General features: G+C 33.9%; 16 protein-coding genes and 1 pseudogene across 19 annotated transcripts; 4 read left to right on the forward strand and 13 right to left on the reverse strand.

The window, feature by feature from the left end:
- Window positions 1-4,913: 4,913 nt before the first annotated feature.
- Window positions 4,914-7,583, reverse strand: LOC133681673 (probable BOI-related E3 ubiquitin-protein ligase 2). The gene is made up of 4 exons (XM_062104784.1): window positions 7,394-7,583; window positions 7,205-7,305; window positions 6,639-6,949; window positions 4,914-5,485 (listed from the first exon to the last, which is right to left on the reverse strand). The coding sequence occupies exons 1-4, from the start codon at window positions 7,465-7,467 to the stop codon at window positions 4,958-4,960; spliced, it is 1,014 nt and encodes a 337-aa protein (XP_061960768.1). The 5' UTR covers window positions 7,468-7,583; the 3' UTR covers window positions 4,914-4,957.
- Window positions 7,584-11,397: 3,814 nt separating this feature from the next.
- On the forward strand, window positions 11,398-12,194 carry LOC133683108 (protein RALF-like 34). Its single transcript, XM_062106631.1, has one exon. The coding sequence runs from the start codon at window positions 11,594-11,596 to the stop codon at window positions 11,957-11,959; it is 366 nt and encodes a 121-aa protein (XP_061962615.1). The 5' UTR covers window positions 11,398-11,593; the 3' UTR covers window positions 11,960-12,194.
- A 1,726-nt stretch (window positions 12,195-13,920) lies between these two features.
- On the reverse strand, window positions 13,921-15,732 carry LOC133682875 (uncharacterized). The gene is made up of 3 exons (XM_062106418.1): window positions 14,997-15,732; window positions 14,728-14,913; window positions 13,921-14,633 (listed from the first exon to the last, which is right to left on the reverse strand). The coding sequence occupies exons 1-3, from the start codon at window positions 15,480-15,482 to the stop codon at window positions 14,349-14,351; spliced, it is 957 nt and encodes a 318-aa protein (XP_061962402.1). The 5' UTR covers window positions 15,483-15,732; the 3' UTR covers window positions 13,921-14,348.
- A 5,152-nt stretch (window positions 15,733-20,884) lies between these two features.
- Window positions 20,885-23,369, reverse strand: LOC133682149 (subtilisin-like protease SBT3). Its single transcript, XM_062105413.1, has one exon. The coding sequence runs from the start codon at window positions 23,293-23,295 to the stop codon at window positions 20,968-20,970; it is 2,328 nt and encodes a 775-aa protein (XP_061961397.1). The 5' UTR covers window positions 23,296-23,369; the 3' UTR covers window positions 20,885-20,967.
- A 7,414-nt stretch (window positions 23,370-30,783) lies between these two features.
- Window positions 30,784-33,112, forward strand: LOC133681479 (subtilisin-like protease SBT3). The gene has a single exon (XM_062104528.1). It carries the CDS (start codon window positions 30,885-30,887, stop codon window positions 33,051-33,053), a length of 2,169 nt encoding a protein of 722 aa, XP_061960512.1. The 5' UTR covers window positions 30,784-30,884; the 3' UTR covers window positions 33,054-33,112.
- A 952-nt stretch (window positions 33,113-34,064) lies between these two features.
- LOC133683043 (subtilisin-like protease SBT1.9) lies at window positions 34,065-35,855 on the reverse strand (annotated as a pseudogene).
- A 2,744-nt stretch (window positions 35,856-38,599) lies between these two features.
- LOC133681986 (subtilisin-like protease SBT3) lies at window positions 38,600-41,184 on the reverse strand. Its single transcript, XM_062105204.1, has one exon. It carries the CDS (start codon window positions 41,070-41,072, stop codon window positions 38,727-38,729), a length of 2,346 nt encoding a protein of 781 aa, XP_061961188.1. The 5' UTR covers window positions 41,073-41,184; the 3' UTR covers window positions 38,600-38,726.
- A 3,867-nt stretch (window positions 41,185-45,051) lies between these two features.
- Window positions 45,052-47,092, forward strand: LOC133682334 (anthocyanidin 3-O-glucosyltransferase 2-like). The gene has a single exon (XM_062105627.1). It carries the CDS (start codon window positions 45,177-45,179, stop codon window positions 46,641-46,643), a length of 1,467 nt encoding a protein of 488 aa, XP_061961611.1. The 5' UTR covers window positions 45,052-45,176; the 3' UTR covers window positions 46,644-47,092.
- Window positions 47,093-54,145: 7,053 nt separating this feature from the next.
- On the reverse strand, window positions 54,146-57,482 carry LOC133682802 (probable serine/threonine-protein kinase At1g01540). The gene is made up of 7 exons (XM_062106331.1): window positions 56,581-57,482; window positions 56,306-56,410; window positions 56,017-56,139; window positions 55,742-55,912; window positions 55,499-55,628; window positions 55,185-55,394; window positions 54,146-54,560 (listed from the first exon to the last, which is right to left on the reverse strand). The coding sequence occupies exons 1-7, from the start codon at window positions 57,246-57,248 to the stop codon at window positions 54,408-54,410; spliced, it is 1,560 nt and encodes a 519-aa protein (XP_061962315.1). The 5' UTR covers window positions 57,249-57,482; the 3' UTR covers window positions 54,146-54,407.
- Window positions 57,483-60,408: 2,926 nt separating this feature from the next.
- On the reverse strand, window positions 60,409-62,986 carry LOC133681517 (transcription factor bHLH95). 2 transcript variants are annotated; one of them, XM_062104569.1, is made up of 3 exons: window positions 62,648-62,986; window positions 61,301-61,750; window positions 60,409-60,836 (listed from the first exon to the last, which is right to left on the reverse strand). In XM_062104569.1, the coding sequence occupies exons 1-3, from the start codon at window positions 62,972-62,974 to the stop codon at window positions 60,738-60,740; spliced, it is 876 nt and encodes a 291-aa protein (XP_061960553.1). In that variant the 5' UTR covers window positions 62,975-62,986; the 3' UTR covers window positions 60,409-60,737. The 2 variants fall into 2 exon arrangements, with proteins under 2 accessions (XP_061960553.1, XP_061960552.1); XM_062104568.1 differs by having other exon boundaries at window positions 61,301-61,759.
- A 3,072-nt stretch (window positions 62,987-66,058) lies between these two features.
- Window positions 66,059-68,928, reverse strand: LOC133682803 (transcription factor SPATULA-like). 3 transcript variants are annotated; one of them, XM_062106333.1, is made up of 6 exons: window positions 68,414-68,928; window positions 68,227-68,313; window positions 68,051-68,116; window positions 67,879-67,944; window positions 66,552-66,872; window positions 66,059-66,465 (listed from the first exon to the last, which is right to left on the reverse strand). In XM_062106333.1, exons 1-6 carry the CDS (start codon window positions 68,720-68,722, stop codon window positions 66,385-66,387), a joined length of 930 nt encoding a protein of 309 aa, XP_061962317.1. In that variant the 5' UTR covers window positions 68,723-68,928; the 3' UTR covers window positions 66,059-66,384. The 3 variants fall into 3 exon arrangements, with proteins under 3 accessions (XP_061962317.1, XP_061962316.1, XP_061962318.1); XM_062106332.1 differs by having other exon boundaries at window positions 68,227-68,316; window positions 68,414-68,927; XM_062106334.1 differs by lacking the exon at window positions 68,051-68,116 and having other exon boundaries at window positions 68,227-68,316.
- Window positions 68,929-79,763: 10,835 nt separating this feature from the next.
- Window positions 79,764-83,276, reverse strand: LOC133681562 (NAC transcription factor 29-like). Its single transcript, XM_062104638.1, has 4 exons — window positions 82,675-83,276; window positions 81,623-81,904; window positions 80,250-80,872; window positions 79,764-80,158 (listed from the first exon to the last, which is right to left on the reverse strand). Exons 1-3 carry the CDS (start codon window positions 83,140-83,142, stop codon window positions 80,756-80,758), a joined length of 867 nt encoding a protein of 288 aa, XP_061960622.1. The 5' UTR covers window positions 83,143-83,276; the 3' UTR covers window positions 79,764-80,158; window positions 80,250-80,755.
- Window positions 83,277-87,376: 4,100 nt separating this feature from the next.
- On the reverse strand, window positions 87,377-88,993 carry LOC133682267 (uncharacterized acetyltransferase At3g50280-like). Its single transcript, XM_062105550.1, has one exon. The coding sequence runs from the start codon at window positions 88,866-88,868 to the stop codon at window positions 87,501-87,503; it is 1,368 nt and encodes a 455-aa protein (XP_061961534.1). The 5' UTR covers window positions 88,869-88,993; the 3' UTR covers window positions 87,377-87,500.
- A 5,312-nt stretch (window positions 88,994-94,305) lies between these two features.
- On the reverse strand, window positions 94,306-96,057 carry LOC133682139 (uncharacterized acetyltransferase At3g50280-like). Its single transcript, XM_062105404.1, has one exon. The coding sequence runs from the start codon at window positions 95,824-95,826 to the stop codon at window positions 94,459-94,461; it is 1,368 nt and encodes a 455-aa protein (XP_061961388.1). The 5' UTR covers window positions 95,827-96,057; the 3' UTR covers window positions 94,306-94,458.
- A 6,710-nt stretch (window positions 96,058-102,767) lies between these two features.
- LOC133681941 (uncharacterized acetyltransferase At3g50280-like) lies at window positions 102,768-104,297 on the forward strand. Its single transcript, XM_062105150.1, has one exon. The coding sequence runs from the start codon at window positions 102,824-102,826 to the stop codon at window positions 104,204-104,206; it is 1,383 nt and encodes a 460-aa protein (XP_061961134.1). The 5' UTR covers window positions 102,768-102,823; the 3' UTR covers window positions 104,207-104,297.
- A 3,547-nt stretch (window positions 104,298-107,844) lies between these two features.
- LOC133682837 (polyadenylate-binding protein 2-like) lies at window positions 107,845-114,232 on the reverse strand. The gene is made up of 9 exons (XM_062106373.1): window positions 113,639-114,232; window positions 112,522-112,640; window positions 111,596-112,252; window positions 111,415-111,492; window positions 111,257-111,346; window positions 110,490-110,627; window positions 108,881-109,057; window positions 108,598-108,795; window positions 107,845-108,491 (listed from the first exon to the last, which is right to left on the reverse strand). The coding sequence occupies exons 1-9, from the start codon at window positions 113,889-113,891 to the stop codon at window positions 108,246-108,248; spliced, it is 1,956 nt and encodes a 651-aa protein (XP_061962357.1). The 5' UTR covers window positions 113,892-114,232; the 3' UTR covers window positions 107,845-108,245.
- A 6,113-nt stretch (window positions 114,233-120,345) lies between these two features.
- Window positions 120,346-121,513, reverse strand: LOC133682108 (WUSCHEL-related homeobox 4-like). The gene is made up of 3 exons (XM_062105371.1): window positions 121,290-121,513; window positions 120,777-121,058; window positions 120,346-120,656 (listed from the first exon to the last, which is right to left on the reverse strand). Exons 1-3 carry the CDS (start codon window positions 121,497-121,499, stop codon window positions 120,507-120,509), a joined length of 642 nt encoding a protein of 213 aa, XP_061961355.1. The 5' UTR covers window positions 121,500-121,513; the 3' UTR covers window positions 120,346-120,506.
- Window positions 121,514-143,525: the final 22,012 nt, after the last annotated feature.

Below are 143,525 nucleotides of genomic sequence, written 5' to 3' on the forward strand. Positions count from 1 at the left end.
TTTGTTTTAATTTAATTGTTTGTTAATAAAACTTCCTCTTGCATAATTAGATGTGCTTTTTTATGTAGTATTCTAAAAGGACAATATTTTCAAAATTTTATTTATATAATGCTATAAAGAGAGATGGATAGTTAGATTTTATTTATAAACCGATAAAAGTACTCGACTGAGAAATTTTTGAAACATTTGAGACCCAAAAGATAATTTTTTTTTCTTTTTACATTATCAATTAGGAATTGGGTTCTATGTTAGGGAATAATCATAGATGGTTAACCAAATAATTAGCAAGTGCAGTAGATGCTCGCCGTTAAAGATTTCTTGGGCACGGCCTAGCTAAAATGTATAGGCACTGCCATAGAACTTGCGCATGCTAATATATAGTTAGACAATTGTAAACTAAGCAGTTTCAAGAGAACGAGGTAAGAGTAAAGACAACACCTCAAGCTAGCTACGCAATGGCAATATTCCATATATATTGGGGACCCCTAGCAAGTTGCAACTGAGCTAGCCTCGTACCCGAGGCAGGAGGGTGTGGGCATAGCAAGATGCATGTTCAGTTTTAAAAGGGAATAATTTTGACTGGTAATTATAAGAATATAAATTGCAGAAAAATAAAACTCAGGGATATATGTAAAGGATCATATGAAAAAAGAAGGCAGGAGAGATACAAAGTGGAGGTAAGCGAACAGAGATATCATGCCCTAATACCCCACAAGTGAAAGAAGAAAAGGAAAGTAGGAGAAAAATCAGCTTTATAGGGAATAAGGAGAGGATTGGATGATTGAACTCTAGTAAAGTCACTCTTCCATTAAATTTTGAATGTTCATTTCATGTCTAATTGTACATTTTCATCCAAGTCTTTATAAAAGAGAGAAGGTAGGGGGAAAAGGCAAAGGAGGCAGGCATTGACAGGACAGAGATCGGCTAGGGTTTGCGGTGGAAGTGGAGGTGGAGGTGGAATAATAATAGATAGCAGATAGTTATAATCATGGGGGAAGCATATTCACTTTCCTCTTTGTCATCACTTTCTAAGGCATGATTAGAAAAAAGTTCATCAATCTTCTCTCCTCCCCTTAAAGAAAAGCATTCCTCTTCCTCTTACCCTCCACTTTTGTCCAATACGCACCCAATCAAAAGACTTGCTTCCCAAGGCTTCTACAATACTACTCCCTATATATATATATATATATATATATATATATATATATATAGGAGAAAAGTTGAAGACCAGGATGATTAAAATTATATCAGCTATTGATCCTAATTGGATTGGCTTGAAGCTTCAATTACAAGATTGTATGTGGTGGGTCAATGAACAATTAATTGCCTGTTTAACTACCATAATACTTGACAACACACGTTTCTATGAGCCGATTTTGGACCCCTTTTTATGAGCTAAAAAGGTATTAGGGTTTATAACTCACCTCCCTTCAATCATACGCTGACAAATATATATAGGTGGTAAAATTCAACAAAATATTCCCTCTCCGGACATGCATTTTATGTAATCTTATCCCAAAGAACCACCTGATTAATTCAAATTAGATCCATGCAACACCCATTAATTTATTTATAATATTGGATTATATATATATAAGTACATGGGTTTTTGTGCATAGAGACAAGCTTAGCAAGGACGCTTCGGGGGACATTCTAACATACGTCATTTGATGCGTGGATCTAGTCCTAATTCTAACATACTAGATCTAATTCAAAATCTATCACAGGATTACCGAGAAAATAAGAGGCTATCATAGTAGGAGTACTTAACTATGTTCCAGCGAGGGCCGATCCAAATAGACCATTGGATCAAAATATTAATCTCGGCCTAGTTCAATAAATTAACCTTAAAAAACTTGAAATCCAGATTCTATTTGTTTGAGTTTCTAGTTAAATAGTGTTGACTTGATAAATCTTGGTTGATTTTATTAAACTTTTAATGGTTTCATTGATATGATTAAATCCAATACAAACTTAATCAGTTAAATATATCAAAGATTTTTTTTTATTAAAAAAAGCAATGTCTTTTTATATTAAATAGTTAGAGACTCATCATAAGTACCTGATTCTTTTTCAAATCAATCCCTAGATTATTCATTTATCGAAAAAAATTTAACAACTAAAAAAATAAATAAAAAATGAAAAGAAAAGGGGAAGGATGAGCCTGGAGAATTTAAAAATACCATTGTTTCTTTGCTGATGAGCCACTGATAAGCTTATAGATTAGAACCACTGGATCAACGTAATGTGCATGGTGAAATTTAGAATGTAAACTGTGATTTTTAAAAAATATAAAAAAAATAATTTATAGAATAGTTAGGGTAATTTTCCAATAATTATTTGCGTTAGCAATCAACGAAAAACTATTTTACTAATGAATTGAAAAACACACATCCATAAGCCTATTATTAAGCGAGAATCAAACAAATGTTAAACCAGGCAGTGCAGCCCAGCATCAGTTTCGTGATCAAAATGCTCGTGGTCCAGTAAAAGGAAATTTAGTGGGACGGATGACCCTTTATGTCGTCGTCAGGCCACTAATTGATTTACAATAAACCTTGCAAACATGAAGCACCCTCTAAAGTACTGGCGGTGCCCTCTAAACTGGTGGTGATATATATATATATATATATATATATATATATATATATATATATATATATATATATCTTTTAACCTGATCTAAGCTAAATCTTCATTAACCTAATCTAAGCTAAATCTCAAGTCAATAGATTGACCCATTAAGCAAAATCTTGTAACTAGAAAATGAACACGGAAGGTTAAAATCAGAAATATTAATTCAAGGTTAATGTTAATTAAATTGACCTATACGAGAATTTTTTATGGTTTAGGCCGAAGGCCCAGAATGGTAACTGGCCTTGGTTGGATCCCTTCCATGGGCTCCGAGGGAAATATTAAAAGCGTACAATGTTCTGCTACCTTGAACCAAAAAAAGATAGCTATCGGATATCACACGCCAGGCGAGGAGTGACTTTAGTGTCCGTTTGGAAATCTGTTTTTATTAAAATTATTTTATCACACCACAGGCGAGGAGTATTAATATTGTTTCTGAATTATTTTATTATGTTAATATTAAAAAGAAATTTTTTAAAAAATAAAATAATATTAATATAATATATTTCTAAACAAAAAACATCTAAGTCTGGATCCATCCAGAAAAAATGGTGGCCACGGCTTTCACTTTTTAGGTGTGTTAGAAAACCCTGATGAAAATTATTTTTTTTATTTTTTTAAAAAAATTTACTTAAAATAAATTATTATTAAAATTAATTTTTAAAAAATAAAAAAAACTTTATTTTAAGGCATTTCTAACAAAACATGAAAAACAAAAACAAAAAAAAAAAAACAATCATTTTAAACCACCACAATCCTTTATCCACCCTCGTATGGCACCGCACCACAGGCACAACATGGAAATGCTATCAACAAATGCAATGATCGACTATCAGTACAACTATAAAAGGCCCTACTGGATACAACTCCATGAATGTAAGACCAACTCTGTTGGTTGGCTTTTCAAATTTGAACCTTGCCAATCTCTCACGTTAGTCAAATTGAAAGGCGTTCAACCATGAAAAAATTTGCTGAATCCGCCTTGCATCTCACCATACACGGGGGGGCTAACCGAGAATAGCCGCATGATTTGCCCACACCTCTTCATCATTGAAGATTTCACAATTACCTGCAATATGGTTTTCCTCCATACACCCCTTACATCTCACAACACATAGCTGCATCGCACTCCAGCGACAGCCATAATCTTAAGCCAATATATAGCAACAAATATCAACACTATTTTGATGTTACTTGGATCACATGAAAAGAATCAACCACGCAACTGTTACAGAATTAATATTCTTACTACAAAATGTAATGATATATATCGTAAAACTTGATGTAAAGTAAATGGAATTAAAAAATGTAATGAAATATTGGGCAAGACTTATGATTTATTGCAGTATAAATTTCATCCATCGGGGAAAAATGGAATTGAAAAATACAGTCGAATCATGTCGAAGCATAGCTAAAGTATGCCCAGGCTTATTCTAAACCATGTAATTCATTAAAACAGAGTGCGATGCTCTAGATATCCCTAAATTAAGAACCTCGCAATTTCCAAGACATGAATAAGCAGACAAGGAACTCGATCCATGTAAAGATTGAGAAACATACTATAGATTGAAGTTCCAAAAACAGCAGATATTATTATAAAGCAACTCAAGATTCTAATAAATACAAATGGAAAGAAAACATCAATGCTAGATCGTTATCCTGACCTAGTTTCTAACTAGAGCATGTTTTCTACAACAATTGACTGCCTTCATCTTTTGATAGTAGATCAACATCATTTGATTACAGAGTAATTAACTCTTTTTACAAATCATATCAAATAAGTTTTGCCTTCGCAGATTTAGTGAGCATAAGCCTAAATAGGGACGAAGGTAATAGCACTCCGCCATGTGTTAATGGCACTCCAATTTCAGCCAAAGAAAGATGTGGCAGGACAGACAAGTGGAGTGTCATTAGCACTTGATGCAATGCTATTAGTCACGCTCCTAAATTAGCAGAGACAAATTTGCAAGTTATTGAATGAGATAGGACAAACCTTCCAACGCAACAAATGTCATAATTCAAAATACTTCAAAAAGAAACTTCAACATGTCACCAGAAAAATATATGACACAAGAAGAATTCACTTCAACATTTTCAAATTGTTTATACCAATTTTCGGTTCCTTTCAATTCATACACAAACCATCCAAATGGATAAAGAATCCCCTTGCACCTGGAAGTCTTTTTGTATGCAGAACGTTTGAAGAAACATATACACCACAAAAGTGCAACAGCAACCAGTATGCAAGCAATAAGCAATTATGAAAATGCCTTGAACAATGCACATAACACTAGATAGCATTAGAGCTTTCATATGTATCCCATTACATATAAACTTCCATGCCAATAAATTTGGAGGAATGACACAGGGGACAAAAACTAAGCTTACTTTCACAATCCTTACAGAGGCAGAGATGCTTACAAGGTAACAAAAGCATGCAAACTTCATTGACTCTGCAAGCCTTACAAGTCATCAGCTCCTTCATGTCATTATTGTCATTGGAAAGCAGGTGAAAATCAATGGCACGGCCATTGCAGCACGAAGCTGTATCATCCACCTCACTGTCACCACAACCTTCTTTACTATCTCTACTTTGAGCATAGACTTGCTGGATGTTAAACTTGATGGCATTTATCATGTTTTCATTGTATCTGGCCCGTTCCTGCCATGCACCTGCTTCCATAGACAACTGTTCCATTTTCTCTTCAAGTTCCATGTTCTTCTTATTGATGCTCTCCACCTCTGCTTCTTTCTGACGAAGTTTTTGAAGAACCTTCTCTTCCACAAGTGAGATAGTTTGAAGTTGGTCAGCTTGGACCTTCTCTAGGATGGTTTGCCGCAGTCGATCACCCTATTAGACATACAAGCAAGTTAGAAATATTTTCCACGCACCTCACACTATGATAACGTGATAAGAAAAAAATAAAATAAGAAAAAAAAGACATTCAAGTAATGCAAGAACAGTTCCAATTAAGTCCAGCAGGTAAAACCAGTTTGGTGTACCCCATCTTCTCCTCCATAACCATCAATTCAATCAAAAGCAAAGAAAAAAACACTTCAAACAAAAGCAAAGCCTGTCATATCTTCAAAGCAGGAAGGACATGAACAGCCAAAGGAAAAAATTAAAGAACGACACCCTCCAGAATACCTCTATAAACATTTTTCACACTAACTCCCACAACAAATGGAATTCCGGAACTATACTTAGAAAGTTGAACGCAGTCATTGAGTTCCAATGATTTTGAATGTTTTACATGGTGCCGAGAATTACTGAACAACATAAAGATCCTCAGACAAAAGACAACCACACCACCATGCATCTAGGATTAGCAATTTCCATCTTTGTTGTTGAGTCTATTGATTTAATGTAGTCCAACATTAGTTTTAAACCTACAAAAACAATTCACAAAGCAAATGCTTACATCTAATTGAATAAATATATTAAACTAGATACAACTAAATAGTGAAGTGATACTGACAAGAAGCATCAGTATAAGAAACAATTCACCAGAGAGAGAGAAACAGAGGACCAACTTTTCCCAATTATCTTTATATTTCATTATTCTAGATTTTGAAAAAACTGTGCTTTTGAAGTTAAAATGATAAACAGGCAGACTTCAAATTCCTAGGAGCAGCGTGGAATTCATGCATCATGAAGTATCACTTTGAAAGCCTAAGTGTGACAAGAGGCAAACATGCAAAAAATATTGCATAACAATATAGAACCAAATCCATGACCCAATACACAAACTGCTTAATTTGAATCATGGGATGTGAAGTAATCAAGTACTTAATTAAACTAATAGGTCATAGATGAAACACATCAGTATAAGAAACATATTAAATGAAGCTGCAGCGACCAGTATTTGCAAATTAAATGAAGTGCAATGAAATAGCAAAAAAATGTAACAAAGTGAAAGAGAAGCAAATAAACCTATAAAAATAGCAACAGGTAAGGTCATTTTGCATTGAAATAAAGCTGTTATCTTTAAACAAATCCCAACCTGAATTTTGAGGAATTTATCAACCTCCACATCCTGTCGCTGCAATTCACTATCAATATCATCACCAATAAGCGATAACAAAGCCGAGTCACCAGAAGATGAAACACGGGTATTGTCAAGAGACAACCCTAACCCAGTTGAGACTGATCGTGCTTGCAAGAAATCAACAGAGGAAATCTGGGAATTATTCTCCAAAAAGTCTTGCTCCTTCAATCTCTTTCTCTTGGGTTCTAGCCCATAATTCCATTGCAATTCAAGTCCCCCATCACTGCCATCATTCCCAGGACCCGGAGCAAACCCCACCACATGAACTAGAACAACAACCACAAAATACCCAAGATTTTATGACTTGATTTAAGACCATGCTAGCTAATTACATAAAACTTGGTAGCCAAATTGTAAATAATCAAGCTTGATTTATCCTAAAATTGATAGAAAATTAGTAGCTGATATTTTTTAACTAATTAACATAAGCAAATAAATAAAAAAATCCACCGTCTAGTTCGCAATGACTTCTTAGCTAGAAAAATAAATCAAGCAGTAAAAAGAGAACTCGGGAAACTTACAAGGAGGGACATAGGGAGGATGCTGAGACTGATCTTGCAAATTAGAGGGATTAAAATACGCTACTGCCGGAGAAGTCTGGCTGTCGATTGCATATAAATTCCTGGATTGCATAAAAATTGATAAAAAAAAAAAAAACGTTAGCCTTAGAAGAAATCAATGTAAAAACTGTCCTTTTTAACCTAATTTACCTCAAATTCTTAGGTTGTTGTTGTTGCTGTTGAGGTTGGTAGTGCTGTTGAAACTGGTGTTGGGGATGAGCCATGATGAGAAGGGAAACTCTAGAGAGAGGGGGGGGGAAGAGAGATGGGCTCTCGGTCCATATAGGGAAGGGCGAGGTGGCCGATGGCGGTGATTCTTTGTATTTTCCAGAAGGGCCTGAAATTATTGTGAGTTTGTGTTTTGGCCTCGATAGTTTAGCTAATTAATAATTTGGCTGGTTCTTGCTTCACCGTTTGACTCTACTAATTGGGCTATGTCCGGTCTAGTGTATTAGCTTCCTGTCCATGTTTGATGCTAAACTACGTCGTTTATATGATTTCTACGTGATTAGTATTTGATAATAATTTAAGTGGTTGTTTTAGTGGTTAAGAAAGTTTGTTTTATTTAAGTTTTTAAATTTAAATTTCAGAGATAATATTAAAAAAAAAACAAAAAGGTTTGTTCGCCACCTTTTGTACTTAAGTCTAAGATTAATAGATTTACGAGTCTGGGAGAGAACATTAGACATAAAAAGCCTAGAAATTGTTATATATAAAAACTACATCATTGGAAACCCTTCGTCTCACCTGCCCAATAATTATATCAACGTTCCCTTATTTAAAGATATTTTAGCTGGCAAACTCAAGAAATTGAAAGAGAAGCCTGATGTAAATTAATAATTGTTTATGTAAATAAAAAAATTAAAAAATAAATGTAAATCAGGGTATCTAATCACATAAAATAAAACATTCACCTGATTGTATTTACTAAACTTATTTATTTAAATTAGTAAAAGATAAATTCACATCCTAAAAAACATATAATTTAAAATATAAATACAAATGAAACTAACTAAATAAACTTACTCTGTAAAAAATAATATGCAAGGCCGAACACATTTGCAATATTATTTAAAAATGAATATTTTTTATTTTTAAAAAATGAACTTCATTTGTATAAAATAAATAAAAAAAATTATAGATAAATTAGAATAATATCTTGAAATACCAAAACAAAAACAAAAGCATAACAACTAAAGAAACACTTATATTAAAAAAAGGCATGCAAAACTCATGACTTGAGTTATAAGACCGAGATAAACCTATAGAAAAAACTCAAAGATAAAAATAAAATTAATATTACAAAAAAATGCATAATAATAAGATTGTATAGAGTCGAACCTCTAACAAATTAAATGTTAAAAAATAAAATCAGGGAAAAAATCGATTATACAAAAAGATCTAAACAAATGAGGGTGAAAACAAGACATTAATTAGAGGGATAAAAATTTTCAATTGGAGGGTTAAATTGAATTGAAAAATAGTTTTAATAAAAGGAAAAACAAATCAAAAGAATAAAATAAAAAATTTAATTGAATGATGAAATTGAAAGATAAAAAAAACTTCAACAAAAGTTTCAGGAAAAAAAAACAATGACTGAAATAAAAAAACAAAAAATATGATAAATTACAATTGAAGAAAAAATAAACTTCTATAAAAGGAATAAGAAAAAAAAATTAGAAATTAAAAGAATAAGGACTAATTTAAAAAAAACATATGAGAAATTATAATTAAAGGACTAGATTGAAAAGAAAAATACTTCTATAAATGGAAAAGGAATGAAATAAAAGGAAATTAAGAGAATTAGAACTGAAATTGATAAGTAAAAAACAAAAGGGATAATGGTGTACATTATACGTCAGGAGAGAGAAAAGAAAGAAAGAGAAAAATCAAATGATCATCAACGACAATCCAACCACCATAAGTTGTCACACACCACTTCATATGTAAGAGGACATAGTGGCGCATTTAGGGAGACAACAGAAGGCTAATTTTGGTCACTAGATGATATCACATATGTCGCTTGATGACACAAATGCTACTTACTCGCTGGCATGTGTTGAACACATGTCAACAACATTTTCTCATTAAAAATATTATTTTAATGGTAAATTACTACTCTACACCCATGCAAACCAACAAAATCAGAGCCAAAAGACTCTAATACCCCAAAAATAATTGTATATTTGTAAACCTACTATATATAAAGAACAAAAAATACATATATATTCCTACCCGAAACAATTATACCCCAAAAATAATTGTATCTTTGTAAACCTACTATATATGAATAACAAAAAATACATATATACTTCTACTCGAAACAATTATTATTATTATTATTCGCTCTTGGGGATATTTTTGTTGTTTAACTCTTTATAAAAATATTGTATAGACAAAAATACTCTCACACAAATCAATACTGAAGAATGACTCATATAAAAGTACTAAAATGCCCTTAAATCAAATACGTCTATATTTTTTTTTGCCAAGGCCATAGATGTCAGCCCACTATTGTAATAAATAATGTACTGAGTCTATGGCTACGGTAAATCCTCAATACAATGTAGGATATTTGTTATAGTCTATTGTGTCTTGAATTCTCCATTTGTGAATTGGCTAGTGGGCTTCTGGACTCACGAGTTTGGACTTGAATTTGATTAACGGGAAATATTTGCTATTAAATTCATTGACCAGTAACTTCTCTTATTCTCTAAAATATTTTAGTATATGAATATGAATACATTAATTACATGACTAAAATAAATATTATTATGAGTAATTCATGATTTATGAATATATTTCATCAATATGAATATTCATCGTAATTAATAAAAATTTATTAATTATGATAAATTAATATTTTGGTTCTCAAGTTCTATAAATAAATGTTTTTGATGGGTGGGAAATTATATGAAATTTTTTGAGTTTTTTTTTTTTTTGCTATTAGTTTTTCTTTGACTTGTTCTTCTAATATTTTCTTTTACTTTAGAGTTTAGATTTGACTTTTGTAGAAAAATATTAATTATAATTTCTTTGATTTCATTAATTAGACCTTATTTAGAAATGCACTAAACGAGTTGTTGTTATTGAAATCCTAAGAAATTTATTTTAAAAAAATCATTTTACATCAAATAAGAAATAATAAAATTTTAAAGATAAATGATTTATAGTTATGATTTTACTTTAAATATAATTTCAATATATGCATTTAATATTCGTACTAGGAGATAATTAGTTTCAATCTTTTATTTATACTTGAATATTTTTGTTTTGCATGTACACTAGTAGTTTTATGTCATGGTTTCAATATAATCTAGTTTCTTGTGACAATTAGACAACAGTTTTATGCTAATCACTTAGTATAGAAAATTTTGTTCATGTTGAAAAAGGCAACCAGATAAGCAGCATCTTGTTAGCAAATGACAAGTGATAAGGAGATTACATTCTCACCAGGCACAGGCAGGAAGGTTTTATATAATTAATTAATCTGCTCCTCTGTCTTATTTTTCAAATATTTTCTGATTTCAAACAGTACATTTTACGTCGATGATAATGGTTCTGGGTCTATCCCGTGAACGTGAAAAAAAAAAAGAAGGGAAAAAAGATAGTGAATGTGGAGAGTACACGAAGAACATGTTACCCGTGAAGCCCACTTGCACAGAGAATACTGATTTACAGTTGTCTGTATTGGATGAATCAGACCGAAACAAAAACAAATCCAGAATCAATATGTTTAAAGAAATGGCATGTTTCAGCACCGCACAAGAAGCAGCGTTAATTAAGGCAGGCAAACTGGCAAGGGTTGTGAATCTGATGTCCCCACCCCAATTCCAGTGAACAAATAAAATCCCTTTCATGCATCAAAAAAGAATTCCCATTTCCATGTGACTCCGTGTTTCTCGATCATAAATGTCAATCCTGATATGAAATCGATCTTAATCGGATGAGGATCTGGATTGTTCGGTTATCTCAAAACGATGTTGTATTAAAAAAAAAAAACTTCTTTGAATTAACCCATTTTGATTTCACTCGAGTTTAGTCCAGATAATTAGATTACATGCAGGTTAATTTGTTGGGTTGTGCAAGTTTGATCTGATTCAAAACAAACTAAATTTAAATCAAGTTTTAAATGCACATGTAACCAACCCGATCCAAAATAATAATTTCACTTCATTCCATTTCTCAAGTTTCCACATTAATAAATCAAGTTATTAATTTATGGAGGTTATACTAGATGTCACGAACCCCAATCCACATTAATAATTTCAACGCTCTCCTATATATTTTAGGTCCCACAATCTCCACTCTCCAGTCATTCTTGCTAGTGCAATAGGAAATCCTGCAACCATGAGGGTTTCAGCTCTGAGTTTGATTGCTGCCTCCTTAACTTTTCTCATTGTTGTTAAAGCTCAGGTTGATTTAAAGGATTTCATCCAACTGACGAGTGAAGATCTTGAATGGCCATCAGCGTTGTCTGTCTACGACGAGTTAAGTGACGATGAAGACGAAGAGTATGGCGGCGGGTCTCATAGGAGGTCTCTGCATGGGGGAGCAAAGCACTATTACTTATCTTATGGTGCTCTCTCTGCAAACAGGGTGCCTTGCCCAGCTCGCTCAGGGAGGTCTTACTATACCCATTACTGTTTCCGATCAAGAGGACAGGCTAACCCCTACACCAGAGGTTGCTCTTGTATCACTCACTGCAGGAGATAAGAGCTTGCTTGATTTTGCTTTCTCTTTCGTACATTTTCCCCATATGTGTAGTGAAATTATTTGGTTTGTCCGTCCCAGAAAGGAAAGCGTTTTCTAAGTCATGGCTGCTCTCGCTGGGCTTGTGTTGAGACAGCACATATTTTATTGAATTTGTGCGTCTTACCTCAGCGAAAAAACTTATGGTTGCAGCGAATAATTAGTGAAATCTTATTATAAAATCACTAGTTTCAATGCAGTTCTTCTTGTCACAGCACAGTTATTTCACCTGCTTGCACTAAATTTCCCTCGTTCTATTTATCCATAAACAAGGTCTTGATTTATTGTTTTTGTTTCTTGAGTTGAGTCTGAAAGTATATACACGATGCAAAAGACAAGTATAAGATAAAAAAAAACATTATATTTGGTATGTGAAAACAGGGATAAAAACAATTTTTTCTCTCCATCTTAAAAAAAAAAAAGTTAATTTTTGTAAATGTCCTATCTTTTTGGCGTCGTTTTATGCAAGGAATGGAGTGATTCGACACCGTTTTTGTTTCATTTTGACCCCCTAATTTGACAATGTTAATTTCAGTATTTCTAAATAAAGAGCCAAGTGTTCAAACAAGTCCCTACATTGTTGCTTTTTGGAAAAAAAGGGAGATGGTTAAAGAAACAGAGGAGGAGAAAGAAAATCACAGGAGCACTGTTTTCAGTCTATAATGGATGCTTGTCACCCTCGCTCTTTATAGGATGGCAACCAGGAAGCCATCACCATTGAGTATTTGAGTGAGCATAGTTGTACCATACGCTGTCCATCAAGTCTTCCAAGATAACAAGATACCTTCCTTCCTTCCTTCCTGATCTATAACTATAATGGCATTGTTTTTTGTTCCTTTTTTCATCATCTTCCTTTTCAAATTCATCGGCATTAATTAGAATGTGGAAAACGAGTAGGTGCGTGGCTCACCTCCATTAAAGTCTAATGCGAGATTTTTCGAGGCTAAAGATCATGCAATGATTAAAAAATTAGGTGAAAAAATCAAAGTTGTTGTAAATGTAGTTGAAGGTGACGAGATGGATTGTTATTGATTCTCCTCGCTAGTAGTCGACGCCAAATTTATTATTATTTATCGACCATGTCCTCGCTGGTTAGCATGTGCAGAGATTCAGGGGGCTGCACCTCTTGATTTGTCCGACACTGGAGAAGACAAGGAATCGATGCGGCGCTTTAGATGCTTTGATTAATATCCAAGCTATCATTTCCATATTATTGTCTCAATAATTGGAAGATTATGATTTGGTTGTTAAAGAAATTTGTTTTTTTTTTTGTGTATTTTTGAATTCAAATTCTAGGATTAATTATATCTAAAAATATATTAGTTTTTTCTAAATATACGAGATTAATGTGAAAGATATGTCTTCTTTGGTGGCTCTAAAATCTACAATCACTTGAGGGATAAATCGATGATTTGTAAAGGGAATTCCACAGAGTAGGTAGATTCGCTTAAAAATTTGTACATTATATATTTTAGATTGTGTTTGATTATGTATTGAAATAGAAAAAATAAAGATCATAAAGATAAAAATATATTTGGTTAAAAAACAAGAATAAAAACATAAAAATAATTATATGTTTTTGAATAAATTTCTATATTTTTAAAATAATAAATAAGAAATACAGAGCGGATATATATTACCTTTGTCTTTATTAATTCTGACTCTTTTATGTTAAAATAATTATCAAATATTATCTCTATCTTTTTTTTTTTAATTAACCAAATGTTACCTTAAATGACATTTTTTTAGAGGCTGTGGGAAGAAGAAAGCTGAATTTTTGTCATATTTTGCCGTGGAATGGGGTGCCCAATCCCTCAAATTTTGCCAATGGATTTGTTGTCGAAAGAGACGAGGTCTAACACACCTTTACCAATTAGGCAATTACACTGAAATGAAAGAAATTTAAAGCAGATAAAGGCTACAGCTAACAAATTTAACAGCCCACTTGAAGAATTCTAAGAGACCAAAAGAAAATAACTTGTGAACAAGATTACATCGTGGGGCAAAGCTTTATCAAAGAACTAAATTACACGAATGGTAGCGCTAACACATGAATTAACACTCATGTTTACATCAAATTCTATATATATATAATACACGTGTAGGGAAAATAAACAAATAGAGAGCCACCACTCACAACTCACAAGGCACCGCCGAATGCAAGGCGTTATTTTCCCTCTATGGGCAGCTGGGCAAGCCAAAAGGTCCAATACCGTGTGTGACTCGCCTTGCCCTGTTTGCCTGCTGAGCTGTTTTCCATTTCCACACTGACTTTCTAGGTTCTTGTCCTCGAAACAAAATAATGAAATAAAAGAAAAAAATGTGAAATTCCTCTTCATGTGATGACAGATGATCAATCATATGTGCAAGCCTTCTGGAGCGAGATTGGGACGTTGAGCTTCTTTGGATCAAAAGTGAAATCACACTCGATTCTCTTGTTGAATTTTGGCTTAACCAATTTTCCCAAAACGTATGCTTTTGATCTAACAACGAAGTTCACTTTTAGAGGCACTGGTAATGTGGCTGTCCCTGTTGAACTGCTAAACGCAGCCCCACTCCCGTATAATGGTATTTTATCGCTGATAAGAGATATTGCTACCGATCTCTGGCTCTTCCTTGACTGGTAAAACTTCTTGATCTGCAATACCCAAATCACCAAATTAGAGAAATTTCAGAAATATCCTCATTTCTTTTGAACTAATATAGGAAAAGCAAGATTTCAGTTGGCTTACACTTCCTGATGCTAAAGTGATTTCAGAGTAGGATAGATCCAGAGGTGTTGAGGTCACATGGACTCCGAAAAATGTTCCTTTGTTGCGATAGGTCATTCTCACTGTGGAGTTCACAGAGATCATATCAGTTGCCACTCCTGTTGAATCAGAACCAGCTTGGATTCTAAATTGCTCAAATGTAACACTCTGCAAGAGAATAAACCAATTAAAGCCAACCAATTTCCTCAATTGTAATAATTTTCGTGAGAATAAATGAAAATATAATATACCTTCATTGTGATCTTGGGTTTCTGTTGCTTGCTTGCCCCCCAAAGAATCAAAGAAAAAAAAGAGAACAGGATAAAGAAACCAAGAACAAAAGCTAGGAAATAGCATTTACGAGGGAGACCCTTTCGACGCTCTTCATCATCAAGAAGTCCTTCTTCTTCAATAACATCACACTCTTTCCACTGCTTTTGTCCCTTTCGACCCCCTCTAGACGCATCATTTGGTGAGATCTTGCGCGATCCAGGTTTCAACGACCCAGAAAACCGGCTTGAAGAGGATTCACGCGAGTGGCGGCCAACAGAGGAGTGAGAATGAGGTGGGGATCCCATGGGGCTGAGCACAGGGGTGGAATGAAAAGACGTCGTAGTTTTCTCTCCATCGTGAGAGTCACGTGATGGGCTCTGTACGTAGTAAACTGGCCGGCGTGGAGATCTTGTGGGAGATGATGGTGCTAGACTAGTGACCTCTGAGTCTGTCTTGGCGTGCATTTTTGGGTGGTGTGTCCTCAAAGAATGCAAACACGCTCTTAGGTCTTAATCAGATTTTGCTTTGATTGAGCACACTGAGTCATATAAAATTGGAGATTTTGGTGTTTTTATTCTCCGTGGGCTTGCTGGAAATGATGGTGACCGTGTGGAAATTGTGAGAGGTTGGGTTTGTCAACTCGTGGGCAATTAAGGCGTGGAATGTTTATAGCACAAAGACAGAACAAGTGTTTCGTGTCAATCTGTCAGGATTAAGATGTAATATATTGTTAGGGTTGGGTAGAGGAAGAGGCGGCGAGGAGCTAATTACATGACAGTCAATTCACAGGTGGCACCGCACATCGTATTTATTATTCAGTGTGAATGTTGGGTAAAGTAGTAAATATTATTTATTTAAAAATACATTTAAATAACTTTTTTATTTTTTAAAAATTATTTTGATAACAATATATTAAAACAGTTTTAAAATACAAAAAAATTACTTGAAGTAAAAAAATAAAAATTAAAAAAAATAACAAAACTGTGGCTAAATTATTGTGCCAGACAATCTTTCTATGTTGTCGTTCCTATACGTAGTTTCCTATACCTAGTTGTAAAATACAATTATCTAGATTAATAAAAACAATGTTGTCAATTATATCAAATTAATCTATATTTTATCAAGTCAACTTGCTTGAATTCAACAGAATATTATTGTTAGACTTAATTTAAAATATTAATCTCTTATCTAATCCGATTAAAATTTAATCAAGTTTAAATTCCAAAGCATAAAAAATTTTAATCAATTCTTTAAGTCATGTCAAGTTTAATATCTATAATGTAAAGTCTACAATAGAGAGTTGAGAGTAGTCGGGGTATGGCTTAAACTATCTTTAAGGATAGAAAAGGAAAAAGAAAAAGAAAAAGAAAAAGAAAAGAAATATGGAGTCATACCATTGATGATTCGCCGTTAGGATCCGAGGATGATGAAAAATCATGGTGCCAGAACAATTTGGGCCACCGACCCATGGCGAACTCGAAGTTAAGGTCTAATTATGCTTTTACGTTGGATTTGTTTTTTAATAAATAGATAGTGTTAGTTTGTTGTCTTAATATAAGAAAATACGATAAAAATATATAATTTTATATTTTTAAAATATAAAAACTCATTTCAAAATAGATTTATAAACAACTTTATTTTATATTTTTATCATTTTCACTTCAACAAAACATATTTTTAAACACAAACTAAACGTAATCTTAGATTATTCCACCACCATCTTTCCCATACTAAGATTATTATGTATTTATCTCTTCTATATAAATTACACAATTTATTATTTTCCTTCACGAGAAAAAATGGATCAAGGCTTTCCTTACAGGGCAGTGCACTTCATGCAGTGTGATCATTTTTGGTTTGATTTGATTTTAAAAAAAAAAAATAACTAAACTGAATTTTTTTAAAAAAATTACAATCGGTTCAAACCAACCGGTTTCGGTTTGGTTTGGTTTTTTAGGAAAAAAATCAGTTCAAACCAGTTCAAACAGGTTTGTTTCAGTTTTTTCGGTTTGGCTCGGTTTTTTGACCGTTTGGCTAGTTTTTTTTGTTTGGTTTGGTTTGGTTTTAGGCTTATAAAACCAAAACTGAACCTAACCGGCCGGTTTTTTTAAAATTTTAATCAGTTTTTTTTCACGGTTTGATTTTTTTGAATTTTATTTTATTTTCTTGATTTTTCAGTTTTTTTGCTCACTTTTATCTCCATGATCTCGTAAGTTTACCTTGACTGTCTCTCTAGACTATAAATCACTGATATTTTGTATTGCCAGTTACTGAAACTGGAAAAAAAAAAAACGAGAGGGAAAAATGGCATAACAATAAAGGAAATAGTGGCTATAAGCTCGTGAATAAAGTTATAAAACTCAGCTTGGATCATTATAATTTCAAGATTTAAAAAAAATAATAATAATATTTTAGAGGAAAAAAAATCACGCCAGAATTCATTTAAGTTTTGACAGAGTGATTAATTCGCTAATTGATTTATCCGCTTAAACGTATTTAACTGGACATGACAGATCAATTTCTACCTAAACTGATATAAAATCCAGAACATGTTTAATAACATTGCTCGTGACTTTGGGCTTTGAATGGACATGTGAACCCATGTGGAAGGATGCTGCCTCACGTTATTTTAACTGGCATCCCCATGATTCTTCCGTTTTATAGCTTTACTTTTTAAAATTAAGGAAAAATATTTATTAAATACTTTTTTTAAAAAAGTATAAAATACATGCCTTCCAAACACGAATCTTATTTTTATAGCGTGGAATTTGGAAAAACAGCTATTTTAATGTCTTTGATTATTTCAAAAAAAGTGAAGTTTTGAAAAATAATTTCCATTCCCAGTTAATAAACATGTTTTTTTTTAATTTTATATTTCATAGATTTTTTTTTAAAATGAAAAATCTTTTACAAATAACCGCAACCCAATTATGCAGTATATAATTTATCCATGATCACTGCCTCAATCTCCGAGAAGTAGAGAAAATTAGAGTGTTTTTTTTTTCTTAAATAACATGGTTAATAAAAGTATTTTAGAAATTAAAAAAAAGGAAAATTATCCATTTTCAATGTCAGCAGGCGGTGCAGTCCAACGAGCCCGTTGGGCAAAACGTGGAATTCCATGGAAAGGATAAGGGCACTTTAGTCATTACAGGTCTTGTGATTGCAGATCCAGGGCGTGTGAACTCCCTCCTGTTTCCTCTGGTCGGTCCGTTCACGAATCAATCTCCACGACATGAAGAACTTACCACCAAAAATTAATTATATTATAATGTTCATTTAATTTAATTTTGATTGCAATTAGAGGTGGAGGAAACATGGCTGAGACAACACAGAATTTTACCAACCGGACTCAGATCTTCCAGCCCATGAACATGCGACACAGCAGCCCATTCAGGCTTCGATTGAAGAGCTGCCTTTATTGGTGGGCTCTCTTAGCTCCTAGGAAAGGACTGTAATAAAATAACAATGACCTATATACTGTCTGTATAATTCAAATACGGAATCGAAACCGGAAATTATTAAATATTTATTTAATCTTGAATTAATTAATTCATTAGATTAAGAAGGGATTTTCTGATTTTTTTTTAAACTGATGCAATCATTTAAATTCTAAACACAATTAATTAGAATTGAATTAATTAAGAAGACGGTTTTATTATATCTCTTGTATTATTTATTGGAATAACATCTCTTCTTACAAAGCATTATTTATTAAAATAGTACTTTGTTTTGTTTTTTTTTCTTTTATTATTTTTAATTAAAATTGAATTAAAAACTAAAGTGGATCAGGTTTATAAGATTTCAAGTTTAAGATTTATAAACAACATAAATATTTAATTATTGAATTGAGTTAATTTTTTCTTAACTTTTTAGATTTTGTTGAATCAGCCGATTTCTCTGGGCATCAAACCAGCCACATCGAATCTCCATCTTCTTGATTATGTCTGTTCCATTCAGTAATGGGCAGATGCTTGCTGCTAGCTTTCTCCATTTCTCAGCCAGAACATGTAAGAGTATGGGCTAGAATTATAAAGCAGAAAGAAAATCAAGGAAATCCAGCATCCAAAATGGGTGGACCTGAAAACGTGGAGAAATTCTGCATCTTGGACTACTGTTCTCTGTCATCCTGTCACAAATTCAACTACAGCCCATACAAATATTAGAGATTCTGTATATTGAGCACATTGTCTCTCATGCAGCATCTTGACTACGTTGGATGGTGATTTTACACTTATTTTCATAGTTATAAAACTCGTTGTGGGATAAACTGGTGATTTAATAATCTGAAATCCAAATCAAACAAGTTTTCTGTCAACTAAGATTTTTTTTTTAATCAAAATAATAGTGTTATATTTTTTTAAAAAAAACTAAAACAAAATTGTTTTTGGCATTTTTTTTTTGAATTGGCTACTCAATTTGCAAGTTGTCTGGGCTGGGTTAGATCGTGCAACTATTCTTATAAAAGTGCATTATGAAAAATAACTCAAAATGAGATAGGAGATGCTTCTGTTTGTTTAACCTTTTTAAAAATTTTAATTTTTTTTTGTTTCAAATTAATATATTTTGGTGTTTTTAGATTATTTTAATCTGATGATGTTAAAAATAATTTTTAAAAAATAAAAAAAATATTTTGATGTATTGTCAAATAAAAAACACTTTAAAAAATAACCACAATCATATTTGAATGATATTATTCAAATTGAAGGTAAATACTTGAATATAGATAGATTATTTTACCTTATTGATTTTTCTTGATAATTTTTGGGTGTTGTTATAATTTGGTGGTATTTTTTCTTTGATAGTTATGAAAAATAATATTTTCAATAATTCTGTAAACAGTATCTTAGAAACAGATGGTTAGATGAAATCAATGTTAGGAATTTCGTATGCTAATGTTTATTTGTTGGTTTTCACTACTACATGCCTTTAATTTTCTTTTCTTTTTTAATGATCTTTGAATTATTTTATAACATATAGAATGCTTTATTTATTATAGATATACATATAAGCATTTTAATTATTGTCTGGAATTGTTTTTTAAAACTATGTCTGAAATTGCCTTAAAAAATTTCAGACAGTTTTACATAGTTTTTTAAAACTATGTCTTTAGTGGTTTTTAAAACTATGTATGAAAGTGTCTTAAAAATTTTCCTCGAAGCCAGCCCCCTGATTCCGCCCCTGACTCTTCCTATCTGTGAGAAAGGGAAACTGTCATATACGTCAAATCAGTAGACTGACCCAGTACTGCTTTCGAATGCCTGGAGTCACGGGCTATGGCTATACTTGTCGGCGTGGGATTAACACGGGGATGGTGTATTTTATATTATATAGTTGTTATTGTATGGTCCTGTCGTGTATTGTTATAAGGTAAAGTTACTTACGTTTTCTCGATGTGGTCGGAGAAGACCGTCAAAATTGTATCATGATATTACAATAGCTAGATGTATGGATAACGTTCTTAAGAAAGCAAATGAAGTTTTGATAACGTTTTACCCTCGGTCACTCATATCTTCATTTTAATTATTTTTTTAATCCAAAAACAGCTTTGTTTTTGTATATCTGACCTGTCTAGATCTGATAGTTTTTATTTAAAATTATATATTTATATCAATTTTCTACGGTCTAAATCACATGCATTCATAATAATTAAGATGATAAATAAAATATATGAGCATTTAAATATTTCATTATAATGGGGCTAACCTCTGCACATGCAACAAATTAACAGCTCGAATTTATCTATAAAGAAATTGTGTTATGTTTTGTCAATTATAAGCAGCTTAATTGGCATATTGTTTGTTTCTTCCTCGTGATGGATATGTGTGAGCAACTATGACGGCAACCACACAAAAAAAAATGGCCCTTTCCACGAAAGTTCCTTCACCAATTATATATAATTTATTAAAAGCTATATAAGTTAACTTGTAGAGTATACAAGTCAGTTAATTAATTCTTCGAAGACAATTCTGGGCTCAAACTTGTTGCCGCTATGGGACTCCTGACAACATGTTTACCCCCAGCATCAGCCCAATTGAGATAACCAAAGGTCACTGTTTCGTCCAGAAGTGCTGGACCTTCAATAGTCAGTTTGTAGCTTAGCTTCTCGTACTTTGTCTTAAACTCCAACTTGTCTGGCATGACATTGATTTTTAAGCCCCTCGTGGGAGTCACACTTGCTGTGTAAATACATGTTCCCTCTCCAACATTGGTCACTGTCCTATGAAATTCTCGCACAATGGTCAGATTTGATGGGGATTTTTTCTCATTGAAGTAGGCAATAAAAGAAGGGTAGTTGAGGTCACTGGATGGGTTGGAACAATCGGTAGAAGATGATCTTGTGATAACTTGGATTTGTTTTTCAGTGAAATTTGTGGCACAAAGTAATCTCACATAATCAGTTGAATTAACATCATAAATGAGACCCGGGTCTAGAGCTTTGTTGGGGTTAACTTGTCCAGCTCCCATGTCTAGAGGGGTAGCTGGATTTATTCTATTACCAAAACCAATATCTTTAATAGGTTCCATAGTGTTATCCATTGTATCAGCAGTGGTCATCATGGCTGATCGAATTGCAGCTGGGCTCCAATCAGGGTGTGCCTTCCTTAGGAGTGCAGCCACTCCAGCTGCATGCGGACAAGCCATGGATGTCCCTGACAATATATTGAAATTGCTGAACATAGGCTGTGAATTGTTCGAATCCACAGCAATATTTTGAGGCCATGCAGCTAAGATTAGTGAACCAGGAGCCATAATGTCAGGCTTCATGACCAAAGGACAGCTCGTGGATGGCCCTCTAGAACTGTAACTAGTGAGTCTCGGAGCTGGTTCAATCCCCAGATCTGTTTTCCGAAATTCTGCGCTTGCTTGTGGACTGTTGCTGTTTTTGATGTAATCTATGATGGTTTTCCCATCCTTTAAACTCACAATCACAACTGGAAATCCATTCCCGATGAATTCCTCAGTGTCTGTGAAATTTGTTATGAAGACACCTGCAGTAACATTTGCGCTGCTGACATTTTCAATCTGGTCATTTAAGTCGTTGCTGTCAAACGCACCTTCACAGACCACAATCTTCGGTCCAATTTTAATCAATTCGCTCATTGTGTGACAGTCATCCATGAAAACGATTGGTACGTCGCTAAATGATGAACTCCCCAAATAGAAAGATGAGCCTGTGATTGAAATTCCATTGCCAAGTGTCAAAGCTGCATCAAATCCACGGTCCATAGTGCCAGCAGCAACTGTTAACACCCAAGGTATGCCATTGTGTAGTGTCTCGAGGAAAGGCCCTTCGTTTCCAGCAGAAGTAGACACGAATATATTCTTCTCTATGGCTGCAAATGTTGCCAAGGCAATAGGGTCTTCATTCAAAGGAAGTCCATCCAAGCCCAATGACATAGATAATACATCTACACCATCGCTAATTGCTTGATCAATTGCAGCAATTAAATCGGTTGTATAAGAACCTTCATCCCACAGAGCCTTGTACATGGCTACATGTGCCCGTGGAGCCACGCCACTAGCAGTTCCTTTGGCATAGCCGAAATATGATGCACCTTCCACAAAATTTCCAGCAGCTGTGGTAGATGTGTGGGTCCCATGGCCTTCCGTGTCGCGTGTTGAATTCATAGATATGGTGATGTTGGGATTCTTTGCGATCAGGCCTTTGTTGAAAAATCGAGCTCCAATGAGCTTTTTGTTGCACATTAAGGAGTTGAATTGAGTGCCACTCTCACATTCTCCTTTCCATGTCTTTGGAATTTCAGGCATTCCATGGTCATTGTAACTCTCACTTTCTGGCCAGGCACCTGTGTCCACCAACCCAATAATGATACCGTCACCATAATTCGACACCTTCCATGCTGGGGACTGAGGTGTAAGGCCAAGATATTTGGGTGAATGAGTTGTGTCATGTTTAACAGGTAAGTCTTTAATGGAAGAAATGTAGCCTGGAGACTTTTTTAAAGCCTCGAGCTCAGAAGGAGTGAGACTAGCACTAAAACCGTTGACAACATGAGTATAACTATAAAGAAGTTTAGAAGAGGCAGTCAAAGTGGCTTCACTAGCCCTGGCGGTGCTACTATCAGCGACATCAGATACAGAAGCAAGAGTGGCCAAGTACCAATGATGCTGGCCTGAAAAGGATTTGGGCATCACGGATAAATCCATATGAACAATATAATTGTCGGTTTGTGATAATGTTTCAGTGAAGTATAGGATAGTGATAAAGCAAATCCACAACTTATACAAGAGAACATGGCGATGAGAAGCCATGTGCAATGTTTAATGGGAGGAGATAGTCTTTGGAGAATTCTGTAGTGAAGTTGTCCAGGCTTGTTCTTATATAGCGAATTCAGAAGAAGGATGCCAGGTCGATATCCTCCATGTATATATAATTGTTTTTTTTTTTTTTTTGCCGAGTTGAATCCAACCTCACTAGGTTTAATTTTGCCCATGTGATATGTACAAGCGAAACCAACTCTATAATAATTGGAGCTCATTATTAATAATGTGGTTGATCATTAGTCGATTGATACTCTTCCTCAATTGCCAAGCTGTATTCAATAGTCCCACGTTAGATAAATCTTACTCTTCCAGTTATAAAACTTAATTATTATTATTATTTCTTACTCTTATTGACTGCTGTATCATCATAATGTATTTTTTAATCCAACATAGTGGGGTTTACAGTAAAAAAGTTTTTAATTTAAGAATGTTCAACAAGAATCACATAATTAAAATATAGATTGTAAAACATTAAGCAACATGTTATAATCAAATTCAAAGAATGTACTCAAAAGTAATTAATACAATCTCCATTTGATAAGGTAATAGAGAAACATTTATTAGAACCCAGCTAGCTAGACTGGTCGGATTAACTTGGAAATTGATGAACTGAACATCAGAACAGTTTAAGGTAGGGTTCGTTCTGATAAATATTGGATGGAAGTATCATACAAGACCTTCCAAGTGTGTGGACCAAGACAGCAACTGCAACTTGCTAATGGTAGTCACCGCGTGCAAGAAAAGTTTAGGCACCACCAAAAATCTACAATCATCAAGGAATCTTGAGGAACTAATGTTACCTCTTGTGTGAAGCATGCAAAATTTTCATCAATTTAATGGCGGGCTTGCTTCTTTCACTGCCTCCACCCCCTTTTCTAGATCAAGACCACTGGAACGTAGCAATCTGTTGAGTATAAATGACTAAGTGACTTGTTTTCATGGAACTTGACAAAGACTCACATATAATTGGTGGTGTTGGAGCCCACCATGTTCCCAACTAGAGAACAAAAAATGTCACACCCCAAAGAAAACTTCTTACAGGAAGGTGCTGGTTACTTTCAAAGGCCACAATCATCGTATTAATTTCAGGATAATATCATCGTAATTCGGTAGCCACAAGTTCAAGTTAAATCTGAATCTTGCACACATCCACCCTCGATCTATATAGCCGTGAATGTTTACGAACGAAAATTATTAGTTAATAATTAATGTTATATATATCATCTTTTGGTCATTGAAGTCTGCTAATTCTTGAAGCTACAAGATTAGAGAAGATAATATATTTTTCTTCTTTCTGAATTCTCACCTTCTCTGTAATTCGATTTATATTGAGAATATACTTCGATGAAAACATATATACAAGGCTAGCTAGATATACAATTTCTTTACATCTCTCTCTACATCATGATTCTGATCACCAATGCAATGGAAACAAAATCAAACACGATGAAACGTTAATATTTAAATATTTTAGAACGAGCTAGTGGGGTTTTTTTTTATCCCTATATGTGCATGGTAGTATTTTTGGCTATTTTTTTTCCAGATATTTTTGGCTAGTTTTCAGACGAATAGAACCCATAGGCTTAAAAACAAAATAATCCTCTTATCTGTATATGCCTGCAGCCATTATTAATTGGTAGCGAGTCGCTTTAGTCGAACTTTGTTTTTGGGATTCAGAGTCAACAGCTACTACCACTGGGAAAAATAACCCATTGGTATTTTCTATTGCTGAGTTTATTATGAAGATTGTCGTTGATAGCTTTTTTCTTTTTGAAATTTTATGATGACTAGTATATTTTTTTGGTGGTGCCAAGACTTTTCTTGCACACTTCTTTAAACACACTTAACTAATCTTATTTGTTTAGAATTTGTTAAACACAATGACAAAATTGTATATAAAAGGTAATTATTAATTTAAAATTAATAGCTAAGTTTTGGCGTGTGATTAGTAAATATCAGCTACCAACATCTTAGCTATTCATGAATTATTTTAAGGATAATGCTAGAGCTATAATAATCTTTTTTATTATATGATATGTGACATTTGTTATATGAAAATATTGTCAAATCATAGAAATTAAGTGAATCTTATCACATTTAGGGATGAAATAATGCTATAAAATATATCAACTAATAAACTAATAACTATGTATTTTCATATCATTTAGTAAAATAATCTTAATTAAAGAAAATTAAGTATCTATAAAATTATCTTTTTTTAAAGACTTAGAACAAGGTGTGATTAGAAATCATGACTTTGTAGCTTGGTTTTTGATCTTCCTGTTTATTTACTCCTCATTTTAGTTAGTAATGATGTTGTTTTGGTTGTTGGCTTACCTGATAATTACATATCTCTAGTATAGAAGAATTTATAGCATAATCCTGAAGCTGCATTTTTTGTATATGGAGAGTACTGGTTCTGCAGTTTTTCTTGGTTCACAATATATATCTGCCAGCCCATTTATTTTGCAGATTCGTTCTTCTTTGTTGTTCTAATGCAATTATTGCTTATCCCCCTATAATTCTGGCATGTGTGATAGAAACAAACCAGCTATAATGGAATTACTTTAGAAGGGTGTAGGGACATGGCATGATGCGTGCATTTTCTTCTGTTCTTATTTTCCAAAATGAAGGGCTAACTATTTCGTGGACGTTGACATGGAGAAAATGTGGACTCTCAAATCTGTCGTCCTTTTTTCGATTTTTTTATCGAGCAGCCTTAATTTCATTGCTGAGATAAAGAGGGGCAATCGTGAACAAGGAGGTCCTCTGTAACCAAGGATCATCCTTTGATTTTCAGAACTTGCAAAAGAGTGTGCAACTTGATTTGCTAAATCGGCTCAAATTCTAGTGATCAATCAGTGAACTGTCTCTTGGGAGGAATTTTCTCTGGGATCGACCTCTTGAGAAGATTGATGAAAAAAAAAAATCTGTCCACTTTTTATTTGTTTTTTTTCCCTAGTGATTGCCAAACACCAAATTTCTGCGACATTAATTAATTACAAAAAAATTGATGATGATTATGTAATATTTATGAATTTTATTTTTCTGATGAATACATAAATATATGAAAATGTTAATACGCCAAATATCTCCTAGAAAGGCGGGCTAGGTCCAAGATTGAGGCTGGTTTAATGATGTTCATTTAACTTAAAGTCGATAAATATTGAATCAAACTTAAAATTCTTTTTAAATAATTATTTTATCTAATAAATAATAAATAGAATATAAATAATCCAAAATAAACCTTCCCAATAAAAAATATACACCGACTCTTTAGTGAGCTCAAACGTATAAGGATTCAATGAATTGCCAAAGCTATTGTTATGAGTTTAGCTAAGTGCTGAGCTTAGATGTTTATGAGCCTGATAAGTTATTAGACCTATTTTTTTTGGGTTTAATCATGTTCTGAACCCAAGCATATGTGGATCTAATGAGATGTCAAATTATTTTTTTTGAGCTTAACCAAGCACTAAATTCAGACATGTGTGGGTCTAGCAAGATGTCATACTTATTTTTCTGCGCTTAGCCAAGCTCTGAGTCTAAACGTGTGTGGGTGTGGCGAAATGTCTGACCCAAGGTGCCAAATCCATCATCTTTCCTGGGCTCAACCAAGACATATGTGAGTCTGACAAGTTGTCAAATCTATAATCTCTGTGAGACCAGATGTTGGTGGGCTACGTCGAGTTTGTGCTCTTTCTAGACTTATATATACTTAAAACTTTATAATAAAATTATATGACCGCTAATGAAACTATATAATTGTTAATAAAATAATTATATTTTGAATTAAATTGAATAAAAAAATGTTTAATCTTACCGATAAATTAAATGTCAATTATTTTCTTTTGATATTATAAATATCTATATAATAATATTAAAAAGCTCGTTAGGAGAGCCTATCCATTATAGATTTTATATACACTTAATTTACTACATAATATATAAAAATCTATACTTGTGAAAATTTAAATAGAAGGGTTTTTTTATTGTGGGATATAATTTTTTTTTCTTCTTATTGACTTACAAACTACCAACGAAAGAATAAACAGGAGTCCAAGACTGACAAGAATAAACAGGAGAAACTCATACGCACATGGCACCACTCAGATGATGGGGACAAAGAATAAAGATAAGGGACACCAAAACATTAGGATACGCATGCTTTAGAAAATGCTTTGGAAAGAAAGAAAGAAAGAAAGAAGTAAACGCAAAATCTACTGCCAATGATCTAGCAGATGGGGCAAAAATTCTGTCTAGTTGGTGTATGCTTCCTAGTGTCTCTATACTACTATACTTTTTCTTTGATGTTTACCAGAAAGTACCAAGGTTGGGGAATCACAGCAGCAAAAGGCTTCAGCCCAAATTCGAGCAGGCCTGAAAATTTTCAATCAGGGCCTTGGGTTTCAATTGAATATCAAAATAATAGTCCTTGGGTTTATATCTCCAGGGATCCATTTTCACAATGCATGACAGGCAGATGGAGCATTCTTTGAGCCCTCCACACACGAGGACATGGAAATTTTCGGAAAAAAATATGTTTAAAATGATGAAACGGGATGAGACAAAGCGATTACATCAAACAGAGATGTTAAAAACTTTGAACTATCTAGCCCTGTTTGTGTTTTTTATAATTTTCAAAAAGTATTTTTCGTTTAAATTTTATAGAAAAACACTTTTCTGAAAACCAGGTTAAATTTTTTTTTAACTAGAAAATGTTTTCCGTTGACCAACTTTTCTAATAGTAAACAAACACATGAAAATTTAGAATATGGTTTCTCAAAAATTACTTTCCGAAAAACAAACATAACCTAAAGAGAAAATACTTTCCTGGAAACCAAGTCAAATTTTTCTTTGACCGGAAAGTGTTTTTCATTGACCACATTTTCTAATGACAAACAAATACAGGAAAGTTTAGAAAGTGATTTTTCGGAAACTACTTTCCAGAAAACAAATATAGCCCTAGATCTAGAAGTCGCAAAAAATATACTATTATGCTAGTTGTTGGCTTTGAAGGCTGACCCAAAAAAATAATGTGGGTTATTGAATTATCAAGTTAATCTAAAATAAAAAAAAAGTTAGATTCCATGTTATGGATTTCTATATTAACTCCATGTTTAGCAACCATGCTTTATTAATTACACATCAATTCTTTATATACCATATTAGTGAACGGAGATGTTTACATATGATAAGCTATGAAGTTGATAAATGCTTAAATTCCCGTTGAGGTTTCTTGCTATAGATAAGCCTTTTGATTTAGTTGGGTTTATGATAATTCATGATTTTATATAGTTAGATGTGCATATGTTATAACTAGATAAAAATATATTTTAGATAAATTTTGTAAATGATCTAATAAATATATTTATGAATTATGGGATAAGTTTAAGTTTTTAAAAAATACTGATTATTGAATATGCTTAAATTTTTATATAGGAATTTTTGTAATTTGTTTTCTTTAGATTTTACTATTAAAAGGTATGATGTCTAGAATAGAAGTAGAGAGGAATGAAGCAATTAATGCATACAGGAGCTTAATAGACCACTGAGCAAAGAGTAACCACCTCGGAATTGTCTCCAACACTTGAGTTTAATAGGCCATTTGGTGTGTAGGTCTCACAGGTTAATTGATGTTGATGGAGAAGTGTATTTTTATAAATTATTTTAAATAAAATAAATAATAATTAAAATAATAAATATTAAATCTAACAGATAAAAAAATAAAAGATAAAATAATTAAAATAATTATAAATATAATTTTATAAATTATTTCAAATAAAATAAATAACAATCAAGAGAATGAGGTTCAAATTTGATAGATAAAAAATTTTAATTAAAAAAATAATAAAAGAAAAACAGATAACAATCATAAAAATAAGGACCACAGTTAATATAAAAATCACATTAAATCAAATTCGAATGAGTGAAATTGAAAAAAAATATTCAAAATAAAATATATAGCAATCAAAAGTTTAAGGACCAAATGTGTTATAATCAGCAAATAATATGATATTATTAAATTTTTTATAATTTCTGGAAATTTAAAACTAAGTCAAATTTTTCTGACTGGAAAGTGTTTTCCGTTGACTATTTTTTCTAATAACAAACAAATATAAAAAAAATTAAAAAATCATTTTCTGCCAATTGTTAGCATAAAAAAAATGACTTCGGCTATAACCCACCTGAGCCTTCAACATGGCTTCGCTATTGGATGTGAATCTATCATAACTAGATAAGAATATATCCTAGGTAGATTTTATAAATGACCTAACAAATACATCTATGAATCAATAAGATAAGTCTAGACCTAAAAAAAAAATACTAATCACATTAATGGCGGAGCCAGGGGGAGGCTGGCAGGGGCCGGGGCCCCTACAAGGAAATTTTTCCCAGCCTTTCTCTTTATAAAATAATTAAAATTTTACTCTTTTTAAAATATTTGTTTTAATTTGGCCCCTTTACTTTTTTCTTCTTGCTCCGCCCCTTATCACATCATATTATAATAATGGTTAAAAAAACTATATTTTTTTTTATCTAATCACTGAATCATGATATTAAATTTTTATAGGAATTTCTATAATTTGTTTTCTTTAGACTTTACTATTAAAAGATAAGATTTATACAATAGAAGTAGAGAGTAATGAAGCAATTGATAGTTTGATACATACAGGAGCTTAATAGACCACCGAGCAAAGAGCAACCACCTTGGAATTGTCACCAACACCTGAGTTTAATAGGCCATTCGCTGTGTTTGTCTCACAGGTTAATTAATGTTGATGGAGAAATCATAGTCCTCGTTGTATTGTCAAAATAACGATAATATTGTAAAACAACTATATAATAAAACATTAAATAAAGCAAGAGGTTTAATTTTAATACGAAGGCCGAATCATTTTATCCGAAGAATACAATTAATAACATGTAACGGAAGCAACGAGATCACAGCTGTTAGATTCAATTATTGATAAGAAAAAAAAATCCTTAAATCGTTGGATTATTATACTAATCTATATATTATTTGGTTAATTTGAATTAATTATTTTTATTAAAATAACAATGTTTTGACTTGATAAATATTAAACTAATTGGGTTTATATTGAGTTTAATTGGTTCAGTTGATCACTAAAAATATCAGGTTAACTATTTTTTTAATTCAATGACTTAAATGATTTAATTAAATACTTGGCCGGAAATCTTAATTTTTCCAGATCAATAACAAGATTTAACAACTATGAACAAGACGGCATAAAATTTTGTATTTGCTTAGTGATCACTGCCTCTAGTAATTATCGACCAGCAAATGAATAGAGACTTGAAATCAACGTCGTGAAACTAACAATGAAATGATCTTCACATTCGTTGATTTCGTTTATGACATAATTAGCTATAAATTCTCCAAGTTACATGCAAGTATATATCATTCTTCGTTGTCAATCTACTGATCAGACATGATCAAAGCAATGAATTCCTCAGACTTTCTTTCACTCCAGGCATTGTCTTGCCTCTTGTTATTGCTAATTGGAATAAGCAATGCGGAGTTACAAAGTGAAGAATACCAAACATACATCGTCCACATGGACAGCTCTCACAAGCCTGCCACATTCTTAACCCACGAATCATGGCACCGGTTCACGCTCAGATCTTTATCAAATCCAGCCGATGGCGAAGGAACGTTTTTGTACTCCTACAGTCATGCCATGCAGGGGTTTAGTGCCAGGCTCACACCTTCTCAGTTGGCTGAAATCGAGAGATCCCCAGCTCACATTGGCACATATAGAGAGTCATTTGGGAAGCTATTCACCACCCACAGCCCCAAGTTTCTAGGATTGAGACAAAACTCTGGAATATTGCCCGCTGCATCTCGTGGTGAAGGAGTGATCATAGGGATCATTGATACAGGAATTTGGCCAGAGAGTGAAAGTTTTCATGACAAAGGCATGCCACCAGTTCCTCAGAGATGGAAGGGCAAGTGTGAGAATGGCACAGGATTTAGCCCTTCTGCCTGTAACAGGAAGCTCATTGGCGCTCGATCTTTCAGCAAAGGACTCATAGCTGCAGGAAGAAAAATTTCTACAGAGTATGACTATGACTCCGCGAGAGACTTCTTTGGTCATGGAACACACACATCATCCACCGCGGCTGGTAGCTATGTTCTTGGTGCAAATCACTTTGGATATGCAAGAGGCACAGCCAGAGGAGTAGCACCTGCCGCACATGTTGCCATGTACAAGGTACTCTTTGCAACAGATACTGAAGAAAGTGCGGCAACTGATGTACTAGCTGGAATGGACCAAGCTATTGCTGATGGGGTTGACATTATGTCATTGTCTCTGGGTTTTACGCAAACACCATACTTCAATGATGTTATTGCCATAGCTTCACTTTCAGCAATGGAGAAAAACATTTTTGTTGTATGTGCAGCTGGGAATGATGGAGCCTATAATTCCACGCACAATGGTGCTCCCTGGATCACAACAGTCGGAGCTGGCACACTTGATCGGAGTTTCACTGCTACAATGACTCTAGAAAATGGGTTGACATTTGAAGGAACATCTTACTTTCCACAGAGCATTTACATCGAAGATGTTCCATTATATTATGGCAAAAGTAACGGGTCCAAATCAATATGCAACTACGGAGCACTGAATAGAAGTGAGGTTCATCGAAAGATAGTACTCTGTGATAATAGCACCGCCATAGATGTTGAAGGGCAAAAGGAGGAGCTTGAAAGGGTAGGTGCATACGCTGGAATATTCATGACAGATTTTTCACTTTTAGATCCAGAAGACTACAGCATTCCCAGCATAGTTCTACCAACTGTTTCTGGGGCTTTGGTTAGAGAGTATGTGGCTAACGTGACTGCAGCAAAGGTGAAGAGCATGACATTTTTGTCCACTAATTTGGGTGTCAAACCGGCACCTCAAGTGGCTTATTTTTCTTCAAGAGGCCCAGATCCAATCACCCCAGGTGTCCTAAAACCAGATATTCTTGCTCCAGGAGTTGACGTGCTTGCAGCAATTGCACCAAACAAGCCATTCATGGAATTAGGGAAATATGATTTGACAACAGATTATGCTTTATACTCGGGCACATCAATGTCAGCACCACATGTTGCAGGAGTAGCAGCTCTACTAAAAAATATTCATCCTGAATGGAACCCTGCAGCCATCCGATCAGCTCTTATGACCACGGCATATACCAACGACAACACTCGCACTACCATGAAAAACCAGATGATAAATCTTCCAGCTACACCTTTGGACTTTGGTGCTGGACACATCAATCCAAACAAAGCTATGGACCCTGGACTTATCTTTGACATGAATGTGCAAGATTATGTCAACTTCTTATGTGGCCTTGGCTATACTGCAAAGCAGATGAGTGCTGTTCTCAGACGCAATCAATGGAACTGCAGTCAAGAACCAACGGACCTAAATTATCCTTCCATTACAGCCATATTTACCAACAAAACCAGCTCTCCAATAACAAAGACATTTAGCAGGGTTGTGACGAATGTGGGAGATTATGACAGTGTTTACCAAGCAACTATAGAAATTCCTAAAGAGATGAGAATCAAGGTAGAGCCAAGCACCCTGTCATTCACAAAGAAAAACCAAAAGCAAGGTTTTGTCATCAGTATCGACATTGATGAGGATGCTCCAACCGTGACGTATGGCTATCTCAAATGGATCGATCAACATAATCACACAGTATCCAGCCCGGTAGTGGCCATCAAATTCTAAGCTCTACCATTTGTCCATGCACATGAACCTCCTGGATAATAAAACTTGATTTATTCCTTCCAAAGAATAAATGACATATTACCAGAATCTTTTTTGCCTTCAGCTAGATTATATGTTTTCCAATGGACCATTTCGTGCTAAATGCAAACTTGGCTCAGCAGATCAATCATCCACATAGATAATTTAGGCCTATCATAAGTGAAAGAAAATGGTGATACATTCGTATCATCATTTTTTATGACATATCTTTACTCTAAAAAAACCTTTCAAACCCAACAATACAATCTATTCAAATCAATGCTCTCATTCAAAGATCAAACAAACGCAAATCTACCTCCACACTACAGGGGCAACCCATTTATTCCATACAAGCATATATAGCGCAACCACCCAAAAAACCGTATTAAAAAAGTCGCACCAGTTTTAAAAATTAACGTTTTCCATATCTAACCCAAATGAAAAAAATGTTGTTCACAAGTGACCCAATTGAGCATGGTTCGAAGTCGTCAAAAGACAAACCATAAGTGAAGGAAAACAGAGAGAAAACTGAAATCATTGTGTAAGACCCTATTGCTTTTGCTAGTATTGCTCCTGCTGCATGCTTCTCATGCATTATTGTTGAAGCTAAACTTGTTAAGAAAATGACTTTTAAAGAAAATATTATTTTCATTTTTCCAAGTATTAAATTAGAATTCTCTAAAGCACTAAATATACTCCATTACTAAGGGAAGTGGGGATTTTTTAAAAAACCTTGCAGCCCCCTCTTTTTCAGTAATTAATAAAAATTTAACTTTTATGATGACAATACTTATAATCCCTTCTATATCATCAAACCTATGCACTATAAGTTGTAATTTCAAAGTTTTATTTTGAAAGATAATTTTTACACCTAGTTTGTTTCTCTAAAATGTTAAAGTCTCCTTAAATAGACTAGAAATTGATCTTTACAAGGTAATAAAATCATAATCATAAAACATAAAAAACGCATAATCTAAAATTAACACAAAAACCAAAAAAATCATCAAAATATTATAAAATTAACTGAAACAACATCTTCAAACTCTAATTTGGGAGCCTTCCATAGAAGAGCTAATGCAAGCATATCGTACCATTATAGAATTGGCCTTTAGAATCACCTAGAAATAATTGAAAATGATTCAATAATTACGGTCTTTTAACACCAAGTTGTTAGTTTGGCATAAACTTGTGGACCTTTTATTGATACATCAATATATCTACTACATTATCTGCATGATTTGTTAACCTTTGATTTCTTCATCATCTGGATCATCTGGGATAAAAGTTGTAGCCACTATGGGACTCCTGACAACATGTTTACCCCCAGCATCAGCCCAAATGAGATAACCAAAAGTGACTGCTTCGTCCAGAAGTGCTGGACCTTCAATAGTCAGTTTGTAACTTAGCTTCTCATACTTGGTCTTGAACTCCAACTTGTCTGGCATGACATTGACTTTTAACCCACTCATGCGGGTCACACTTACTGTGTAAGTAGAAATTCCCTCTCCAACATTGGTCACGGTCCTATGAAATTCACGCACAGTTGTCACATTTGATGGTGAAAATCTCTCGTTGAAGTAGGCGATAAAAGAAGGGTAGTTGAGGTCATTGCCAAGTGTCAAAACTGCATCGAATTCGCGGTCTAGAGTACCAGCAGCAACTGTTAACACCCAAGGTATGCCATTATGTAGTGTCTCATAGAAAGGCCCCTCGTTTCCAGCAGAGGTGGACACGAATACGTACATTCTTCTCTGTGGCTGCAAATGTTGCCAAGGCAAGAGGATCTTCATTCAAAGGTACTCCACCAAGGCCTAATGACAAAGATAATACATCTACACCATCGCTAATTGCTTGATCAATTGCAGCAATTACATCGGTTGTATAGGCATGGTCATCCCACAGAGCCTTGTACATGGCTACATGTGCCCGTGGAGCCACTCCATTAGCAGTTCCTTTGGCATAGCCAAAGTATGATGCACCTTCCACGTAATTTCCAGCAGCCGTGCTAGATGTGTGTGTCCCATGGCCATCCGTGTCACGCGTCGAATTCACAGATATTGTGATGTTGGGATTATTTGCAATTAGGCCTTTGTTGAAAAATCGAGCTCCAATGAGCTTTTTGTTGCACGTTGAGGAGTTGAACTGAGCTCCACTTTGACACCCTCCTTTCCATCTTTTTGGAATTTCAGACATTCCATGGTCATTGTAACTCTCGCTTTCTGGCCAAACACCTGAGTCCACCAATCCAATAATTATACCGTCACCAAGATTTGACGCCTTCCATGCTGGGGACTGAGGTGCAAGGCCAAGAAATTTGGTTGAATGAGTTGTATCATGCTTAACAGGCAAGTCTTTAATGGAAGAAATGTAGCCCGGAGACTTTTTTAAAGCCTCCAGCTCAGATGGAGTGAGGCTAGCACTAAAACCATTGATAACATGAGTGTAACTATAAAGAAGTTTAGAAGAGGCAGTCAAAAAAGTGGCAGGACTGGCCCTGGCGGTGCTACTATCAGAGACATCAAATACAGAAGCAAGAGTGGACAGGTACCAATGATGCTGGCCTGAAAAGTACTTGGGCATCGCCGATAAATCCTTGTGAACAATATAATTGTCGGTTTGTGATAATGTTCCAGTGAAATGCAGGATAGTGATAGAGCAAATCCACAACTTATACAAGAGAAACTCGGGACGAGTACGTAGCCATGTGCAATGTTTAGTGGGTGGAGAATAGCTTTTAGGAGTGTTCTGTGGTGGAGTTGTCTGAGCCTGTGCTTGGATAGTCATTAGAGATTTATGCGGTTATTAATATTAGAATTTATTAATTTTAGAATTTATAAAATTAATTAAAGTATATATAATTTGATATGAAGATTTATATTAAAAAAAAAAAAAACTGGATAACGTGTGGATATTTTGGCGTGTAAAATGTATTTTTTGGGGCACTCGTTGGGCACATGGTGGGCTCTAACACCACCATTTATCAGTGCATCCTTGTCAAGATCCATAAAAACAAGTGACTTACTTTGAAGCGATTAGAGAATATATGGTGGGCTCTGACACTATCAATTATTATCACAAATGACAATAAACATAAATTATCATATTAAAACGATTGAATACAATTAAAGAAAAATAATTATATAAGATTGCACAAAAAAACTTCTACTAATATTAAAAAACAAATATTATAATTTTTTTTCATAAACCAAGTAAAATTAAATGATATTTTAATATAAAAAATATCTCAAAAATTTGTTTAATTTATTTATTTTAATTAATCTCAGCTAAAATTAAATACTTACTAGGCCGAGCAACCCACATGTACATTCAATTAGTCTATTCTAATATATATATATATATATATATATATATATATATATATATATATATATATATATCAAAGCTAAAAACGCAAAATGCTCTAATATAGGTGGTCAATGCCCCTCCCTCATTAAAAGAAAAGGTCACATGGACAAGCCTGACTTTTTCTTTTTCTTTTTCTTTTAATTGGAAAAGAGGTACACAAGACTTTGTCTGCCTGCCTCACTTTTGACCACCAAATAATGGTTGAAAAATCATGAATTTTTATCAAAAAAAATATATTTTTAAATTTATTTTCATCTAAAAACACCTAATAAGCTTATTGATATCAACTCAAAACATCTAAAAAATTATCTAAAAACAGAACATCAAGTCAAAAGAAAAAATTATCTTTCGACCTTGATCTACTTTTTTTATGTAACATGAAGGGCATAAGAATTTTAATGAAATTTCTATTGTCAAATGAAACCAATTGAGACTAAGAAAGATTATTTTTATAGTCTGAATATGGCCAGCTAACAACTTTCTCTCTCATTTGCTGTTTTTTTACAATTTTCTCTCTCCTCTTTAAAACCAAGTTATAAAAATAGGTTGACTAAAAAGAATTTTTACGTATGAATTTGAGACTGAACATATAATTTGTCATGTTTTACATTTTGATTCTTGATCTTTTAATTATTTCTTTCTATTAAAAATTATAAAAAATTAACCATTTATTTAGTTACAAATTATAATTTTGAAAAGGTTTTTATGTCTATCATTTGTTTACCATCCTCTTGTGTCTAATACCCTTTTTTCAAGAATGAGGATTGGGTTTTGTCACTAAGCTCATGTCTCAAATAATTTAGTTACAAATCATAGTTTTTACCTTTAATAATATAATATACATATATCAGTTTAGGTAAACCCTTGACATGTAATCACATTAGCCCTATTAATTATTAAAAATAAATAACAACATATTTTATCTTAGATATGATATATAGATTAATGATTATTTTTTATATTATATAATTAGTCCTTTAACTAGAACCTCTAAAAGATTAGTTAGGATTTCTAGTGACAATTTATTTTTCTATTTCTACTTTTTTTTACATGTATGTATAGTTCACCATGAAATCCCTTACAGCATAATTAAATATTACAACTTAGTTATTTGGAGTTAGAAAAGAAAAAATAAAATATTGATTTCGTTGGGTTTAAATAGAGTTAATGCTCTTTTTCTTATAAAAAAAAAACTAGAAGGTTTCATGTTTATACTTGTCCTTAAAAAAAAAACATCTATATTGTTGATTGTTGAGTTTTTTATAAAGATTTTCATTGCTAATTTTTTTTTTGAAAATTTGTTAATGACTAATGCATAAAACATTTTTTTTCCTCTTTCGAGGGTCTCAATAATCATGTATATGAAGAGGGGGAAAAGTAATAAAGCATTTCTAATGTTAATATTGTACATAAAAGGTAACTATTAATTCGAAATAGCTAAGTTTTAGTGTGTGGTTAGTAAATATTAGCTACTAAGATCTTAGCTATTCAATACATGTTTTAAAGAATAATGCTAGGGATATTTAATTTTTTTTCAAAATCTTTTTTATTATATGACATGGCATTAATTTGTTATATGAAAATATTATCAAATCATAAAAAGTGAATTTTATCATAAAACCCTTCTTTGTATTCGTGCTTCTTGCCGTCTTGTCTTGTCTTCTACACCAGAAGAAATTGTTCATGATTGTAAATATACTCCATTACCAAGGGAAGTGGGGATTTTTTTTTTAAAACCTTGCAGCCCCCTCTTTTTCAGTAATTAATAAAAATTTAACTTCTATGATGACAATACTTACAATCCCTTCCTTATCATCAAACTTGTGCACTATAAGTTGTAATTTCAAAGTTTTAATTTGAAAGATAATTTTTACATCTAGTTTGTTTCTCTAAAAAGTTTACTGTCTCCTTAAATAGACTAGAAATTTACCTTTACAAGATAATAAAATCATAATTGTAAAACATAAAGGAAAAGGCACAGAAAATCTAAAATTAACACAAAAACCAAAAAAATCATGAAAATATTATAAAATTAATCAAAACAATATCTTCATAATCTAATTTGGAAGCCTTCCATAGAGGAGCTAATGCAAGCACACTGTCCCATTATAGAATTAAGCTTTTAAAAGCAGCTATAACTAATAGAAAATGATTCAACAATGTCATCAAAATAGTTAAGAGTCTTTTAACACCAAGTTGTTACTTTGGCGTGAACACGTCTCTTTTTTGACCTTTTATTGATACATCAATATATCTACTACATTATTGCATGATTTGTTAATCTCACGGTTAAAAACCTTTGATTTCTTCATCATCTGGATCATCTGGGATCAAACTTGTAGCCACTATGGGACTCCTGACAACATGTTTACCCCCAGCATCAGCCCAATTGAGATAACCAAAAGTGACTGCTTCGTCCAGAAGTGCTGGACCTTCAATAGTCAGTTTGTAACTTAGCTTCTCATACTTGGTCTTGAACTCCAACTTGTCTGGCATGACATTGACTTTTAACCCACTCATGGGAGTCACACTTACTGTGTAAGTAGAAATTCCCTCTCCAACATTGGTCACGGTCCTATGAAATTCACGCACAGTTGTCAAATTTGATGGTGAAAATCTCTCGTTGAAGTAGGCGATAAAAGAAGGGTAGTTGAGGTCACTGGATGGGTTGGAACAATCGGTAGAAGATGATCTTGTGATAACTTGGATTTGTTTTTCGGTGAAGTTTGTGGCACAAAGTAATCTCACATAATCAGTTGAATTAGCGTCATAAATGAGACCCGGGTCTAGAGCTTTGTTGGGGTTAACTTGTCCAGCTCCCATGGCTAGAGGACTAGCTGGATTTATTCTATTACCAGAACCAATGTCTTTAATAGGTTCCATAGTGTTATCCGTTATATCAGCAGTGGTCATCATGGCTGATCGAATGGCAGCTGGACTCCAATCAGGGTGTACCTCCCTCAAGAGTGCAGCCACTCCAGCAGCATGAGGACAAGCCATGGATGTCCCTGACAATATGTTGAAATTGCTGAAAATAGGCTGCGAATCGTTCAAATCCACTGAAACATTTTGAGGCCATGCTGCTAAGATTAGTGCACCAGGAGCCATAATGTCAGGCTTCAAGACCAATGGACAGCTCGAGGATGGTCCTCTAGAACTTTTACTAGCAACTCTCGGAGCTGATTTAATCCCCAGATTTGTTTTCCGAAATTCCACGTTTGCTTGTGGACTGTTGCTGCTTTTGATGTAATCTATGATGGTTTTTCCATCCTTTAAATTAACAATCACAACTGGAAACCTATCACCGATGAATTCTTCAGTGTCTGTGAAATTTGTTATAAAGACGCCTGCAGTAACACCTGCACTTCTCACATTTTCAACTTGATCACTTAAGTCGTTACTCTCATACGCACCTTGACAGACCACCATCTTCGGTCCAGTTTTAATCAATTCGCTGTCACATCTATCCATGAAAACGAGCGGTACTTCGCTAAACGATGAACTCCCCAAATAGAAAGATGAGCCTGTGATCGAAATTCCATTGCCGAGTGTCAAAACTGCATCGAATTCGCGGTCTAGAGTACCAGCAGCAACTGTTAACACCCAAGGTATGCCGTTATGTAGTGTCTCATAGAAAGGCCCATCGTTTCCGGCAGAAGTGGACACGAATACATTCTTCTCTGTGGCTGCAAATGTTGCCAAGGCAAGAGGATCTTCATTCAATGGTACTCCACCAAAGCCTAATGACAAAGATAATACATCTACACCATCGCTAATTGCTTGATCAATTGCAGCAATTACATCGGTTGTATAGGCATGGTCATCCCACAGAGCCTTGTACATGGCTACATGTGCCCGTGGAGCCACTCCATTAGCAGTTCCTTTGGCATAGCCAAAGTATGATGCACCTTCCACGTAATTTCCAGCAGCCGTGCTAGATGTGTGTGTCCCATGGCCATCCGTGTCACGCGTCGAATTCACAGATATTGTGATGTTGGGATTATTTGCAATTAGGCCTTTGTTGAAAAATCGAGCTCCAATGAGCTTTTTGTTGCACGTTGAGGAGTTGAACTGAGCTCCACTTTGACACCCTCCTTTCCATCTTTTTGGAATTTCAGACATTCCATGGTCATTGTAACTCTCGCTTTCTGGCCAAACACCTGAGTCCACCAATCCAATAATTATACCGTCACCAAGATTTGACGCCTTCCATGCTGGGGACTGAGGTGCAAGGCCAAGAAATTTGGTTGAATGAGTTGTATCATGCTTAACAGGCAAGTCTTTAATGGAAGAAATGAAGCCCGGAGATTTTTTTAAAGCCTCCAGCTCAGATGGAGTGAGGCTAGCACTAAAACCATTGATAACATGAGTGTAACTATAAAGAAGTTTAGAAGAGGCAGTCAAATAAGTGGCAGGACTGGCCCTGGCGGTGCTACTATCAGAGACATCAAATACAGAAGCAAGAGTGGACAGGTACCAATGATGCTGGCCTGAAAAGGGCTTGGGCATCGCCGATAAATCCATGTGAACAATATAATTGTCGGTTTGTGATAATGTTCCAGTGAAATGCAGGATAGTGATAAAGCAAATCCACAACTTATACAAGAGAAACTCGCCACGAGTAGCCATGTGCATTGTTTAGTGGAAGGAGAATAGTCTTTTAGGAGTGTTCTGTGGTGAAGTTGTCTGAGCCTGTGCTTGGATAGTGAATTCAGAAGGATGATGGAGTCTCAATATCCTCCGCGTATATATAATCGTTTCTTTTGTTCTTTTCTTTTCTTTACATCCTTGTTATCTCATAGTTATTAAACTTCAGATCATAGATTTATTACATAAACTTGTTTATAAATATATTTAAAGTTAAACCATATATATCTCACTTTAGGATGTTCAATTAAAAAAACCTTAAAATAAACTTAAAAACCCCAAAAACACACTTAGAAAATATGAACATATATAGTAACCCGAGCCCAACTCTCAAAAAACCCCGAGCCCAACTGCTAAGGCCATGAGATCCGGAAAGGGACTCCCGAGCCGACGCTTCTCATGCACGGGACATACTCCCATGCTTAGGCCATGGGATCTGAGATATTTATTAACGTTTCATCGTGTTTGATTTTGTCTCCCATTGAAACCTAGGCAATCCCTCTTTCAATTGCTTTGGTGCTCGTTGAAATTGACGAGCACCTTCTTGCAGAAATTAAAAAGAAAAATGCTGGAAAATGTGCGTGGATATTTTGGCGAGTGAAATGTTTTTTTATGCTCTAGATGGGCACATGGTGGGCTCAGACACCACCATTTATCAGTGCATCCTTGTCAGGATCCATAAAAACAAGTGACTTGTTTTAAAGTGATTACAGAATATATGGTGTGGGCTCTAACACTCTCAATTATTATCATATATTACAATAAAAATAAATTATCATATTAACTCGATTAAATAAAATTAAAAAAAAATTATATAAGGTTCCACAAAAAAACATCTACTAATATTAAAAAACAAATATTATAATTTTTTTCATAAACCAAGTAAAATTAAATGATATTTTAATAAAAAAATTATCACAAAAATTTGTTTTATTTATTTATTTTATTTAATCTCAACTAAAATTAAATACCCGCTAGACTGAGCATCCCACGTATACATTCAATTAGTCTGTTCTAATATATATATATATATATATATAAAGCAAAGCTTAAAAATACAAGATGTTCCGGCGTAGGGGACCAAGGCCCCTCCCTTATTAAAAGAAAATGTGAGATGCATGGCCTGACTTTATATATATATATATATTGGAAATAGGGGTAAACGACATGTTGTTTACTTGCCTAACTTCCAACCACCAAATAATTGATTGAAAATTCAAATTCATGAACTTTTATTCAAAAATAATTTTTTTAATTTATTTTCATTTAAAAATACCTCATAAATCAACTCAAAACACCTAAAAATTTTTTAAAAAACCCAAAATCAAGTTGAAAGAAATTTTTTTTCTCTCAACCTTGATTTATTTTTTTTTTATGTAACATGAGGGGCATAAGAACTTTAATGAAATTTTTATTGTCAAATGAAACTCATTGAAATTAAGAAAGATTATTTTCATGGTTGGAACATGGCCAACTAATGACTTTCTCTCTCATTTGTTATTTTCTAAAAACTTTCTCTCTTCTCTTTAAAACCCAAATAAAAAATAGGTCGACTAAAAAAAACTTTTACATGTGAATTTAAGACTGAACATATAATTTGTCATATTTTATACTTTGATCTTTAATCTTTTAATTGTTTTTTTATTAAAATTATAAGAAATTGACTATTTATTTAGTTATAAATTATAATTTTAAAAAGATTTATGTCTATCATTTGTTTATCGTCCTCTCACGTCTAATATATTTTTTTCAATAATGAGAATTGGGCTTTGTTACAAAGCTCGTGCCTCAGATAATTTAGTTACATATCATATCATAGATTTTACCTTTAATAATATAATATATCAGTTTAAATAAACCCTTAACATGTAATCACAATAGACATATTAATTTAAATTGACAAGAGCATAAGGCTTGAGCACAAATCCGAGCAGGCTTGAAAATTTTCAATCGGGGCCCTTAAATTGAAAATCAAAAGAGTACTCCTTGGATTTTTATCTCCAGGGATGCATTTTCACAATGCATGGCAGCCATATGGAGCATTCGATTTTGTCTGATCTGCTTTAGAGACCGGACAGAAAAAAATTTAAATATTTTTATTAAAAAAATATATAGTTTTAGTTTGATTTAAACTGGATTAGATCAGGTCAAATAAATAATATATTAATTGAATTTCACCTCTTAATATCTTTTCAGATTCAGTATGGATTAGGTCATGGATTTCTAAATCAAACCATCAAATTGACTGTATTTAACAATTTCTAGCATTGTCCTACTTGATATCACAATAAAATTATAAAAAATTACAAAAAATCGTTATTTAATTTATGATAACTAAAAACCTTAACTTAGAAATTCTTAGATAAAAAGCTAATTATACTTTAAAAAAAAACACATATTTTAGATTTATAATAATGCACCTACTAAACATTTCTAATTGTTTGCGTAACGTTGTATATTTTTTTTTTAAAGTAATTTAAGATTAAGATTGGTTCTGAAAGCTCAATCCTCACTTATTGAAAGGCACACGTTGAAAAGGAAGGTGAATATTGAGTTTGGGCTTTTAAGGTTTTTTTTATTATTATATCCTGGATTAAACTCAAGGGTCATTACTCGCTCTCACTATATTTTTTTTGGAGTAGAAAATTTTCCGATAAAAACCACAAATAAACAATTTTAACATTACATAAAAATATTGAAGGAGATCGAGCTGGTTGCTGGAGAGGGGGTGGTGGTCATCGGTTTTGTTGGGAAAAGAAGCTGGTTGCCGGACAGGGGCTATAGTCTTCTTGTTCTCCACCGGTCTGAACATTACAGCATACATCTGATCCGACGATAAAAACATCACCACAAAAGTAGAAGTCTAGAAACAAGATTCCTGAGTTGAAATTTAAGGACAGAATAGAAGAGAGGAATAGAGCTAGAAAATTAAATTTAAAAGCAAACGAAACAAAATAATTTAAACTAAAAGCCCGCAAAAACTAAGGAATCGAAGCTTGCAATGGCGTTTTTAAATTGCCCTTCTTTGTATTTGTGCTTCTTGCCGTCTTGTCTTGTCTTCTACACCAGAGAAATTGTTCATATACTATTATTTCTCACTCGCTTATAGCTTCTGTTAATTGGTCCAAAATTGATGCAGATACTGAAACACACTAATTAAATTACCCAAGGACTTGAACTTGTCAGCCTTTGGTTCTCAAGTCTTGGTCTGGGCTTGTTTTCAGTTTACTAGAGCTCTAAGTTTTGAGCTTGGCTAAACGCTAAATGTCGTTTATTGTCAGGCCCTTTTGTTCAGCTAACTGCCTGTCTATGTAAGGCTTAGAACAGTTTGTGGTGTGGAAGCTTGTTTTGCATTGTTAAATAGTTGTTTTGTCATTTTTTAAAAAAAGGCTTCAAATTAATGATATAAAAATAAATTTTAAAAAATAATATGTGTGTGTGTATACACATTTACCTCTTTGAAACATGCATTAAGAATAAAATAATTTGATATTAATTAAACTAAAAGACTTGATGGGTTAATTCGCAACTTGTATAATCTAGTCAAACTTAATGGGATTAAAATTAAAAAATTTATTTATTTAAAAATAAAACAACACCTTTCTCATAGAAAAATATTAATTTGGTGACCCGCTGGTTAATCTAGCGGGTCCAATAACATATATTCGTTATCAAATAAGATTCTAATCCAATAACATATAAGGTTCCATCATAGGAGGGAAGTGCGATTCCTTGGTGGCTGATTTAGAGCCCAGCCCAGGAGTATGCGGTGAGTTGGGTTCTATCTCTTCGAGGTTGAGCTGACATTTTTGAGGTTTGCAGTTTGCTCATCACGGAAGACACCTGTTACCCGTCTTTGTGTATTCAGGCTTATCTTAACAAAAAAAATTAATAATTAAAAAAAAATATTGATGCGTACTACCGACTAGTTAAACATACTCGCCTTGTCACGTTCGCATTCAGATTTCAGGCACCAACATCAACCTATAAAATATTTTAAGAGAAGAAGGATATCATATGTTAGCATTGCTTCCTCATTGTTCTACTTTTTGATTCATTGGTTGTTAGGAAAAGATTCAGTAGAAGAGCTCCATGTCAGTTTGCAAGCCCAAAAACACCGGAGCCACCGCCAACACCTCCACAATGAAAAGGGCACAGCTAGTATTTGTTCCTTGCCCTGGAATTGGCCACCTTGTATCCACTGTTGGCTTTGCAAAGCTCATTCTTGGAAGAACTGAAAATTTCTTGATAACCATGCTTGTCATCAACCACCCATACGATCCTAGCGTAAACAGCTATGTTGAATCCCTTTTTGCCACCCATACTCAAATCAAGTCCATTACTATTCCTGCGATTGCAGCACCACCTGTAGAAGCTTTAACTGAAAAAGTTTTTACTCAATTCATTCGTGACCACAGCCCCCTTGTAAGAGATGCTATCGTCAACCAAGTGATAGCCAACAGCCCAGATCCTGTAGCTAGTGTTATTGTTGACTTGTTCTGCGCTTGCTTTATTGATGTTGCCAAAGAACTCGGGGTTCCTTCCTATGTTTTCTTCTGTTCTGATGCTGCTTTTTATGGACTCACTGTTTACCTTTCAGAGAGAGAAGACGGGGGTCAGCCTAAGTTTAGAGAATCTGACCTTGATTATACCATTCCTTCTTACGCCAATCCAGTGCCTTATCGTGTTTTGCCACTCGTGCACAGGGATCAGGCATATGAGACGTTTGGAGCTCTTGGAAGGAAATACAAAGAGAGCAACGGTGTGATCATTAATACGTTTTCGGAGCTTGAGTCTCATGCTGTTAACACTCTTGTTGCTAGAGATGATTTACCATCAATTTTCACTGTGGGGCCATTAATTGATCACAAGGGAAAGGGCTTGTCAGGGTCTGAGGCTGCTAAACGCGATGAGATCATGAAATGGCTTGATGATCAGCATGAAAATTCAGTGGTGTTCTTGTGCTTTGGAAGTCAAGGAGCTTTTAGAGAAGAGCAGTTGAAAGAGATTGCGATTGGGCTGGAGAGCAGTGGTCAACTGTTCTTGTGGGCCGTTCGCAAGCCACCCTCACCAGGCGAGATTATGCCAGGTTATTACACTAGATATGACGAGATTTTCCCGGCGGAGTTCTTGGAAAAGACAAAAAATATTGGCAGGCTCTGTGGGTGGGCACCACAAGTAGAAGTCCTGGCTCACAGAGCAGTTGGTGCTTTCGTGTCTCACTGCGGATGGAACTCAACCTTGGAGTCCTTGTGGTATGGTGTCCCTATTATAACCTGGCCCTATTATGGTGAGCAGCAGATTAATGCATTTCAGTTGGTGAAGGACTTGGGATTAGCAGTGGAGTTGACTCTGGATTTCAGGAGGGATTGTTCTACTGATTTTGTGAAGGCAGAGGATATAACAAAAGCAGTGAAATACATGATGGAACAAGGTAGTGAGTACAGAGCCAAGGCCAAAGCAACAGGTGAAATAGCCAAGCAAGTTCTGTTAGAGGGTGGATCTTCGTATGTTGCTTTTGGACGCTTGATTGAACAATGGTTAGGAAACAAGCTTTGAAGGATTTAGAAGTTGAAATAAATCTGTGGTGTTTACGGTTTGCCATATTATTTCTGTAATTTGTTTGTTGATGATCTACAAGGATTCGTTCAACCTGCATCGTTTCTTTTCTTTTTCTGCTCTGCTTAATTTGTGGAAATGTTGTGGTCTATGATGCTCTGTGGAGACCATGAGGCTGAAACTTTCAGATTATGCAGCAATCTGTTGAAATGGGAGCACATTTTCTTTCCAAATTGTATCACAGTTTGTTCTATAATTGGTGGCGGTGCAAGTGGCCAAGTGTAGTCACACTCTTAGAATTGGGTTCTGGTCGAGATGCTGTTGATTAATTAGTAGCTTGTATGATCCACCATTGCTCTGCCAAATGATTGCTGTTCTCTTCGTTTTATACGGAGATCTTTGTATGTATGTATTTGCTTTTGCCAATTAATGACTTTTTATAACTAAGAGCTTGTTTGGTTCTGCGGTTAAACCTGTATTTGATCAAATTTTAATTTTTTTTTGCTAAAATTGAGTGTGGTTTGTACTTTTTAGATCGTTTTAATGTGCTGATGTCAAAAATAATTTTTTAAAAATAAAAAAAATCATTGACATGTATTTCGGCACGAAAAACTATTTGAAAAGCAACCACTACCACACTGTCAAACACGCTATAAATATTTCCTATAAATGATTAACACGCTTAGCTTTTTAGTATAATTTAGTTGATTAACTTAGTCTATCCTAACGAGTTGAGTCTGGTATGAATTTAAAAATTAATTTTATTTAAGTTCTAAATCACGAATTGAGTTGGTTAATTCATATTAATAAAAAAATCAAAATAAAATTGTTTTTAATTTTTTTAAAAAGTAAAATCAACAAATTTTTAAAAAATGAATCTAACAAGATCATAATGCAAGATAAAAAAACGACCCGAGCAGTGAATTCTAAATAATCCAATTGTTTTTATGCATTAGATTCCTGGTAAGCAATCAGCCGAATTAGTCTCTCTGAAGATATGTTAAACCCTGACCTCTCATGTTATGGCTATAAACTCCCGTGCTTTAATAATCAAGATATAATTTACATTCATCTGGATAGTTTGCTTCGTAATGAGCTGCACTACCAGAGAAGAATCCGATTCCGAAATAAGCCGGCAAATCCCCAGTGACCAAGCTAGCTACAAACCTGTAATAACAGCTCACAATTCCGCCTTGACTGGCGAATGAAACGTTTCTTTGGTGAATAACAAGTGAAATGTTTTGTTTGCATGATCTCAACACCGTCTGGGTCCGCATTTTTGTTTCTTCTTGCTCCAACCGAGAGAACTGAGAAGTCTACATTTCTTCGGTGGCTGATTTGGAGCTCAGCCCAGGGCATTGTGCGCGGTGAGTTGGGTTTTCCCTCTCTCTCTCTCTCTCTCTCACTCGGGCTGAGCTGATATTTCTTTGGGTTTGCTACTGCTCGTCTCGGAATACAACTATGACCCATCCATCTGTATTCAGGCCTATGGGCCGATACTTGTATGTTGTCCTTTTTAAGACTGTTTGTTCAAATATGTTAATTATTCATTTTTTTTAATTTGATCAATTAATTTTTGAGTTTTTAAAATCATTTTATTAAATTTTTTAATTTATAGATTTTTTAAATTAATACAATAAATGAATTATGTAAATCTCAATTTTACTATCCATGCAAATATAATATTATTAAATATTGTTTGTTTATGATATGATTTTTTATCTTCGTAATACCAGATATATTGTCTTACAAAAATAAATAATTTAGTCTTTGAAATATTTTATTTATTTTTCGAAGATAACTTTTGTAGTGATATACTCCTCCATATGAATATGAAAATAATCTCATAATAAAAAATATTTAACTCCCACACAACTAGCATGCATAGTTAACATTGAGATTTAATTATTTATATTCGTTTTTGTCTATATTACCAGATAAATTATCTTAGCAAAATAAATTGATATATTGATATTAAGATTAAGATTTAATAGATAAGATTCAATAAAATTTGGATATTGGGTAATTAAATATATCCAAATAACACAGGGACTAATTGAAGGAATTAAAAAAAGTAAAAAATAATTTTAAAAAAATAAAAATACAAGAATAAAACTAAATAACTGACACAAATAAAGAGTAGATTTAAAGGGTTAATTGTCAAATTTTGTAGGGGCAATTGGCTGCTCGGCTAAAAAACTACGCGCGCTTTTGAAAAGCATCACAAATTGCTAGAATCACTCCTCAATTTATCTTTCCAGTCTCTCTGCTTCCACATTTTCGTGTACTTTTCCCTTACTAATTGCTTCCTCCACTCCTTCTGCCTTGTTCTTCACCATCATGTCCTGTAAATATTTAATTTCTTTCTGAACCCCACATGTTCTCAAAGATTTTGACAAAAGTTTTAATCAATTTCTATATAGTATTCGTCTCTGCTTGTTCTTTTGGACTCTTTTATAGACATCTCTTGTAACCAATCATTTACTCTCTTTATTTTTTTAAATCAAAGTGTTTTTGGATACGAAATGATATTTTAAATCAAGAGTTTGGTGACTGCAACGTAATTAGGTCATTTATTACTATGTGAACACCTTAATTTGACAAAATATTTTATTAAGATTTTCAAGTTTTTTTTATAATATCTCTCTCTGATTAAAAAATATTTTTTAAAAAATTTTAATAACAATTAAACTGGGTTTTAACATAGCCGATTGAGTCACGAGTTAATCTAATGAATCACTTAGATTTAAACAGATTAATTTTTATCTAATTTTTTTAATATAATCTAAATCAGTTTTCAAATCAATTTATTAAATTATGTCAAGTTTAATAATGATACTAGAAAAGTCTGGATGCACAAATAGACTATGTTAAATTAAAGGAGGTCGGTCCAGGAATACAAGTTAATGACCTTAATTTTATTTTATTTTGAAGGAAAATTTGAAAGTATGGTAAAGATTATTTTTCAAAGTATTTTTTATTTGAAAATATATTAAAAAATATTTTAAAAAAATTTATTTTTGATATCAGCAATCAAAAAACTTAAAACAATTCAAAAATATTAAAAATATATAATTTTTTAATATATATTAAAATACAATTATATCTCACTACCAAATAGTGAAACCGTGTAAAAGAATAATATAAATCATATCCTGGGACCTCACCTAACAGCTTAAGCTATTGGGTTGAGATGGTTCTTTGACATGGTATCAGAGCCTTGATGACCAAGTGGTCACGAGTTCGAATCTCACCATCCTCATTTATTTGATAAAAAATTAAGCACAAGGTAAAGTGGGCCTGTGCAAGTTTCAAGTCCAAAGGGCTTTCACTTGAGGGGGTGTGTAAGAGAATAATATAAATCATATCCTGGGACCTCACCTAACAGCTTAAGCTTTTGGGTTGAGATGGTTCTTTGACAAACCGAAGCAGTAGTGATCTTGGTCGATACAAATCCCATATGCTGGTGAGCCACTGATAATTTAAAAATAATGGAAGGCAACGTGAAATTATGAATTAAATAAAAAATGATTAATTAATTGATATTATCCCACATGAAGTAATTAAATATGCTACTACAATTAAACTAGCATTGTGTCATCCAACTACAAAATAAAATAGAAATAGAAATAGAAATCGCCAACGTTGCTAGTAAGATTGTTTTGATCACTGCAAAGTGTATATGAGCATTAATTAAAAATGGAAGCAATGCACTCGGACACTCATCAAAATGATACTTCACGCAATAGTACAAGTACATTTTGGTACTAAAACTTTGATAATTATGTAAGAAACTCCTTAAATAAACAAGAAATTCACTATCTTTTTATTAATTTTGCCTACCTTACAACATCTGAGGAATTATATGGGTAATAGGTACAGTTTGATCCATAGTTACCGCTCACAATTATCGCCCTTTGTTTGGGTGCACTTGGGATTGATGGCATTCTCTCTAGTTTGAGGTTAGGCAACAGTGTGTGTGAGGACAATGAGAGAATGTGAGGAAACTTGAACGGGGAAGAAGAGAGAGGAATAATCCATTGTTAATGAAAGTAAAATTAACATTGGATGAACCGGAAAGAAAAACATATATAGGATCGAACAGTTGAGATTTTTGCAATATTATAAGTAGAGTGAGATTTCATAGGATTTAAGAATATAACTTATATTGTAAGATTATGTTTTGAGTTCTATTTTTTAAAATATATAGAAGTCTTGAATGTTTTAGGTCAAATAATTCTGCAAAACCTACAGAAACAAGGCCAAAGCAACCATTGAAATAGCCAAGCAAGTTCTGTTAGAGGGTGGATCTTCGTGTGTTGCTTTTGGCCGCTTGATTGAACAATGGTTAGGAAACAAGCTTTGAAGGGTTTATCTGCAAGTGCTGACTTTTATCGACTATCTCTTCTTATTTGGCTATGGTCATTGTTGTCAGTGTCCTGTCTCGATCCTGCCAGATTTAGTCCTTTCCAATTTGTGTTCGATTCATGTCTTAGAGATGCTGCTGTTTTGCTTTTCAATTGGCAGATTTCCATACCTTAAAAACTGTTTTGGGTCAGGAAGCTCTAAGAAGAAATAATCTGTGGTGATTACGGTTTGCTGATTATTTCTGTAATTTGATTGTTGGTCATCTACTTAGGGCTCGTTCAACCTGCATCATCCTTCTGTTTCTGCTCTGCTTAAGTTGTGGAAATTGTTTAGTCAACGATGCTCAGGCAAGACCTCGAGGCGGAGACTTTCAGATTGTTCAGCTATTTATCGAAATGGTAGCATCCAGTTTATATCACAGAGCTAATTCCATTGTTCTATATTTAATCGATGGAGTTGCAAGTGGCCAAGTGTTGCAACACTCTTTAGAATCGGATTCCAGACAAGAATTGGGTCAGAAAGCTTGACTCGGATCGACCGACCAAGTTAGATTTTTAATAACTCATATATCACACGATTCAAATTCAATGAAGTCAATAAAAAAAAATGAATGAAATAATGTTATTTTAATGAAAGAACTTTGACCCGATTGTTTGAATAATCGAAATCGTTTTTCGAGTCGAACCATGAGTACTAATTTAGTTTATGCAAGTGCTACATGTAGCATGAAGTCATAGACATCCAGCTCCAGTTTGCTCCGTCCTTGTTAAAGCCATACGGCATAAACGAGATCTGGGGATGGAGAAACCATGGAATCCGATTCTTTGGTGTTAGCAGTGGCGTCTGGCGGGGGACAAGAGCCAGAGATGCCGGGGAAATAACTAAAATTCTGGATCGTGCAGATGAAGTTAAATTACTCCATTTTCATGCGATTTTAACGATTAGTAATTCATAAAGATATTTGCATGCTCTGTACCAATTGAAAAGGCGAAGGCTTCATTAAATTACTTAGGTGTAGCAGAGGAGTTTGTTATTTTTATTTATTTTATTATCATAGGGAATTTAGTCTCTTAAAATCAAAGCAAATTAGTTAAAAATTAATTAAGAAAAAAACCTTATTGATCATGATAAATTTATTCTTAATGATTCATATGTATTATTTAAGGATTTTTTTCTTAATTGTTAGCATCACTAGAATGGGATACATTGTTGAATGCGGCTTTAAAATTATATAGCATAATTCAAAGTTTGAAAAACATTTATTAACATTTTTTAAAAAGTTAAAAATAAATTCATCGAATATATCGCTTTCTACTAATATTATTAAACTCAATTCAGTATGTAGACTTAGCTTGAGTTAAATTTAAAAAATTAGATAAAAATTAACTTAGTGAAATTCAAGCCAATTATTAAATCAATTAATGATACTAAAAATTCAAAACTAAGTTATTTTAACTTTTTAAATAAAAATATTAAAAATATATTATTTTAATTTGCACAAATTTTAACTCGGTTTAATAACTTTATTTACTATCTTACTACTTTATTTACTATGTTACTACTTCGTTCTTTGTTCCTCCGCATATCCTTTTTTCAATGGTCCTATTGCCCATCCATCCGTGGTCGGGCGTCGGTTGATTTATGCCCCCACCCAAAGAGAAAAATAAAATAAAAGAAGCGACAATTGCCGTTAGGTAGGAGACGAGGCTACCTGCTTCATTTTTTGCCAGGCTGGAAACCTGGGCCCAGGAGGAGGTGACGCTTGATTTGTGCAGATTCCATAAGCTAGGGACTCGGAGTCATGATGTTAAATTGTTCGACATTAATGTGAAATTATGAGATTTAAGTAAATGAGACCCTTTGCTCTTTAAATTCTATCATACATTTAAATTTTCTTTGCTAAACACGTATGAAATTTATATTTTTTTTTATTGGTTCAATAATTTTTGTAATAATAATTATCCGACTCTTTAGTTTAACTTATAGATTAACATGTCAATTAGAATCTATCCAAAAATAACTTTGTTTTGATTTTTTTATAAATAAAATTAAATTTTTTTTTGAAAAAAAATCCTAATAATTAAATTGACTTGACTAAGATTAAGTCTCATTCAGATTTCATCAGGCCATTCAAATTTAATCCAATCAATATTCATTTAGATTTGAAAAGGTACCTAACTCAAACTTCCAAGTTAACTTTTTCAGGAAAGGTTTAATATCTATAATTAGCAGCACCGAATAACACCCATCGTCCCCATCTCACTTGAGCGAAGATATATTTCATATAACTACTAAAAGTGGAAATAGACAAAGCTATAATGGGTCTTTAACTATTTTAAGACAGCAAAATATCAAATCCTGAGACAAAAACAAAAGGGCTCCTCGCAACTTTACTTGTCAAGAACCAATTCCGGCAAAGGACAATTTGGAGGGGTCCTCTGATTTGGTATCTATTAAACAATTGTTGTTGTCCCTATCAGGCCCCCACAAGGTTTAAAGCTAAAGGAGGAAGCAAACAGTCACGCTTGAGTACTGTAGGACCCAAATTTCCGTATGCATTCCCACCAGATTCAAAGTTTTGTCTTAATCAACCTTGATCATTGGAATTAATGTTCAAACATTTAATGTTCAGATTGAATCGCATGCTGTCGTTATGGATTATGATAGTATGATTAGGAGTGATTGTACCTGTTTATCTGCCTTCTTTTGACTGCCAAACCTCTGAACTAGTTCTTTGTCGGCAAGACAATGTGAGCAGATATTGCAGGTAAAAAACACTTGTACTGATGAACTTTTTAAACGTGCATCTAAAATTGAGAATCCTAAGCTTTGCATGTAGACCTCTACACTATAGAGGATCTCAAAATTAGATATGGTCGCAGAATTCTTCCTACTAGATCATTGTCTCCTGAGAAAAAAAGTGCATGGGTAGAAAATTTCTAAATTGAGAGCTCCAGTTTTCAAACTTCTCGACAAAAATATTGATGGCCTCATCAGTGCACTATAAGCAACATATCTGTAACAAAATTTCTTCCTCCTATCTGATCCCATGATTGCTTGAATGATTCCCTGAAACTTTATATAGCAAAGATATACAGAAGAAAAAATCAAGAAACATATCACTGACTCCATGCTATTAAAATGATCTATTAGAGAAAGAAAAGTACTTCATGAATCAGTTGTGTCAAACAGTAGTATATTCAGTTGGATTTACAAGAAGTTTTCAGATCGGCTGAACAGAGTGGCAGAAAATGCTGCAGAATCTACCGATAGTGCAAACTCAAAATAATACGGGTAGCATATACAGGTGACGTGACTGACTGTGCCAGCTCTGAATGGAGAGAAACGGACAAAACAAGTGAATTGGTTCGCCTTAGACAAGTGTGGCAAGCCTGCTCACTGCTCTTCTGGTTCTTTCTTTCTCCATAATGACTTGTTGGTTTGAACACCACTTTCATACCCACTACTATCACCTGATTCACTTACACGCTTATCCATCCTCATGACATCATGATGGGAGCGCCCAGGTTCCCTGCCAACTCTACGGTCCTGTAAATAAGAGCAGAAGGCATTCCTGATGGAGGCACCAACAGATAACTAACTATACACAATTTTTCATTTGCTTTACATGTTCAACAGACAAAATTAACCACAAAAATATCATCACAACTTGCACAAAATATAGTCAAGCCTGTCAAAAAGCCTAAACCCCCACATAATCATATGCTTCGATGGTACGAGAATTCTATAACTAGAAACTGAATTTTGAAATTATGCTTTTTTTCTGAGTTTTATTGTAAAACTAAACAAGGCTTTAAGAAGAAATACAATTGTAACAAGCATACAATTTTGGCAAGATTACTTTTAGCTTAATCAAGGTAATCAATTAATGTGTTGGGTGAGTTGAACAAAACTTTCTAAGAAATGCACCTATCAGAAACAAAGTGCAATTAACACCCCATTAGAAACTGAAGTTAGCATAAAGTATTGCCAAACTTTCATTGTTTAGCCATAGCTTGCAGTTCTTGCCCTAACTATATTGATATGGGCATGCCAATCTCATAAAAACAAAGAAACATGGAAAAGGAATATCAAGGTGTAGCTTCAGAGACAACACTGAGATAGAAGAACTATAAATGAAATAGTTAGTTGCCGAGATAAATGAGCTCTTACATCTCGGAAGGGGAACTCATCTGCTTCTAGCATATGTACGACATGCCCCATTTTCGGTCTCTTTTGAGCATTTGGGTCGACACAGCGTAATGCCACCAATAGGGCACGCTTTAATGCCCTTGGAGAAGGCTTCTTCGGCAGCCTAGGATCCAAAACCCCCTCTGCATTCCGATTTGTGACCATTGTTTTAAGCCATTCAACAAGGTTCACCTGAAAGTCAGACTTGCCAATGCATATCAAGGGCATAGATGTATAAACTATATTGAAGTAGTTGAAAGACAATTCGCCAAGTGAATTTGTTGGCAAATACAAACCTCTCCTGCAGGGCGGCTGTAATCAACAGGATTCCTTCCAGAAATTATTTCCATAAGAAGAATGCCAAAGCTGTACACGTCACTTCTTTCATTCAACATTCCAGTACTGGCATATTCTGGAGCCACATATCTGTCAAAGAGTAGAGCATACTTGTAATTTCAATTTGTCGACTAAGATCATGCAGATAATTATTGATTAAAAGGATGGAGATATAGATCTCATGTAAAAGAAGTTTAACTAACCCAAAAGTTCCCATTACACGAGTTGTCACATAACTACTTTCTGACCCCAAGAGTTTTGCGAGGCCAAAGTCAGATACTTTAGAATTCCATTGCTTATCAAGCAAAATGTTGCTCGATTTGATGTCACGATGAACGACCTTGGGCTCAAGTCCCTCATGCAGGTATGTCAGCCTATATTTTCAATTAAGCTCTGGTCATAACAAGCAATGGAAAAAGGAAAAAAAATAAAAGCATTGAAGCTCTTATGATTAACCATGTTTCAATAAAATCATTACCCTTTTGCTGTTCCAATTATTATATTGATACGAATCTCCCATGTCAGAGGGCTGCATGGCCCAACATCTCCATGAAGCCACTGTTCTAAGTTTCCATTCTCAACATACTCGTAAACAAGCATCCTGTATAACAACCATGAACCCATTACTACAAAAATGCAACTCAATCAAAAAAGGATAGTTGCATCCAGAATTCTAAAATTCAAAGGCATGAAACAAAACTCAAGCTTGCAACACTAAAAACCAAAGATCAAAAGAAAAATCACAAACGGGATATTCAAGTACAAACCTATGAGCTCCTTCAGCACAATAACCAAGCAACCTCACCAAATTCTTATGCCGTACTCGTCCAATTGCTTCCACCTCGACCTTAAACTCCTTCTCAGCTTGTCCCCTACATCAAAAACACAAACCATTAAACTCACAAACTTTAACAACCAAACAAAAAAACCAACCACATACTTCAAAAGTAAACGCAAAGCACTGACAATTAACAAATTTGGCAAAAAAAGGCAAACCCAATATAAAATATGTACTAATAATGACTTAAAACACATTCATTACCTGTTATTGAGCAAATTCTTGACAGCAACATTAGTATTATCTTCCAAAAGACCACGGTAAACAATTCCATACCCGCCTTCACCAATCACATTTTCATCAGCAAAATAATTAGTAGACTCCTCAAGCTCTCTAAGAGTATACCAATGACCCCACCCCAAATGTGAAACTTCTGGCACCGCAATCACCGCACCCGCTTGATCACCCGACCGAGGCCCAGACCGGGTCTCCCCACTCCCACTCCCCAAACCGCCAACCCGCTCGGGGTACGAAATTCTATGATCCTTCCCAATCTCGATATGAATTCTATTCCCCCCACCGACAGGACTAGTCGTCTCCTCCCCATTCTGGAGCTCCGACTCCGGAACTGGATCCGGGTGGTTAAGTTTTCTCGGGTCGACCCGGATTTCCTGGATTTCTTTAGAAATGTTGGGGATTGTGGGGTTGTTGTTGAGAGATGAAACGAATTTGGTGGTGGCGGTACTAGTGGTGGCCATAGGTTTACTGGCTTTATTACTAGTCTTATTACGTTTAGAAGTGAGCCAAAGAGAGATAAGGAAAAGAAGAAGAACTATAGCAGCTCCTACACAAATACCAAGCACAACCCATAAACGTAAACCAAAGATTGATGTCTTCTTCGATAGCTCATCGTTCAAGAAATAGTTAGACATTGTTACTGCTGCAAGTACCTTGTTTTCTCTCTTCTTTCGTCTACTTCTTGTTAAATTTCTTTGTTTTTTTGTAAGAAGAGTGAAGATAAAAGGTTAATTTAGGCTAAGTAAACAGAAAACAGAGGAGCAAGTGTTGTAGCAGCGACAAAAATGGTGAAAGAAGGGAAGCAATTGAGAGCAAAGAGCCAGGGAAAGCAATAGTGCGAGAGAGGAGAGCAGCTGGCGTGAGTGGGACTAGTAGAAAGCAGTCAATGTCATGATAGTTCCATTTACCTAGAGAACGTTTTGCGCGGTAGTTTTTCTTTTTTTCTTTAAAATATATTAAAATAATATTTTTTATATTAATATATTAAAAAACAATTAAAAACAAATTACAAAAATACATTTCAGCCTAGAAAACAAGCAGACTTTAATTAATGGCTAATCTTGTTTTAGTGGTATAATCCAAGAGTCTACTGATCTTTAATGGTGGAGTAATTAAGTCTAAAGTTAGATTTATGGTTCGTGGAATATTATGTAGTATTGTGGATTAGGTAAAATACTACTTGAAATATAGTGGCGATGGAATCATAGTGCAGTATTTATTTATTATACTTGTCAAACTTGCTTTAATTGTGGTGATGGAATCATAGCGTCGTATTTATTTATTATAGTGGGCAAACTTGCTTTAATATGACATGTTTATACTGAAAATTCATAATTTAAAATTTAATTTAAGTTAGATTTTATATTGAAGTAAAAAATTATTAATCAAGTAAATTTTAATTAACTCAGCTAATTGATCTAGCCAGACTAAATATAAACTCAGTCAAGTTAATATTAAAATTTTAAAATAAATAAATTTATTACATTTCAAAATTGATTTTAATTAACTTTGAAGTTGAATAAAAAGATATTAAACCCGGTTATATTATTAGTAATTTTGTTTGACTAGATGAAATTTAATTTAAACTTAATTATGTAAATGCTATTTTTTTAAATCAACAAAATTATTTTAATAAAATTAATTAATTTAGATTAGCCCGTGATCTCAGATATTTTTTGCTCTGTAAGTATCAGACACTACAGGACAACCATAATATTTATTAAGAATATTATCTTTTATCTCTTTACCTATATCTCGTTCGACAAGAAATCGTTGACTTCTCACCCTTTTATGTCTATAACCCAATTCATTTTATAGTATTTAATTATAATATTTATCCCACTTCCACCCCGCATTTAATTAAATTTTCATGGTAGAGACATGAACAATCAAGGAGATAAGAAAAACTATGCTATTATTTATTATTCTAATACCCTGGTGGGTTAGTACTAAACGCATCTCAAATGAGATCATATATATATATATATATCCATTGGTTAGTGGACTGTTATAATATAGAAAAACTGAATATTCTATTTGCTTCCGTGTTTATATATGTATAAAAAATAACTATCTTATCATCTGCAAGTAGAGTAATATTTGTAGATACGTTTTAGTGAGATTCAATTACAAGTAAATATGAATTAAAAGATTTATGATAATTTTATTTCCTGTAAATAATCAAATAATCCCTTGAGCAGCTTTGACCATCACCTATTTATTTATTTCAAAACTTTTATTCTTTCTTGATAAAAAATTTCCAATTTTTTTACCTGTCTCTACTTTTCAAAAAAGATTTTTTAAAAAATATATATTGAAAAGGAAAAGGCCTACTCCCACCAGCGACCCTTCATCACTCCTCATAATTAAGGGAGCAAAACACAAAACAAAAAGACGAGTCGAGGAAGAACAGGCTGCTTGGACCCCAGTAATATGTGCCCCCTGTGGAGTAAATATAACTCGTTCTTGGTGTCACTTTCAAATGTCACTGCCAATATTTCCCATGATTTCCACCCTTTCAGTGGTTAGGTTTGCCAGTAAAGAAGAAGCTGACGCCGAGTCTGATTCTTATTTTCAACATAATGTTGCTTGATATAATTAAATTCAATTGATAATTAAATTAAATTAAATTTACATGTTTTTTAAAAATAAAATTTAATTCATTTCATTTCTTTAAAATTCTTTATAAAAAAGGCAAGATGAATATTTTAGAAAAATTAGTTTCAATATTAAAAAGGCTAGATTTATAGCATTTTTAAGAATTAAATTCCAATTGTAATTCAACTCTTGTTTCTTTAAAAATTCCAAATATAAAATTTTATTAAAACCTTTAATTTAATTTAATCCATAGATTCCAAACATGCGTCATCAATCTTGTTTGCTTCGAAGACAACCTGTTATGGGGCTTCTTGGTATCACATGTTATAAACTTTGTAGTTTCTACCGACATATCTAGCCCTGTAGTAGAAGCCCAGCAGCTAAAGGACCTCGTATTGGTAAATTGAAGCAAGAGTTCACCTCCTCGATCCTCGTCATCTAATTATTTATTCCGTATGTTATATCTGAATACAATTCTTTGAGGTTCGAGGGTTAAATAGAAAAAAGAGGAAATGAATTCTTTAAAAGTGTATTGTTTTTAATTGGTGATCTAATGGTAAGAATTTGAGATTAAAAAGTTTATTTTTTTTGTGGTTTCAAGTTCGAGTTCTATAGTTACTCATATGATGACCACTAGAGGTTTACATGATCGTTAACTTCAGAACCCGTGGGATTAGTTGAGATACACGCAAACTGGTCCGAACACCTACGTTAAACTAAAAAAAAAAACCCAAAATATCAACGGACATCCATGGAATGAAGGACTTAATCAAGGATTGTTCGATGCTTTGAAACCCAATTAACAAAATTAATTGAAGGACCCAAATGAGAATTAGTGTATAGGTCGGGGACTAATATGAGGTTTCCACCTTTTATAGATGATTCTTCTTCGCTTTCTAATCAAAGAGATGTTTCGTAATCTTTGCTACCTTGCACCTTCAACACATCAAACAAACAGAGGACAATCTGCAATCGAGCTTTGCTGACAAGCCTGTCGATTCGTAGTGTTTGACAAGCAAATTAATTAAATTGATTGCGTATTTGATGAGTTAACATGAAACAATTAAAACAGTGGATTTTGACAGGGTTGCGTGTTAATTGAACTTTCGACTAACAATAAAAACCGAAAATATATCTAAATCAATCGCAAAATAAATCTGCAGGGAATCTAACATATCAAATGGAGGTACCAGATGATAAATATAAAATTGAACCTTTATATCTCTGGTCTTTTGCTGGTATGTTTACCAAAATTAATCTCCCTTCCTGATGTTCAGCCGTGCAGACATGTGACAGTTTTCTGCGCTAGCTAGCATCGTTCACATTATTGATTATATGCAGAAAATTAATTAATTGGAACATTATGCATGGATCCGAAGAAGCTATATATCCATGTTGCCTGGTAGATAGAGCAAGCTGATAGTTTATTACGCATCCCCCGTTTCATGCATGTGAACCACCCTTTAATTTTCAACAAAAAAGGCAAAGTCTTAGGAGTGAACATCCATTCTGTTGATGGTTCCAAATCAACATGACATGACCCATAAGTTCATCTCGCCTGCTGCTAGCTTGAATGTATCTTCGACTGACATTGCCTCAGGATATTGATCAGAAGCTCCGTCGGCCTGATATGAAAGCTCCATAACATTAGAAGCATGCATGATTACATTGAAAACAGTAAGGGGAAAGGGATGTTAGCACATTATTCTCTAAATTACTGTAAGAGCACAAATACATCTTTAATAACTGTTTCTTGCACCAAATGTTAGTTTAAGATGCTTCTTCCATATGCTGTATGTAACCTTGTGCTTAATTTTTTGAGTTAATTAGATTAACAAGGAACTTAAACATTTGACGGACTCTACAGGTTATATGCTTGTAATAACACGGCCTCAATTGTAAGGTATGAATGTTCAGATAAGCAAACATTCAAGTAGGCATTTGCCTCCATGGCCAAACCCAAAAGATGATGCCATAGTGCAGCAAATATCTACGACACACTTGGCCTGTTATTTGTTTTCCAGCCCCTCATCTCATCCCCAAAATTAACATCAAAAGGAAAGTTACGAGCCAAGTTTGGTATACTCACATGAGCATGTATCGTGTAAATGCTACGATACTGATCAGAGGAAATATGAGCAGATACAACATCCAAATTATGCTTCTCTAGTATGTAGAGGATGGTGGCAAGTAACCCAGGCTTCCTTGTTGAACACAAGCTGAATTGTGCATCATTACCACACATGTTCATGACAACATTTGGTGAAAACCATGTCTGGAAGCAAGCCGGAGAAAGAGAGACAGAAAATGAATTCTGAGACATTTTTGAGGTCAAAGGGAAGTTCTTTGATGGCCCCAGAGCAGCAAAAGAGGCTTCCCTCGATCCAACTGTATCTGTCAGTGATGTGATCACTGATGGTTCATAGTCAATGATAGCTCCCTGGAATTTTTCAACCTTCTGTTTTTGCAAGGTTTGGAGGGTTTGTTGGAGGGTCTTGATGTATTTTACTGCTTCATCTACAATACTGGACTTGTCTGCCTGTACAAGCTTCAGAGTGAAATCAATTTGAACTTTGAAGAGAGGCAAAAAAAAAAAAAAAACAAAAACAAAACACATAATTTTCATGCGAAATCAAAACTAAATTCATACAACTTTTGCACTTTACGTTTTTTCCCTTTAGTTGGAGGGAGAAGCAATAACAATCCAATAATTCAGTGCTACAAAAACATTAGCTTTCTATCTTTCGCTATACGCTGTGTCAAACAACCAATTAATTTTTTTTTGATAACTGAGATAATTTAAATTGAAAAACCCTAGTTAACCGATGAAGACAACTTCCTGTTTGGCTACGCGGTGCATCTATGGTGCAACCTGCGTTTCGGATGAAAAAAGCACCAAAAATGATGCTTTTAGATGCAAAACGCAGGCCTGGTGGACCACGTAACCAAATAGAAACGCAAAAAAATCCGTGAACATGAGTAAATACAAGAACTTGACAGAGAACCAACATACAAGATGCGAAGATAAGTTAGGTTCTCTCTTAATTAGACCCCAGTGCAACTTCCTACTGAAACTGATCTAATGATCATGTAACCTTAAAGATTTCAAATAATTTCTTCCCTGCACAAATGGATTCAAATTTGTTCATCAAAGCTTTACAAAAAATTAGCAAGGTGATTTCAAGAATCAAAACAAAGATCGCAGTAAAATGAAATTAAACAATGAATAAAACTACCAAAAAAAAAATGAAGTTCCTTGACTTTCATAGATGTAAGGAGCCCCATGAAATACAATCCTATGTATGTTCATCAAGGCATCCAAAACTAGATCGCATGTTGTAGTAATATTAATTAAGAAATGTTTATATTTTCGTCCCTTGTAGAGCGAGAACTCTTTTATTTTTTTGCCATTCTTTTAGACTGAATTTAAAAATACCTTAGCAGGAAGTTGAGGAAGCAACGCATGAAGACTAGAAAACATGTTCCTCATCTTCTTTCTCCTTTCTCTCTCAGTCCATATGTGAATCTCATGCTCTGATTCTCCACTACCACCACCATTAACAACCTTCTTATTTCTTGCATCCCCTCCTTTTCTACTTCTCTTTTGACCCGGTACTACTGCCACAGCCGGTATTTCCGTATCCATTAGGCTACTGGTGGCTGAATAATTATTGTATGATTTCGAGACCAACTTCTTATAATTATCTGAATTAACAGTGAAGGCAGCTAAAAGGGTTTCTCTACAGGTTTTTATGGTGGACATGGCTGATTTTTAAGAGAGTTACAAGGGATAGAGAAGAAGGCAAGCGTTTTTTAACAGAAGGAAGGAAAAAGGTGGCGAAAAGGTGTGGGGCTATGAGATGATTTGGGCTACCAGAAAACACATGAAACCAAAATACAATCATGAGATAATGCCGTTATTTGGCTACCAAACAAGAACGGAAGCTCTCATTACCAGAGACTGATCCATCCAAGAAAAAGAAAAGGATTTCTCAAGGCAGGCAGTCCCTTTATTCAAGTTCCTAGTATATTTTGGATTGAAATTCGATCAATATAGTTATTAATTATTAAAAAAATCAAGTATTATATCAAAGAATAAAATCAAGGATTTTAAATAATTAAATATTATAAATCATTTTTATAATTACTTGGCTCTATATATATATATATATATAGTTTGATTTGTTGATTGCAGTATAATATCTTATTAATAAAGTTTTTATTTTTACTTTTTGTCTTATCGGTTGGCAGCACTATTGACCATTGTTGCATGCCAGCCATTAGTTAATTTCTTTTAATCTCTGTTTACTTTTTATTTTTGCCATTTTTTTTATATCATCACCATACTTCTCTTAGAAGAAAATCATATTACTACCAATTTATATTTGATTAAGTGATTTAAACTCTAATATTATAATTTTCTAGCCTTGTTTTTTGTTTCCCTTGGAATCACAATTTGAAGACAATTTTTTTTTATTATGCTTTTATAGCATTTCTCTTATTTATAAAATATTAACTCCACGTTATGTTTTATAAATTACATACTTTGACTTAATTTTTTTTATGATCTAAGGAGAGTTACGAATTGTTCCATAGAATATGTTTTTTCTTGGTTGTTATTGAATTGAATAGCCTTTATCTATTGATCTATTGAGGTTATCTTTTATTAAAAAAAAATGAGGATAATTAAGATTTTAATATTATTTTTAAATATAAATATCCAACCCATAAGATTTTTGTTTAAAATCTCTATAAACTTGAGGGGCAGGTTAAGAAAACAAATCAAGACAGTATATTTTGGATTAAAATCCAATTTATAAAATCATCAATTATGGAGAAAACCAAGTACCACATCAAATGATTAAATGATGAAACCAAGGATTTTAAATAATTAAAGCTTTTAATTTATTTCCATAATTATTTAATTGTTTTCTTTTTAAAATAAAGCAAGGTAATTCCTTGTGAGATTTATTTTTTTAATTAAAATGAAAAATTATTGTTATTATTTTAAATAAATTACACATTATATTTTAAAATATTTTTTTCTCATATCATTTATTTTATTGAAATGACATATTTGTATATATTATCACTTTATTCAACTTTGTTTTGAATAACAATTATTTTCATAAAAATTATACCAGTTTTAAAAGTTATAAATCAATCAATGTAAATAAAAAATATATATTTAAATATTTTTAGTACAATTCTTATTGGTTATTTTATATCTCAAAAGTATAGTAATAAAATTTAATCAAGCACTATCTAGCTGCTTTAAACATCTATAAATACAACACAGAAACTAATTATCAAATACACTTTTATCCTAGAACATAGTATATCAATACCAAGCAGCCCTTTAGGAATGTATTTGAAAGTGTTTTTCTAAATAAATTAAAGTTTTTTCAGTATTTTTAAATAATGATATCGAAATCATAAAAAGAAAAAACTAGAAAAACCAATTCAAATACATTTTTAAAAAAAAATATATGTTTATATCACATAATACTTTCCCAGCCACCCTTCGTAAATCTCAATCTTTACTCCTTTTGAAATTGTGAACTTGAAACTTGTTGACAAAAAATCTGCTAATTATAATTAATGAAATATCCTTTTCAAAACCCCTTAATTCACCATCTTGAACATTATAATGTAGCTTCTTTTCTTTTTTTTCTTTTTTTTCCTTTTTTCATCATGATAGAAAAATTATTATTTCAAATCTTTTATTTATTAATAAATTAAATTTTTTGGCTTATGAATTCTAATACTATTTAAAAAAAAAAGTTATTTCAAGTCATTTTTACCAAAACATAATTTAAATTTAAAATCATTTCAACTTTATTTTATCATAAATTATTTATAAAAAATAACCTTTAAATTAAAGCTAAAAATAAAAAATAAAAACCATTTAAAACGATTTGAATTAAGTCTATATTTAACATAAACCATGTAAAACGGATTTAAGAAATCTTACAATTTCTCCTTACCATTATAAGTGGCAATTCTGTAAAATAATAACGAATCTCAGGGCAAGGACGACCATCCAAACTTTTTGGCCTCCAAGAAAACGAAGACGTGTCATGCCAAATGACAGCACAGACCACGATATGGCTGTCACTTTCCTAAGAAAATCTGGCTCTGAAACTGCGGCCCAACAACTCTTACGTCCCTTTCTAAGCTGTTTCAAAAGTGTGCGCTTTTAAAAAAGTTGATTTTTTTTAATTGTTTTTTTTGTTTTTTTTAATATAATAAAAATAAGTTTAATAAAATAGAAAAATTATTTTAATATATTTTTAAATTAAAATACTTTAAAAAATAATCAACAACCTAACATATTAAATCTAACTCGGGGGGTTATGGCTATGCTAATTGTAACTAACCATCAGTTTTCAATTTTGAAACCAACTCTGGTTCAAACCAGTGCTTGTATAAGCTGAGACTGTACCTTCTCCCCTCATTTATGATTACCTGTCTTTTGCGACTGAATTGGATGTAACTGGACCACCTTTTTCAGCTCGATTATGATTGTGAATTATGGTTATAATTCATTCTTCGAAGGTGGAGTATCAGGACAAGAGATGCACTTTTGGCATTAAAAAAACCGAAAATCATAAATGAAATCGAGCAAATGCCATCAGCATCGATAGAAACGCCTGCAAATACAAGTCCCGAAGATTCTCTTGGTTTTGCTCAAACTCTAGCCAAGTCCCTGATACATGCACTGTTTCCGTGTCTTTCTTTACTCGGGTTGTGGTTTGCTTTCACCTAAAGCCATGCGTTTCAAAAATTCATGGCAAGAAATGCCTTCCCTGCTTTTAAGCTGTACAGGACAGCAAAATGGCGAGCGTTACAAAACATCCTACAACTTCATTTCCTTCTTTCAAATACAGATTTCAAACGGAGTAGCAATAGAAACATTCATCCAGTCTGACAGAGACATCTTGGTTTCCTAAATAAGATTTCAGACAAGCATTTCCAGTGAAGTTAAAGGACGCTAAGAGCCCGGTTCTTACAGTTGTATTAAGCTGTTATAAATCACAAAATAAATGACCCGGTGAAGAGTGAAATGTCAGTTGTTTTGAGGACCATTGCAGCTCATATGGTATTTGAACAAATGGAAACTGTTATTGGTGGCAATTTCATTGTTCATGTATCTGAAGAGTAAGATCATAACTAGGCCACACCAGATGGGGAGGTCTTCGTAGTTTGATTCATCTCTAGCTTTGCCTGTGGTGTGCCTTCCCTGCAGATTTCCTTCACATCACCAAAAAAAAAAAAGAGTGAAATGTTACACCAGCAAATTCTCATAAATACTCCTATGGTTGTTGCATAGAGTTTACCTTTGAAGACGTGGACAGATTGAAGGGTGCATGGTTAACATGGATCTGTGGTTCAAAACCGAAGTTGGTTTCTGATGAGGTAATATTTGTCCCTGAAGGAATAGTGATTGGTTGATTTGAGATAGTGCACTGGGTTGGAAGACTAAGAGAATTTTGCTCTGAGCTTTCTTCATTTGCAGAAAATATGCCTGTTAATGTGTTGGTAGTTAACAATCCAATCCCTTCATCAAAGCTCATTCCTGACAAGGGCAGCTGCATTGGCTGTAGTGCTCCTGGTAAGCACATCGGGTGCAAACTCAATCCATTTCTCATTGTTAGCATCTGTAAATAAATCATGATATGAATCATATAATATGCTACAGAGACAAATAACTGCATTGTCCATACTGACCAACCTATTTTTGCTATTATTCCCATTGAAGCCATCTAGTAATTTCACATGCTAACATTGAACATGGCAGAGAATCAGAACTTTTACAATGTTACTCCATGGAAACAGTATCCAATATAGATATGTAACTTTAAAACCAGTTAGTATCTACTCTGCACAGCCTCTGACGTGAGGGTTTTGCCCCAGCCCACAACCTCATGGAAATTTAAGCAAACAAATGTTCACCCAGGTACAGAAAACCTAGTCATCCAACTCATATTCCAAGTGTAGGAAGTCATGCTCAGTCATGACTGCAAGAAGACTCAGTCCTGTAGTGCAGAGCAGTAGCATTCAAGACCGTTGTAAAACCAAATTCAAGTCAGAGCCATCTTTGTAGTATACAAGGTGAAAAATTAGATTCATTTTTGCCAATCAAAGACAAAGTTGAAAATGGTCAATTTGCTGCTCTTTCTACCAACCAAGATAGGAATTCCTTGAGCCTTAAAATCAAAGTCAACAAACACAAAAACATACTATATAAAATGATAACACTTGATAGGCCTGCCTGTATTTGATTATGGATTAGAATGCCTAAAACTTCTATGATGCTTAGACTTTGGAAAGACCCATTGGAGAATACATGAAATTAAATAGATCAGAAATGGGTGTATCATTGTTCTAAATATTTTAACCAGATGCTCTAACTATATATAAGAATTGCATAGCCTAGAAAGTAAGAGACCGTTCAGCTGGCTTCTACATCCAGCAAATTCTTTAATGAACCGAAGCAACATTCTTGTACTTAAAACTTAAAAGCTCCAAAACAAGCTTTAGTCAGGGATCACTCATAGAGCAACAAGGTCCAAAATGAAATGAATCAAGCAAAAGAGTCAAAACCAATCAATCATAATGGCTTAAAACAAACAATCAAATAAAAGAGCCCTAGAAACCACTCACCTGCACTTGAAGCTGAAGCTGCTTCAAGTATTCAATGGCCTCATCCAGCATCGAAGCCTTATCCGTCTATCAAAACCAAAACAATATAACTCCAAATCATACAGTAATGCCATTGAAACTCTCTGCATTCAACTTACTAATTAAAACTTGTTTGCTATAAAACATGGTGTACCTTATTAGAATTAGGAATTAAATTCTGTAATGCTTTCATTTTCTCATTGATCCTACTCCTCCTCCTCTATTCAAAAATCCATCCATTTCAAATCAAACCCACACAAATTAAATTCCATACAATCAAGATAATAATAATAATAATAATAATAATATGGGGGTCTTGCAAAAACGAACCTTTTCAGATAAATTATGAACCTCCGCAGCTCTACTCCTCTTCGACGAACTTCGCGGCCGCGCTGTATTAGCTTGCACCTCCACCCCCTTCTATATTCAAAATATTTTAAAGCAATACATATATTATCCGTACAATTAAAAAAAAAAAAGTAACTCAAGAAATTGCTTGAATAAGGTGCTAAATTACCTCACTATCGCAGCTAAAATCACCTAGATCATCCTCCACAGAGACTCCTCCCCTCTTTGAAGCAACCGCATTTCTCACGCCTTCTTCAGCATAATAACCATCAGGATCAGAGAAATTAACACCAGCACCACACTCCGTCTCAGAAAACCGGTGGCGATCTAACAATTCCACGCCATTCTCCACTGGGGTAGAGAGGGCATGATGCATGAATTTAGAAGGGGAAGAAGAGTTGTTGTGGAGGAGTTGATGAAGGAAAGTCGAGATTTCTTCCGGCTCAGTAGCCGCTGCCGCTCCGTACAGATCCTCCATGGATATATGTGTGGGGGGCTTATCTTCGGGTGGCTTGGTTAGCTGGTTCTTCTTGACTACTACTGCTGCTGTTCTCTTTGCTCTTTGGGTGTTGGATATGCTTTTCTTTTTGCTGTTTAAGGGAAGGGAGGATTAGAGGAGGCTTTTGAGAGCTTAGTGGAGGTTTTGGCATAACAAGGAAAGGAAGAGAGATGCTTGTTATCAATTTGGGCTAATCTCCCGCCTTAATTAAGACTTCTACTTTTCTTCTTTTTGCATCCCTACCCCTTTGGTTTTTGTTATTCTTTAATTTTGTAGCCTTTGCATGACATCATCTTGTACTTCAAATAAAAATAATATATATATATATATAATGTTTTATTTAAAATATAATTGAAGGGAGATTTAGTAATAAAAAATAATATTTTTTACCTCAAACACAGACAAGGGCGTAGACAAACGGACACTCAATACAAAAACAAATCTAAAACTGGGAAGAAAGTATAAATTACATTTCTTGAGGGGGTATTCAGTAAGCTCATTTGAATTCGTAGCTGAAGGTGAAAGTCAAAGACACATCTTTCAAACCTTCAGTGTCTTATCCAAAAAACAACGTCACCTTAGCCTGAAGCATTTATTTAAGAGACCAAAAGTGCAGTTCCCGATGTCACTTTTAGTGGCGTGTTAGCAACATTCTCGATGGTTTTATTTACACCCCGCACGATCTAGTCCCTATTCTACATACCTATTTTAAATTAAGTCTCAGATCTATAAATTTTATCAATTAGGTCCTATTAGAGCGTGTTTGGTATAAAAGCCAAAACATTGTTTGTAAAAAAAATTTATTAAGTTATTTCTTGTTATTTTATATTATTTTAATATATTAATATAAAAAATAAATTTAAAAATTAATGTACTTTTAAATAAAAAATACTTTGAAAAATAACCACTATTAAAATATCAAATACGTTGCTAGACTTTCCCCACATTCTCAATAGGGTTTTTTGTATATTTTCTGTTTAATTTGCGTATCATATGATATTAAATAATTCATTCTTGAAAAATAAATTCATTTAAAAGTCAATGAACATTAGTGAAAGAATATAGTCTACGATTGTCTCAAAAGTTTGGGACTAAATTGATAATATTTACAAGTTTGGGAACCAATTGAAAATGAATATTATATTAGAGATAAAATTGATTTTTCCTTTTTTACTCCCTCTTTTCTTGTCATGGCAAGGAAATCTCTAAAAGAAAAGGAAAAAAGAAGAGGAAGCATATCCCATGACAAATAGTAGAGAAAATAAATGGATTTTCAATTCAAATAGGCAGATCATATCTGTATATATAAAAAATGATTTCAATAGTATTATTGGTTTATATATATATATATATCTTGTTTTGTTCACATGGATTAGATCGACATGATAGTTTTACTAAATACTGAGAAAATATCTCAAGAAGATCTCAACATAGAATTTGATGACAGTCCTGTGGATCCTGTGTTTCTTGTATTCTTGAATTTTTTTTAATTGTTATAATTTCTTGAATTTCTAGATCTAGTATCTATAGCCCATGGAGCCCATGATTTACATTCTATAATTGATTACAAACATGACAGTTAATTCTGTTTTTAATATTGTATTATAAAGTAGTTTTTAAAGTATTTTTTATTTAAAAATATATTAAAATATTTTTTTATTTTTAATACTGGTATAATAAAATTATTTTAAAACATTAAAAAAATATCAAATATCAAATTAATATTTTTTTTAAAATATACATTTAAAACTCGTCTACAAATAAAAATTATAATACTCTCAAACAATACCTAGCCCAACTCAAACTAGAGATTATAATAGCACGGGATCATTTCTTTGCAGCGCATAATTGTTAGACCGGCTTGTAAATTAATGTAAAAAAATTGAATTACTAAATTATGGAGTCAATTATTCTAGTTGAAACGGTAATAATTTGTTTTTTTTATTAAAAAAACTATAGAATTGACTCATTAAAAAACTCAATTTATCAATTAAATTTCATTGAATTATTTTTTAATTTAATTTTAAACTCAATTTAAGCTCATAATCATAATTTTGTAATAGAGAATTGTGTAATTAGTAATGTGGTTTATGATGCTATTCAAAAATAATTTTCATTTAAAAATATATCATAATTTTTTTAATATTAACAGTTAAAAATATAAATTTAATATTTTTTTGAAATGTAAAACACTTTAAAAAGCAAAACCTATCGTGATTGTTTGAGAATATGGTAGAGGTTATTTTTTAAAATATTTTTTATTTGAAAATTTATTAAAATATTTTTTTATTTTTTAAATTAACATATTAAAATTATCTGAAAAAATAATTTAAAACAAAAAAAAAATTAAAAAAAAATCGGAAATTACAAATGAACCGCAACACAAACACCATCTGCTAGACGAGTAATAGCTATCATGATTTTGTCATCATTTCTTTTTAACTCTCATGGATTGTTCCTTTGAAGTAGCTATGCTTGTGCCAGTTGCCAGTTGCCAGTTGCCAGAAAAGCAGGATTCGAGTGATCATTGCTCAAACAAAATAAATAAAATAGTAAAAATTGACTGGTAGAAAATCGAGTGTGCGGTTAAATAAATGAAAATGAGAATATAAAAATAAATCGAAAATAGTGTTGGAACGAATTTTATCCTAGCTATCCCGGTCTCTTCTATGCCGAAACACAAGTCAACGCTGACCAAGAAACAATTATACAGGTTCTACCTCACATGGCATGCTATCGACATCAAGCTGCATATCCCTGCCTATGCCAATCAGACATATCAGCTGCTCCAAACAATTCTGATTGGTCAAGAATCATGGCATCCTGCTGTTACCATGAGGGAGCCTATTGTCACGGGGTTAAATTTTTCGCAACGAAATTCAACCCAATGTGGCAGTCTAGTCCCGACTAGACTCAGCCTTGCCTCACTCTTTTCGCTCGTGTTTCCCTACGACTATGTGTTTCGCTCACCCAGAGAGGTTCTCACAATAGCTTCGTCGCAAACAAGGAAACCAACACAAGCAAGCACAACAAGATTACAAGAATCCCTCTCAACCTTTATTTATCTCATCAACAAAGGAATACACAAAAAGAGTGTGTGTGCTATGCACAAAATCGCATGCTACCACAACAGAGGCTTGGCAAGCCTATTTATAGACATACATGAGCTGCAGGCTCCCCCCCATTATCCCCCATTTTCGGGACCTAGTGGAGCACTTCCTCCATCCCATGATCCCATGTTTTCAGGACATAGTGGAGCACTACCTCTTACCCATGATCCCATGTTTCCAGGACTTAGTGGCATGGAGAACACCCCAGTTATGCTCCCACGTTTTGCCTCCCATGAAGCTGCCACTTCCCCCATTTCCTGGCTGTCTACTTGGCAGTCCCAACTGCCTGTTCTGCTGCGTCAGCTGCTGACTTAGAAGGTCCAGTATCTAAGCCCCCACATCCATGCCAAGTCGTAGCTCAAAGACTCGCATAGATCATTGCACGCTGCTTGCCGAATTCATTTCTGCCTATGCAAGGCTGCCGCTGTCCATCGCTGCCGAATTCTAGGCAGTGTGCCTTCGTTGGCGCGTCCCCGCGCCTAGAGCCCTAACAAACCACCCCCACTAGAAGAGTCCGACGCCCTCGTCGGAATAGATGTGAGGTAGTCTTGTATTTGGTCCTCAAATTGCCATAAGTCTGTGTCCTTTTCCCACGAAACCTCCTCATTTTTCTTCCATTTTATCAAGAATTCTGTCCGCCGATTCTTTCGATGTTGGCCGAGTCTACGATGATCCATAATCTTGACAATACCATCGTCAAATTGTTTATGAATCGTAGGAGGAGCTCGTTGCGACTTACTTCTTTTTGGATCCTCATGATCTTCATAAAAGGGCCGCAAGTAACTTACGTGAAAAGTAGGATGAAGCTTCAGCCGTTCGGGCAGCTTCAATCTGTATGCCACAGCCCCTACCTTTTCAATGACCTCAAAAGGCCCGTCATACCTTGGCACCAACCCTCGGTGCTTCGTCGTCCCCACAATTTTCTTCCAAATTTGCGGAGTTAACTTGAGCAACACCTTGTCACCCACACTAAATTCCAGCAATCTTCGCTTTTGATTGGCATATTTGAGCATTCTTTTCCTTGCCTTACGCAAGCTATCTTGGGCTTGCTCAAACAGTTCCTGCCGTTCCATCGCAAACCTGTACGCCGCTGGACTCTTCCCACCCGATATCTGCACTGCAATCTCCACAGGAGTTTGGGGTTGGGCTCCCAAAACTAGCTCAAACGGACTTGCTTCCGTTGCCGAGGATTTTTGAAGATTATAGCAAAACTGCGCACTATCCAGCAACTCCAGCCAGTTTCGCTGCGTCGCTGTCACGTAGTGTCTCAAATATTCCTCCAGCAAAGCATTTATCCTTTCCGTTTGTCCATCAGTTTGCGGGTGATTGGCAGTCGAAAACTTTAGCCTTGTTCCCATCATGTTGAACAATGCTGTCCAGAATCTGCCTGTGAATCTCACATCACGATCACTTACAATGTCTGAAGGTACTCCAAAGTATTTCACCACGTTGCGGTAGAATAATTCAGCGGCCACTTCGGCTGTACACACCGTCGGGGCAGCGACAAACACCGCATACTTAGTGAATCTGTCCACAACAACCATGATTGTGTTCATGCCATCCACCTTTGGAAAACCAACAACGAAATCCATTGAGACCGATACCCAAGGCCTTTCTGGAATCGGCAGCGGCTGTAACAAGCCTGCCTCACGCTGCCGTAACGTCTTGTCTTGTTGGCACACTAGACAAGTCCTGACATAAAGTTCTACATCTTCCTCCATCTTCGGCCAATAATAAGTCTGCGACAGGAGAGCAACCATCCTTTCTCTACCTGGATGTCCAGCCCACTGCGGATCATGAGTCTCCATCAATAAGTGTTTCCGCAGCTCTCCCTTTGGCACGAAGATTCGACCCCCCTTTGCATAGAGTAAGTCTTGTTCCAACCAATACCTCCGTATTGTCCCTTCTTGTACAAGCTCAACCAATTTCTTGTACGCTGCATCCTCCCCCGCAGCTTGACGAAGTCGACACAGCATGTCCGACTCCACCTGAACAATAGCAAGAACAGTAGCGATTACTTCGCGTCTGCTAAGTGCATCCGCAACCTGATTGTGGCTTCCTAGTTTGTGCTTCCATACAAAATCATATTCGGCCAAGAATTCCTGCCACCGAGCTTGTCGCTGCGACAATTTCTTCTGCGTCCAGAAGAATGTGTTGGCAACATTGTCAGTCTTGACAACAAATTTCGGCCCCAACAGATATACTCTCCATATGCCAAGGCAGTGCACTACTGCCGTCATTTCTTTCTCATGCGTCGAGTAATTCTGTTCCGCATCATTTAGCTTCCGACTTTCGAAAGCAACCGGATGTCCATCTTGCACCAGCACTCCACCAATAGCCCTATCCGAAGCATCCGTATGCACTTCAAATGGCTTCTCAAAATCAGGCAGCCCCAAGACTGGAGCTGACGCTACCGCTGTCTTCAGCTTCTCAAAAGCTTGCTGACAGTCAACCGTCCATTCCCATCTCCGACTCTTCTTGAGAAGATCCGAGAGAGGAGTTGTCTTCTTGCTATAACCCTCAATGAATCGTCTGTAGTAGTTTGCAAGCCCCAAAAATGATCTCAATTCCGGAACAGATTTTGGTGCTGTCCATTCAACAATGGCTTGAATCTTCCTTGGATCCATCTTCACTTGTCCTTCCCCAATCAAATGGCCTAGGAACATAATTTCAGCTTTTGCAAACTCACACTTTTCTCTCTTTACATACAATTCATATTCTCTCAACCTACTTAGGACTTTAGAGAGATGAGTTACATGATCTTCAATGCCTCTACTATAGATTACAATGTCATCTAAGTAGACTACAACAAAATTGTCTAAGAAATCATATAACACGTCATTCATTAGATTACAAAATGTTGCTGGAGCATTTGTTAGGCCAAATGGCATAACTAGAAACTCATAGGAGTCATACCTTGTCACACAAGTAGTTTTATGCTCATCACCATCAGCAACCCGCACTTGCCAATACCCCGATCGCAAGTCCGATTTTGTAAAGATTGAGGCACCACACAATCTGTCCATCAAATCCTGAATTAAAGGAACAGGATATTTGTTTTTGATTGTTACCTTGTTGAGTGCTCGGTAGTCCACACACATGCGAAGGCTTCCATCCGCCTTCTTTTGAAACAAAACCGGAGCACCATACGGAGCCTTGGAAGGCCGGACAAACCCTGAGTCAATCAGCTCTTCCAATTGTTTCCTCAATTCTGCCAATTCCCTTGGCGACATTCGGTAAGGGGCTTGAGATGGTGGCTTCGCCCCTGGCACCAGCTCAATTCGATGGTCAATGGCCCTCCTAGGCGGGAGTTTCTTGGGTAGCTGAGGCGGCATCACATCTTCGAATTGCTGCAGCACGCTAGCAATTTCTTTTGGCACCTCACCACAATGGTCTGCCTTCTCGTCAACTATTGTTGCTAGAAACACTTCCCCTCCTTTCCGCAATGCTTTATCAATAGCAATTGCCGAGACCAAGCTCTTCCCCTTTTTCACCACATTCGCAGCTGCGACATTACAACATGGGACGAAACAAGGGCATCCCTCACTTGCAATCATCATTCCATTGAGATAAGGCATCAAGACAACCTTGGCTTTTCGTAAGAAATCTAGGCCAAGAATAATATCGTAATCGTCAAGGTTTACGACCAGCACATCATGCTTACCTCTCCACTGATCCAGCGTTATCGGCACATCGTAAGACATCCCAGCAATCCTCTGTGCCTTTGAGTTTACTGCCTTCATGGATGTGTGGCTGTCACTCAGCCGCAGGCCAAGTTCTTTCACCAGCCGATCTGCCACAAACGTGTGCGTTGCACCTGAATCCAGCATAGCATTCACGTCTTTGCCATTTACCACAATCTTCACATACATTAGATTGTCCGTAGCCCCTGACTTCCCTTTCCGCAGTGCATCAATCCTTGCCAAGTCTTTATCGACAGGGCGGGTTTCGGCAGCCCCATCCCCTGATTTAGCTACCAGGCAGTTTATCACACGCATAGGATTGACATGCGTAACTACCCCTTCCCCCTCATCGCTATCCCCAGCCCGAATAGCATTCAACTTCTCCCTCTTTGGACATTCCCTCGCAAAGTGAGGACCATCACAAATGAAGCAAGTAAAGTTCGGTTTAGTACTCTTACCTTGTGCACCCATAAACTTGGCCTTGCCCTTCTCCGCGGCAGTAGCCCTCGATGCACCCCCACCGAACTTCTTCCTCGTTCTTTCCTCCTTGTTTCTTCCTTTAGACTTAAAGGAGGTTGATGTATAGCCCTCTCTAGTAGTTGATTTAAAATCAATCAAGCTGTCCGCAGCAGCAATAGCGGAGGACAGATCCTTTACATTCTGTCGCCTTAGTTCCACTTGCGCCCAAGTTTGCAATCCGGACATGAAGTTGAATAGCCTGTCCTCCTCGGACATATTCTCGATGTCGAGAATCAAAGAACTGAAAGACTTAACATAATCACGAACTGACCTGTCATGTTTGAGTCTTTTAAGTTCCTCCCGCGCAATCCACGACGTGTTGTTCGGAAGGAACTGCTCTTTCAGCTCCTGCTTGAGACAATCCCACGTCTCAATCTTTGGACGTCCAGCACTTAAGTCCTCTTTGGTTCTCGTTCGCCACCAAAGCTTCGCATCACCCGTGAGATACATCACGGTAAGATCCACTTGTTCAGCCGCGCCAATCTTCGCAACACTAAAGTATTGCTCCATATCCCACAAGAAATTCTCCAGCTCTTTGGAACTTCTTGCTCCACCAAAACACTTTGGTTCAGGCACTTTAGGTTTCGAATTACTTACCCCAATAGGAGCGTTTGTCACTGCCCTCTTTAGAATGGCAATCGTCTCTTCGGCAGCAGCCAATCGTTCACTCGATTCTGCCGCAAGAGAAATATACAGGCTCTCAGCCCTTTCAGCGCTTTCCATAGCTTCCTTCAAGCGATCCATAATAGAACGTTCTTCGTCTTCTTCCTCCGACCCTATCAAAGTCTCAAGACGCGTCAACCGTTCCCGAATAGCTTCCATGGCTTCTGCTGCACGTTGTTAGAATCAACCGTGCTCTGATACCAATTGTCACGGGGTTAAATTTTTCGCAACGAAATTCAACCCAATGTGGCAGTCTAGTCCCGACTAGACTCAGCCTTGCCTCACTCTTTTCGCTCGTGTTTCCCTACGACTATGTGTTTCGCTCACCCAGAGAGGTTCTCACAATAGCTTCGTCGCAAACAAGGAAACCAACACAAGCAAGCACAACAAGATTACAAGAATCCCTCTCAACCTTTATTTATCTCATCAACAAAGGAATACACAAAAAGAGTGTGTGTGCTATGCACAAAATCGCATGCTACCACAACAGAGGCTTGGCAAGCCTATTTATAGACATACATGAGCTGCAGGCTCCCCCCCATTATCCCCCATTTTCGGGACCTAGTGGAGCACTTCCTCCATCCCATGATCCCATGTTTTCAGGACATAGTGGAGCACTACCTCTTACCCATGATCCCATGTTTCCAGGACTTAGTGGCATGGAGAACACCCCAGTTATGCTCCCACGTTTTGCCTCCCATGAAGCTGCCACTTCCCCCATTTCCTGGCTGTCTACTTGGCAGTCCCAACTGCCTGTTCTGCTGCGTCAGCTGCTGACTTAGAAGGTCCAGTATCTAAGCCCCCACATCCATGCCAAGTCGTAGCTCAAAGACTCGCATAGATCATTGCACGCTGCTTGCCGAATTCATTTCTGCCTATGCAAGGCTGCCGCTGTCCATCGCTGCCGAATTCTAGGCAGTGTGCCTTCGTTGGCGCGTCCCCGCGCCTAGAGCCCTAACACCTATACACTAACCCTCTTCTTTTACCATTACTGCATTTTTTTTAAGGTGACTTGCAATGGACAGCTGTTTTTGAGTTGTTGCAAATAAAAAATAAATTTTGAACACGTGGCAGGTATACTTACTTGAGACCCGCGGGTAAATGACAAATGGATGTTGATTTTTAAAATAGTTTTTTTTAATTGAAAATATATTAATATATTTTTTAATTTTTTATATTAATATATTAAAATCATTATAAATCACTAAAATAACATCAGTATAATATTTTTTTTCAAGGTACAATCACTTTTAAAATATATTTAAAAACAAAAGAAAAGTAGAAGGCAACGGAAAACATCCCGCAAACCGAATAGCTTGTTACTGTTTTTTTTTTACTAACTATTTATGTACTTATTTCCTTGCATGGTTAAAAGAAAAGGACACGAGTGATGGCAAAAAGGACTTAAAAGCATGTCATAATGGTTAAATGTTTTGAGAGGCGCATTGTCGGCTTCTGTGAAGGTTGAATTTATCAAGATCGAGATGCTTATTTTGTTGGGTATCAATCTTTAGGACAAGAATCCAAGTAGCTTCCATAAGTAGTATCTATTTACTTTGCTTGAAAACGGTGTAGATCTTAGCAAAGTTATTAATTTGAAAGAAAGTGTAAATGATTGTGTTAATTTGTGAATAGGAGTTTGATTTGAGTTAATTTTTAAATTGAATTAAAAATATATATTTATTTGATAAAATCAAATTGGCGAGGGCCTATGATTCTCACTGGCTTTGGTCCCTAATTGTGATTTTTTACCTTTTTATTTGTTTTCTCTCCTCTCTTTCAGAGAGGGTTGCTTTTTCATCGGTGTAGTCTTTTCTTTGTATCAAGTTAATTCGACTTTTTGAACAAGGAATTAAAAAAAATACACCAGCAGCTATTGGATTTGGGGCGGCAAAGTAAGTTTATGGGCTGGATGCTGATGAAGAATGAGTCCTCTAGCAAGGGGGTATAGTTGTTGTGTGTGTGGTTATGGAGGCAATTAATTTCAGGGAGCAGAACTCATGAGCCTCAACCTGGTAGAACACAGAAGAAAGATTGAGATGACCCACCTCCATCACAGCTTGTGTGACAGTGTGGGCATGCATACGAGGAGGGGTGGAGGTTGGATCCTGGATATTGACCGAGTACATGGCAACTCTCTTCCTCCAAAAACCTAACTAAACTGTTACTACTAACATCATGATTTATAAGAACTCGCGGGATATAACTTAACTGATCAGATTCTAAGTTTGTTTTATAAAAATCACCAGTTTTCTCTAAAAGTTACCAATTCAAATCCCACAAATCTCAGGACCACTGAAGGCTTATATAATCATTAACCTCAGGATCCATAAGATTAGTCGAGGTACACACAAGCTGCCTCGGACATTCATATTAATAAAAAACAAAAAACTATTGAAATATAACCTAAGATAAATAGAGACTGCAAACAACTCGTCAAGTGTCACATTCGCATCAAGAAAGGGGGGAAAACAAACAGAATAAAATCCTGATCAATGAAAAGTATGCTAGTTGCCCAAGCCAAGGATTAGACTTCAAAGGGGGAAGAAAAAGAAAAGATGAGTGAAGGAAAAAAGAAAACCATCGTACAAGGTCCTCTTGCTAGATGTTATTCAACGGCAGCTATGTATCATGTATATTGTCCAGGGTAGAGAGGTTGGTGGTGGAGCAGACACAGGATATTTAACCCACCAAACAACCCATTAATAACCCGAAATTTCCTACAGGTTGAGCTGGGCAATCATCAACCACAAGTCTGCAACTAAAAAAACGCAAATAATAACAATAATTAAAAAAAAAAACCTGAATCTTGAAAGTATATTAAAAATCTGTTCAAATAAAAACCAACTGTACAGTTTGATCGTACAAATCTACCTGCAGTCCATGTTAAGAACACTAAAGGGAATATGAACTCAATAACATGTACAGTGCAAGGGATGACATGTTAAAATGCTAATAAACAATTCCAGTTCATGTCTCACCAGCATCTCACTCTGCATCAGCTGACAGGGTAAGAAGATACATGAATCAAGAGACAACGGCATGGGATTATAAAAAGATTTATTTAGAATTCACATTCATAAGAAAGCCATCCAAATATGCTACAATAGAGTTCAGAAATGGAATACATGACAGGGTAAGCTTAGAGGTCCTAGAGAGAGGAGAGGAGACTAATTTACAATATGTTTTAAGATGCTAGAAAACAGAACATAAGCTGAAACAAGTCTAATTGCCAGGGTAAGGCTGGCAAAATAGGGAAATTAACATTTTCTCATAGATGCAAAGAAACACCCTGCCATCAATAGAAAAACGGCGAGATCACAAAGTCAGGTGAAGCAATCAATTCTCAAAGATTTTATATTCGAGCTTGCCATCATCTGACACATTGATCTCATTGCTATTCTACTGGAGCAAAATGTCTTATATCTGGCATAGGAAATCTGCACATAAATTACACGAAGAATCGCTGAGCAGTTCCTTTAATAGGAGAGGAAAGCAGAAAACTACAACAAAGATGTAGCATGTATTTACCTGTAATGATGAAGCAATTCCTTCAATGGATTCTAAACCCTTCTTGAATATACTACCCTAAGTGATAGGGTTAGTATCCACATCTCATCCAAAACTACCCTTCCAATCAATTCTATTTATAGTTTCTCAACCACTTCTCAAATATACTGTTTCAGGTAGCAAGTGAACCCTGAGCATCCAGGTACCACAATTTTTCTAAATATCACTCTTTCAATAAACTTTCAAATCCCTCCTTCAATTAATTGTATCTGAAAATAACTGAACCTTGACAATTCCTTCTATGGTTTCTTAACCGCTTCTCAAATATACTGTTTCAGGTAGCAAGTGAAACCTGAGTATATCCAGGTATCCACAATTTTTTTAAACATAACTCTTTCAATAAATTCCTTCTATGGTTTCAAACCCTTCCTTCAATTAACTGTATCTGAAAATAACTGAACCTTGACAATTGAAGTTAATATCCACGTAGCTTCAAAACTAACTCTATCAGCTTCTGTCTTGGATGATCAATCCACAAGATCATCCAGCTCTATAAAATCTCCCTCTAAAATGGATTGTAACTGCTGGGATGTTTCAGCATCTACATACATGTTACCACCAGTAGGGCCAGATGTCCTCCTAACCTGCATTCCAGGCAAGTAAAAGGATGTGTATTAGTACCTTGGAAACAAAGATAGGACTTATTATGAGAAAACAGACCGAATGAACATGGAAGCTGGATAAATTTGATGTATAGTATGCCACTACAATATGCCAAAAGGCTTCAGAAAGAAGTCACAGATATATATGTAGCAGATGTGCATCACCCACATAACATAGTAACAGATGTGGTAGACTGGGGCATTACAGAAAAAAGCAGTTTCATGATATTGAGAACATTACGAAGGTTGAAATCTCAACGAGGGCTCAAACGAAATAAGGAGACAACTGAGATATTGCAACTATTTGTCAAAATATGGAATATTTGTCGTCAAAATGCTGCATGTATTTTTTGGGAACTCTGTAAACTTTGAGGTCTTGACTGCAAATCATACTTTTCACATTCATTTGAAACAAGCATATAAAAAAAAATAGTGCAATCGAACAAAAAATAGCCATATTGTTAAGATGTAAATCCATGTAAATTACACCAATGCAAGTTATGCTACTTAAAAACCCTGATAACAGTCTTCCCTGTGTGGTCATGAGGCTGAGATAGAAAAGGCAATAATCCTTAGCACATAAGCATACTGTACATGCTATGTGTGAACAAAAAATAGCACTGCAAGAAAGGGAACATGTGACAAAAATAAAATAAGATGCAGGGATGCAACACAATAATGGTGGATATAATATAGCTAAATCAACAGGCCCAAATACTATAAGCATCTTACCGCCTCGTTGCATTGACTGTCTGATGGAAACTGGAAACTGGAAATAGAAAGAGGTCTAGTTGTGACTTGATCATCAAGCTCTCTATCCAATCTTGCAGAATATCTAGATAAGTCATTAGGCCCCTTAGCCTTAGCAATGCCTGGTGTGAGGAATTCATCATGCTGAGCACCAATGCTGGGTAAAGCAGAAACACTTTCTTCGGCACAGGAACTTACAACATTCTCTGAAATGCTATTTCCTCCACGAGACTTGACAAATACCCGACATAGAACAAATGAAGCCTGCAGGTGGATCACATAATGAGGTTTCCTAATAGTGACAAGAGGCAATTGAATTAAATAATCCTGTGTCCAGATTGCCAAATTTTTTGAAACTTAATCTAAATTGAAAAATCTCAATAGAGAAGATAAATAATAAATTAACTCAATACAATAAAACATATTAAATAGATCATAACACACCACTTCAATTTTTCAAAATGCAAAAAACAGATGAGTGGTATAACACACAACAATTTGACATGTTAATTCCTTAATCTCACTTCAGTTTTTCAGAATTGTTTGTCAGCTGTGGAAACTAGGTAACCAACAAATGTGAAGCAAGGTCCATCTATCAGTTGCATAATTGATCAAAGAAAACAACTTTGCAGAGGTAATTCCATAATTGATAGTTGAATTCACACAAGTACATCGGCAATATCCAGATTAACATATGGACTATAAGCAAAATTACATTACTTGACCCTAAGAAAGCATCATACAGGACCATGTTACTTCATTAAAGATTACTAATTACAACGATAAGCTCTAATATGCGACAGCTTGCAATGCCAACACTTCCAAGTATTCCCAAAGCATAAAAACAAGATTCATTTCACGATGCAGACATAGAATTACAGGTATTCACAAGATCCTAGACTTATAATTAAAGCCCTGAAATTTCAACCTCCATAAACTCTCCAATAAAATCATAAAATCCATACTCTTAATCAAAATAAGACAACTAATTACTCAACAAAAATTAACAAGCAGGCCCAGAAATTAAAATTTACCTTAGCATGATCGACAAGAGCATACTCGTACAAAACCCAACCAGTCCTGACTGCACTCTTAACAGAATTCCCCATGTAAAAAACAAACCTAGTCCTTGTACCCATGACCGCCTCCCCGCCTGGACCCACCACAACATCCCTAACCCTACCACTTATCCTCCAAAACCCTCCCTTTGCCTTCCTCCTCGGAACCCTAACTTGCTCCTTCGTATAACAATACCAGTGTCTCTTCCTCGCTTTATAACCATACGCATAGCACGCATTCTCAGGTAAATCAAACGGCTCGTAATCGTACAAATCCAGCTCCTTAATCAAATCATAGCCGTTGACATCATCGGTGTCGTTAGGAATGGTGCGGTTCTTGTTTTTGAGGTAGTAACAGAAGAGTTGTTCGTCGGAAGGGTAAAATCGGCAACCAGGTGGGAGTGAAGACGACAGCGTTTTGGGGTTTGTGTTGTTCTCTTCCATTGAAGTATTCGTGAGCGCAGCAAAGGAAAAAGCCTTGCGGGGTCGAAGGGGTTTGTATATAGAGAAAAAGATGCGTGCCCTTGAAGTTTTTCGCTCACTCTAGTGCTACTCTGGTGTATGTTCGCTTCATCTGCCAACCACACCTTAATTTCTCTGTTCTTTTTTTTTTTCCCTGGTTTAATTTTTCACGGGTCAAATGTGGACTTTTACAGTAACCTGCGTGGAGTGTGAAAAACTGTCATGCTTCTAGCGGAGCTTATCCTATCTAAGACGACGTTTGGTAATATGGTAATGGTAGGGTTTTTTTTTTTTTTTTTTGTCAAATAAAAAAAAATATTAGTTGGGCAAATAATTTCTGTATTTTGCACTCAGTCGTATTAACTTTTATTTATGAAAAATTATTTTTTATTTATTTTATATTTAAAAATTCATCAAACATTAATTTTAACCAAATATATTTTTAAAAATTTAATTTTTTAAAACCACAGCTAAAAAAATGCCTAACATTCCCTGAGTTTTTTTTCTTAACCCACGAGTATGTTTAGAATTATGTGAATTTCATTTAATTTGAAGGGTAAATAAATTTTATAGTTTGAATTGATTTAAATTTTAAATGGAATTTAATTAATAAACAATGTGCAAAAGTTGCTACGATAACCTCTCTCACAATAAATGTTCAAAACAATATTCTAAAAATAATATTAATACAAACTTTTCTACTCGGCATCAATCCTTGTCATTATATTCGTGTTCCTCGTAAGGTATATTATCAATCTTCCCTTTCCTTTTTTTCCCGAGTATTTCTTTTTATTTTTTCTATATTAAGGGCAAACTAGGTGAGATTGTTAATTCAATTAATTTTCATATGTGTTTCAAATAGTATAATTAAATTTAATTGTATAGTTTAGTATTTTATTATAGATATAAAAATTATAACAAGTTATCATTTAAATTCAATTTTGCTTATAAATTAAATTCAATTTAGAATCCTATTTGTTTTCAAATAGGGTATAAGAAATTTTGAAGATGATTTTCAGACCCTAGATTTAATATAGAAAAGAGTTTGAACTATTGGATTCTCAAGTCATCTAAAATCAATTATTTTTAATTAATTAGTATTGTTCCACCTTTTATTTTTAACAAAAAAAAACACTAATTGATAAAACTAAATTTAAATTGGGTTTAGCTAGATTAATCAAATCACTAATAATTTAGGCAAGTTTATGTATTTTTATCGAGTCATTGTTATTTTATTCAAGCTTAGATTTACTTTAAGCCGGGTTTTAAATTATAAAATTTTCAAATAACTTGCACCGAAGAAGGCTCGGATTTAAAAGTCATGAAAACAATATTTCAATGCATATTATACCCTCTAAGCCTATTCATCTGTATATATATGTCAAATATATATATTTTTAATAATATTTGTTTTTTTTTTAATTTTGCTTTGAAAGACTTTGCATTTTTAACCAATTTTAATGTCAAGAATGAAAGTAACTTCCAGTGGAGTTTTAATCTAGCTATTTACGCTATGAATAATGCAATACACATGAAATGTATCCTCTACCATCCATGCTTGCTGGTTTGGTAGCATGTGAAGTCCATCCATCGAGCCCTCGATGTGAGTGGTTGATATTACTATAAAATTAAGGCCCCATTTACGTTGTTGAAAAATGATTTCTTTATATTGATGAATTTTATAGAAAATAATTTTTAAAAAATTATGTTACTGTTTGATATTTGATTTTATTATAAAAATAAACCAAAAAATATTTTTTATTATCAAATAGTGTTGTAGAGAATAAGTTAAAAATAATTTAATATTTTTTTAAACAATGTTATAAATCTTGTAGTATTTTTTATTAATGTATTTGCAGGCAAACAAACGGAGCCTGGTGGGCGGTAAATATTGCAGGCTGATTAGGAAGGAGCAACGACCTTACCTTTTTCGTTGTCAAATTGTCAGAGGACCCACACCGTGGAAAAATTTGTCCTGTCCCGAGCTGAGTTGGCTGTCTGATGGGGTAAGGGTTGACGGCGACTGGGTTTTGATTGGTCAACGTGGAATGAAGAAGAACTAACATGACCTTCGAGGTATGGTTGAGCTCCCCGTCCTGCTGTGTTGTTGCTTTTTATGGCTTCTATTTCTTGAGGTGGTATAGAGTGATGGTATAGCTCTGAGGGATGCTAGTATGAAAGGAAACACGTTGGTAATTTGGGGAGAGTATGAGACGGTGGTTAACTTGGTACTCGCTCCACAAGTTGATGGATGGAGTTTAGTGAGCACGTGTTTAGCGCAACACGCGAGTTTGTAATTTATCTAGGTATACATGCGGTGTGTGCGAGTAGTACAAGGAATCGTTGAAAGGGACAAAAGGAGATACCACTGGCACTGGAGGGGAAAGAGGTACTCTTTTTTCCAATGATTTAGGCTGTGCTGCCTCTTTTGTTTTCCGGCTGCGTACTGGCCCAAGGCCCAAACTAGCAATAAGTAATAATACTCCTAAAAGTGACCGTATTTTCAACTGTAAAAATGTATTTGCTTTATAATTAATGTTTTTTTAATACATTTCAACAATAAAATTTTGATCGTTCGATAAAAAAAATTATTTTAATATATTTTTAAGTAAAAAATATTTTTAAAATATATTATCATATATTATAATACCGAATATACACTAAAATTATTTATATTGCCATGCAAAACATATTTCAAGATAAAAAAAATATCAAATTAATATTATTTTCTTTAAAGCATGGGGTTACACCACTTAAACTCATCACTAGTTTTTTTTGCCCTTGTAGAAGGGGTTTGAATTTGTGAAAAGGTAATATAAACTTGTGATAGAGGCCATGCTTGATTATAATAATTCAATCTTGTGATAGATTTACTTTTTAGATATTAATAATATAAACTTCTTTTTCTTGCATTTACCATCCTTGTCTCTTTCCCATATAATTATAGGTTTGAGTGGATGAGTTGATTAAAAGAAATTAGAACTAGAGCTCAATATCTAATAAAAAAAAAATAAAAAGCTAAAATCTTAATAAAAATAATTCGGCCGGTGACCCGCAAACGCACCAAGAAAAAAAGTGCATTTCAGTCAAGTGGGTTCCATTAATCTCATTGCGTGGTGGCTCATTTGATAAGAGCTAGGTAATATTTATACTGGTCTATTATCGTACTGGTCCAATCACCGATGGCATTACAAAACCTCGTCTAGTTTCGCGTGTCCTTCAGACATTCTGTTAATTTTGCATTCAATCTGGTATCTTATCGTTGAATACTATGATAAAGGTTGTGTTTTTCTGGCTACACACCAACGATGCTTTAGAAATATTTCATGAAATGGATGCGGTTTACAAAAGCTGGTCCAACTCATTTCGTGACTGCATAAGTGTATTGTAGGGTAGTGGTTATGATTTAAAATATTTTTTTATTAAAAATATATTGAAATAATATTTTTTTTATTTTTTTAAAAATTATTTTTAATATTAGTACATGAAAATAATCTAAAAATATAAGAAAAAAATCAGTAAAAACAACTCAAAATTTAAAGGAACATAGTTTACTCTACATTTTCAAACAAATTTTAAAAGTGCCGAGTTTATATGCAAGTGGAAAATTTCACATCCATTAAAAATAAGAAATTTGAGATACATGAGTCTAGGTTTCTAGATTAAAGTGGTGTTTATTGTTTAGAGTCTGTTTATTTTTGTGTTTTAAAAATAGTTTTGAAAAAAATTGAATTTTTTTTCTTTGTTTTAAATTAATATTTTTTGATATTTTTAGATTATTTTAAAGTTATGGTATCAAAATAATATTTTAAAAATAAAAAAATATTATTTTAATATATTTTTATGCAAAAAACACTCTAAAAAACAACTGTGATTACAATTACAAAAACCTCATGAATTCTCAAGCATGCTTATCCAGACACGAATCCAAGTAACTTCTACTAAAAGCAGCTAAGCTAAGTTCAACGGAGACAAGTGTGGCATGGTTGGTTGAGTTCCCATTGTTGTCAGCCAAAAATTGAGTGAATGTGCACTTTCATGGTTTTCTTCGTCGTACATGATTGAGGAAGAAAGTAGTGGCATTATACTCGAATTGTGAAGATGCTTTATTGGAGGGGGAGTCGTGTTCGATGTTCAATGTGGAGGAGAGACTAAATTCTGAGAGAGAGGTCTGTTGAATTCCTTATATGAGTAGAGTTCGATTTTGGCTCCTGAGTAAGGTGTAAATTATTTATGTGTTCTGAGATTAAAAAAACAACCAAAAAACAGAGAGAGACATGATGATAATCAACTGGGCACGGATTTTTTGCAAACTATGTACTCTGCTGCTAGCAGGACTTTTAACAAGGAGATGGAGAGACAACATCCATGAACTCCTTGTCAGATTCAATAGCAGTCATTTCATCAGGGGAGAGGCAAATCTCCAACTCTATACTTCCTCCACCTTCATGTCCAGGATAAGCTGATGCTTTCCCACTGAACTTAAGTGCATATCCACTACGAAGTGCCAAAGCCTTGCCCAACCCAAATTCATTCCCGTATTTGTTGAATCTCGGCGAGCTCCCCATCATCACACTATGCGGATCAAACAGCTTGCCTATATGGTTAATAAACGGAGACTTTAACCACAAGTTGAGAAATTCCCTTGCCTTTTCATCACCGTGACTCACCACAGCTTGATGCAATTGCCATGCTGTCCATCCTAGATTCTGCTCCAGCAGCTCACCTGCTGTGGAAACCCCAGCTCTCAGTGCCTGAATTGAGCATCCAAAGTAGTCAGGAGATAATGGTGGATTCAATCTTGACCGATTATTGGTAGCCAATCTGCAACAGGTTACTTGATCACGAGGTAGATTGCGTGCGCGTGTTATGCATCTCCAAACAAGAGCAGACAGGGACTGGAAAGATGAAATCTTGTTGGTGTTGAACTCTGCGTTGGCTTTTGCTTTGAGTCTTGCAATTGATTCTGATGAGAAGTGAAACATCCTTTCCTTGAGTAAAGGTGCTTCAAACGGGCTTAAGAATTGCTCATGGTGGGTGAAAGGAAGACTCAGTGCTGGACCATGACCATCAGGAAACCAGCGGTTGAGAACAGGTGGGCGCGAGATGGAGACATCATTTCCTTTCCCTTGAAAGATTTCAGACCACATATTAAAGAAATGCCAGAAAGAGGATCCATCAACGATACTGTGATTAACGGAACATCCGATGAAGATGCCATCAATTAGCTCTGTCACTTGAATTGTCAGCAAAGATTTGGTGTGACCATCATGGTTGAGGGCTCTATCATGGTCGAAGAATGACTGAACAACCAATGGCACATAAGTAGGTGAAAGAACATCTGATGCAGTGAGGTCAACGGTTGCATAGGTAAATCTAGCTCCTGGGCTGTTATTGCAGTTCACGAAGACCACGTAGGAAGGTGGGTTCTCACTCTTTGATGTTGCAAGGCGTCCGGCTAGCGGGTAGAAATGAACAAGAGTGAGAGAGAGTGACTGCTTGAGATCTTCCAAGAAATCCATGATCTTGAAGCCCAGTTGATTTTCTGTTTGTGGTGGTTTGGCAAAGAGAAGTCCCTTTTGAATATAGTGAGAAGAAAGCATAGCAAGTTCCCATGGTGCCAAATAATAAGGCTGTTTTGCTTCGTCTACGATGTGTTTGGGCGTGATAAAGCACTCTGAGATGTGTGTGACAGTAGTGGGATTCATTGCAAGAAGGGCACTACTTGTTTTACTCTTCTTCCTATCTTGCCCACTTCAGATTTGCAGCTCCAGCTTTTATTCCCTCAGCTAAGCCTGAAGTCTTCTATTCAATATCTTGGTAGTAAATAAATATTTTAGTTCCTGTCAATTCCTTCTTTTAAGGCCTCTGTATTGTAGTTTCGCCAGCTTCCCATTTGATAATTCCAATTAGCAACTGTTGATGGTTTATTGTTTTAATTATGTCCTTTCCTTAATCCGACAGTGGCTGAAATAGATATTGAAGGGCAAGAACAGTAATTTTTGGAATTGTTGATGGTTTGCTATTTTAATTCAGGATCTACGTTAGATATTATTTGGTGATTGAGATTGCATCGTGTGATTTTTTTAAATAGATTTTTTATTTGAAAATATATTAAAATAAATTTTTGTTTAGATTTTTTTTATTAACATTATCATATCAAAATTATTAAAAAAATATTTAAAAAAATTAATTTAATATTTTTACAAGTTAAAAATATTTTTTAAAAATACAAGATATTCTGACAAATACTCGATATCCATGTGGGCAAGAAAGTTTGCTCCTGTCCAGTACCCTGTTAATCACATGAGATTACAACTAATCTTCTTTCTTATTATCAAGCAACTTGCTGCTAATTCCTTTTCGTTTTTCATGATATGAAATCCCAGCCTCAGCATTTCAAATGCCAAATGGTTGGATCTTGAATAAATAAATTGACCTTTCAAGTAAGGTTAAACTCCTCCCTTCTGTTCTGCTGTTCCCTTTCATGGCTTCTATCTCTTTTTTTGTGGTGGTACAGGGTGATGCTATAATTAACTCTGAGGGAGGTTAGTATGAAAGGAGGCACGTTGATGATTTGGGGAGAATATGAACTGCTGGTTAATTTGGTCTAAGACCCCATAAAAACATAATCATTGTTGTAAAAGTATGAAGTTTTATTAAGCAAGAATCCTATAAAACATGAAAATATAGATTTAATTATCTTAAATATCCGCAGTAAATATTACCGGACATAAATATTCCTATCAATGGAGGTGCGACGACTAGTCATCCAGCTCTCCCATCACAAGCACAAGATGATAGATAACACATGCTTTATTGTATTCTCCTTTTCTGTTACTAGCATTTTTGGCTTTTAGCATGAGCTGGATAACACTCCTTTTTTTCTTTTCTTTTCATAGTCAGTTATATGATACTAACAAAATAGAATATACAGTATATATATCACTCCCTTCTGTAAAAGGAACGCAAGTAGTGTGGGAGAAACAAATTCAATACAGGTAGAAAACTTCTTCATCTCTTCCATGAGTCGGTTGTTCTTCTTTTCCAGTTTTTGATAATTCTTACATGGTATCAGAGCATGATTAATTATTTTCTTTCTCCAATCAAACCATGGAAGAACAATCCCCAATTTCACAATCTGCAAACACCCAAAGTCCCAAACCAATTTCTCCCTATTTCAACTTCACAGATCTAAATAATCCATATCGTATGGAAAATGGGGACCGCACAACTTTGATTCTTGTCACTGAGTTGCTCACCACTGAAAATTATGTCACTTGGTCACGAGCAATGTGTCGAGCACTTAGGGCGAAGAACAAGCTTGGCTTCATTTCTGGAATCATTGCTAGGCTGGCGAGTAAGGAGGATCCTCTGTTTGAAATGTGGGAAAGGTGCAATGACATGGTGGTTTCTTGGATACAAAATGCAGTCAGTATTGATATCAAACATACTTTGGCTTTCGTGGATGATGCTTAAATGGTGTGGACAGAGCTTAAGGATCGTTTCACCCAACAAAATGGTCCTCGCATCTTCCAACTTAAAAGAGATTTGGCTGTTCTTCGACAGGACAGGGACTATGTGAGTACTTATTTTGGTAATCTTAAAACTCTTTGGGATGAAATGATTATTTATAATCCAATGCCATTATGCACATGCAGCCAGTTGAAAATGTTGAATGAGAGGTATCAAAGAGATTATGTTCTACAGTTTCTTATGGGTTTGAACGATCAATATACTAACGCTAGAGATCAAATCATGCTAATAGAGCCTCTTCCCAGCATTAACAAGGTGTTCTTAATGATCCAACAACAAGAGCAGCACCACCAACTCGCCAACAACACTCCTTTTTCTAAGTCTATGGCATTGGTCAGTAAGTTTTTCCATACCTCTTTTAACACAACTAAGATAAATTTCACAAACTAGAGGAAAGAAAGGCATTACTGTTCATATTGTCACACACAAGGTCATACACTCGAAAATTGCTATAAAGCTGGAAATGCTGAGCCTCCAGTATGTTCTCACTGTAATATGAGTGGTCACATGGTTGAGAAATGTTACAAGCTTCATGGGTATCCCCTAGGTCACAAGCTTTACAGAGGAAGAGTTACAGGTTCCTTTACTAATCAAGCTGCTTTGTTGATAAATCCTTATCAGGAGGAGGAAAGTGAGTAGAAAATGGTTTTCACCAAAGAGCAATATCTTCATCTCATGAGCCTTATTCAGCCCAAAAGTCCTTTAACTGCAGCTCCCCCGACAAGTCAAACTCCACCTAATTCAAAAACCAGTATCACATCTTCAATTCGAAAATCCACTAGAAATAGGACTGCCCCTAAATACTTGCAGGATTTTCACTGTCAACAAGCTGCACTCACTTCATATTTTCAATCCACGGCACATGTATCATTCCCTCCTACAAATTGTTCTTTTCCCTTGTCCAATTACCTTTCATATGATTGTTTTTCACCCAAGTTTCAAGTTTTTTCTTCTCAACTTTCTATCATGGTCGAGCCAACCTCCTATTCTGCAACAGTTAAGGATCTAGGTTGGTGTAAGGCAATGGATACAAAATTGCAAGCTTTGGAAGAGAATCAGACTTGGATTCTCATTGATCAGCCTCCTGGGAAAGACACCGTGGATTGTAAATATGTCTACAAAATCAAGAGGAATTCAGATGGCAGTATAGAGAGATTGAAGGTCAGATTGGTTGCTAAGGGGTATACTCAACAAGAAGGCATCGATTATCATGAGACTTTCTCTCCCGTAGCCAAGATGGTGACTATGCGATGTCTTTTATCAGTTGCTGCTGTTCGTGGTTGGCATTTGCATCAATTCGATGTAAATAATGCTTTCCTACATGGCGACTTAGAAGAAGATATTTACATGAGAAAACCACCAGGGTACAACAAGGGAACAACAGGATAGGTGTGCAAGCTCCTCAAAAGCTTATATGGTTTGAAGCAGGCTAGTAGACAATGGTATGCAAAGCTCACCTCGTGCTTGTTGGATTTTGGTTTCTCTCAGTCAAAGGCTGATTACAGCCTGTTCACCATGTCCACTAGCACTTCTTTCACTACCCTTCTTGTTTATGTCGATGACATAATCTTTGCCAGTAGCTCCATCGACAATATCACTGCAGTTAAGGATTGCTTGTATGATAGGTTTAAGATCAAGGACTTAGGTGCCTTGAGATTTTTTCTTGGAATCAAAGTGGCAAGATCACCTATAGGAATACACATATGCCAACGAAAGTATGCTCTTGATATTTTAGCTGATTCGGGGATCCTGGGTTGTAAGCCAGTCAAGATTCCTATAGAACAAAATTCCAAGCTATGCAAGGATGAAGGTGACTATTTGGATGATCCCTCTATATATAGAAGACTCATTGGCAGATTGCTTTATCTCACCATCACCAAGCCTGACATTAGTTACCCAGTCCAAGTTCTGAGTCAGTTTATGGATAAACCTTCTAAAACTCACTTGACAACTGCTCATAAAGTTCTGAAGTACATCAAATCTGCACCTGGACAAGGCTTATTGTTGTCTGCTTCTTCGAACTTAGAGTTAATTGCTTATTGTGATTCTGATTAGGCTTCATGCCCTGATACTCGTCGGTCAGTTACATGATATTGTGTTCTACTTGGCCAGTCTCTCATTTCATGGAAATCAAAGAAACAGAGCATAGTATCTCGGTCTTCTGCAGAGGTAGAATACCATGCCATGGCTGCCACAGTCTCTGAGCTCACTTGACTTCGTTTTCTACTTAGTGATCTGCATATTGAACACTCTCAGGCAGCCACTCTTTACTGTGATAATCAAGCTGCAATCCATATTGCCTCAAACCCAGTTTTCCATGAACGTACGAAGCACATTGAGCTGGATTGTCATCTTATCAGAAATAAAATTTTGGAAAGATCCATTGTCACAATGCATGTCCCTACTCACCTTCAACGAGCTGACCTTCTTACAAAGGCACTTCCCTCTTCCCTTGTGAGCTCTCATTTACTCAAGCTAGGAATTGTCAACCTACATTCCTACCAATGGAGGCACGACGACTAGTCATCCAGCTCTCCCATCACAAGCACAAGATGATAGATAACACATGCTTTATTGTATTCTTTTTTTTTTGTTACTAGCATTTTTGGCTTTTAACATGAGTTGGATAACACTTTCTTTTTCCTTTTCTTTTCATAGTCAGTACACTACACAGAATAGAATAAACAGTATATATATCACTCCTATAAAAGGAACGCAAGTAGTGTGGGAGAAACAAATTCAATACAGGTAGAAAACTTCTTCATCTCTTTCATGAGTCGATTGTTCTTCTTTTTCAGGTTTTGATAATTCTTACAGTAAATAACTAGTAAACAACTAATTAGAAAAAATAAATTTGAAATTATCAAGGAAAGTCTAAAATAACTCATTAGTAATTCATTGTTAATTGGAATATTAAAATAAGAACTCTAGGATATTGATACAATGATTAAAAAGACTTCTTTCTCTGTTCTTGAGTTCAAATTTCAGAATAACATGTAACTGAATTTATTATTTTTTTCATAATTAATATGTAAAAAATTTGACTAACAAGGTCAAAACCCAATTTTTAATCCATTAATTTATATTTTTTAAAAAATTTAATCAAAATAATATTATTTTGATTCTTTAAATTATTTTTTGGTTAAGTGACCCTCCAACCTGTTACTCTCGTTTGCAGCTCCATCTTTTATTCCCTTAGCTAAGCCTAAGTAAATCTCAACCCTATATCTCCTCTTCATAGCAAAACACCATTTTGAATTTGAAAATTGAAACCGAAATTTTAAAATATAGGTAAAGTGACTCATAGGCTTACGAAAAAAATATAAAGAATGAAATTATTTTATGATTCATTGTCATAATTTTATACACGTAATTTGCTATTATGTTTAGGCTTTCAACCCAAGTGAAACATATTGACCATTACGTTATAAAATTTTATTAATTATATATTTTTTTTAAAAAAAAAGATTTGCTAACCAATCATTTTAATTGGTGAGTTAATACGTTTTAAAGGGGTGAAAAAAAACCAAAATATTATTCAGTGGGAGATGATTTTTGCTGTGAATGCTTTGGCTCCTGAGGAAGGTGTAAATTATTTGTGGGAAATGATTGAAAAACACAAATCTTTTCATTGCATTTTCAGTACAGATGCAGAGTAAATTATTGATTTGTGTTCTTAGCAAAAAAAGAAAAAGAGACATGGTGATCATCTGCTTGGCACAGCTTTTTTGCCAATTAAGTACTCTGCGGCTAGCTGGACTGTTAACAAGGAGATGGAGAGACAACATCCATGAATTCCTTATCAGATTCAATAGCAGTCATTTCATCAGGGGAGAGGCAAATCTCCAACTCTATACTTCTTCCACCTTCATGTCCAGGATAAGCTGATGCTTTCCCGCTGAACTTATGTGCATATCCACTGCGAAGTGCCAAAGCCTTCCCCAGTCCAAATTCATTCCCATACTTGTTGAATCTTGGTGAGCTCCCCATTATCACAGTATGCGGATCAAACAACTTGCCTATCTGGTAAATAAAAGGAGACTTTAGCCAGAAGTTGAGAAATTCCCTCGCCTTTTCATCACTGTGGTTTACCACAGCTTGATGCAATTGCCATGCTGCCCATCCTAGATTCTGCTCCAGCACCTCACCTGCTGTGGCAACCCCAGCTCTCAGTGCCTGAATTGAGTTTCCAAAATAGTCAGGAGATAACGGTGGATTCAATCTTGACCGATTATTGGTAGCCAATCTGCAACAGGTTACTCGATCATGAGGTAGATTGCGTGCGCGTGTTATGCATCTCCAAACAAGAGCAGACAGGGACTGGAAAGATGAAATCTTGTTGGTGTTGAACTCTGCGTTGGCTTTTGCTTTGAGTCTTGCAATTGATTCTGATGAGAAGTGAAACATCCTTTCCTTGAGTAAAGGTGCTTCAAACGGGCTTAAGAATTGGTCATGGTGAGTGAAAGGAAGACTCAGTACTGGACCATGACCATCAGGAAACCAGCGGTTGAGAACAGGTGGGCGCGAGATGGAGACATCATCTCCTTTCCCTTGAAAGATTTCAGACCACATATTAAAGAAATGCCAGAAAGATGATCCATCAACGATACTGTGATTAACGGAACATCCGATGAAGATGCCATCAATTAGCTCTGTCACCTGAATTGTCAGCAAAGATTTGGTGTGACCATCATGGTTGAGGGCTCTATCATGGTCGAAGAATGACTGAACAACCAATGGCACATAAGTAGGTGAAAGAACATCTGATGCAGTGAGGTCAACGGTTGCATAGGTAAATCTAGCTCCTGGACTGTTATTGCAGTCCACGAAGACCACGTAGGAAGGTGGGTTCTCACTCTTTGATGTTGCAAGGCGTCCGGCTAGCGGGTAGAAATGAACAAGAGTGAGAGAGAGGGACTGCTTGAGATCTTCCAGGAAATCCATGATCTTGAAGCCCAGTTGATTTTCTGTTTGTGGTGGTTTGGCAAAGAGAAGTCCCTTTTGAATATAGTGAGAAGAAAGCATAGCAAGATCCCATGGTGACAAATAATAAGGCTGTTTTGCTTCGTCTACGATGTGTTTGGGCTTGAGAAAGCACTCTGTGATGTGTTTGACAGTAGTGGGATTCATTGCAAGAAGGGCACTAGTTGGTTACTCTTCTCCTTATCTTGCCCACTTCAGATTTGTAGCTTCAGCGCTTATAGCCGCAGCTTCTATTCAATTTCTTGCTGCCCAAATTTGGAAGGGAAACATGTGATGCTCAAAAAGTTGCTTCTAAGCATATAGATGAGTAGAAATAACTCATCGAAACCATGCATTTGCAGACGCTGCTGAGATTTTCGGAAGAAATTTTAGAGTATCAAGGGAATAGTTACTTTTATTTATTTTTTTAGCACAATAATTTTTTTTATTTATCAGATAATTATTTCACTTGCTCTTTTATTCCGTTTCAATAAAATAAAAACTTACATGAAAAAAGGTGAAATTTACCTTAATCAAAAGTTATGCCATTATTTTTGTCATGAAAAAAAATAAAAAAATACCTTGACATTTTTCTAATTTATGAAAACACTATATTTTAATTACACAAACTTTATTTTTCATGTTGCATTTTTTGTTTTTCCTGGAAAAATATAGTAATATTCTATTACTCAACACACTCTTAATGTTTATTTAAGTTCGTTTCATGCGTAAATTGGTGATATAACATGTTTTTCTGTTCTATGACTGAGTCTGTTTTTGAGCAGAAGTAATGGCTTCCAAAACGACAATACAAGGAGGCAACTGCTCAACCGGAGTGGAGGTACCTCATCTGCTAGGGGATCATTATTTTTTTCCAATTTGGTGATTAAGAGGTGCTAAGCATTTTATATACCTAATTAAACATTATTTCATTGATTTTCCTTTTCATTTGCTATTGCTTTCAAATAGCACTTAGCCCAGGCTTCACCGCGGATCCACTTTTTGTGTGTGTAAAAAATGATATCCAGGTTCACTCACACGCATCAAAAGAATAAGAAAATGAAACCACTCGGATTGTAGCTCCGGTAGGGTTGAATAAGTTAGTTTTAATTTAATGAAATGATAAAAAAAAAAAATTGGTAATGATAAGCGGATAATTTTTTAAAAACAAATTACCATAATAACTTGAAAAAAAAAACTTTGAAAGAGCATGATTAGATTTAAAAAAAAAAACAAAACAACTTGGTTGGTTCGAGTAAACTCGAGGTTGTGTGATAAACATGTAACTTGAATAATAAAAAACCGGCAAAACCTATAACTCAAATAATGAGATCGGGATAACCTGATAAATTACTATTTTAAAACCCAACTTGGCAATTTAACACATAACCCGAGGCCTAGGCCAGGTTTCAACAAAAATAGAGAGAAAAAATGACATGGTATGATCCAATAAAAAAATTGAGTAGCCTACAACCCAATTAACCTTGGAAAAATATAGTCAAAACATGTTAACCTTCTTTTAAAATAATGTTATTTTTATAAAATTAAAAAATTAGATTGTCTCAAGTTAACCCATGTCAACCCACCTAATAAGGTTAACCCCGGTCAACACACCTGACCAGTGACTTGCAATGGGTTGATCTCGGGGTCGAGTTTGAAACTATGCGATAAATAACTTTTAAAACCCATAACAAGGGTCATTGGATCGGAAGCACTGTATATGAAAAAACCGAGAAGTACAATCCTCAACTAATCAAATGTCGAATGATAAAATTAGAAAAAAATTAATTACACGAAAGAATCTAAAATTAAAAATAGAAATTAAAAAAAAGTGAAAATAAAAATCAAAATAAATTAGACGGAAGAATAATTCTTTGATTGGAGGGTTAAATTGAAAATAAAACAAAAACAAAAGAAGAAATAAAAAAATAAGGATCAAATTATAAAAAAAACATAATAAACTTAGAATGAAAAATGAAATTAAAAACCATCAAGACTTTGATAAAAGAGTCGAGAAAAAATTAAAAATTAAAGAAGAAGAATCAAATTGAAAAATATTATATATGACAAATTAAAATTAAAAATTAAATTATAAATAAATTAAATTTTAACAAAAGGACCAATGATAAAAACTAAAAATTAAAAGAATAAGAATTAAAAATTAGCTTACCAAGAGAAAAGGGACCAAACCGTATTTTTCAGGTAAGAGAGAAAAAAAAGAAAACAAAACAAAGGCCAACCATAAAATACTTACCCAACAGTCATCGACACGCGCTGCTTTGAGAGGAAAAGAACGCGGCAAAACTTCTAGCGACATGGCAGAAGGCTAATTTATGCCACTAAAATGCTTTACATGTGCTTTCTAAAGTATTTGGGTATCTTTCACATGCTAGCACGTGCTATGCAGATACTAATGACTTCTTGAGATTAAAAAAATATTTAATTAATAAAAAAGAATATGAATGCAAGAACATGTATGCCTTTGACACAATTAGAAAAAAAAACCGGTGAAAAAAAATACCTGAAGACCCTTGACCCTATGGTTTAGTTTTTTTACTCCAAGAGCACACTTGTCAATCCATAACTCATTAATAAAATTAAAAGACTTTTTAACCCCTCCCCTCTAGGTTTATAATTTATTATTTTAAGAATTATTATGTCATTTTATTGTGCTAAAAAATACAATAAAGACAACTATACTCCAAATTAATTCTTAATGACTAATGATAGGATTTCATTTTTCCTGAAAGGACTAAGATATCAATACACTGTTCATGTGAACAGTATAAATGGATTTGGGTCAACGTGTTTTTCGAAGGGTATCTAGCTTTTGTTAATGTACGTCTTTCGTTTCTTAAATGTTCCTTTTTTTTATTTTTTTTTATTTTTTTTTATTTACGTGGGTATCCGGACCAGCTTGCACGCACCACGACTAATCCCACGGCCCACTGAACACCCTGCAAACCCAGTGGGCATGTAAGGTACCGCGAGGATGACAAACATGCAAGGACTCGAACCCAGGAGCAGCAGGAGGAGACAAGCCCCTCCTACCGCCAGGCCAAGACCCTTATAAATGTTCCTTTTATTCATTGAACATGTGATTTCTGCGACTGAAGTGCTTCTTTGCAATCTTCTACAAATTTCCTTTTCTTTTTTTGCTACACAAGTAATTCAAACAGACATGCAAATGGAATTTTGTCAGAGATTTTGGTTTGTGTTTTTGTGGAAAGATTTTTGAATCAGAGTGTTGTTTGAAGCAAGAACCTTCATACTCTTCCAATGTTTCGCTATTGGGACTCGCAACTGTGTGGAATGCATCAGAAACCGCCCACCCTTGGTCGTATGGAAGAACGTAGCAGGCAGCTTGAAGCGGTCACTTTGCTAAACAACGACAAGATTTAGACAAAGCACCATCGCCACTCAAACAGTGCGTGTTTCTGTGGAACCGCCTGCCATTAATGCTCACAATGAATGCTGTCCCTCGGTGGATGTCGTGGTAGGGACAAAAACACAAGTATTGTTTGAAATTTAGATTCATTGCCCAGTAATTTGAGAAAATTAAGGATTCTAAATATAAACACTAGCTTTAGATGTTTAGATAATAGGTTTAGAAAGAAAACGATGTGACTTTTACGATATTTTTTTTAATGAAAGATTACTTTTATTATCTACTTTGTTTTCTAAATTTATTATTTTTAGTTGTTATTAATTGCACTAGCCTTTTATTTTTATTTTTATTTTTATTTCTTGATTTTTAATTTTCTTGAAAAACTTGGTGTCATTCCCTAAAAATAAAAAACTCGTCCACTTTGTTGACGTTAAATTCTAAAAAATATTTATGTCAAAATTGTTAAAAGTAAATGTAACCCATATTTAATTTTTAAATTTAGATGTCAGTTCTTAAAAAAAAAAACATGTAAAAAATGATGTTTATTCCTTAAGAAAACAAAATACATTAAATTTAAACAAACTAATAAACAAAGTATTTATCTGGGATTCAGACCAGGTGGGAAAAACACAAGAAATCGCTGGGAAAGACAACTGTGCCATGTGGCACGTGCGCAAGCCACGCGATAATCAGTTGACTATCTCGGAAATCGCATGCGCGTGATTCCACCTGCGTCAATTAAAAAATTAAAATACACCTGTAAAAGAATGAGTTAAATTGGCAAAACAAGACACCAGCTCCTCCCCCCGAGCAAGAAACTCATTAAGATGAAGTTTGTTATGATATGGAGTCGAGAAATCAAGAATTTAGGATAGCCAACATCAACTATATAATAAGAACTATATAATAAGGATCTAAAATTAATTAACACCATTATTAGTCATAATAATTATAAAAAATGATTATTGGAATGATGGACATCTCCTTTTCTTTGAATCAAGGATTGAGTTATTGAGTTAGATAATGTAGAAAGAAAAAAAATTATCATTTGAGTAATTTTTAAAAATTAAATCCATGTGAAAATGACCTAGTATTTTTTAAAAATAAAAAACTCTGGTATGATTATATTTTCTTTTCAAAAAAATATTAGTATCAACAATAATTTTTTATTTTTAATATGATAAGCCTCATACCAAAATACCTAACTTTAAATTCTAAATTTTACCTAAACTCACTTAAATCTAAAATCTAAAGTTTAATTCTAACTAAACCCTAATAAGCAATATTCCACCTCCATTGTTATAACTCAGTTTTTAAATGTCTTTTAAAAAATTAAAAAATCTAAATTTTGTTATTTTTTTAATCTTTTTGTGTTAAAAGAATCTGAAAAATCATAAAAAAAACAAAAAATAGTTGAAATTTCAAATTTGAACAAGTAATTAAGTATTCGCAGGCAAAAATAAAGTTTAAGAATATTTTTGCACATTGAATAGGAAATTGAGAAAAAAGTTTAAAGCAGGTTTGTTTTTATGTTTTAAAAATTATTTTGAAAAAATTTAAAATTTTTTTGTTTTAAATTAATATTTTTTTTTAATGTTTTTAAATTATTTTAATATATTAATATCAAAAATAATTTTTTAAATATAAAAAAATATATAAATTTAATATATTTCTAAATAAAAAATATTTTAAAAAACAACCTCATTATAACATCAAATATGCTATAAACTGTATCAGCCACCTCAGCCTCCCTTCTCCCACACCCCCACCCATGGTCTCTTCCACCGGTGCCTGCCCCTTCCCACTTTCCAGAAACCGAGCGTAATACCATAACCACAAAGCCCGACCTCTTCTCTTTCAACCACCACTAGGACCAAACTGCCGTTTCCTTTCAACCCAAAACTATAGTCACCACTGCCCCTCTATTTTATAATTATACCTAAACCGCCACCAACAAACCAACCTTCTCCCTCACAAACCGAAGCCATTTCTCCACCGAGACCACCAGCCACCCACAGACACCAACAGCCACCCACCCCACATTTATGTCAACCACAAATCAACCCGTGGTGACACGACCTCTCTTACCATCCAGCCGCCAGCCATAACCAAATCACTGGAAATCAACATTTATATGAGAATAACGAGCTATAAAGAACAAACGATATAACTGTAAGTCTGTAACTTAACTGTGTGAAGCTTTGTATTTTTTACTTCCACGGACAAAACAGTGGAAAAAATAGTTATTTAATTATACTAAAAGGTATCCAACTACCCCAAATCATAAACAAAACTTTTTTATATAAGAATAAAACAGTAAAAACACTACTACAACGCATAGTCATTAAACCCGGTCCGGGGTTGATCCGGTCAAGAGGCTGGATTCCTGGTTTTATGGGTCAATTTGGATTAACCTGAATTAACCCAAAAAAATTAAAATTTTAATATTTCATATGAAAAAATCCATGTAAATATAGATTATATATATTATGAAGTTTAAAAGAATATTTTTTAAAAAATTTTATCCCACATTGAAAACATAACTTTTTCCTTGGAAACATAGAGTATATATACTAATAGGTTTCAATTCTCACATTGAAAAACATAATTTTTTTCATGAAAACATAGAGTATATATATGAAAGGACTTCAAATCCCACATTAAAAAAGATACTACGTTATCCTTTTAAGTTGAAGTATTTAAACCAAATGATTTTTTTATCCCACATCGAAAAAACATGATTTTTTCTTGGAAACATAGAGTATATATACTAATAGATTTCAAATCCCACATCGAAAAAACATAACTTTTTTCATGGGAACATAGAGTATATATATGAAAGGGCTTCAAATCCCACATTGAAAAGATACTATGTTATCCTTTTAAGTTGAAATATTTAAGTCAAAAGATTTTTTATCCCACATTGAAAAAACATGATTTTTTTCTTGGAAACATAGAGTATATATACTAATGGGTTTCAAATCTCATATCGAAAGAACATAACTTTTTTCATAGGAACATAGAGTATATATATAAAAAGGTTTCAAATTGCACATTGAAAAGATACCATATTATCCTTTTAAATTTAAATATTTAAACCAAAAAGTTTTTTACCTCACATTGAAAAAACATGACTTTTTTCTTGGGAACATAAAGTATATATACCAATGGGTTTCAAATCCAATATTTGAATAAAAAAAAAACGGGTCTCGTCCGGATTCGCCCGGGTCGCGGGGGTTTAGCCGGGCTGTTGCCACAACCGTTCTTTTACTAAACCCGGACCGGTTTAGCCACCGGATCTCGAGTTGACCAGGCAGGCCGGGCCGGTTTCCTAATAGTGCTACAACGAATATAGCTATATAAATCACTATGTCTTTAATTTAAAATATTTTTTGTGGTTATGATCAACAACCAACCACAGCGGAATTGTCAATGGGTGGTAGGTGAAACTATCGCACAGAGCATACGCTAACTTGTTCAATGTTGACCGGGTTGTATTCGTTAAACAAAAAGGTTTAGAAAAAGGAATTTCCAGGAACATCAATGTTTCTTTACTACCAATATTTGCGGGTGGAATTACTTTAATATATTTTTTTATTTTAAATTATTTTTGTATTAGTGTTTTTAATTTTTTTTTGATGTAATATATATTTAAAAAAAAAACTTTGAAAAATAGGAAGTAGGACGGTGTCAAACAGGCTCGCCTGGCGACGGCTATAAAAGCTGAAGCTGTAAATATAAAGAGAGCAAGATAGGCAGACGAGGATCCTTGTCGCAATGAATCCTCTTACTGTCACGCCCATCTCAGAGTGCTTTGTCAAGCCCAAACACATCGTAGAAGAAGCAAGACAACCTTATTATTTGGCACCATGGGATCTTGTTATGCTTTCTGTTCAATATATTCAAAAGGGGCTTCTCTTTGCCAAACCACCAAAAACAGAAAATCAACAGGGTTTCAAGATCATGGATTTCTTGGAAGATCTAAAGCAGTCACTCTCTCTCACTCTTGTTCATTTCTACCCGCTAGCCGGACGCCTTGCAACATCGAAGAGTGAGAACCCGCCTTCCTATGTGGTCTTCGTGGACTGCAATAACAGTCCAGGAGCTAGATTTACCTATGCAACCGTTGACCTCACTACATCAGATGTTCTTTCACCTACTTATGTGCCATTGGTTGTTCAGTCATTCTTCGACCATGATAGAGCCCTCAACCATGATGGCCACACCAAATCTTTGCTGACAATTCAAGTGACAGAGCTAACTGATGGCATCTTCATTGGATGTTCCGTTAATCACAGTATCGTTGATGGATCCTCTTTCTGGCATTTCTTTAATATGTGGTCTGAAATCTTTCAAGGGAAAGGAGACGATGTCTCGATATCGCGCCCGCCTGTTCTCAACCGCTGGTTTCCTGATGGTCATGGTCCAGTACTGAGTCTTCCTTTCACCCACCATGACCAATTCTTAAGCCCGTTTGAAGCACCTTTACTCAAGGAAAGGATGTTTCACTTCTCATCAGAATCAATTGCAAGACTCAAAGCTAAAGCCAACGCAGAGTTCAACACCAACAAGATTTCATCTTTCCAGTCCCTGTATGCTCTTGTTTGGAGATGCATAACACGCGCTCGCAATCTACCACATGATCAAGTAACCTGTTGCAGAATGGCTATCAATAATCGTTCAAGATTGAATCCACCATTATCTCCTGACTACTTTGGAAACTCAATTCAGGCACTGAAAGCTGGGGTTTCAACCGCAGGTGAGTTGCTGGAGCAGAATCTTGGATGGGCAGCATGGCATTTACATCAAGCTGTGGTGAGCCACAGTGATGAAAATGTAAGGGAGTTTCTCAACTTGTGGTTAAAGTCTCGGTTTATTTACCAGATAGGCAAGTTGTTTGATCCACATAGTGTGATGATGGGGAGCTCACCAAGATTCAACAAGTATGGGAATGAATTTGGACTGGGGAAGGCTTTGGCACTTCGCAGTGGATATTCACATAAGTTCAGCGGGAAAGCGTCAGCTTATCCTGGACATGAAGGTGGAGGAAGTATAGAGTTAGAGATTTGCCTCTCCCCTGATGAAATGTCTGCTTTAGAATCTGATAAGGAGTTCATGGATGTTGTCTCCCCATCTGACAAGGAGTTAATCAGTGGCTAGGTTTTTACTGGGCGATCTAAGATTTACTATAAATATATATTATGTGATCTTATTTTGACTTGGTAAAAAATAAAACTTAAGTCGTGTTAAATTTTGTGTTTTTTTTTTAATTTTTTTTTCATTACAGTATTCGTTAATAATTATAGCAGTGTTTTTACAATAATTTCCCACTGAATATTTTATGTTTTTTTTTTCTCACCCCTTTAAAACGCATTAGTTCACTAATTAAAATTATTGGTTAGCAAATTTGTTTTTAGAAAAACACTAAAAATTAATAAGATTAGTAAAATATCGATATTAACAACCTGGGTTTTTTTGGATGGTTGGGCCTTTGGCCCAATCATCTATCCAGTTAGGCCATGTGGCCGAACTTAGCCAGACCCTATTCTTTTTCTTGCGGTAAGGTTTGGTCCTTCGGCCCAACTTGCCTTCTCTCACTATTGCTGGTCGGTTGGGCAACTTGTCTAGTCAGCCCATCCGCCTGTCATGCTTTTTTTCCTTCACAGCCAGACCCTATTCATATTGTATTGTTTGATATTCGAAGAAAAATAATAAAATGATAATCGTATTCAAACAAAATATATTTTCTATGTTATTATTTATTTTTTAAAGGAGACAAATATTTTTTCTCATCTTAAAGGTATTGTCTATTTTTTATTTATTACCATTATTTTTATTGAAAAAATTCACCTAATGAAAATGAATAGAATGCAAAAAGAAACACAATAATAATATAAATCTTTCACTGTTAGAGTATTTAATAATAATAATAATAATAATAATAATAAACTTTGACACCCATAAACAATATTAACTAAGACAGAATAAAATCTTAAGTGAATATTAGGATGATTGTTATAATCATTCCATGGTTGATCCACGATGACTTCTCTCCTTCCTCCTTTATTTATTGTTGTTGAGAAATGTCTACTTGAATACCTTCTTCTTATACCGTGTTTAACGAGCATTTATTCTGTTGATCTGCATGAAGACAACAAACGTACGGGGGGTTCACTTGGTAATGATAGGAGAGATATTGCATATATTTTATGACATTTATATCAAGACAATAGAGAAAAGAATGGAACCTAACATGCACTTCCACAGAGCTGGATGGAAATTCATCATATTATCGATCTACCTTCAAGGAAGGAGCATACTAGACATGCATTCACAAAAGATATGTTGCAAAATTGAAAGGATCAAATGCTTTTGATCAAATATCTTGTCATTCTAATGTTTGCAAAAGATTTGTTGTTTAAATTGAAAGGATTAAAGCCAAGTATGCATTTTTTTTTTGCTTTTTCGGTTTGACCGTCTCACCTACTTTAACTTCGACTAGTATATTGGTTTGCACTTTGCATTGGTTCAATATTTTTTTTAAAATATAAAAAAATATTAAAAATATAGAAAATGTTTTAAATTTCATGGTTTGACACCAAATATGGTTACAGCTCGCGTCCAAATTTGACACTAAATATAGTTGCCAAATCCAAGGATGTTGGATCTCACATGATACCCGGACCCAAGTAGCTTAGGTCTTGCTATTCTTTCCAAACTCAAGCAAACAACAAACAAATAGAAAATAATAGTGCACTTTAGCTGTCAGGAGAGTGAAAAAGAAAGAAAAAACACAAACAATCAATTATCGTCGTCAATTCAACCATGATATGTCTACACGCGCCATACCATGTGGAAGATAGCATATTTGCACATCTATCTAGACATCGAATGGCTAGATTTGGCCATCGAGAGGCATCTCGCTTGCCTCTTTAATTGCGCGGGCGCCGTCCACTAGCTGAGCTGTGTAGAACGCGCACCAACAACTTTTTGAATAAAAAATAAAAAAGATAACGTGAAAACACTAAAATGCTCCTCCCTTTGGTCCTCTTAATTACATATTATACCTAAGTAAATTTCACTATCGTGAAAATTTTGATTTTTTGATTTAATTTTTTTATCATTTTAATGTGCTGATGTCAAAAATAATTTTTAAAAATAAAAAAAAAATATTATTTTAAAATTAATATTATTATTTCACCGGGGTAGCAAGTAACCAAGTTCACTTGTAAGGGTTTGTTTCTTATGATCTTTTTAGTAGTGTGGTAGATGTTTTTTAAATGATTTTTATTTATAAATACATTAAAATAATATATTTTTTTATTTTTTAAAATTTATTTTTGATATCAACACATCAAAACAATAAAAACCATAATAAAATTAGTTTATAATTTATAATTATAACTTTGATTAAAAAAATGATAATTTATAATTTTTCTTGAACTTAGTTTTTTAAATAGTTATAATTACTATAATACTTAACTCACTAAAAAATCATTTCTAAAACATAGTCCTACCCTTTATTAAAACATTTTTATTAAAACATTTGGCTTTTGGTTTTCTTCGTCCTTGGTTAGTTGGTTGCAAGATTGGCCTACTCTATCCAGCTCGGGGGGAGGGAGGGAGAACACATGATGCTCTTTCTTTTCAACACAGCAGGTAGAGAAAGCCACTGGAATTTGACCCAAAAAGTGTCTAAAAACCACGGGTTTGGCCTTTCATGTGCGGATGCACGCGTTCATGTCCCAACTCCCATTGGTTTCGTGGTTTTGAAATTGAGCTGTCAGGTGAGCGTTTTATGCCTAAGCGCACCTGAAACGTGCAAAGTAACAAAACTAACGACACAGGAGGTCGTCGTTCTGCTTTCAATACAGTTCAAAAACGAAGAACACTACTGAAAGACCAAGCATGCTACTTTCTTACCGTGCTTGTCTTTGATGGGTTTCTCTTTTAGTTCATGGTTTTTTCTTGAGTGGTTGGTGGTGGTGGTGGTGGTGGTGGTGGTGGTGGTGGACATTCATTGTTGCCTTTTCATCGGTTTGTTTAGGGTTAGACAAACCAACAAAGAATACTAGAGTACTATTTATTTACTAATTTTATCGATCGGGTGTTTATGAAATGTGATGTTTATTTATTGTTTTTAAAACGCTATAAATATCCTGTTGCACTTGAAAATTAAACATCATGTTTCTAAAATACAAGAAGATAAAAATGTATTATTTTATCAACAAAATTTCAAATAATAATATTCTGCTAACATTTTTAGATTATTGTGTTAATTTATTTTTTTTAAAAAAAAAAACCCGAACACTAGTCTTTTCATGTCTTCATAATTTGCCTTGTCGGTGGTAGGATCGATTTTTTTTGTTTTTAATGCTAGAATCAAGAATTTCCTTTACATGTCTTGGATTAAATTATTTGTTTTTAAGAGTATTTTTTACTTAAAAAATATTAAATTTAACATTTTTAATTATTTTTTTTATAATTTTGATATATAATATTAGAAATAAAAAAAATCTTAAAAAATCTTATTTTAATTCAAAACACTGAAAAATGATAGGCGGTGAGAAATTTATGGAATAAATTTCATAAGTCAATAAGTCAACTAAGTCAAAGATCATCCTGTCAAACAAGTTTCAATAGTTCAACTTGAACTTTATTCAAATCAAGGTCTGGAATCTGGATCACAAATTTCTCAAATTAATTCACTGGGCCAAGCTTAACAACTAGCAGCCTACAGAACAGGTTGTCAAATGCTCAATCCACCCCTTATTACCAGTTTCATTCCAAAGTAATAGTTTAAGAACAACAGAAAAACTAAGACCATTTAATCCAAGTAAAATGTTTCACAGGCCCACAATCACGATTCCCTCCAAGTGAAACGGTATAAAAAAAAATGCAAAGCCAAGATAACATCAACACACAGCCAGCATTGAGCAAAACTAAAGCAGAAATGGAAGATAGAATTCTCAAACGAGTTACACAGAACACACACACAAGGAAAATCTATCAAGTTCTACCAAATATCTGGAGACCTTGCACCACGCAAATGAATAGCATACCAAGAATTCGAAATTCCAACCCCGCATAATAAAACTAGAACCACACACTGAAAGAAATGTAATGATTTTTCTGCCAGTAAAACTAGGTCTAGATTTTGCAAACCATTCAGCACTCTTTCCTAATCCACCAAACACACTTAAGAGACAAGATTGTCATTCAGAGACAGCGACCCAAGCTGATCTGCTTGATTGTTGATCTGCTGCTGAGCAGCTACAGTCCTAAGGACCTCCATAGCTTCTGCCACTTTTGCCTTCAAAGCCTCTGGTGACTCAAGAAGGTGCAACACCTCAGTTTGATCCATCTCCAGAAGCATGCCTGTAACCTTGGCTGCTGAATCATGCTCAAGCTGATCCACTATGGGGTATAGACTTTCACCCAGCATCTGCCAACCAAAAAAAAAAACCAAGAAAATAAGATAAAATTATATGCCCAGTGAATTAATGGACCATGTGAAGTTAGTATTGGCAAACAAAATGATGTAGACCCACCGTCCTCTGCTGTTCAGGTGTTGCATTTGCCAGGGCAGTAGCTAAAGCAGTAATGGGCATGGGTTGTGCGGCATCACGTATTGGCATGCCGCCCATGTCATAAGGAACAGAAAGCATGCCTCCAGCAACACCTGGCATTGGTACATCTGGCATGTTGCGACCTGGTGGGTAACGATACACGCGTCCCCTCGGAAGCATCTGGGACAAACCAAAAGAATAGTACTCTTAATATAAAGAATATGGAATATATGAACATGATAAATTCAAAATATCTTCTACTGACCTGTTGCTGCATGAGAGGGACTGGCTGCTGGGTCTGTTGAACAGGACCACCCCCACGTCGCCCTCCAGGTCGCTGGCCTTGCTGACCCTGCTGAACCAGAGGAACAAAGAAATTTGGCATTGGGGCACCACCAGGCCTCATTCCCGGGACAAGTTGCTGTTGGTAGCCAAATCCAGCCTACAAAAAATAAGAGATTCAATTTTAGCATCACTAATTGCTGAGCCTGTGGTGGACGTGTTTCAAATGCCAAGTAAACATGCAATCACATTCTACCACCCTAGATTTATGTCAATGCTCACATAGACTTCAGAATAGAGAAAAAGAACCAAAGAAATGTATGAACTTAGCAAAAAAGTATATTACATCTCAATGCTCAAGCTGCAAAGAGACATGTTGAGCTTAGCTTCAAGTCTCAATAATGTATGAACTCCAAGCCAACTATCATGCAGGATTTCTGACAAAGTTCATCCCAATTTATGCTAAAACTAATTAGACCATCACAGGCAGGTTCAGAAGTTATTAGAACCTCATGAAATGTATAAATATCCATTTGATTAAAAAAATCAAATACGGGATATCACACAATGTTGAATGAGTCTATATTAAAAACTTGAAACATCTAGCATAAGAGTCCACATTTTGTAGATGCATTATACACCTCGACTGATAGCATATTTTTCTGATTATGTGGACACAAAAACCCAAAATTTGACCATGTGTTCGTCTCAATTATTCAATTATACACTTATGTTTTTAATTTGGTCAGTTAACCCTTGTTTTCTCATAGTATATTCATTGACCCTTGGACTATTCTGTCTACTCTCCCTGTTAGCTAACTATAATGACATGAACAAAAGTGGGGCTGGAGTGCTGCGTGGACAGAAATTATCAAAACTGGGCAAATTTTTTAAAATAAAACACCTTTCAAATTAAATCACAGAAACAGCCAAGGAATGCCATTTATATATTATTTTTTGTTTACCAATATATATTCTTCGATTGAGGCAGTTATAAAACGTGAAAAGGTACCCTATCTGCAAATTCTCTCTTTTCCAAATTAATTTAATTTCTCTTGCCTAGCTTTGTTAAGAAAAAAAAACTTCTGACATATTGTGTCTATCTCTATTATGTTTTTGTTGGGACTGACTTTGTTTATTATGTAATTATTTTTGTTGTTGCTAAGGGCCTTTGGAATATGGGACTTGCAATAATGGTTGATTTGGAGGCCGTGGAAGCTTTTGCATGATGTCAATGCCTCTTTCTAATGGCTGTCTCAGCTCTAGCTTTCTCTCTTTCAAAAGACCCTCTCCTTGAATTCATGATTCTTCATTGGATTCCTAAAAAGCTTCATCCTAGAGAGCCCAATTTCTGGGTTTGAGTTGATTATTATATTCCTTTTTTTGTGGTATTATTTATTTATGAATTGCTATATTATAATTAGCTTAAGATTTAAGAATTTTTAGCTACATCAACACTCCAACAACCCCGCTTATTGCCACATCATTGCTTTAAAAAATGAACAATCATTCTAAAGCCATAGAGGACTAGAAGAAACATAATAATTGTGAACAATCTAGCAAGCATGTCAAAAAAAAGTTCGGATAGTTACCTGGGGAGGCATCATGGCTGGAGGTCCTTGCCCATACAGAAATTGTTGTCCCATACCTGGAGCACCAGGAGGATACATTGGCATACGAGAAGCAACTGAAGGTGCCATGGTAACTGGCCTCATTTGAGAAAATTGTGCCTGCGTGAAACCAGACACGTGAAAAATAAAGGCACAAATTACATCAGCAAACGTGAACATCAGTAAGTAGCGTTTAACAGCACAGAAGAGATGCCATGTTGCAATACGCAACAAACAGCAATAATTACCTCACTTTTTCCTACCAACAACTGTATCTACTTTCATACATAAATAGATATCTCCTAATAGCTAAAAGAACCAATCACGCTAGTATCAGATAACGATAGGGATCATGATCCCATGTCCATCAATAGCATTGCTTTTCAGGTAGAGTGGCATCTCTATGGCCTTGAAGCCTTGTCAGAAGAAATGATAATATCCAAGAGAAACAATCCATTCTGAAGTTCATATTCTTCCCTATGAAAACCATGAAACTGTTTGAAGAGACTGGATAAATAAATATCTTTCAAGAAGAAAGGTCTAGAATTAAAAAGAAAAGCTGTCAAAAAAGACGATGACAATAATAATAGAGGGCATAATGATTAAAGTATCTATCAAAAATGCCTTCCAAACAACCAGAACATCTAAGTTATCAACAAAAGACAAATAAGTAACTTGGAGGATCCAGCTGGATTAGTAACATATTTTAATTAAAAACACCACTTATACAATTGCAACCAAAATAGTACCTGAAGTCTTGCTCTTCTCTCTTCCTTCCGTTGAGCAAGGGCAACATACAGGGGTTTGCTGATCAACATTTTTCCATTCATCTCTGCAAGCTGTGAAAGAAACAAGGATCAACATTAACTTTGATCACAGTCTGGCAGCCATAAAGATCATAACTTACAGCTCGAGATGCTTCTTCAGGAGTTGAGAAGGCAACAAATCCAGAACCTCTGCTAATACCACTAGGGTCACGCATGACCTGTAAGTTTCAAGAGTGGAGAATGCTTGAAATGTCAGCATCCATGGGAAAAAAGAGATCAGAACAGGCCAATTTCCAACATACATGGACAATATTTCAATACCTTGCACGAAGTAATAGCACCAAAGTCAGAGAACAATTCCTTGAGTTTTTCATCATTGATGCTATCATCTAGATTCTTGATATACAAATTCAAGCCTTGAAATTTGTCAACAGTCTCCTTCATACTCTGCTCAAATCGCCCTTTCAGTTCAAGCTCTCTTTCAGACTTTTTCTGGGCTTTCCCAACATACCACTCCTCACCATCGATTTTCTTGCCATTAAGAGCCTCGACAGCTTTGGCAGCATCATCTGCACTTTCAAAGTTAACAAATCCAAAACATTTTGATTTACCATCAGCATCCCTCATCACCACAGCACTAGTAATTGCTCCATGTTCAGCAAAAATATTCTTCAAGTCTTCATCTGTTGTGGATTCAGCCAGATTTTTCACAAAAACATTGTTGAATTTTATGCTATATAGAGCACCATCTCTGTCCTGTTTGCGAAGAAAGTGTCCAACATAAACTTGTTTATCATTGACCAACATGCCATTTAATTTATCTATTGCATTTTGTGCAGCCTCCTCGCTGTCAAATTGTACAAAACCATAGCCTTTGGACTGGCCAGAAGCATCAGTAGCAACTTTGCAAGAAAGAATATTGCCAAATGAAGAAAATGTGTCATGTAAAGCTTTGTGATCAATACCCTTGTCCAGGTTCTGCAGTCCCAAAAACACAACACAGAAAAAAAAGGTCAGCATTAGTCAAAGGCATCACAAAAGAAAGGCAACGACATAAACCCATTTTGCTTTCAGAATATAGTACTACAGAAGACTTAAAAGGAACTATATAAAGCTTTTCAAATTGGAGAATGAATATCCTATTTCCTGGCATAATGAAAAAATTAATTCCAGACAGCCAAAAATAACAATCAGCTGCCTTAAAAGAGAGAAAAATCAAACGGAACAGTTAACATGAATGTTAATACCTTGATAAATATATTTGCCATGCCACTCTTACGAATACTTGGGTCCCGATGGGAATACATGATCCTGATAGGCTTGTTATTGAGTGGAGTAAAGTTCAAGACATCCAATGCCCTTGCAGCTGTAGATGAGTAAATAAATAAATGTTGTAAGAAACGAAGGTAAGATAATAATGAGATTCCAGTAAAGTGTTGAAGACATGGAAGTACATGTGGAAGTGTGTTGTCAACATAGGCACTGACCAGTGACACCTCGAAATGTGTTTCTTTAATCAAGGGTTAAAAATCAATAAACTTCTATGATATGATTCTCCAATGACCACATACATGAAAAGCAAATCAAAACTAAATCACTTCAATAGTTATGGGCCTACATTACATGACCAAATCATCTTACACGAACTTCAAATCAATTGCTATCGCCTCCACCTTCCGAGGGATTATGGCTGTGCCTTCCCTTACTATCTTTATTCTACTCTCTTAATTCACATGCACACATGTAAACCGTTGCATCCCTGGTAATGGGCAAGATTGAGGAAGCCCGTCTGTTGTGTATTACTACAGCCACACCCTAACTTTCATAGGGGATTACAGTTTATGCTTTATGGACAAATTACTCTACTGTCTTAAATTCTTATCACAATCCCATTAAATCGCAAGCATCTAATCCAACCAGTAGTAGCTAATTATGATATTAAAATCTTACTCGACCTCTCCTCCTTTGTATCAACAAGGGGCTAGAAAGCATAAATAATGAAGGCCAGGCGGCTAATCTTCCCCCACGGCAATTCAAAACAGTTATGCAACGGTTTACTTTAATAGAATTAAATTAATCACTCCTGATACCAAAAGTTCTCCGAGGACTATGTAGTCTCACTCAAGCCAATCCATACAAGTTTAAAAGCTTCAACTGAATCCTACTTAACCTAAAGCTACCGAGATTTAAAACATACCTTCATAATTCGTATATTCTCAATATGGTCCCTCAACTTAATTTTCTTACAAAAGTAATCCATCCATTCACATTTTTCAATACCGAAAAAGATTTCAACTTCAGTTCCCGTCACATATTACGATAAAAAATACAATTAAAAAAAAATAGGGCAGGAAAAATGCATACCATCCTGAGGGTTGGTATAGTTAACATAACCATAGCCAAGAGATCGCCTGGTACTCAAATCCCTACAAACTCTAACCGAAACCACCTGGCCGACCTGATTAAACACGTCGTAAAGCTGAGAATCAGTCACGTTGAAGTCAAGATCACCAACATAAAGCGAAGTCGGCACAAACTGGATCGCTCCAGGTCCCGCCGCCACTCCGTTGGGTCCCGGTACCGAAGCCCCCGATTGATGCAACTGAATCTGCGCCATCTCAAATCAAAACAAACAGGCCTTCTAGATCCTTCAAAAAAAATTATTTTTTCTTTTTTTGTGATTTTTTTGTTTCCCTCTCCTCCTGTTACAATTAAATTAAAACCTAGAGAGATCAACAAAACACACAGAGGATTCTAAACTGGTAATCTAAGACCTAAAAGTATATATTTGGGGATTTTTTAGGGTAATATTGGGATAAAAAGAGGAGAGGGAGGGGTAAAACGGGGATAGACGTCGGAGGGAACCGTACGGGATACGACGGAGAAAAGGAGAGATTTTTTTGGGTTTTTTGGGTGGGAGGGCAGACCAAACTGCACCGCACCAGCCAAGTGGTAACTGTGGAGCTTATATAGTGACGTTATTGGGAGAAAGAACCCTAGTTTCGATTTTAGATCGACTTTAATTTCTGGCCGTTTGATCCTCTCGCTGCCCCTGGCCAGGGGTTTGTTTGAACGGCTTTTATTAAACGGTGTGATGATCATCAAGTAAAGTTGGGCTGGCTACATTTAGCACATGGGATGACGTGGTATTTGACAAATTCTTGATTTTTTAAAAAAACATTTAATTTAAAAAAATATTAAATTAATTTTTTTAGTACTCTAATATTAAAAATAAAAAAATTATTTTACTATATTTTTAAATAACAATTATTTTAAAAATTATTATTCATCATAATTTCAAATATGACATTAGTGTTTGACATAATTTCTACTTTTGCTTGTAGTTATTTTTTTTAAAATGATTTTGACTTTAAAAGATATTAAATTATTGATTTTTTAGTATTTTAATGATTTTAATATATTAATATAAAAAATTTTAAAAATATATTTTTAAATAAAAAATTATTTTAAAAAATACCTTCTATTATAATCTCAAACTGTACCACTTGTACTTTCTCCCTTAGCTTTTATTCATACGAGAGTGTATGCTTTATCAACTCTTATTTTAATTATTTTATTTTAAAGTAATTTAGCTAAAGATTGGGATAAAATCACATTTATTAAATCCAGTTGCGTCGACGGCAAGCAAGTTGATGGGGATTTAGTCCGACTAGGTCCTTAGCTGGGGTTTTAAAAAAAATTAACTTAATTTCATATTGTCAACTCCTTAAATTAACATACCACTAGACTAACTTTGTCCAAACTTAATTGATTTTTCAATGTATTAATTTGAATATAAATAAATTGTTTAAGATTTTATTAAAATGGGATTTAATCTTTAAGTGTGGTAATTGATTTTAAAAAAATGACCATTAACCAAACAAACATTCTGTAAAATAAAATTTCCCTTCTAGACATTTTTTTTAAAAAAAAAAACAGAAGAAGAAGAAGTATTTGCCTAGAGTCAGATCAAACTCCGACGGACAAGCATACATCGGCCTTAATGCCGAAGCAAAAGCCCAGACCGACTTCCTTAGCGGCCCAGAACGAGTTTCAATTTGCAAAGCCTCGACGACAGAAATAATTCCACCTGATCCATCTGAATCGCAATCTCACCTCTAAAACCCAAGCTGAATTTCCCTGTTCTTTTTTGGGCTCACCATACCTTTACAGAATGCGAATAGCAAGGGTTTTGAATATATATGTCTATAAAAAAAAGTGAAGAAATCTAACTACCTGGGTCCTGGCTTCCCAGCGGATTGGACTTTTTATTTTCAACAAAAAAATAAATATGCAAATTTCTTCAACGACTTTCTTTATAATATAAATAAAAAATCTACTTGTTTATGTCAATGAATACAAAAAAAAAATTAACCTATCAGATCCATTCAACTCGGGTTGAGTAATTTTTTTCTAACACAAACAGAATTTACATGCAAATACTGTTAACATATTTTTTTGACATAAAAAAAAACTATAAATAAAAAAAAAAGTTACTTACATATAAGAAAATACAACAAGAATCATATGTTCTCCCTCAACCAATATCTAGATCATGAGATTGTAATAATTTTATAAGAAGTAAATTGAAACAAATTAATCATATAGAAAATGAACATGAAACATATCACGAAGATCAATTTCAAATAAACTAGATGCTTTTAAAAAATAAAACATTACATCTTTTTTAAAAAAACAATATGGAAACAATAACATATTAGAACAACATGGGTTTTGTGGCTTTACCTATCAAACCCGAGATTCAAGTCATAAACTTCATTAAGTTTAATAAGATTTTTATTTTATTTTTATTCTAAATATACAAGTATTTTTAAAAAGAAGTGAAAAAAAAACAAAGAAAAATAAAAGAAGAAATAAAAATAAAAAGAGGTCTAGCACATATGGGCCTTAAACAAGCCCAGACACATAGGCCTCTTAGCTTATGCCCGTATGTCTTGGCCTTTTAATTTTTTTAAAAAAAAAACTATAAGGAGTGAACGACTTTAAAAAATAATAATGCAAATGATGTATTGTCTACCAACTCAGAAAGCGTCACGTGCTAAATCACAATCCAACCACCATTGTAGTGCCAAAAATCATGCCATAATTTTTTTCCCCATAAAATTTACTTTCATCTCATTTTAACTTTAAAACACCCATATAACATCAAAAAACATGTATACCAACCCAAAAATAATAAAAAACACCAAATTAATCAGGGTAGGAATTTTCTCTCTTAAACCAGATTTGTTTTTTCATGCAACATTAAAATTCAATACAATCATCATCAAAATCCTCTCATCGAATGGAACTCGTTTACACCTAGTTAGGTCTTTTTCACAGACAAAATTAATGCAATTATGATTTTCTTTCTCTATGGTCAAGATCTAGTGATTTTCTCTTTCTTCTCTCTAGCACATGGATTGAAAAATATGAAAAATAAAGTTTCATATCAAAAGAAAATTTCAAAGATCTACGGGGATTGAAAATATGTCTTTGGAAAAATAAAAGGATCAAAGCTAACTTCTAAAAAAAAAAAACTTTGAATCCACCATTTATTTTCTGTGTTTTTTCGCTTTGGTCCTTTATTGTCTGATTTTGTCCTCCCTTGACTATCATAATTAAATTGGCAATTAATTTAGTCCAAAAAGTTTGATATTCTTTTTTTAAAAAAAGATATCAAGAAAAAAAAATTTTATGAATGGTGAGTTTATAGTATTTTGTGAGAGGATTTATAGTGGATTTTTGCACAAAGAGTCTCTTGTGCCTTTTACAATATCATTAATGTACTTGAATAATAGGTATCACATTGGTTTTGAGAAATTTTTGAAAAATAATATCAAAAGAAACATAGGTTATTGGATCACAAGGTTAATCATCAGAGTATTTAGTCAATGTTTGAGTCCTTAAGTCAATCTCCTGAGCCGACTTGAATTAAACAATGCATAATAATGCAAAATTAAAACCGTTTAATTGTATATTTTTTTTAATTTAATTATACGAGTGATGCATCATCCTTGACGAAATACCATAGAGGTGAAGTTCCTTGTGCAATTAATTAAGCGCATCATTCATGGTCAGATGGAATGTGCATTGCATGATAGTTTTTTGTAACCATGAGCATATATATATATAAAGATGTATACACTTGGGTCTTATGCCAACTAGATCATCATGGTAATTATCAACATTTTCATCGGATTTGGAACTAATGTATTCTTTTCTTTATATCTAGTCTTATTCCTTGAATCTAAAATGCAAGTGAATGAATACAATTTTGACACATTAAAAAATAGTCAAGGATTTAATTATGTGTTTTTCAATCTAACCTAATTTGATTTGCTTGACTTGCAATAAAATCAATAATGAAATTAACACCAAAACTATGCTCAGTCCCTAAAATTAAAGGCTTTAAATATTTTTTATATATTTCATATTCTAAAATTAGATTTGATGATACATGAAAAAACTATACATATGTTTTATATAATATACACATATCCATAACTATCTCTATAAATATTCTAAATAACTATAAGATATTTGTATTAAATATCTTACAATAACTTGGATATTTATGAGATATTTATATTAAATATCTTAGATATTTCTTAAAATATTTATCTTAGAAAAGTCTATATAAAACATATTCTCTCTATATTAAAGATTTGCTAGATTTTATCTCTCTACACAACATAAGTCTAACAAAAAACACGTCTTATACATGACTTAAACAACACTTAAAAAAAAATTAAACTTAGAGAATATTTATTATCACCATCACTTGAACAAACATTATACTGATTTAAGCTTTAGAGTATTTTCTTAAAGGTATCATCGGGCTCACCAAATCTTCCATGTCTAGTTTTATCAATCCACGAAAAGCGCCCCCAATCTTTTTACTGAGAATTTTTTCAGCCTCGTCACTTTGCACCGTCTGCGGGAAACTTAGCAAAAAAACCACTTCATTCCTATTTTTCACAGGCTTTTTTTTTATAGATGACAAAACCTCGATGTAGCGGCAACTATGCCAACGACCATGTCTACGGCTACGTCAATGACATGCTAGCGGCTAAGCTAGTGGTTATGCCCCATGTAGCTACCCTAGAGGTTGCGCCTACGAATACACCCCGTGGCTGCCAACAGTTATACACGACTACACCTACGATAACGCCCACGACTACATCTACAACCGCTCCTACGATACAACCACAATTACGCACCACGACTATGCCCATAAACTACTTTCATGGTGGATTCAGGAATGTACACATAAAAGATTTCATTGGGACTTGGGGGGTCTGATAATACACAAAAGGTAACGTTACCCACTATAAGTATTTTATTTCCCACTCTTGCTAGGTCAAGTCGTTCAAGCACATATGTTTGCAAGACTTGAAGGGCTCTGATAATACATGAAAAAACTACACAAATATTTTGTACAATGCACACCTCCATAAATATCTTTATAAATATCCTAAATATTTATCTTAAAAAAATCTATATAAATAGAGCTTCATCTCTATAAAGTAAAGATATGTCTGAGCTCATTTTTCTAGACAACATAAGTCTAGTACAAGATTTAATGAACATTTAAGTCTAGAGAATATTTATTATTATCGTCACTTGAACAAAAACTATACTGACTTAAGTTTCGGATTATTTTCCTTGTAAATGTCATCAAGCGCACTAAGTTTTTTGAACCTAACTTTACCGACGATTTTTCCAATCTCATCAAGATTAATACTTGGAATGAACTAATATCAACTTGCATTTTAAACTTTGATGGTGACCTTCATCCGATTGATTTTATTTGAAATTTGGATCTTAGCATTTAATTTTATGGATTTTTCTTCCAATTACACACATTCCTTCCAATGCAGGGATGCCCTTGATGTAATTTTCAGAGATGTCATTAACATTTTGTGGAAGATATATAATTATCCAACCTGTTTTTTTGTCTTTCATGTTCTAATTTCGAAGAATTTAAAATCTGGTCCGTAGTTTGTTTCTTATAATATATATTCCACAGTGGTTTTCCATTCATTAATCAACACTTAGTTTGATTTCATGCTGCTATTTGAGTTTTGCTCTGACCATATATTTAAAAAATAAATGGTCACCTAATACAGGACACAGTTTTCCATGAGTTTCACATACAATTTTATCTTTAAATCTTGAATAAAAAAATACAATTTGTAACTTTTATTTAATATTTTTTTAAAAGTGTAACCATAAAAAACTATAATAATACCAAATACACACTAACATCACTTTTTTGTTTTCGTTTTTCAAGGATTTGGCGACACAAGTCTTCTTAAAGATTTCCAAACCCCATCTCATTTATTTCCGAATTCATAACTAATTAAGACTTGATAGGTATGGTATTTCTTGCTTTTAGATACTTTTTAAAAATATATTTATTTAAAAAATATTAAATTGATATTTTTTTATAATATCAACGTTCTAATAAAAAAATAAAAAAATTATTTTAATATATATTTTTTAAAAAAATACTATTAAAATTTATTTTGCTACACAATGCAACGCACTAAGTTTTAACTGCTGGAACTCACATTGGGATCACTTTTATCAAAGAGAAATTAATTATTCTTACTTGTTCGCATTTCAAATACACTTGTGATCATCTTTCCCTCCAAATATCCTTGGAAAGTTTTTTTTTTCTTTTTTTGAATCAATAATATCCCGGCATGGTTGATCAGGAGCCCCACATAACACCAACTGGTATTTCTTTTTCTTGGGAAAATGCATGTCAATCACTCTCAGCAAAATAAAGATAAAACTTTCATGTCTGCTTGGAGTTGATACGCTACTTTATGAAAGTCTTCCAAGCAGTGCAATATATCAATTTTTCTTGGAACGGTGGAAGAAGACACATCTCTTTTCCCATTTGAAACTTAAAATATGAGAGAGTAGGCTCAAGATTGGAACTAGGTGCGTGGACTTCAGTGTCCATAGGTTGCTCCTTTTAACCTAAAAGGTTTGTCTGAACTCTCAACAAGTTTTTTTTGTAGTCAAAACGATCACACACACCCACAAGAGAGATCGAATAAAGAGTGACAAAGAGCTTTGGTTCCAAGTCAGAAAATAGGGTACAAAGAGACAACTACTTGCCTTTCTTCTTTCTCGAAACAAAGAAAGAAAGTAAAAGCAGATCATCACAATGAAATTAACAAAATTGAATGAGATTTATTTTGTTTTTCAAACCCCTTCATCTTCCTTCCGGGTGCAATGGGAAAAGCTCCAGAGTTCTATCTCCCTCCTCTTTACATGACCTGCTTTCTTCTAATTCAAAGCATTCAAATGACCAGCTCCTACACTTTCTTTTGTATGGACTATCCTCATCTTTCTCCACTTCTCCCTGTGCAACAACAAGAGTAAATATATACATAAACTTATAACCAAAACATCGTTTCGTTTACCAAGTGAAAAAATCACGAATCAATTTAGTCTTTATGGCTGCTGAGACACAGTGACATACCCTAGTATCCAAAGATATAATGGTAATGGGAGATGGGGTTCTAGGACTATGGCTTAAACCAAGGCTGTTTCTCTTCTGTTTTTGCCTCTCGCGGGCTTTGTGGTTTTGGAACCAGTAAAAAACGTTCTTCCCTTCAATCTTGCCGTATCTGCTTAGTTGTGCTGTGATATCTTCTATTTGTTGCCCATTAGGAGTTCTCATTCCTCCCCTATACAACATCTCTAGTATCCCTATCTGCTCTTGTGTCGGGTTCCACCGTGTCCCTCCCGGGTGCGTTTCCCCCTACATGAATCAAATTTTCTAAATTTTTAGGTAAAGAAACCACCATACTTTAAGATGCCTTGCTATTTTTTCTTTTGTTTTACGTTTTTCTTTGACCAACTGTGTTACGATATGTCGTGTAATTTAATTCGATGTTTGGAGTAATTAAGCTAGCACAGAACCCAAGCAGATGTAATAAAAAATTAGTGATAGTATTGAACTAGCTAGGTAAGAATGATCAGGGGGACGTACCTGAGGGGAATCTTTCTTCTCGTCAGAGGAGGCAAGCTTTCTAGGACCGCTATCGGGTCTGATGAAGCTCTTGAGATCGAAAGAGGTTACACTATGATCTGTGTTGGCCAGCTTGGGAGCAAGAGGGCGTAAACGCTTGCAACCAAGCGTAAGAGAGGGTTCGTGCTCCCAAAATCCACGTGCCAACTGATGCACCTTCATGCTTCCCATGGTGAAGGACTGAATGAAAGGGAGTGGTAATTATATAGAGGGTGCTAAAGAAAGTGGGATATGAGGTGGTGCTTAGAAGAAACCAAGACCAAATCATGAGGGGAGGTTGACTTATGATTTCCATATTTTTAACAAAAGGAAAGACACCCAAAAATTAACACACAGTGAGTGACACAAATGTGTGATCGATCGAGCGTGTGGGTGTGTTAGTGAGTGAGTAACTGTGTGTTTATGCGTGTGGGTTGGCCCGTCAAATCGGTTCGTTTTTTTCTTGCTTTCATGATAAGGTGTCCATGCTTTTCGGTGGCCTCTCTGGTTCTCTCTCAAGCTTTTTCATTACAGTATAAAGTAAAGAGAGGGAGAGAGGGAGAGAGGGAGAGAGGGAGGATGAAAAAGATTCCTCCAATCCCTAAACTTGAAAATGGAACTTCTTTGCTTTTCAAGATACGGATAAATATTGGTGAATGCCGTCGTCTTTTAACTGGTAGAGAACGTTGAAAAATTAAAACATAAATAACCCTAATATATATTTATTTCAGTAGTGCATGCCATATCCAAATCCAATTCCTCTTCTCTGGGATCTGTAGCTCCAATTTCCCACATAGTATAAACTATAAAAACCACCAAACCCCACCCATTTATTCCCCCTTTCTCATGTCCTGTTCCGTGTTTGTTTGTTTACATGGTACTGCGGCATTTTAAACTCCGTATGAATTGAAAAAGATAATTTTTTTCTAATAATTTTTCAAGCGAAGCGAGAGTATAAATAACACCCGGAGACATGAACTGCGTAAACAAGCCATAGCCTAAATATTTATGTATTATCTCACAGACCACTGATTAGTTGATGATAAGCACGTATAATAACATTTGGAGAGAATAATAGTTCTGGTCATGTGCATTATGATTAGTTTCTCAGTGAAACTGGAGGATTGCAGAAGGATTTCGACTGACTGCAATCACGGGCATCATGCACTTTGAACTGTCAATAAGCGATTCCATATAGCACGTGTGATTGGGTGGGCAAAGAAATTGTGATCAGACATAAACAGCAGATGTGCTTGATTAATCAGAATTATCATTGTCATGAATCATTATCGCAAACATTTGCCAAATGGTAAATTTTTCTTGTATGATTGCCCTTCGTAGCTGTGATTTTCTTAGGGGGCCAGTGTGGACAGACCAGAGTTTATTGAGTACTGTTGAAAGGAAACCTCGACTGAGCTGAGCATGTTTTTCCTCTAATGGACAAGAATCTGGTAGTAATTGCTAAAAAATTGACTTCAAATATGTCGTTTATGCACTAAATTTGTTTTCAATAATTGTGTGGTGAAACCTTCAATTTTATTATAAGAAATTAGCAGAGCTTTTTTAAAAAATTTGACTAGCTAGTACGTATAAAAACGTTTTTTTGAAAAGTAGCACAGCTAGAAAATCTGTGATTCTCACATGCGATTTTTAAAAAAATCACAGAAACTAGTGGTTTTTTTTTCTTTTTTAAATAGCATTTAGTATAAAGGTATCTTCATTTAAATATCACAATTCTCAACCACGTCTTGTTTAAATACCTCATTTTTATTGTAGTTTTTTTGTTTATTGTGCTATTTTCCAAAATCCTTTTATCCTCGATGCTATTTCTTCAAAACATTCAAACACATTTGTATTGGTTTGGAAAAACATCCCCACACCTTCTTATCTTGACCTAGTCGTGTGGTGATAAGTCATGATCTATTGTGAATTTGCACTGATTTTGTGAGGATATTAAGGTGGAATATGCAGCTCGGAGGACGTATTTTTTCCTCAAAAAACCACCTCTTTTCTGGAAGCAGTTGGACAAGAGACATTCATAGGCATAGACCATAGAGTGAGGGACTGAAAGTCATTTCCCACATGATAGCAGTGGAAAACATTCTCAGTGCATGTGATCGATGTAACAAAAATTCTTTAGGGCATGACTCTAGGGTAACTTTCATGCATCTAAAAGGCTATAATTCCCATAAAAAAAAAATTTCATTGTGGATAAAATTCATTACATACAATATTTCCGGTGAACAAAGATTCAAGTATAAAGATTTGGCTGCCTTGCTGACATGACCCTTTCTCCCTCTCTTCCGACCGCAGATTTGCAATGCAGTACAACAAGATCAAAATACTTTGACAAATTTTTTGGCGTGATATTTGGACAATCCTTGCTGAACAGCTCATTCTAAACTTGATGGGTTTCCACACGGACAGCATGCGCAAACCTTAGACTACATCTTGTCATTTTAGCCATAGTTTTCAAATCCAATATCACGATTACTTAAAAAAAAAGTCTGTATTATTAGATCAATAATTAAAAGGCTTGTTTATATCAATATTTTTTTTATTAAAATGATAATGTTTTATTTTTTTACAAGACAATAACCTTGTTCAATTGAAATCGAGTTAAATTAAATGAATTATTAAAACTCTAGCTAAGTTAATAAAATTTGTTTAATAAATGTTTTATCAGTTCAATCAAAAACTTGTAAGATTAAGTTTTGAATTTTAAATTTTCCAAATCAACTTACATAACTAAATTTAATGACTATGATTTTAATTCATCGCCTCTTGCTTTTGTGTCTAAGTTAATGAACCAACAACTTGCATAATTGTATATATATCAACCAATTCCTAGGAAATAAAATAAATAAATAAATAAGTGAACACAAGAATTCTTTTTTTCTTTTAATTGAAAGGGGCCGATGACAAAACGAAAGCGTTTCTAGTGGGGTCGAGCACCTCAATTTAATCATATTGAAACAAGGAATAAACACCCTTTTTTTATTGTTGAAGGAGGAGTACAACCCCTTGATTGAAAGAAAGTTTGATCGCTCCATTAAATTGTATAAATTAATGTAATTCAGCTGTGAGTGAGGATTTATCTATAGATTTCTCAGAGGGATAACATAAAGTAATTTCATCAACTCACCACTAAAATTTAGATTTTTTAATTGTAAATCTTAAGTTCAAATACAAAGAAAAAATAAGGTTTAAGCAATAGTTGTAAACCTGATCCCGTATAAATTTGAGGTAAGATTAGTATTACAAATTAAAAGGGTTGATCTTAAAATAAAAAGATTTTTTATAAAGTTTTTTTTCTTAATTTAAACCGGTCCAAATCCTGAAGTAAACGAATATCAAGTTAACCTGTAAGCTTGATGCAAGATTTACAACCATGGTTAAGAAAATATTTGGAAACGCGGTGCAAATCACGTTTCTAAAAAATTCAAATTTTTTTTACTAAAATTTAATATGATTTGTATGTTTTGGATCGTTTTGATATGCTGATGTCAAAAATAATTTTTAAAAAATAAAAAAACATCATTGACATACATTTTAGCATGAAAAGTTATTTGAAAAGCAACCACTACCACACTACCAAACATACTCTAATAAAACCACTCCATATTTCTTCTCTCTTTTAAGCAAAAAAGGACATCAAATTATTTTTAAAACTCAATTAAACGGGAAATAATGCTCCAATTATCCCACTTTCATATGTATGAATAGGATTAGATTTTAATTAAAAATCTATCTGTTTTTTGCTCAAATCATTAGCACGTACGGTATACTTTGCTAGTTAAACTATTAGCTCCCACAAAATTAACCTCTATTTTGAGTATCCACAGCCTCTACATGTGTGATGTTAATTAAAAGTGAACATAATGGAAAGGTTAAAAGTTAAAACCATGAATGCCTGATGGGTGCTTCTTTTGGTTATTACTTCTTCGAACTTGCACTGTCAAGCAAAAAGTTGCAAGGTGAAAAATCCATCATAGCATAGCTAGTACTCTAAAAAGAGGAGAGATCACTTCCAAAAGTAATCCCTTTGAGGCTAAATTCTATTGGCCAGGTGTCATTCTAGCTTGACGACAGTACGTGGGGTAATGATATCAAATGTTGACAAATAAATCAACCTATGAGCTTGAGTCCATGTTTTTGGCTAATGTCCTAGAACCCGTAAGCGATTACACCGGCACCTCCACCCTTCAATCACGACAACCTAATAAATTCACCTCATAAAATCCTAGTCTAGTTAGATGAGCAAGCTAGGGAGTTGTTGAGAAAAAAAAAGATTTTGCTAGAAGCAGCCATGACGTGGACAACGGAGCGTAAGGCTATGTTTGATAACAAGGTTATTAAAATTTTTTCAAACCGTTTTATCTAAAAAACTTATAACATTGATGTTTTTTTTTAGAATTTTTTAATAATTTTGATTTGTTAATATTTAAAATAAATAAAAATGTAAAAGAGATACTTTTATGTATTTCTATTAAAATAACATTTTGCCTCGAATTACTGAATAAACATTAAGGCACCGTTTGGGAACACGGCTGTGGCCGCGTTCCCAAAAAATTTGAAATTTTTTTTTTTTGCTAAAATTTAATATAGTTTGTACGTTTTGGATCGTTTTGATGTGCTGATGTCAAAAATAATTTTTAAAAAATAAAAAAACATCGTTGGCATGCATTTTGGCACGAAAAGTTATTTAAAAAGCACCCGCAACCACAGTGCCAAACAAGCTCTAAGTTGTTTTGCAATTACATGTGTTAAGCAGTTAATAACATTGTTATTCAATCTGAATTAGTCTAAAAGGTTGATTTTAAAAAATTGACACTTGAAACTTGATTGAAGTTCTGAAGAAAATATGATCTTAAAAAAAAAAAAGAACCTAAAACAAGAAGGAAAAGAATACAGAGTTTTTTCTGTTCTCATTCTATTACAAACAAAATAATTTATATAGGTATAGAGGCCTACAATTTAGGAGAAAAATAAAAATAAATAGCTAGCTAATTTACACAGAATATTTTTAGCCTAAATTTTGAAGATTGAAAGCTAATGATATATAAGGTAATAAATATTCAAACAATATCTTCAAGATCCCCCACCAAGTTGGAGCATGAAAATCTTGAATGCCCTAGTTGCGAAGAAAAAAATGAAAGTGATCACGTCCCAATGCTTTAGCTAAGATATCTACTAATTGGAATTGAATTAAAACATATTTTGTAGTAATGGTGCTAGCTTGCAAGTGCTCATGAATGAAATGGAAGCCAATCTCAATATATTTAGTGCGCGCATGAAAGACAGGATTAACAGCAATGTGCAAAGCCGACTGATTCTCGTAGTGTAGAAGCATTAGGTGAGAATAAGGCAAAGAAAGATCAGCAAGTAAACCATGTAACCATATTAGCTCACTGGTTGTAGCAGTCATAGAGTGATATTCTGATTCTATAGAGAAACGTGTCACTGTGAGTTGCTTCTTGGATTTCAAATAAATAGGAGCAACACTAAGAAAAATGTAATAACCGGTAATAAATCATCGAATTATGAGACAACTTATCCAATCAACATCACAATAAGCTCTGATATGAAAATCACTATTTGAACGGGGAAAAAACATCATAATTAGGAGAACTCTTTAAATAACAAAGAACATAATAGGCAACATCAAGATATGGATGACAAGGTTTTTATATTAATTGATTGAGAATTTGTACTACATAAGTGATATAAAGCCGAGAAATAGTTAGATAAATGAGACACCTAATTAAGCAACGGTATTGGCTCAAGTCTTTTAATGGTTCACCACAATCTGAAGACAATCAATGTTGTTGAGGAATGGGAAAAGTAGTTGGTTTGCTACCAGCCATCCTAGTTTCTTTCAAGAGGTCAAGAGTATATTTGTGTTGGCAAAGAGATATCATTCGAGAAGAACAAGCACGTTTTAAGCCAAGAAAGTACTTAAAAGTACCAGGATCCTCCACGGAGAAACATGTACAAAGATAATTCTCGAGCTTTTGAATCTTGAAAATATTGTTTGATATATATTACCTTATATATCATTAGCTGTAAATCTATAAAATTTAGGCTAAAATTATGTTATGCAAATTAGCTATTATCCTCTGTAAACTAGCTACTTATTTTTCTGATTTTTTTTTCTCCTAACTTGTAGGCCTATATACTTGTATATATTCTTCTGTTTGTAATAGAATGAGAATAAGGAGAATTTAATATTTTTTTCCTTCTTATTTTAGGTTCTATTTTCTTCAAGATCATATGTTCTCCTTGGTATTAGAGCCAATAATGATCCTTGAATTCTAAAATCCCCAACCATCACGAGTGGAGAAATATTTTCAAGTACATCCAAAAGTTCATCATCAAAGTTGATATTTGAACATAATTCATCTTCCCCGTATTATTTGAATTCTTCTAATAATAAAGGTACAATTCTTGTTTCTTATCTTCTCAAAGGTGAGAATTATCCAATATGGAGGCATGCTATGATGAACACTCTTCCCGCCAAAAATAAGTTGTGTTTTATTGATGGCTCTTCACCCAAACCAATTGAGAATAACCAAGAAACCTATGCTTGGGAAAAACATAACTCAACGGTAATTTATTGGATTTCCAATGCCTTGGCTCTAGAACTACATGATAGTGTTACATATGTAGATACAACATATAAGATGTGGGGAGATTTGTAGGAACGCTTCTCTCAAGAAAATGTTCCGTGTATTCATGAATTGAAACGTAAAATTTATCTGGCATAAAAAAAAGATCTTATTATAGCAACCTACTACATCAAATTAGAAGGTCTTTGGGATGAATCAACAACTTTTTCTACCATTCTTTTATGTACATGTGGTGTTGGAAAAGAAATCTTGGTAGAACAGGAGAAGAAAGGGTTCATCAATTTCTCATGGGACTGAATGATCAATATGGAATCATTCGATCTTAAATATTAAATATGGAACCTTTTTCCTTCAATCAACAAGACATATGATTTTGTAACTAAATAATAGAAGCAATTATCCATTGCTTCAATTGATCACGATCATTCAACAAAGACAACAACCTTTGTTATCAGACCCTTCAACAATCAGACAAGGGAATTCATAGGAAAATAACCAAAAGAAAATCAATAAGGATGGATAAACAAATTAAAATGCATATAGTGTGATAAATCAAAAAATTCCAAAAAAAAATGTTTTAAACTGGTTGGATATCCTTCAGGTTGGGAAAACAAAGCAAAAACTTCAAATTTGGAAAAGCAAAGCAAAAACCTCAAAAATAAAAATAAAAACATGTTTTATTTAATGACACTATTGCAGATTCAAGTTAATTTACGGGTAATGGTTTTAGTCTCACTCAAGAACAATATGAATAACTCATGTCCTTGTTTCCCTCTACTAGTTAGAATATATCAAACTTTGTTGGCAAGGTCACCCAATTTTATGATACTTCAAATTGGATCCTAGAAAATAGTGCCTATGCACATGTTACATGTGATGCACCCTCTCCCTCTCCCCCCCCTCTCTCTCTCATTATAATTGAAATGGAACATGTTTCATTTAATGACCTATTAAATTACCAAATGGGACATTTGTTTTTATGCACTCTATTAGTCAAATTAAATTGTCAAATATGATTTTAAATCATGTTCTTTATATACCATCTTTCAAATGTAGTCTTTTTTCAATAAGTAGATTGACAAAAGCGCTTCAATGTTCAATCATATTTTTTCCATCATTTTGTGTCTTACATGACCTTAAGTCAAAGAAACTGATTGGAATGGGTGAATTATGCGATGACTTATACTACTTCCATGGGCTTTAATTACCATTTGTTGCAGTTACATCTCTTTCTTCCACTTTCACCTTATAACATGAATGGTTAAGTTATATTTCATTTCATCGTTTGTCATTAAATCCTGAATTATCTTGTGTCTCTTTTAAAAATCTAAACAAATGTTATGATGTGTGTCATCGAGCTAAACAAATTCATCGAGCTAAACAAACTCAAAATGTTTTTCCTTAAAGTAAAAATAAGTCTAATTTCCCTTTTAATATGGTTCATTGTGACATTTGGGGACCTAATAAAACCCCATATACTTCTAGTGCTCATTATTTTCTTATAATTGTTGATGATTGTATAAGATGCACTTGGGTTTAGCTCCCAAAACACAAGTTAGAAGCACAAAAATACTTCATTTAATTTCATGTTATAGTTAATACTCAATTTAATCGTAGTATCAAACTAGTTAGAAGTGATAATAGTCTAAAATTTATTGCTAGTCATATGTCCAATTTCTTCTTTCTTAATGGTATTTCACATTAAACATCTTGTGTTAATACCCCACAATAAAACAAAATAGTAGAGTTGAAGCATCATCACTTATTAGAGGTTGCTTGTGCTATTTGATTTCAAGCAATATTATCAATCAAATTTTAGGGTGAATGTATTTTGATTGCCGCTTACTTGATAAATTATACTCCTAAACCTAAATTATTTGGTAAGATTCCGTATGAGATGTTATTTACAAAGCCTCCATCATACTCTCATTTATGTATTTTCGGTTGTCTATGTTATTTGTATGATAAAAATCAATTCAATGATAAGTTTGCTCCTTATTCTAAGCCATGTATTTTCATTAGTTGTCCTGTGAGGAAAAAGGATGTAGAGTTTGTGACATGGAATCATATAAAATTTTTACATCATGAGATGTCATTTTTTTATAAAAATCAATTTCCTTTTCAATCTCACAACCCTAAAAAAAAACTAAATGTTGTTGTTCCCTAAAGAGCTCCTTAACACATCAAGATCCTGATGAGTTTGTCGTGTTCCTTCTCGTATTGATGATTATATGTGTCAGCTTTCTAGAGTAGATAAGTCATCATAACCTATATCCAATGTAGTTTCTTCATGTACTTTTTATCCTATATCATGACACTTGTTTTATTCTCGATTTGTTCCATCTCATCAAGTTTTTCTTGCTAATATTTCCATTATTAGTGAGCCTAAATCCTTTTACCAAGCTGTCACAGAGTCAAAATGGTGTGAGGCTATAAAACAAGGAATTTATGCTCTAGAGCAAAATCTTACTTAGAGTTTAGTGTCATTGCCTTCAAAGAAGAAACAAGTTGGTTCTTGTTAGATATATAAAATAAAATATAAGTTACATGGTTCTATTGAGCGTTACAAAGCGTGTTTGGTAGTTCAAGGATATATACAGATTGAAGGTTTGAATTATACCAAAACCTTTACACCTATTGTAAAATTAACTATTATTACGTGTTTATTGGTTGTTGTTGTTGTCACTGCTGCTCAAAATTTGGAGTTGCATCAATTAGATGTGAATAATGCATTTCTTCATGGTGAGTTATATGAAAAAAATCTATATGTCTCCTCCCTCAAGCTATCTCTTACCAGGTGACACTCGTGTATGTCAACTCCATAAATCTTTGTATTGGCTAAAGTAAGCTCCTCGCTAATGGTTAGAAAATTTCTCCTTGTCATTAAGGAAATTTGGTTGTGTACGATCTCACTATGATCATTCACTTCTTACTTTGACTTACCTCTTTTCTTGCTCTCTTGTTTATGTATGTAACATGATATCATAACCTTGTTGATCAAGTGGTCATGGGTTCAAATCTCATCACCCCCATTCTATTTGATAAAAATTAAGCACAATATAGTGTGTGTGTGTGCGTGTCTATGCAAGTTTCAAGCCCAAATAGCTTTCACTTGAGGATGCATGTTAAAGAATTATATATGTCATATCTTGGAGCCTCACCTAATAGCTTAAGTTTTTAGATTGAGATAGTTCTTTGATAAATTAAATTTTAATTTGAGCCAAACTTGGTATTTTAATATGGTTTTTTATATTGAATTATATATAAAAAGATATTGATTTTAATTTTAATTTTAATATATAACTTGGCTGATTCTTTCCAGACTTAGTTGAATCAACTTCACTTTTAAAAAATAAAACGATATTGTTTTAATAAAAAAAAATAATCTAAGTTAACCTAACAACTTGATAACCCAAGATAACCCATGATTTTTTTTTATTGTATCTCAACCAGATATTACAACAATGGTGATTATAGGCCATGCATAGAAGCTTTGGGTAATTAACCATAACCATAGCATAACAGTTGCTTATAGAATAATAACACTTGAGTGGAGAAGGAGGAGGGAGTTTTGAGACAAACCAAACCTTTCACATTCTGTTGAATTGAGAAAAATAATTAATTATCAAACAAAGATTAAGCAATTTCTACTGTAAAATTAGCGCTTGTTTGTTGTCATTAGACAACATGTACCTCTATGAATGTAGACTAGTTTAATAAAAGACGTAAACCTTCTTAATTATGTGAGCTCATTAAAAATCAAAAGAAATGATTAGATGGCTACCAAAGTATTAATTTTTTTCCAAACATCAATTTTAGATAAATATGCATATTAATATCTAAGCTTAATTATTTTTCAAGATAAAATAGATAGAGATAGATAGCAAGCGACGGTAAAGACATGTCTCTTTATACTTTTTTATTTTTAAAATATATAAATTTATTATAAAAATTAACTTATTTTATGTTTTTATTTTTATTTTTATCTCCTTGACTAAACAAATCCATATTCCTACTGTTTTTATATTTTTACAATAATCATACGCTATGTTTATTATTAACAGAGAAATGACTGCTGAACCTATAAAACGACAACGTCGAGAGAATTGCTCGCTGGTTATTTGTCTCTCAAAGTTTCTGCCATGATTCACCAAATGCAAACTCAATCTAGGCCTAATCATTTTCCCCGATGAATTAAATCACAACCTCTAAACAAAGTAATTATGGGTAATTTTTAACCAGGGTAGGTTAACTGGTCAGGTTTTAGATTTGTTCCCCAATAGTCATGAGTTTGAGTCCCTTTAAAAGTACTGAAGACTTATATAGTCATTAATTTTAGAAGCCCTGAGATTAGTTGAAATATGTCTTAACATCTACGTTTATAAAAAAAACATATGGGTAATTTTTAATTAATTTAATTACTTTTTGAGGTGGAGCACCGTGTCTAAGAGTCATGTACGGGAGGTGAGAATAATGGGAGGCTGACATCACCGGAAAAACACATGGTGAAAGAGCATTTCCATGGAGAAGCAAAGATATGGAGTATCTGATTTGGTTGTGATATGTGATTTAATTTGGTGGTCAAAGAGGATGTGAAGGCGGGTTGCATGATAGAAGTGGGTCCCACACAGTGGAAGAAGCGGTGGGAATCCATCATTAGGGAAGACAAATGTCATCATTTGCACGTGTTTATGGGCCACACCAAACTCCATCGTAAGTGTATTATATGCCTTTGCATCCACCACCCAACACAACACTACAAACTGTAGCTTTAGACCCGCTAACATCTCCATGCAAACAATCATGGATGTACATTAAGTTCCGTCTAGCTTAATTTACCTGTTGATTTCAAAAACTCGACTTATAAAATTTGATTTGAGATGGGCTTTAGCTAAATCCAGAAGATATTAACTGAATTAGGGTTTTAATTAATAATCCGATTTACCTAATCAAAATCAACAAGGGTGAAGCCAGGAAATTTATATTTGATTTGCATGCTGGTATAATTTACAATATGCTCGAAGAATTGTAGCATGCAGTAAACGAAATCTCGTTCTATGATATTCAATTCCGTCCCTGAGTGCTTTTCTTTTTTGCAAACAGGTCCTCTAGCTCGAATATATACTCCTTGATTTGACCCTAGATTTCTTAATGAGATTCAACTGGTTCTAATGAACTTCCCAGCACAGATAATGTTCAGTTGGTTCGAATATATACTCCTTGATTGATCCCTGGTTTTCCTTTTCTCATTGTTGTATTTTCACCGTTTTAATTATAATGGGTTTTTGTTTCCATGCATTTCTTCCTTGATCCTAGCTCTTTCAGCCCGGGAAATCCTACGGTTGTGCTTCGAAACGTAAATAGAAGAACTACGATATCCAACAGCAATGAGAGAGATTTTCTGTGCTTGGAAGTTCATCAAGGGGGTCGGATCGGGGCCAAACATGTCGGTAGGAGAAAAGTCATGACATGTGGCACCAAAAACCATCACAGGTTAATCATAAATTAGATAGAGAAAGGAAGGGTGTCGTCTTCACCTTCTTTATATTGCTAATCACTTTATATTTCTATACTCTAGTTTTCGTTTTGCTTGGAAACCTTTTTAGCTTGGAAATTGATAGAAAGGGATCGTTGATGCTCCATTGTTACTGCCCTTTTAGTGTTAGTGTGCATGGTGCCAAATAAAGTGATGGAAGGCATCATTGTTTGGATTGAAATATATTCTCCAACTAGATTTAGATGGGCATCTTTACATATACTTAGCTCATGACTTTATGGCTCTACAGAGTAATTCTCTTTGCTTTTCCATCCTCCTTTTTCTTTTTTCTCGAGAAAGAGAGCAAAGTGAGGGGGATAAAAGAGGGGAAGGATGAGGAGCATGATCGCATGGTGAGAAAATTGTCATGTCGTGTAAGGGAAAGTGGGTGCAGATGTTGAGGGAAAGGGATTTTGTTTCGAGAGTAAATGGATGACAGTCCAAACACAATTAATTGAATTGATGGCACTCATAGATCCTCACTGTTTGAACTTTTCTTTCTCTTTTCCTCTAGGAGGACTGTAGCAATCCTCCATATATGTACGCGCGCGCACCCCCTGCTTTCTATAGCCTTTATTTATCCTCTGTTTTCTTTTTTAACCTCTTTGTGGTGCACAAACTCAAAAGAGTTCATCTTTGACTCTCCTCTTACAAAGTCCAAACGTCCCTTTCCTTTCCCATCTTGCTTTTCTTACGGGAATACCCTTCCTGAAATGTCTGAAAATCAAAATCCAATAACACAAAGCCCAAGTGCCACGCGTCCCACTCCAATATGTTGTTGCCATCTCAAATGAATCAAGCTTCAGATTTTTTTGGGCTGCGTTTTCAGCTTCCCGCCAAAGGAAACCACATATATTATTAAACCCTGCGGGCTAGTAGGTCACCCCGAGCCTCGACCAATCAGACTTGTAATAAAATAAGATTAACACGAATGATCTAACTAGTATGGTTTGAGTTTTAAAAAACTCTACTCGAAATGGACTAGGGTTAATATGAATGATCTAACTGGTCAATTAATAATTCAATCATAACTTAATTTTATTTTTTCTTTTCAAAACAACATTGTTTTAACTAATTTAGACCAACCTAGGTTGATATGTCCTATCTATTATATGCATTTAACAACTTTGCACGGAACAAAGGAGTGAACCTAACTTTTGGTCACCACTAGGTTTTTTTTTTTTTTTTGAGAAGTAGTTTTTTTAAAAAAGTGATTTTCAAGAAAAGTTAATTCCTGAAAAATGTATTATTTTTTTTATGTTTGGCATTGTCATAAAAAATGAGTTGGAAAATACTTTTTAGTATTTGAATATGCCATGAAAAATAAATTGAAAACTAACTTATTTTTTAAAGTTTATTAAAATAATAGGAATCGAAAGTGAGAGATAAAAAAGTTGAAGGATAATGAAATTAAAAAACAATTTTAATTTTATAAATTATTTCAAATAAAATAAATAAAAATTAGAATAATAGGGATTGAATCTAACCGGTGAAAAAGTTGAAAAATGATGAAATTGAAAAAAAAATTCATAAACAATTTCAAATAAAATAAATATTGATAAAAAGAATAGGGATCGAATATGATAGATAAAGGATGATAAAATTGAAAAAAAATCAAATTTTATGAATTATTTCAAATAAAATAAATAGCAATTAAAAAAATCTTTAAGATTTGTAATGGAGTTGCTTATGGCTTCAACTTTGGAGCAAGTCGAAGAAAATAAATAATAACTCTTATGAAGTGTTTAGATTTGATAAAAAAAATTGTATTTTTTAGACTTTAAATATAGATGAAGGATGGTTGAGAACTTTTAAGATAAAGTTTCCTTACTCTAAGAACTTGTCTTGAAAAAAAATTATATCTCACGGTATTTTTTTGTTTTTAGATTGAGATTTTCTATTTATAGAGATTTGTAGGGACCTTTAGATTCTTTTTTAATACCACATGATATGATTTTATTGGTTGATTTTTATTGATGAGATTTTATATTTTTTACACTACCATGAAAACTAAGTGAAAGTTTTCTTTAATTGAAAAATATATCTCACCAAACAACTTTCTAAACAGTAAATAAAAATAAATGAGTTTGAAAAGTGTCATGCGCCTAGCCACTTTTCAAGAAATAAACATAAATTAATATGCATACCAGTATCACACCGTCCAGATGGTGGTTCCTCTTTCCAATATTGAAAAAAACAAGTGAACTATGGATAGCAAGAGGCCATGAACATGAGAAAAGGAGCAATTTTCCATATATGTCCAAAATGTTTTCAACAACTAATAATGGGAAATAAAGCAGTAGCACCCACGAGCAAAGAAGGTGAAGAATGAATGAGATGTGATATGGTGTTTGGATTATCTTCAAGACTTGTGAAATTAAAGTGAAAAGATGAGTTAATTAACTGGCATATGATCATGATCTCGTTGAACAATAACTACGATAGATTCATCAAATCTTTGGCTAAATGTTGTATTGATAGATTCAGAATCTTTAAACTGATGCAAGTTGGCAAGAAATGTGCTGTGGCGAAAAAGTAAGAGGGAGTCGCTTTCTTTGAAGCAATGTGCCAAAACAATTTACTCTCCTCAGAGATTTTTGGACTCGTTGCAGCAGTTAAACTCCAGCTTTCTGGATCTGTCAAGAATCGTAGCTGTTTAGCTCCATGATGAATCTGCTGGAGTGTGTTTCAATTTCATGGCAAATTGGAGAGGACGGTGGACGGAGGAGGGAGGAGGGATGAGCAGTGCCTGCATTAAAAAAATATTAGGTAGGATTATTCCAGCTCTGTATTTACAGATAAATATTTTATTGGTGAATAGTATTTAAAAACAAGAAAAAATAATTCCTTAACAAGAAAAAACATGTAGAATGACCGAAATATTTTTTAATGGAAATTAGATTCGGTGACGTGTGACGATAAAAAGAGAGTAAAATCTTGAATATCCTAGTTACATAACATAAAACTTTCTACTTTTAATTATATTCTCCAGATATAAATACAATACCAACATTTTATTTTCTTTCATCGTTTGTGTAGATTATGACTGAGGTATTTAGTTGATTAGATAGTGTTTGTGGTTTAACTATTTTTTAAGAAATTTTAATTTTTTGGCTTCAAATTAATTTTTGTTAATTGGTGTTTTGTATTAGAGAATAATATAAATCATATATTAAGACATCACTTGAAAGCTTAAGTTTTGACATGGTATCAGAGCCTTGATGACTAAGCGGTCACGAGTTCAAATCTCACCATTCTCATTTATTTGATAAAAATTAAGCACAAGGTAATGTGAGGCTGTGTAAATTTCAAGCTCAAAAGACTTTCACTTAAGGAGGTGTGTTAAAAAATAATAGAAATCATATATTAGTACCTCACCTAATAACTTAAGCTATTGGGTTGAGATAGTTTTTTGATATTTTGATATCCTAAAATAAAAAAATAAAATTTTAAAAATAAAAAAATATTATTTTAATATATTTTTAAATAAAAATTATTTTAAAAAACAATCTCTACTGTACCATGAACACGCACAAAAACCGTCCCAGACATTATTAATTAGCCGGAGTCTTTGTTTATATTTTAGTCTCCAAGTTTAATAACTTTCATGTTTTAAGTAAAACGTTTCAAATGGTTTGCATTTTGTCCTCTAGTAGTTCGTATACTTGAGCGCGTCTACAACAACACGCGAGTCATCAAACTAACACTGTCTGAAATTAATTAATTATAAGTAGACTAAAGTACTCTTCAAATAATCCAAATCACTCGAATGAGATGAGGTCAGAAAAATTTGAAAACTTTTTGGTTATCACCAATTTTTGTTTCGGGTAAATTTGACAAAAGACCCATAAAAGTTATGGTACCCGAATTTATATTTTATATCTTTAAATCATTAAAACTGACGAGTATTTGAAAAAAAAACGTAAGCTCCTTGACTTATGTAGCCAATGGCCCAAGTTTCCGAATATTTTTTTTAAGTATTTTAGCCCTAAAAAAAAATGAATGTTTAATGCTTTTGAAGAATTCGGATAACCCAAATTGCTAAATGGGTATGATAAAATTAGGTAATGCATGACAATTTTTCATGATGTTCACCCGCTACTTGCAACCATAATTATAAAACTTATCTGGAAATCAATTAAGAGCAAGACTTTGTTATGGGACGGAAGGATTATCCCAAGTAAAAATATTTTTTTAAAAAATAAAATAATAAAAAATTAAAAACTGAGTTTCAACCGGATCAGCACAAAAGTTGATCTGGTCAACCTAAATTTTTACTGAACAATCAAAATTTATCCCTTTTTTTATTTTTTATTTTTCTAAAAATTAACTGGGTTTGAAGTTAGTCAGAGTTTTACAACTATGCATGTAATAACATCCGGGAAGTCCACGTGCCATGGGTTTGAAGTTTGAACAGCAAGCTTGGTTTGTGTATATGGGCTATTTGGAAAGCCCGAGTAAAGGTGCTGCTTTCGGTCAAACCTGGTATGTATGGGATGGGTACAATCAACTTGATCAGAAAACAGAAGTATGGACAGCCCGTGGGCCCTGTGCTCTGCTGGACTTTAGTTATCGATCCTTGTGTTTTCCACGAAGAATGGAAGACTTCACTCGGGCGGGAGAAACTAATAATTTTCCAATATGGTTGTGTTTAATATACAAGGCTAAAAACGAAATTTACTTTTTATAAGAGTAATTACTGCAACTCGTTTAACTCCGTCGAACTTATTAACAAAACCCTGCCAGAGGAGCACTGTAATTTTTTTTATAAAATATTATGAATTGTTATAGTATTTTTTATATTTTTTTGTTTTATAATTTTTTTTAAAATATTTTTCTTGATTTTATTTTTTTAATATTAAGTTAATTGAGAATTTATTTTTGTAGTTTTTTTCTTTAAAATACTGTAAATTGCTATAGTATTTTCTAATATGATTTTTTTAAAAGATTTTTTTCAAAATTATCTTTGTTAATTTTTTTTTTATATTAAACTGATAGAGAATTACAACTGTAGCTTTCCTCACAAAGCACTGTAAATTGCAACAGTGTTTCCCCACGTGTTTTTTTATGATATTTTTTTTTTGTTTTTTTATAATTTTTTTCAAAAATATCTTTGTGGATTTTTTTTTAATATTGAGCTGATTAAAAATCTAGTTTTGTAGTTTTTTTCTTTAAAACACCGTGGATTGCTACAATGTTTCTCCATATGATTTTTTTTAGTTTTTTTTTCAAAATTATCCTTGTCAATTTTATTTTTTTTGACATTAAACTGGTTGAGAATTACAACTATAGCTTTCCTCATGAAACACTGTGTTGCTACAGTGTTTCCCAAAATATTTTTTTCAAAAAATATCTTTGTCGATTTTATTTTTTTAATATTGAGCTGGTTGAAAGTTTAGCTTTATAGTTTTTTTTTAAATATTGTGGATTGCTACAGTATTTCCCCACATAGTTTCTTTTTGTTATGATTTTATTTTAAAATTATATTTGTCGATTTATTTTATTAATATTGAACTGGTTGAGAGTTACAACTATAGCTTTCTTCACAAAACACCATAGATTGCTACAGTGTTTCCCTACATAGTTTTTTTTGTTTTGGTTTTTTTATGATTTTTTTTTCAAAATTATCTTTATTGATTTTATTTTTTTAATGTTGAGTTGGTCGAAAATTTAGTTTTGTAGTTTTTTCTTTAAAACATTATAAATTGCTACAGTGTTTTCTTATATAGTTTTTTTTTCTTTTGTTTTTTTTTATGATTTTTTTCAAAATTATCTTTGTCGATTTTGTTTTTAATATTGAATTGATTGAGAATTTAGCTTTGTAATTTTTTTTTATTAATAGAAAAGCTAAACCATATAGCAAAATGTTAAATTATTTAAGAAAAACACTGTAGCTTTTTTCATAAAACACTGTGAATTGCTACAACTCATTTTATTCAATTGATTACACTTTTGATTTTTATTACTTATATATCACTGCTTTAAAGCTATAACACCTTCAATCATATTTGTCCCATAAACCTACCACTCTGAGCATGCCATCTAGCTCTTAAACTAAGGCATGTGAATCTGATCCTTTAAACAAACTGCTAAATATTCTACATCAGCTCACCTCTAAATTTTTTTGCATCCAGTAATCTGAACAATTAATGTGTAATTCCTTATAAAAATTAATCTTATCAGCCCGCTATCAAACATACCCTTAAATATAAAAATATATTAAGTTGTTGGCATGAACATTGATAATGAATCATGTTATAGAATCACACTTGATAGTTCATGCTTTTTTTAAAATTAAGATAGTTTTTTAATATAATATTAAAGTTTTATTGACTAAGCAGTCACAAGTTTAAATCTCGTCACTTTTATTTTATTAGATAAAATTAAGTACAACACAGTGATAATTTTATATAAATTTCAAACCCAAAATCTTTTACCTGAAAAGATATATTTAAAAACAATATAAATTATATTTTGAAGTTTTAATTTTTGAATTGAGATAACTTTTTTAAAAATCACACTCAATGGATTATTTTGGCATTTCATTTAACAAAAAGGGTGTTTGTTTCCATGACCCAACCATTTTTTTTTAAATATGATTTGTTTTTGGTGTATTTTTGATCATTTTAACAGATTAATATTAAAAAAAATTATAAAAATAAAAAAAATATTTAAAAAAACAAATCACAATAAAAAAATATAAAAATAAGAAAGTGAGCACCGGAATGCCATCTAAGATGACAGTATAAAAAAAAGATTTTATTTCTAAGTGTGAAACGACATGCTATCATTGTGAGAAGACTGCTTTTTGCAAGTTGATGCACGACATGGACGATTGTCACTTTATCTTTTTCATTAATATTAGTTTCTGTAATTCACACAATTTTGTTTTTATTAAACTGAAAGGCGTGGCGAGTCGGTATTGCTAGTAGCAACAAGCCTGCATGGGGCCACGAGTCTCGGGAGTGTCCTCAAGGAGGTGTCGCTCCGGAGGTACTTTTGTATTAGGTACCTGTTCCTCCAACTAATACATTCACAAGACAACTAAAACATATGTGTCGGTTTGACTGTTTTTATAAACAGTAAACAATATTAATATATATTTTTAGTCATTTGAATAATAGTTTTATATTATAACTCGAGTGATTAGTATATTAAAGGGGTGTTAAGGACACTTTATCTTTTTTAGATAATTATGTTTTATTCTTTTCAAAAATGGAGAAGACAGTCAATATTTATCTCTTGTAAAAAAATATCAGGGCTAGGAGGGCAGGTGATCTCCCTTAAATCTACACACCTGACTATTTTATATAGGCTCATCTCAGTGTGACTAGATTCTTTTTTATTTTTCCCTTTAATTTCATCATTTAGTAGAATTCTCGGGTAATGCTGCTTGTAGCAATAAGGAGAAATTAGGATTTGTCAAGTCCTAGAAATATTATATATAGTCAGAAAGTACTGTAAAAGAAATCGATTTAATAAGTTATAAATATTAATAAACTATAACTCTTTATTTATATTAATTATAGATCTTTCTTTATAGAAAAAGGAATCAACAGCAGTATTAGGAATCCTAAACCAAATAATAAAAAATATAAAAATCCAAGAAAAATAAAGAAAATCTTGAAATACAATTTGCAGACCTTATCTGAGCATGACTTGTCCTGATATTGATAGACAATAATCTGCTAATTAACTCCATGAAGAACCGAGTTTGTAGAGTATATATATATATGTTTATAAAATTGTATGCAGTCCAATCTAACAATTTTACTAAAAGTCTTGCCCAATAAATTCGTTTGACTCAATCGAAATTCTACCTGAACTTATACTTATCGATCTAGTTAATGAAAAATCCACCAAATATTTAACATCAATTACGTGTCTCGCGTCAATCGACTCCTAAAATCACAAGGCAGACATACTACCATCTAGTGGCTAGCGAAAGTGATAACTCAAGATAACTGTAAAGGCGATCGTGACTTGACTTGGCTCATATGGTGTGTGATTTATACGAAGCAACAAGAGGAGAAAATAACTGTAGTGGTGCAGCTGCATGCCGAGGACTGATGATGTTTTGGCAGTGGAAAACACCTTTGAGAAGCGTGTGGTTTGGACACTTCACCATGAATATGAGATCTTCACATATATAGGACCATCTGACCTAAATTCAGCTCCTATTTCTTCGATTTAATCATGGACTTCCATGAATTAAGAACTCCTGATCCCCATTTCTATGAGATAAGCTACCTTAGTCGCCCAATCATGGTAATGATATGTGGTCATTCCTTATGGCCCCTGAAGCTCACCAAAGTGTTTTTTTTTCCTTTTTGTACGTGAATCACTCGAGTGTTTTTGAGCTCCAGATGTAAACCAAATTGTTGGTCTATATGTATTCCACGCAATTATTAAACCCGGACTAAACATTTAGTTAAAAGTTTGATGAATTGATTTAATTAATTAAAAAAAATATTGTTTTGAAGTTGTTTTTTTAAATTAAATCGGTTTTAATTAGGTTACGTACGTGTTGATTCAATGAATCATTTAAATTTAATTAAATTTATCTATATCTGAGTTTTTAGAATCTAAAACTAGATTTTAAGGGATTAAATCAGATTTAATAACATTAATATATGTTATACATTCATAAACTTTATAGTTGTTTCTTTTTAAAAAAGAATTGTCGGCAATTTGGGTTTTTTCTCTCTAGCAAGGACCTGATATAATTTCACAGGAAACTGATTAATTCGTCCTATCATTTATCTTCAGAGAGACGGTCTTTATATTCAAACAAACTCCTTTGAATTATGTAGAAGCCAAATCCGATATGATCAAGAGTACCATTTCATGAAAGGTGGCATGGAAGCTAATTTCCTTATACCACCAAAATTCCGAATTGTCAACTAGTTGTCTCACGCTAGCTAACAAAACTATACATAAAAAAAGTATGTTGCGAACAAAAACTCATGAAGTTTCCTCCGGTTTCCAACGAAGATCGAGGAAAGATGAATTATATTTAGTAATATTAGACAATCAATTTCCCTCTTCTTTTTAGTTTTTCCTTAATTTTCTTTTTAATAAAAAACAAAAAAAAAACATGTTCATTTATTGAGATTTAAGAAGAATCTTTTTGTTAAGATTATAACCATTTTTTTTTATAAAAAAATCAAAATTAGAATTTCTAATAGTCATCTTAATACTTTGTATAATCTATAAGAATCTAATTGCAAACATTAATGTTATTTTATCCAAATTAAAATTATTATGAAAAAGCTATACTTGCTAACTAAAAATAATTATATATTATATTTAAAACAAAAAATAAATTAATTAATGACACTAATTAATAAATATGACAGTGTACTATTAATGTTTTACCTTGCTAAAAAATATTTATGTATAAAAAATATTGTTTTATCCACTGCTTTTTTTTTATTTGAAAAAAAAATTGTAAAGAAAAAACTATGATTAAAATTGATAAAAACACTCCTTTAAAATAATAAAAGATAAAAAAACACATATATTAGTATGAAAAACCGAACTTGAGCAAGCTCTATAACATATTAAAACTATTATTTATAACGCATAAATATATATGAGCGTTAACTCTTTTATTTAAAGAGATATTTTTTCTATTGATTTAAAGGAATACTTTTGCAAATTAAATCATATTTGAAACTATCACGTGATGTGCACATAAATGATAATTATTTTCACAAGAATATTATATAGTTAGCAGTCGGTATATTAAATGATAGAAATAAACTATGTTTTATTTACAATTAACTAATTTATTTTATTAAAAATGTGATTAATAAATCATGTAATATATAAAAGGATATTGTTTTGTGTCTAGATTCTGTCATTTATTAATTAGCTAAAATGCTAAACTTAAGAGAAAAAAGCTTGTTTAATTAAATAGGATATCAATTAATTGTACATGTCTCATCTTCTCTTAACAGGTTTCATGTTAATTAAATAGGATATCAATTAATTGTAGTACATGTCTCATCTTCTCCTTACTTTGTTTCTATATATATAGATTAATTGTTT

Source organism: Populus nigra, chromosome 2 (genome assembly GCF_951802175.1).
Source record: "Populus nigra chromosome 2, ddPopNigr1.1, whole genome shotgun sequence".
Lineage (NCBI taxonomy): Eukaryota > Viridiplantae > Streptophyta > Magnoliopsida > Malpighiales > Salicaceae > Populus > Populus nigra.

Coding starts and splice junctions, on each gene's coding strand:
- LOC133681479 (XM_062104528.1), top strand. CDS start 30,885: ATGGACAGCTCTCACAAGCCTGCCACATTCTTAACCCACGAATCATGG.
- LOC133682802 (XM_062106331.1), bottom strand. CDS start 57,248: ATGTCTAACTATTTCTTGAACGATGAGCTATCGAAGAAGACATCAATC. Junction 55,395..55,498: donor ACAGCCGCCCTGCAGGAGAG/GTTTGTATTTGC, acceptor TCTGACTTTCAG/GTGAACCTTGTTGAATGGCT. Junction 54,561..55,184: donor ATGAGTTCCCCTTCCGAGAT/GTAAGAGCTCAT, acceptor TCTTATTTACAG/GACCGTAGAGTTGGCAGGGA.
- LOC133682837 (XM_062106373.1), bottom strand. CDS start 113,891: ATGGCGCAGATTCAGTTGCATCAATCGGGGGCTTCGGTACCGGGACCC. Junction 112,641..113,638: donor CTATACCAACCCTCAGGATG/GTATGCATTTTT, acceptor ACTCATCTACAG/CTGCAAGGGCATTGGATGTC. Junction 111,493..111,595: donor GTGCTATTACTTCGTGCAAG/GTATTGAAATAT, acceptor TGAAACTTACAG/GTCATGCGTGACCCTAGTGG.
- LOC133681562 (XM_062104638.1), bottom strand. CDS start 83,142: ATGGAAGAGAACAACACAAACCCCAAAACGCTGTCGTCTTCACTCCCA. Junction 81,905..82,674: donor CTCTTGTCGATCATGCTAAG/GTAAATTTTAAT, acceptor ATCCACCTGCAG/GCTTCATTTGTTCTATGTCG. Junction 80,873..81,622: donor ACAGTCAATGCAACGAGGCG/GTAAGATGCTTA, acceptor CCTGGAATGCAG/GTTAGGAGGACATCTGGCCC.
- LOC133682267 (XM_062105550.1), bottom strand. CDS start 88,868: ATGAATCCCACTACTGTCACACACATCTCAGAGTGCTTTATCACGCCC.
- LOC133681673 (XM_062104784.1), bottom strand. CDS start 7,467: ATGGCTCATCCCCAACACCAGTTTCAACAGCACTACCAACCTCAACAG. Junction 7,306..7,393: donor CAACAACCTAAGAATTTGAG/GTAAATTAGGTT, acceptor TATGCAATCCAG/GAATTTATATGCAATCGACA. Junction 6,950..7,204: donor TCCTCCCTATGTCCCTCCTT/GTAAGTTTCCCG, acceptor TTGTTGTTCTAG/TTCATGTGGTGGGGTTTGCT.
- LOC133682875 (XM_062106418.1), bottom strand. CDS start 15,482: ATGCACGCCAAGACAGACTCAGAGGTCACTAGTCTAGCACCATCATCT. Junction 14,914..14,996: donor AACCCAAGATCACAATGAAG/GTATATTATATT, acceptor ATTCTCTTGCAG/AGTGTTACATTTGAGCAATT. Junction 14,634..14,727: donor TCACTTTAGCATCAGGAAGT/GTAAGCCAACTG, acceptor TGGGTATTGCAG/ATCAAGAAGTTTTACCAGTC.
- LOC133682803 (XM_062106332.1), bottom strand. CDS start 68,722: ATGGAGGATCTGTACGGAGCGGCAGCGGCTACTGAGCCGGAAGAAATC. Junction 68,317..68,413: donor ATTTTAGCTGCGATAGTGAG/GTAATTTAGCAC, acceptor TTTTGAATATAG/AAGGGGGTGGAGGTGCAAGC. Junction 68,117..68,226: donor TTCATAATTTATCTGAAAAG/GTTCGTTTTTGC, acceptor ATTTTTGAATAG/AGGAGGAGGAGTAGGATCAA.
- LOC133681986 (XM_062105204.1), bottom strand. CDS start 41,072: ATGCACATGGCTACTCGTGGCGAGTTTCTCTTGTATAAGTTGTGGATT.
- LOC133681517 (XM_062104568.1), bottom strand. CDS start 62,974: ATGTCCACCATAAAAACCTGTAGAGAAACCCTTTTAGCTGCCTTCACT. Junction 61,760..62,647: donor TTCCTCAACTTCCTGCTAAG/GTATTTTTAAAT, acceptor TTCACTCTGAAG/CTTGTACAGGCAGACAAGTC. Junction 60,837..61,300: donor TTTACACGATACATGCTCAT/GTGAGTATACCA, acceptor CTTTCATATCAG/GCCGACGGAGCTTCTGATCA.
- LOC133683108 (XM_062106631.1), top strand. CDS start 11,594: ATGAGGGTTTCAGCTCTGAGTTTGATTGCTGCCTCCTTAACTTTTCTC.
- LOC133681941 (XM_062105150.1), top strand. CDS start 102,824: ATGAATCCTCTTACTGTCACGCCCATCTCAGAGTGCTTTGTCAAGCCC.
- LOC133682108 (XM_062105371.1), bottom strand. CDS start 121,499: ATGGGAAGCATGAAGGTGCATCAGTTGGCACGTGGATTTTGGGAGCAC. Junction 121,059..121,289: donor AGAAGAAAGATTCCCCTCAG/GTACGTCCCCCT, acceptor TGATTCATGTAG/GGGGAAACGCACCCGGGAGG. Junction 120,657..120,776: donor TTATATCTTTGGATACTAGG/GTATGTCACTGT, acceptor GTTGTTGCACAG/GGAGAAGTGGAGAAAGATGA.
- LOC133682139 (XM_062105404.1), bottom strand. CDS start 95,826: ATGAATCCCACTACTGTCAAACACATCACAGAGTGCTTTCTCAAGCCC.
- LOC133682334 (XM_062105627.1), top strand. CDS start 45,177: ATGTCAGTTTGCAAGCCCAAAAACACCGGAGCCACCGCCAACACCTCC.
- LOC133682149 (XM_062105413.1), bottom strand. CDS start 23,295: ATGGCTTCTCATCGCCATGTTCTCTTGTATAAGTTGTGGATTTGCTTT.